The 144,179-nt window shown below is 44.0% G+C and overlaps 1 long non-coding RNA gene and 1 other non-coding gene across 3 annotated transcripts; one reads left to right on the top strand and one right to left on the bottom strand.

The window, feature by feature from the left end:
- Positions 1-52,339: 52,339 nt before the first annotated feature.
- On the bottom strand, positions 52,340-112,856 carry LOC139037729 (uncharacterized). Of its 2 annotated transcripts, XR_011490572.1 has the most exons (5): positions 111,153-112,856; positions 102,441-102,715; positions 101,396-101,481; positions 67,832-68,101; positions 52,340-57,225 (listed from the first exon to the last, which is right to left on the bottom strand). It is a non-coding gene; the product is annotated as an uncharacterized lncRNA (long non-coding RNA). The 2 variants fall into 2 exon arrangements; XR_011490573.1 differs by lacking the exon at positions 67,832-68,101.
- Positions 86,395-86,501, top strand: LOC139037940 (U6 spliceosomal RNA). The gene has a single exon (XR_011490878.1). It is a non-coding gene; the product is annotated as a U6 spliceosomal RNA (small nuclear RNA).
- Positions 112,857-144,179: the final 31,323 nt, after the last annotated feature.

Genomic DNA, 144,179 nt, shown 5'->3' with positions numbered 1-144,179 from the left:
ATCTTATTCATAAGTATTCTGGGAAAGTCTGAGAAGAGATTAGCTGTGAAACACTTGGGACGGTTCTGATAGGTTTTTGCTCACAACTATAGGAGCCCAGCAGGCTACAGTCCGTGGCATCATGAAGAGTCAGACACAACTGAACACACACATTCACACACAGAAAATCAGTACTGCTTTGCACCCTCCAGTTTGTCCCCGAGGGACGTGCCGCGTATGGTGAGAGGCTGACTTCTCCCTAGGTCGGGCTGCGCCTCAGTCACTACCTGCCATCCCTCCTGTCAGAACCTTAAGTCTTGCAGAATTAGTGCTCAGACAGTTGTTAATTTAATGAATCACTTTAGCTGGCTAGACGTTCAGCCATTGTTAGTTAACATAGGGACTTGTCATTCCAGGCTGTTCTAGAGTTTTACGGAAAATGTCCTGGGATTCCATACAGGGGAAAGTTCAGTTGTGCCTGATGTCGCTTTTCTGAATTTCCTAATTTCTTTTAGTTAATTTAACTTGTCAAGCAGAAGGACTTCTAGGATCAAAATCATGTTTGAAAATGCCTTTCCTCTCTCTTCCTTCAGACCTCACTGCAGGCACGAGTAGCCTAGGGTGCTACAGAGTCGGAAATAGTTTAGAAGGACAGTTTTTGTCTCTCTGCTTGTTTTACCTATTTTTTGGCCTTACCAACTGGCATGCATAGATCTTAGCTCCCTAACCAGGAATCAAACCTGGGCCCCCTGCAGTGGAAGCACAGTGTCTTAACCACTGGATCACCAGGCAAGTTCCCAGAAAGACGGTTTTTTACAGCAGAAATTGTCTTCTTGGTGTCACGCCTGTCAGAAGCCAAAGGTTCCAGTCCCACAAAGCATCTTAGAAATCGCTGCATGCATTGTAGCTCTTTTGATGGAAAAACTTGGATCCAAGATTATTATCCTCTGTATTTTCTTTAAATCCTCATGGGTTTTGTGAGTATACTAATGCTTTAGGAGAGACCTAAGTAAAACTCAATTATAGCAGTTATAAGTATGATAACGACAGTAATAAAAAGTCTTATAATAAAGCATTTCCAAACCCCAGCTGGTGGCCTACTTACAACAACAATTACCTAGTTCTCAGGTTTGCTATAATAAGATTTGACTCATGTTTGGGAATCCCTAAATATATGAATAGAAGATTTCACTATGATTTGTGGCCATTACCAGGAGGTATATGTGTATCATAGCAACTAGATTTTTATTGGGTTGGCCAAAAAGCTTATCCTGGTTTTTCCATGACATCTTATGGAAAAACCAAATGAGCTATCTGCCAACCCAATAGCTCAAGTTGACTTCACTCATTTATTCTTTTCACTCATTGAACAGTTAGCTATCATAAAATAGGGTATCAAAGATAATTTTTAAATTAAGAACTGTACATGCCTTACTGTATGTCAGACACTACTATGGATCCTTTACCATATTCCATCATTTAATTTCCTAACAACTGTATGCTGCAAGTATTTATCTCTGCCAAGAGTTTATAGTCTTCTGATGGAGATGAGTACTTAGATAAATAGAGAACAATGCTGTAGATGCAGTGGGAGAGCTGTTCCAAGGGATTATGCAGAAACAAGAGAGAAATGCGACTCGATTTTCCCAAAACACGGGATGAACAGAAAGTAAAAAATACTTGAGCTAAGTTTTATTTCTTCTTTCATGCACAATTAAACTTTTCATGGTTTGAAAACATTCATTAACATTTTATCACAGATAATATATACCACTACACTCAGTGTATTTCTAAACATTAAATCATTAGGCTCTAACAGTATATCAATTTTCTTCTAAAAACGTTTTTAGATCTGACCTCAGCTGTTTTGAGCAATCTGCTGATAAATCTGTATGGAGCCCTGAACTTTATTCTTTGAGAAGTAAGAATACATGTTGATTAGGTGAATTATTAAAAAGCAAATCTGGATGACATAGTCTGAAACACATTGACCAAATTTACAAAATGGTGCTCACAGCCCAAATTTGGAATCCAGAGTGGGTTTTTTTTTTTTTGGTTTGACTCTCTAAAAGGTTTGCAAAAATGCGTAAGTGTTGAGACATTTGGGAAATTTCAAGTAAAAATGGGTAAAATGTTTTCTCATGAAAACCAAGATTTCTGATTTCTCTTTAGAGAAAATAGAATAGTTGGTAACCTGGGTCACTATTTGGAAGGCTGGCATTAGAGACAGAGGAAGTGGTATAAGAAAAGAAGATGTGTGAGATGCGTGTTGGGCGGGGGGAGGGGTGTGAACTGCAAGTGGTTCCCTGAGGTGGGAGTGTAAAATTTGAGTCAAAAGGAGTAAAGATGAGGTTGAAGAGGCCCATTGGGTCAGATTTTGGCAGGCTTTGCATGTGGTGTTAAAGAGTTTGAAATTCATCCTGCAAATGATAAGCAGGGTTTTAAGTAGGTGAGTCACACTGTCTGATTTCTGTTACAGCCAGATCATCCTAATGGCAAGTGAAGGGAGAAGTTGAAGACACTCAGCCTAAAGACTGGAAGATAAGTTGAGAAGCTGTATAAAGATTTAAGAAAGATACAGAGTAGCTTGAGTTCTGGTAGTGACTGCGGGGATGGAAAAAATACAGAAAATACTTGAGAGATGTAAAGGAGCGTAGGAAAAGTTCAGGGTTTTACATCATATGGAGCAAAAGGATGAAGAAAGAGAGGAGGGTACCTCCTAGGATTCTAAGCGTGGGATGGGTGGTGTCTTTAGGATAGGAGGCGATCACAGAAGAAAACAGTGTAGAGGAGAAGATGATGTCCACTCCCAGGCCTGCGAGTTTGGGTGTGTGGGCGGCCAAGTAGAGACATGCAACAGGGAGTTAGCTATAGGCACTGTCTCAGTCTGTTTGGGTTGCTGTGAAGGAAGGTTCAAGATCAAGGATCTGGTAGCTTCTGTCTGGTGAGGGCCCACTCCCTAGTTCATAGTCTTCTTGCTATGTCCTCACATGGTGGAAGGGGTGAAGGAGCTTTCTGGGGTCTCTTTTATGAGGGCACTAACCCCATTCATGAGGGCTCCACCCTCATGACCTAATCACCTCCCAAAGATCCTACCCCCAAACACCATCATATTGGAGATCAGGCTTCAACATATGAATTTTGGGGGCACAAAAACATTCATTCTATAGCAGGAGTTTAGGGCTCCATGAGAATGACTTATTTAGAGGTCAAATTTTGGTTGTCATTAGCAAATCAGTGGTTGTCAAACCAAGAGTGTACTTAAATCCACCAGGGAGAGTATGTAGCTAGGGAAGAGCATCGTGGAGGATGAAACACGGGGGGAACACCATCTTCTGAGGCAATGGCATTCGGCTCTAACTACTCAGTATGTTTTTGCATCTCAGACAAAGTGTGATTTCTGCCTTTTCACCAGAATGGCTTTCTCCTCTTCATCATTTCCCTTCTCATATTCACTCCTTGTTGTCCTACTCATTGTTATCCTTGCTACTTCATCATTTCACTCCCTTAGAGTCTTTGTCATAAACTATATCATGTATAAAAAGAGGGTATTTAATATATGCATGATATAAAGAAGGTCAATAAATGAAATGTAGTATCAGTTTAAAAAATAGAACATTTCAGTTGTAACCCTCCCCTTGTCCCTCCTCCCCGGGGTAATAACCACTATCATGAATTTTGCAGTTTTCATATAGTTTTATCACAAGTGATTATCACTAAGTATTTTTCTTTTTGAGGGGGAGTGTCTGTAAAAATGACATGACTGTTTTTTTCTATAATAGCCTTGTTGGTTGTGCTGTGGTTCATTCTTTCATTTCTGTTTGGTCCATTGCATGCTGTAACATCAATTGTCCTGCTAATAGACATTGGGGGCATTTTGGAGTTGTGGCTGTAATGAATGGCGTCTTTATAAACATTCTGTTCTTAAAAGTATATTTACTTGGCTGTGTATGGTCTTAGTTGTGGCAGGCAGGCTTCTCTAGCCGTGCACATGGGCTTAGTTGCCGCACAGCATGTGGGATCTTAGTTCCCTAACCAGGAATCAAACCTGCATCCCCTGCATTGGAAGACGGGTTCTTAACCATTAGACCACCAGGGAAGGCCCCAGACATTCTTATCTGTGTGTCTGGTGCACATCCGTGCCTCCAGTTATGCCTAAATTTGGAACTGCTAAATTGAACTGGGTGGGCAGCCATACTCTTCCAAAGTGGGGTTGTACCTGATTAATAATCTGACCTGAAGTTATCATGTTTTTTTAGAGCTGAGTGTATTTTTGTTGTTGTTGTCAAGATACCTATGTTCATTAAATAATTTTTAATTGAAAAACAATTTTCTCATTTGTCCTAATACTCAGTGACTAAAGCAACAAAAAAAGTTTTTTTCAGTGTCCTTTTTTTGTATTTCAACTTTTCTGTTCCATCTTCTTTTCTCCTTTTTCTTCCCACTCTTCCTTTTTTGATTCATTCTAAGGGCCAAAGAACTTTATACTTTCTAGGCCCAGGGTTTTTTTTTGTTTTTTTTTCTCTGCTCTTCTTACTCACCCCACCTCCACCCCCACACACCCCCCACAGGAAATTGAGGAAGGTCCCCAGGGTCCAAGAACCTAAATTCCCTGTGGATTCACGGGGCCAGAGCAAAATCCCCACCATCAGAAAAGCAGGAGAGGGCAGGTTGCTGTTGGCCTCTGGAAAATCCCCCCAGTCCGGAGCTCCCTGTTGGACCGAGCGCAAGCTGTTTTGTTTTTTCTTCTTACTGGGTGTCATCTGTACCATTAGCCCTCGGGGACTAGCGGATATTGGCCTGTTGAGCTCCCTGGAAAGGTAAACAGCACTGGGACCTACTCAGGATCTCCCACGGGTTATTTATGCATGCAGTGTGACGCTCTGAAAATAGCAGCATCAGCGCTGTGAGGCATCCGGAGGTGAGCGGGGCAGGGCCGCCGTGCTCCCTGTCAGGCAGCTGACAGCAGCAGAGCGGACCAGAGCCCGCCCACGAGGGCGGAGGCAGCGGCCGCTTCCCCTTGCCGCGGATCCCGGAGCAGCGCAAAGGCTGCCCGCCCCAGGGAGGGCCGGGGCCCCTCTGCAGCGGAAACGCTCCCCTCTGCAGCGGAAACGCTCCCCTCTGCAGCGGAAACGCTCTCGTTGGCCTCCAGCGGCCTGGCACAGGGGCATCGAGGCTCTGGGCTTCCGACGCGCCTCTGTCCTTGGTGTCTGAGGGAATCACTGGCGGTAAAGGTGTTTCTCCCTGAGGGTCTTTAACACAGCAAACTGGGAAGGCGCCCTGGATGCGTTTATCCTTAGCTTCATTCCCCGTGATTCCTCTCCTTGCCAAACACTGTGTTTAACACCTGGGCAATACCTGGGTCTCACCCTCAGAGATTCTGATGTAATGGGGCCAATGTGAAGTCTGGCTGTCAGGATTTTTCAAAGCTTTCCAGATGATTCTAACGTACCGCCGAAGCTGAGAAACACCACCTAGGCTCAAAGCTGAAGGGTTCAGGGATACCAAGGAACCATGTGTTATTTCTGTTTTGCTTTCATTAACTACCATTTCTTGAAGCCCATTCATTAAGTGCTGACAAGATGCCAAGCTCTGAACACACCTTAGCTCACAATGATTTGCCCTGAGTCAACGGTTAGGAAAACAAAGGTTCAGAGAGGTTAAGGGATTTGCCCAAGTTTACACAGCAAGGTTCGGTTTAAATTCTGATCTTTGTGACCCCACCGCCTGTGCTCCAACCTGTTTCCCAGTCTGCCCCGGGCCACCTCTCTTCTGCAGACACATCACGGAGGGTTTGGGGAATGAGAGATCCCTTTCACTCAATGCAGCATGATTTAAAAGATGAATGAGGGAGAGACGAAGAATTCCAGGGAGTGAGGAAAGAGGAGGGAGGGTCCTCGGCCACAATCCGGGGCCCAGCGTGCGGTGGGGAAGGCAGGCCTGGGCAGGGCTCCGCCTTGGCTCTGATGGCAGAAACAAGTGTCTCCTGACCAGACTCCTCAGTCTGGGACTGTGAGATCAGCTCGGAGGTCGCTGGAAACCCTGGGCCACCTGCAGGGCACGGCACGGTCAGTCAGGGAACAGGACGTGCGGAAGCAAAGGAACTGGTGCTATCTTTAAAATTTTTCTTATTACCCAATTTCTTGTGTATTCATTTTATGATGAGAAAAATAAACATTAAAAACACTGTTATGTGAGCACTTATTCCACAGCCTGTTGTTCTTGAATCTACAGTCTCTTTCAAGGCTCTTAACATAGACTGAGAATCTATCTAAAAAATCAAAACCATAGAGCCTGAGGCTGTCTACCAGCATGTAGACCACTTGGTCACCTAATTTCTGCTCAGTTTGGGGGCATATAAAGGGTAGAAATACAAATCTTCTTTTGAGCTCGGAAACTCTACTGCCATACCCAGGCCCTCAGCTGGAGTCTTTTTCTTGGCTGCCCATCACCAGAGTTTAAACTAGTCTTAGAGCCAATGCCGCAGGCTTCCTATGCCGTGGCAGCAGGGCGGCCACGCTGCCCTCTACAACCGTCTCCCTGCAGGGTTTCTGTTCTGCCGCTTTTTTATCTTGAACCAGAGATTCCCCTTCCTGATTTTCCAAAGCAGGAATGCATCTGCTTCTTTCTTTCCCTTCCTTCTCCCCAAAATGGGCCCGGGACATTCTTTTTTTTTTTAAAGTGTTTGTTTGGCTGCACTGGGTCTTAGTTGCAGCACGCAGGATCCTCATGCTTCACTGTGGCATGTTGTATCTTTAGCCAAGGCATGCAAACACTCAGCTGTGGCATGTGGAATTGAGTTCCCTGACCAGGGATCAAGCCCAGGCCCCCTGCCTTGGGAGCATGGAATCTTAGCCACTGGACTACCAGGGAAATCCCTGGGCCTGGAACATTACCTGAAGGCACCTGCCTGGCACTGCTCCCTTCCCGCCAAGGAGTTGGTTTCCTTGTTGAGTTGTCATCTTCCTTTTCTGCCATCGTTACCCCAGACTCCCCTGCATGGGCACCATCAGTGTGTTAGGCCACTTATGTTGAGAGCAAGATGTCCCAAGGAGTCATGTCTCATGAAGGCCTGAAACCTTTTACGGAAAGTCTTCCTAATGACATTACAAAGGACAGAAGACTTCCTTAATGGCAGCCAGAACATGATTTAGTTTGCTGTAATGATTCAAGTACCTCAGTCATCCAGGTCATTGAAAAGAGATCTTGATAAAGAGGGTATCCTATGAAGTGTGACTTAGGCTGTGAGTGCATATGTGTGCCCTTGTGTGTGTGTGCGTACGTGCAGGCACACAGAAGAGTGAAGATGTCTGTGTTGATACTGAAGGAATCAGTAGCCATGGTCACAGGGTCTGGCTGAGCCTCCGTTGTGTTAACCAGCAGACACGTTTCTCAGGACAGCAATTGCCTCCCGTCCCCAGCAATGAAGTGTGCAGACTGGCCAATGGTGGGTTCCTGAATCACCCAGCAACTAGGTGGGTGGAGGGGATGAACCCTCATCTCTGCCAGCCTCCCCTTCCATGTTCCTCGGCGGATACTCACTGAGCTAAGCCTGAAGGTGGAAACCCAGCATTAACTCAGGAAGAAGCGCTTTTTCCTTTGGTTGACTTCACCTCTGAGAGGCCTAACATTGAGAAATGAAATGCCTGGAGGAGATCAAGTTGCGTTTATGACCACAAGGAAGACTCTTAAGCCTGAAGGTGAGACAAGCTTAGCTCTAATCAGGCCCACATGACCGTGGATGTGGCCTTGGCCGGTTTTCACTTCCTTGTGTGGAACTAGATGGGAGTGTTTGTTCCAGTCTGAAGAAAGGGGGAGGCATGAGAAAGTGCCTGTGCGGTGGAGATGTCACCCTAGGAAGACACCTGACTCTCAGATGGGAAGGGTTCCAGGCAGGATGCCCAGACCACGCCCTGCACAGCTCCTGCTTCACCTGCACACAGTCTGTGTCCACGAACGGGCAACTGTAACTCCACTGGGTTCACAGTAATCCTCAGTCCCAGTGGCATTTTAAAAATGTGATCCAGGGCATTGTTTTTCAAATGATCGGCCATAGACCCCTGAGAAGGGGTCTAGGCTCTGTACTTGTGGCACATGGGCTTAGATGTTCTGAGACATGTGGAGTCTTCCCCGACCAGGGTCAAACATGTGTCCCCTCCATCAGCAGGCAGATTCTTACCACTGTACCACCAGGGAAGCCCTCTCGGAGGGCTGTGAAAGGTTTGGATTATCTGACAGCCATCTAGAGCAGAAATATGATGGGATTGTAGAGCCTGTGTCTGCTTTTGTGTTTACAATCAAAGCTTCACCATATTAACTGAGGAGTTAATATGATCACAGTTAACTTTAAAAAAAAATCGTAACAGCATTCATGCAGAGAAGTGCACTCTTTCCCAAATCCGTCAGAGGCCCTCTGTGCAACTTTCTCTCCCATCTTTCATTGCTGGGTCAGCAGCCTCACCACGGGGGCAATGACTGAATTTCCGTCCTGGGGAAGCCCCACAAAGGTGGTAGGGATGGAGCTGGGCCAGGAGGAAAGGGTGGGATTTAGCTGGGGAGGGAGGAAGGGGCCTGGTGAAGGCAGGAATGTGACGCCTTTCAGGGTCTACTCACTTCCAATCCAGACTGTTGTAATTCTGCAGGGAGACCCTTCACATGGGGAAGGTTTGATAGTGTTGGAAGTTAATAAACTGTACATAATTTTAAAAAATTATATCAGTCAGAATCATTACTTCACTTTAAGATAAGGTTAGGGATGCATTTTCCTCCAAGATACACATGTTAAAAAATTAAACTATTTTTGTATTGGAATCTGGCTTTCCATTCATGCTTTGGAAGACAAAGGTAGTTCTGCTTTGGACTCACTTGGGAGCTGACTGTTTCATAACAGGCAACTGGTAAACATTTAGAAACACCATTTTGTTTAACTTGGAAACCACCATAAATCCATATTTTGGTTTTCCCCACGTCACTGGGTTCCACATGGCACATCTGGAATTTGGAGAGAGGATTTGGTGGAGGGCTTACTCCTGAGAAATGAGGAGGGGGCTCTGTAGTTTCCCAGGCTAAAGGCAGAGAGTTGGGGAGGCTAAGAATGTGCAGTTGATCCATTTACTTTGAGGAAATGGTCTTGTCCTCCTTCACCTTCCCCAGCCTTTTTCTTAGATAACACTGTGTTTTTTTTTCTGGAACTGCAGCATTTGATTCTATGCCATCTGTTCCTTTTATCACAAAACCTTCTCATCAGTACTGTTTAATGTTTGAAGTATAATCAGCTAACTTGAGGCAGCATCTGTTGGAAAGTTTCCTCCACCCACAGGGTCACTTCCCGTGCTGGATGGCTTCTTCCCCAAGCCCCCGGGATGTCCTTTGGCCAGGCTGCTCTCTGCGTACTTACTGCATAAGCAGTCAGCTTGAAATCCATCCTTAGGTGCCAAGTCTCCACTTACTTTCATTCTTTGATAAAAGTCCAGGACACAGCAATAGAGAAATCCTAGCACAGCTCCACCACTAACTGGCCAGGTGACCTTCCAGAGGCAGGACTGTAGGCACCTCAAGTCCTGGACATGATCTTGCCTTTACCTTCCAACTCTGTTACCTTCCTGCCTCAGAGCCTCTGTCCTAACTGGCAAGAGCCTCAGCGGAGTCCACACCTCCACCAGGTTGGACCAACTTCTGCTAGTGGGGTGTGGTGACAGGCCAGGCAGGTCTGACCAGGAGGTGGTTCTGGTGTTAGCCAGCTGTGTTAACCTGGAACAAATGACTTCACCTCTCTAAGCCTCAGTTTCCTCATATGTAAAACAAGATTATAATGGTACTACTTCATATGTGTAGGACTAATGCAGATTAAATGAGACATGTATGTAAAACATTTAGCACAGTAAGCTATTGATGATGGTGATGGTGATGATGATAACTCCGAATCTCATTCCTCTGGAGTATTTTGAGGGACTTTAGCCAAGGGTAGCCAGGAGAGAACCCTGTTTTGGCTCTAGACCGGATCCTCTTTCTCTTCCCTCTCTTGGGGAACTTCATCCATGCTAGAACATACTCTGTGTTCATGTCTTGGTATCCTGACTGATATCCTAGTTGCAGGGAGCAACAAGTCATTTCTCCCACTGATTCACAGAATTCAACACAACTCTTATTGCCTTGCCACATGTCTCCTTTCTTTCAATGGCTTGAATGCACCTGTCACTGTAAGAGGAGGAACACTTCCCCTGACTCCCTCGGAATGCCCAAGTTCAGGGCCTCCAGCCTCAGCCTTGGCGCCAACAGTGGAGATTGGGGAGTTCAGATCTTAGGAAGGATGGAGCATCCTGGAAGACTTCCTCCCCTCCAACCACAAACCATTCCCATCCCAATTCAAGAACTCTGTTGAAGTTTGACCCCTTCCTTTATTTCCCGACAACTGTTTTTCTGCAGAGGCTCATTTCCCTTTTGAAACTAAGTCGTCCTCCTTGAGCTGGAGTTTCACTATGGAACTGTTTTGTACCCATCCATGGATAGTTTACAAGTGTCCTCTGCAAATTCTGGGGCTTCTGTAGAAGTTTACCAGAGACAATTCTCATGAACTAAGTTAAAAATGAACTTTTGGCAGTTCCTGCATCCACCATTATTTTTCCCAGAAAAGTTTTCCATTTTCCTTCCCTTTATCTAGATTTGACTAGAATTATCCTTGCTATCAACTGAGGTGTAATAGATTCCTATCTTAAGGAGGTTTTTCTTGAAGAATTGTATATATGTATGTATATATAAGTGTGTGTGTGTGTGTGTGTGTGTGTGTACTCACACAGTGAGGAGGACAGATTTCAATTGGGTGACCTGGAGAATTTTTGCATAACACAGATATGCACGTATGTGACCTCCTAGATCCAGATATGAGATATTTTCTGCATCCCAGAAGCTCTCTAATGTTTCCTGATGCTGCCTCCTGTTAATGCCAACTGCTGCCAAATGAGATTAGTGGTTCCTACCACTGTGGATTAGTTTTGCCTGCTTGTGAAATTCATAATAATGGAAGTGTCCGACAGGCACCCTTTAGAGTTTGCTTTTCTTTGTTTATCTCACACATCTATGAGATTCTTTCATGCTGTGTGTGGCAGCAGTTATTTTTAACTTTTGTGTGCTTTTCTATGGTACAAATGTTCCATAATCTCTCCATGCCACTGTTGATGGACATTTGAGTTATTTCCAGGTTTTGACCACTTTGAATTTAACTGCTGTGGGAATTCTCATATATATCTTTTGTTGGGCAAGCTCATGCCTCTCAATGGTAGAGGAATTGTGGAGCCTAAGTAAGCTTAGATTAGCTGAAGTAGAGATGGCCAAATAGTTTTTCCGAATGGTGGTAGTCATTTACAATCTCAGTGGTGAAGTAGGAGTGTACTGCTTGCTCAATGTCCTTGTCAACACTTTGCCTTATTGGTCTATTAATTTTAGTCATTCCTGTGGGTGTGTAATAGTATTTTATTGTGATTTTAATTGGCATCTTCTAATGTGGTACTGACGCAAGGTAGCCTTTATATGCTTATTGGCTATTTGGATATTCTGCCTTGCAAAATACTTGCTGAAATCTTTTGCCCATTTATGAATTGGATATCCTTTTCTATTCATAGAAGCTCGTCACATACTCTGGACACTAGTGCTTTGTCAGATAAGTATACTGCAAGCATCTATCCATCTGCAGTTTTCCTCTTCACTCTCTCAATGGCATCTTTTAGTGAAGACAAGCTTCCTAATTTCAGTGTAGTTCAACTGGTCAACTATATTTTTAATGGTTAGTGGCTCATGTGCCCTAGTTAAGAAATCTTAGACTATCCCTACGGTCATAAAACATTCTGTTTTCTACTCTGGACACTCCATTGCTTTACTTTTCACATTAAGATCTATAATATATTTTGAATTGTTAAGTAGCAAGTCAAACGTTATTTTTCTTATACAGAAATACAATCAATCCAGGGCTATTTATTGTAAGGACCATTTCCCTCACTGAATTGACGGAGTGCTCTCATCATAAATAAAGAAATTGTTTATGTGTAGGTCTGTCCCTGGGATCCCAGTTCTGTTCCATGGATCTATTTGACTGTCTTTGTGCCAAAATAATGCTGCCCTGGTTACTGTAGCTTTAATAATAAATCTCGATATCTTCCAGTGAAAAGCCCCTGGACAGAGGAGCCTTGTGGGCCACAGATGAGATCACAACAGGCTGGACATAGCTGAGCAACTGAGCACACATCTGATGGTGAAAACCTTCCCGTGCTGACCTTCAGGATTGCGCTCGGCATTCCAGGTTGTCATGTAAATTTTAGAATCAGCTTGCCAAGTCTTTCCCTCACTCTCTCTCGCCACTTGATTGGGATTTCATTAAATCTATAAATCATTTGGGGATAAAATTGACAAATATTGAGATAATGTATGTCTCCACTGTTTAGGTCTTTAGTTGCTCTCTGTTCAGCTCAGTTCAGTTGCCCAGTCATGTCCAATTCTTGGTGACCCCATGAACTGCAGCACTCCAGGCTTCCTTGTCCATCACCAACTCCCGGAGTTTACTCAAACTCATGTCCATTGAGTCAGTGATGCCATCCAACCATCTCATCCTCTGTCGTCCCCTTCTCCTCCCGCCTTCAATCTTTCCCAACATCAGGGTCTTTTCAAATGAGTCAGTTCTTCACATCAGGTGGCCAAAGTATTGGAATTTCAGCTTCAACATCAGTCCTTCCAATGAATATTCAGGACTGATTTCCTTTAGGATGGACTAGTAGGATCTCCTTGCAGTCCAAAGGACTCTCAAGAGTCTTCTCCAACACCACAGTTCAAAAGCATCAGTTCTTCAGCACTCAGCTTTATTTATAGTGCAAATCTCACATCCATATATGACTACTGGAAAAACCATAGCCTTGACTAGATGGACCTTTGTTGACAAAGTAATGCCTCTGCTTTTTAATATGCTGTTTAGGTTGGTTATAACTTTCCTTCCAAGGAGTAAGCGTCTTTTAATTTCATGGCTGTAGTCACCATCTGCAGTGATTTTGGAGCCCCCCAAAATAAAGTCTGCCACTGTTTCCATTGTTTCCCCATCTATTTGCCATGAATTGATGAGACCAGAGGCCATGATCTTAGTTTTCTGAATGTTGAGCTTTAAGCCAACTTTTTCACTCTTCTCTTTCATTTTCATCAAGAGGCTCTTTAGTTCCTCTTCATTTTCTGCCATAAGGGTGGTATCATCTGCATATCTGAGGTTATTGATATTTCTCCCAGCAATCTTGATTCCAGCTTGTGCTTCCTTCAGCCCAGCTTTTCTCATGAAATACTCTGCATATAAGTTAAATAAGCAGGGTAACAATATACAGCCTTGACGTACTCCTTTCCTGATTTGAAACCAGTCTGTTGTTCCATATCCAGTTCTAACTGTTGCTTCCTGACCTGCATACAGGTTTCTCAAGAGGCAGGTCAGGTGGTCTGGTGTTCCCATCTCTTTCAGAATTGTCCACATTTTGTGGTGATCCACACAGTCAAAGGCTTTGGCATAGTCAATAAAGCAGAAATAGATATTTTTCTGGAACTCTCTTGCTTTTTTGATAATCCAATGGATGTTGGCAATTTGATTTCTGGTTCCTCTGCCTTTTCTAAAACCAGCTTGAACATCTGGAAGTTCTCGGTTCACGTACTATTGGAGCCTGGCTTGGAGAATTTTGAGCATTACTTTGCTAGCATGTGAGATGAGTGCAATTGGGCGATAGTTTGAGCATTCTTTGGCATTGCCTTTCTTTGGGATTGGAATGAAAACTGACCTTTTCCAGTCCCGTGGCCACTGCTGAGTTTTCCAAGTTTGCTGGCATATTGAGTGCAGCACATCCACAGCATCATCTTTTAGGATTTGAAACAGCTCAACTGGAATTCTATCGCCTCCACTAGCTTTGTTCATAGTGATGCTTCCTAAAGTCCACTCGACTTCGCATTCCAGAGTGTCTGGCTCTAGGTGAGTGATCATATCTTTGTGATTATCCGGGTCATGAAGATCTTTTTTGTACAGTTCTTCTGTGTATTCTTGCCACCTCTTCTTAGTATCTTCTGCTTCTGTTAGGTCCCTACCATTTCTGTCCTTTATTGAGCCCATCTTTGCATGAAATGTTCCCTTGGTATCTCCAGTTTTCTTGAAGAGATCTCTAGTCTTTCCCATTCTGTTGTTTTCCTCTATTTCTTTGCACTGATTGCTGAGGAAGGCTTTTTTATCTCTCCTTGCTATTCTTTGGAACTTTGCATTCAAATAGGTATATGTTTCCATTTCTCCTTTGCCTTTTGCTTCTCTTCTTTTCACAGCTATTTGTAAGGCCTCCTCAGATAGCCATTTTGCTTTTTTGCATTTCTTTTTCTTGGGGATGGTCTTGATCCCTGTCTCCTGTACAATGTCACAAACCTCCATTCATAGTCCATCAGGCACTCTGTCTATCCGATCTAATCCCTTGAATCTATTTCTTACTTCCACTGTATAATCATAAGGGATTCGATTTAGGTCATACCTGAATAGTCTAGTGGTTTTCTCTACTTTCTTCAATTTAAGTCTGAATTTGGCAATAAGGAGTTCATGATCTGAGCCACAGTCAGCTCCCGGTCTTGTTTTTGCTGACTATATAGAGCTTGTCTATCTTTGACTGCAAAGAATATAATCAGTCTGATTTCTGTATTGACCATCTGGTGATGTCCATGTGTAGAGTCTTCTCTTGTGTTGCTGGAAGAGGGTGTTTGCTCTGACCAGGACACTCTCTTGGCAAAATTCCCTGCTTCATTCTGTACTCCAAGGCCAAATTTGCCTGTTACTCCAGGTGTTTCTTGACTTCCTACTTTTGCATTCCAGTCCCCTATAATGAAAAGGATGTCTTTTTTGGGTATTAGTTCTCTCAGTGGGGCTTCCCTACTGGCTCAGATGGTAAAGAATCTGCCTGCAGTTTGGGAGATCCAGGTTTGATCCCCAGGTCAGGAAGATCCCCTGGAGAAGGGCATGGCTACCCACTCCAGTATTCTTGCCTGGAGAATTCCATGGACAGAGGAGCCTGGACGGCTGTGGTGCAAGGGGTCTCAAAGATTCAGATGTGACTGAGTGGCTAATACTTTCAGTAATATTTTCTTATTTTCAATGTGGGAAAAAATTTAATAAAATTCAGCTTTTTACTTGGCTTACTTCTTTCCTTTTTATTAGCGAGGACTAGCATCGGACATGACTGAAGTGACTTAGCAGCAGCAGCAATGCAAAAGCTATTGAAAATCAAATTCCATTTCCAGCCTATTGATGATAGACCTCAAAGATGTCTAGAGGCCCCATGGGAGCGCTGGTCTGACTTCACAGTCCTCCTCACTGCCTGCCGTACCCTGGTCTTCCGCAGACTGGAGAGTCTTCAGGCCTTCCCACAGCTCTCCATCTAACTGTCCTGCTCTGACATTGCCATTTTCTCATCCCTCCAGACTGAGTTCATTTTGTTATTTACTTACAGTCTGATTTCAGACTGGACGTTTGTCTGCAAGCTAGCTTAAGTGAAAAGACATTTACCAGGAGGTCATAGGGGGCTCATAGGACCAACGGGAGGCTGCGGGGCTAGGGGCTGAAATGGGCAGACGTCACTCGCTTGGAAAACTGGGTCATGAGAAGCCCAGCTCTCAGCAGGAGCTTGGTCCACAGGCTGCTGTGGCTGCATCGGAGGAACATCCACCAACAGCTCTTCTGTCCTTGTGCAGCTTGCTCAAGAATGAGTGATCCAGAAGAGAGGGTCGTCTGAGCCAAGTTGGAATTATGTGAGAATCTGGCTGATTTGGTCTTTGCACTGGGAGATGGGCGTGGGAGGAGGCAAGAATGATCTCTCACCTGAACTAGATAGCATGAGGACTCACCTGAAGGGTAAGCAAGGAGCTCTTGTTAAAGGGGAGGGAGGGACGGTTGGAGGTTGGAGGGCTGAAAAATAACACTGTTATCCTAAGGAGAGGGTAGTCACTTGAGGGCAGTCACAGGGCCCTGAGTATAAACTGGGAACAACAGTGCTGTGATTGTTGTTCACAGCAGTAAACACAGTTCAGAATGTGCTCAAAGGATTTATCCTCTGGTGGGGAGTCCCTAGTCCTCAATGTAAAGTGGAACATAACACCTCAGCCCCTTCTCTGGGTAACCTCCATGATAATCCACTACAGCCATCATTTTAAATCATTTTAAAGAGGAAAGAAAAGGTGAGGTTATTTACAGAATGAACTCAACCATGTTAAAATAGGTAAAACAAGAAATATATGCACTAAAATACTGAGTGAGAATGTCTGGATTATGAAAGTGTAGACAATTTTAATTTACATTTTTTGTTTTATTTTCTGTGTTTTCTAAATTTTCTACAATAACCATATATTACTTAATGGCATTATGGTCAGAGAAACTCATCTGCATATTTATTCTATGGAATTCATTGAGAAATACTTTCTGGTCAGTTTTATAAGTATTTCATGAGTGACTGAAAAGAGTACATAGCTTTGATTTCTTGAAAGCAAGTTCTCTTGATATCTAGTATTTTTTTCCAGAAAAACAGCATAATGTTTATAGTGATTAACATCCTCACCTCTATAAGGTTTTCCTTACATTTTTAAGTTGGATAACTTTGAATCCCTTTTTGAAGTAGTAATTTTAAAAAGTAAAACTGGTTTCCTTGGTGGCTCAGTGGTAAAGAATCCGCCTGCCGGTGCAGGAGACCTAGGTTCGATGCCTGATCTGGAAGATCCCACGAGCCGCAGAGCAGCGGAGCAGGTACCCGCAGCTGCGGAGCCCGCGCCCGGAGCCCGGGACTGCACCTGCTAAGACTCTGTGCTGCGACTACTTAAGCCCAGGTGCCCGGGAGCCTGCGCTCCGCAGCCGGGGAGGGTCCCGGTCTCCGCTGCGAAAGGGAAAGGCGCGCGCCGACGAAGACCAGCACAGCGGAAAATAAATAGATAAAAAGTTTTAAAGTCAAATGATTTGTACTCTAACTTTTAAGTGGACATTTTGTTGACTATGCTGTCTGGAGAGAAGAACGTACATCCTAAAGGTGCGGCCTGATGAACTTGCACGGAAAGAAGCGCTCGCGTGTCCGCACCCAGGTCATTAGCGCTCCCCCCGCCTTCCTCTCCTGCGCCTGCCGGTCACAGTCCCCTCCCACAACACCCGCCGTCCTGACTTCCCACACTGTTGATTGATTCTGCTGGGTTTTGAAATTTCTATAAATGCAATCCTGGAATACTTATTTGTGTCTCTGCCATCTTTTATTCAACTTTCTGTTTGTGAGCTTCATCCCTATTGTTGTGTGTAGCTGTAGGTTATTGATTATCATTGATATAATTGATATTGCATATTTATCATGATTTTTAAATCCACTCCACTGTTGAACATTTAGTCCCTCCACTTCCCCCCAGTTTTAGGCTACTATGAATAGTGCTACTCTCAGAGTTGTTGTATGTGTGTTTTGATGAACATGTCTATACTTTTCTGTTGAGTATATACCAGGAATAGCACTACTGGACCATAAGGTGTGTATACAACCAGCTTTAGCAAATCCTGCCAAGCCGCTTTCTACACTCCCTCCCTCTCAAGTGATGCTTCACAGTTCTAGTTGTCTCAAATCTTTCCCAGCACTTCACGTTGCTTTTCTATTTTAGCCATGATTATGGGGGTGCAGTGGCATCTCGCTGTGGTTTCAGTTTGTGTTTAGCAGTTGGCTAATAAGATTGAGCACTTTTCATATGTTTATTACACATTACCCTTTTCGTAAAATGCACATTTACATGCCCCTTGTCCTGTCTGCTAATACCTATCAGATTATGCTTGATAATTGTGCATTCAAATCTTCTCCATCTTTAATTATTTTCTGTATCCTTGATTTATCAGGGCTTTTCCCCCCCAAACATTAGAATCACCTAGCAGCTTTAAATAAATGTTATTCCTGGAACCTTATCCCTATGAAGTCAGGACTTCAAATTAGTGAAATCAGTTGCAGCACCAGCACTGGTGTTTGGTAAAACTTTAAAATTTGATTTCAGTCTTACCAAAGAGTTGTAAAAACAGTGAAAAAACTCCCATATTTCCTTCAACAGTTTTCATAAGATGTTTACATTCTAGCTCATTTGTTTTACTATTTATTTCTACGTCTACATTTATTTTTATGCCTACATCTAGATTTAGATTAAGATCTAATTTATTCTCTGAATCGTTTGAGAGTTAGTTGCAGATATCATGCTCTTTTACCTCGGCCTAGCAGTTTTTGAGAGAGCCTTTTTTTTTTTTTCCTTGTAGTTTGGTTGATTTGTACTTTCGAAATTTTCAAAATTACGTTGTTAGGTCAAAATAGGCTATGTTTGTTATATCTTTTTAATGAATTGTTTCTTTTTTATTGAAATGTAGTTTATGTGTAATATTATTTAGTTTCATGTGTACGACATAGTTGTTTGATATTTGTACATATTATGAAATGATCATAATTATTTATAATAATCCTAATAACCTTCTGTGGCTTATTTAGTTTATAACTGGAGGTTTGTGCCTCTTAACGCTGTTCACCTATTTCAACCTCTTATTCCCTCCCACTGGCTACCACCATCTCTTCTGTTCTCTGTATCTACGAGTCTCTTTTCACTGTGTTTTGTTTCTTTGTCAGATTCTACATATAAGTGAAATCATACAGTATTTATCTCTCTCTGACTTACTTCACTTAGCATAGTGCTCTCTGCTGCTGCTGCTGCTGCCAAGTCGCTTCAGTCGTGTCCGACTCTGTGCAACCCCATAGACGGCAGCCCACCAGGCTCCCCTGTCCCTGGGATTCTCCAGGCAAGAACACTGGAGTGGGTTGCCATTTCCTTCTCCAGTGCATGAAAGTGAAAAGTGAAAGTGAAGTCGCTCAGTCGTGTCTGACTCTTCGCGACCCCATGGGACTGCAGCCCACCAGGCTCCTCCATCCGTGGGATTTTCCAGGCAAGAGTACTGGAGTGGGGTGCCATTGCCTTCTCCTATAGTGCTCTAGGTACATCCATGTTGTTTCAAATGGCAAAATTTCATTCTTTTTATGGCCGAGTATTCCATTCTGTGTGTGTATTGGGTTGGCCAAAAAGTTCATTCAGATTTTCTGTACCATCTTGTGAAATGCTCAAATAAACTTTTTTGCATTATATACATTAATATTTATGTATGTGTATATATAAGAGAGATAGATATATACATGCCACATCTTCTTTATCCATTTATCTATCAATAGACATGTAGGCTAGTTCCATATTTTGGCTATTGTAAATAATGCTGTAATGAACATTCACGTACATTTTTTTTTCTCTTGTTCAATTTTTTAAAAAATTGAAGTATAGCTGATTTGTGCCAATACAATGTTGTGCCAAATTGAAGTATAGTTGATTTATGATGTTGTGCCAATATGACTCAGACATATATACATTCTTTTTTATATTCTATTCCATTGTGATTTATCACAGGATATTGAATATAGTTCCCTGTGCTATACATTAGGACCTTGTTGTCTATCCATTCTAAATGGAGTAGTTTGCATTTATCAACTCCAAATTCCCAGTCCATGCGTCTCCCACCCCTTCTCCCCATTGGCAACCGCAAGTCTGTTCTCTGTGAGTCTGTTCTGTTTCACAGACAGGTTCATTTGTGCCAGTTTTAGATTCCACATATAGGTGATACCATATGGTACTTGTCTTTCTGTTTCTGACTTACTGCATTGCGTATGATAATCTCAAGTTGTACCCATGTTGTTGCAAATGGCAGTATCGCCCTGGCACTTATTTATGTAACTGGAATTTTGTACCTTTTGGCTGCCTTCATCTAATTCTCACTCTCTCCACCTCCTCCTTTTTAAATTTTAGAGTCTCATTTATATTTTCCAACAAATTTATTAAATTTATTTCCCATCATTAATTTTCACATCCTATATCTTCTGCTTTCAGTTCCTTTCTTGCTGATGTGCATCCCTTAGTAGTCCTTTGCGAATCACAACTAGTAATGTTTCTAAATCTCTGAATGTCTGAATGTCTCAGCCTTGAGTGATACTTTAGCTACTATAGAATTCTATTTGGACAAACATTTTTTCTCTTTTTTTTGAAGATAAAATTCTCATGTTTTATTGAACCCATTATCACTGATGAGAATCCAACTATCATTCTTTTTTTAAAAAAATACAACCTTAACTCTTTAGTATCTTTTATAATTTTTCTGTGTGTTTGTTCCAAGCTTTTGGTACTATGTGTCTACATGAAAGATTTCTTTTTATTTATCCAACCCATAATCAGCTACTGTTTCAACTTAGCGATATTTGTCATTTTTCAATTCTGCAATATTCTCAGCTAATTGAATACTATCTGTCTTCCACTCTTTCCTTTTGGAGCTTGCTAGGGCTTTTCATTACAGACACTTGGTCTTTTAAATTTTCTTTCATATTTTTCATCTCTCCGTCTCTGTGCTGTATTCTAGGTAATGTCCTTAGATTTATCTTCAAAATGATTCTCTCTTTGACTATTTACAGTCCATGGTATCCATTGATGTTTCAGTATCAATAGTTATGGTTTAAGATGATTAATATTTAAAGAAATATGTCAATACTTTTTATAGTCTAGCTTATGACATTCAATATTCTTTCAATATTTTAGGCATAATTATTTTAAAAGCTTTTTCACATTTTCCCCTATTATTTTTCACTCTTGACTCTTCCCATGGTGGTTTGTTTCCTGTGTGATTTCCAACTATTGACTATGAAATAATCTCTAGGAGTATTGTCTTTGTAGGCAATTCCATATGCCCTGGATTGCAGAAGCATTTTAGAAGCTGCTTTCTCCTTTGCCTCTCCTGATTAATGGATTCTGAAGCAATTGTTAATGCTAATTTCTTGGTTTGGGCTCCTTACATCACAGCCTGCTTGGCACATGTCTGGGTTGTAAATGTTGTGAATGATAACTTTTCTACCCACAGGACCAAGTGGAAAACAAGTTCTCTCAATATTGCCCTAGTGGGTGGAGTTCTTCTAGTCTCTTTCATGAAGCATAGCCATTGTTGAATCTCAATTTTATTCCAATAGCTCAGTTCCAATTCCCTTTGCATATGGGGCATGTGGCTTGCACTCTTTCTCTCTATGCAAAATCTAAAGCCTCGGTTCCTAATGGTTAAGGCTTAAATCCAATTCTGACCTCCATATGAGTTATTTTTATTTCAACTCCTACTTACTATTCTGGCTTTGAACAAAATCTCATTTTAGTCCTGGAAATTTCTATGTATTAGGTGTATATTTAATCTGGTAATAGTCCAGAATTTCTCTACATTTGAAATGAGTGGATATTTCTTTGCCAAGTCAGTATGCCATGTTGACTAAAAGTGCATGTGTCTGTGTAGAGATGATACCAGAGAGGTAGCAGCAGGACCGGAGAATTGATTTTGACATAGAATCCAAGAGAGGAAACAGTGTCAAAGAGAAGCGGATGGCCATTGGTTGCTATGAAGCAGAAGCAAAAAAGGAGATGCAAGATGTGAACACAGGATCTAGAAACGAGTGACTCCTGAGCTTGCTCTTTGGTCAGATTTCAGGAGAGAATGAGGGTGGGGAAATGGAAGCAGTAGAGTCTGAGCTCCTGTCTGGAAAGTGTGATCGTCTGGGAAGAAAGGAATTACAGAGGCTCCCTCAAGGAACCTTGTGTGAAGGTTTGTTTTTCAGAACAAGGGAGACCTCAAACTAGCATCAGTGATTCACCTGTCCATCTGGCAGGACATCTATTCTTCTAGTCATCCAAATTTTGTGTACTTCCTGTATAGGAAGATAGCATTTGTTTTTTATTTGATGAAAAGTTTCTCCAGTCCAAAACTCTCTTTATGATCTCCTCTAGCCTCTTGGTTTCAATTTGGGGTCTTTCACCTGAGAGTTATGGTTCTGGGTCTTGGCTTCTTGATGAAGTAGGCAAGGACATGACAGATGTGATAAAATCAAATTCCGTCATATCTAAGCCACATGGTTGTTGCAAGGTGACCCATTTCCATAATGAGTAGGCGTAGGGGCAAGGAGAAATGGGGAATTATATAAGTGATGTGCTCTATCGCCCAGTCGTATCTGACTCTTTGCAACCCCACAGGCTCCTCTGTCCATGGAGTTCTCCAGGCAAGAATACTGGAGTGGGCTGCCATTTCCTCCTGCAGGGGAGCTTCCTGACCCAGGGATCAAACCCGTGTCTCCCGTGTCTACTGCATTTCAGGCAGATTCTTTACCGCTGAGCCACTGAGGAAGCCCTGTGTAAGAGATAGAGAAAAGAAAAGAAAGAGAAAGAGGAAGAGGAAAGAGATGAAGAGGAGAGAGGGCAGGGCAGAAGGGGACAGGGTGTAAGTACATTGACTGATTAATTGAAGAAGGCAAGGGCAGAACCTATTACGTTTGAACCTCTGTGAGGCTACAGACACTGTAACGCTACATGCCTTGGCAGATATGCTCAATCTAAAGATATTCTCTGTCTGCCCCCAAACTATTCTTAATCATTTTCCTTACCTTTTAATGTATCTAGTCATTATAACCAGATAGCAAACCTTCTCAAACTAAATAAATCTGGTGACATTTGGAGTCCCTTGGACTGCAAGGAGATACAACTAGTCCATCCTAAAAGAGATCAGTCCTGGGTGTTCATTGGAAAGACTGATGTTGAAGCTGAAACTCCAATAATTTGGCCACCTCATGTGAAGAGCTGACTCACTGGAAAAGACCCTGATGCTGGGAAAGATTGAAGGCAGGAGGAGAAGGGGATGACAGAGGATGAGATGGCTGGATGGCATCACCAACTCGGTGGACATGGGTTTGGGTGGACTCCGGGAGTTGGTGATGGACAGGGAGGCCTGGCGTGCTGCGGTTCAAGGGGTCACAAAGAGTCGGACACGACTGAGCAAATGAACTGACTGAATGCCTGCAGAGCCCCCATGTCCAAAAGGGGTCCTCAGAACCCACGTATTATCGTCGCCCCCATCTGCTCTCTTTGGACTGAGACACTCCTGCATTCACATCTCTTCCTTGACTTTGCTCCTTGGTAGCTTTGCTGGTGAAATTTTATTATGTAAACCTTGCCAAGAATCTTATCACTGAGTCAATTTCAGATATTTTTAATTGGGTTGCAATGCTTCCCAGTAGCTCAGTGGGTAAAGAATCTGCCTGCACTGCAAGAGCTGCAGGAAACATGAGTTCAATCCCTGGGTTGTGAGGATCCCCTGGAAATGGTAACCCACTCTGGTCTTCTTGCCTGGGAAGTCCCATGGACAGAGGAGCCTGGTGGGATACAGTCCATGGGGTCACAAAGAGTCGGACATGACTGAAGCGACTGAGCATGCACACACACAATGTCCTCCATGCGTGAATCAAGTGGGTGAACAGAATGAAAGCTGACATCATTGTCAGAGGAAACGGGTGGGATGCAGCCTGGCTGAGCCAAGAGCAGTCTTTATGAGCAGGCCCTTGGGCTGAAGCAGTGTTGAAAGCCCAGTTGGTGGTCAAAATCCTTGGTTACAGCTGAGCTGCTGAATATGGAAACCAGCAAAACACCGAGCAGCCCCCTAAGCCGCGGGTCTCAGAGGCAGTCTATTCAGCGTTCAAACAGAGAAGAATGCATCTGAGCGCTCTGGAGAACAACCTCAGAGGAGCTTTTCGCTAATTGAAGTTTGGATGGAAGTGCAAGAATCGCTCTGGGAATCTCCCCAAATTAATTAACTGCTTGGCTGAAATGAATAAATAGAAAGCTTAAGAAAGGGGATTCCACTTTTTCTGTCTGCTCATGGCTGGTAGGTCTCACTCAAGGGAGACTCAAAGGAAATTCTGGAATAGAACAGTGGGTTGACAGAGTCGAGTCAAGGGCAGGGGCTGGCCAGGTCTCTATGGCCCAGCGTCAGCCCTCATTTGGCTTGGCACAGTCTCTGCCAAAGAAAGGTACCTTTGTCTAACCTGCCACTTGTTCTGGTAGACCTCTTCTTCTTTGCCCATCTCTCCCAACAAGCCCCCCATGCCCGGGCTGGGTGATAGCCATCCTCTGTGTCCACCTCCGTCACAGTACAAACCCCCCTGTGCTGATTCAGCCTTGCTGCCACTTGCCAGTGGACCATACACATCTCCATGACGAGGTGTGTGTCCGATGTTCTTAGACCCACGTGGACTGGGAGGTGGCAGTGCTCAATGTGGTTTTTTAAAGTTGGTTTTTAAATTTATTTATTTTTAATTGAAGGGTATTTGCAATATTGTGTTGCTGTGTGCCATACATCAATGTGGATGTTAAATTTTTTTTTTTAATGTGGACCATTTTTATAGTCTTTATTGAACTTTGTTACAATAGTGCCTCTGTTTTATGTTTTGTTTTTTTCAGCCAAGAGGCATGTGGTATCTTAGCTCCCAGACCAGGGGCTGAATTTACACCCCTGCGTTGGGAAGCAAACTCTTAACCACTGGACCACTAGGGAAGTCCCCAGTGTGTTTTGAATTGAATCTTCATTAGAGACTTATTGAGATGTTTATATGGTTTCCTTTGTTACTGCTACAGTTAGTTGCAAGAGAAAAGTCCCGAAAGGTAGGACTTGGTTAAGCATATGGGTCATCGTGTATATTTTAATCTTGCCTAACACATTGCCCATCACCAACTAGATGTGTGTCAGGGTACACTGGAACTACCCAGCTGGGCAAGTATTTTCTAACCTGGATGCCAGGCACAGCAATAAGGAGAAAGCTTTTGTCTCATGCCCTTGGGCCACAAGGGTTTGCTCTAAGGCAGGCTGGAACTAGTGGTGCTAGTGGTAAAGAACCCACCGGCCCAGGCAGGAGACAGAAGAGACATGGTTCGATCTCTGGGTTGGGAAGATTCCCTGGAGGAGGGCATGGCAACCCACTCCAGTTTTCTTGCCTGGAGAATTCCATGGACGGAGGAACCTGGCAGGCTACTGTCCATTGGATCACTCAGAGTTGGACACTACTGAAGCCACTTAGCACTTCTGTTCTCTACAGATTTCTCATTCAGGGTTTTCCTTTCCTGCTTATCTCTATCCTGAGAATCTAGGTATCATAAAAGTAGAACACCATTCTTGAAAATTTTCTTGCAAATCATGTCTTCTCTTAGAAGATCTTCTACGTGAGGGGTCTTGGCAGAGATGAGGGGTCACGGGCATCCTGGGCTCCATGCCCCAGCGGCTGGGCAGCCTCACCCTACACAAGCAACAGATGCCACTCTGTCTGGTCACCACTCTTCTTTCTTGATTATTAGAGTCCATTGAGGAAAAAGTAAGTGTGGCTGGGAGGGGAACACACTCAAAGCATACCAGCAGCTAACACTGTATTTTTATCAGTTGGTGCTTGGCTGGATGAGTTAATAACCTGGAAGATGGCTGCCCAGGGAGGGACAGGGTGACAAGTGGACACACTAGAGAAAGGGAAAGTGCAAAGATTCCCGGCCCCTGCTTTATGATTTTATGCAGAGTCTTGACTGGTCAAAATCACCCTCCACACCTCACATACCTCTGTTCTTCATATACCTTGAGTATACGTGTCCCGGCTGCAGCCTCTCACCTAGGAGGTATGGAGCAGGCCAGCCCCAATTCGCTGAGGAACCTTTCTCTGCAGAGACAAGGAACCAATTATACAACCAAATTAGCAAAGTACGCCAGGGCAAATACAATAGGGCTGCCGGATAAAATGTAGGATGCCCAGTGAAGTTAGAATTTCAGATAAACCATGAATTATTTTTATTTTAATGTTGACTAGGACAAACATATTAAAAATTTTTTAAGTTGTTATGTGAATATACTCAATACAACTGAACTGGATACTTAAAAGTAGTTAGGATTGTTTAAAAAATTATTTGATGTTATGTGAGAGTCTGGTTTAACGGGATATCTTGTATTTTTTATGAGCTGAATCTGGCTTTTATTCCCTTTGGTGGGACGGTGGGTTTGTGGGTCTCCATTCTCCAACCAGAGACTGAATCTGGGCCACAGCAGGGAAAGCAGGGAACCCTGGCGCCCAGAATTGCCACCCTGGCAATTCTAAAATGAGGAGGAGAACTTCCCTTCTCTTCCCCTCCGCTGGAAGCCATGGTAAATGTAGTCCAGAAGATTCTGCAGGGCTCAGCAATTCGGCTCCTGAGGCGCAGCTCCTGATGGAGGCTGTGGGGCCAACAGTCCGGGATGAAGGCTGGGCTTCCAGATGCAGAGCCGCACTGCTTCCCGGGGTCCGCCAGCTCTGGGGGGCCCGGTGGGACAACCCCTGGTGTCACAGGCCCACCAGGGCTGCCTGGAGGGAGGGAAGAGATTGAGTCCCAATTACCAAATGATCCTGCAAGACAGGCCCTGACAGAAGTCAGAGAGTAATGGCCCCAATACCCCTGTCATCGCTCGGCCTCGCTCTGGCGGACACACCCCATCTTTAAGCTGCGGGGCCATGCCGAGGCGCACGTCTGCTTTAAGCAGACCCAACCCCACAGAGGGAAATCTGGATCTGCTGAAAATGGAGTAGTGAGTGATTATTTTATCCTGTTGTCAACAGGAGAGATGATAAGCTTTCTTTACTGAGTAAAACTCCCCTAATACATTTAAAATAGGATACCATTTGGAAAAGAAAAAAGAAAATTAAAAATAGAGGAAGATTGATTGGCATACCACCTTGAGAATAGCCAGGGATGGCAAAAGCTGGCTATTCCTGCAGGAGGGCCAGCTCCCTGGTGGACATCCTCTGGTAGACAGGGCGCCTGGTGGGCATGAGGCGGGCTTAGCGCCATGTGCAGATGGCTGCTCAGCGGGCAAGTCGCTTTCCTGGAGGTCCACAGAGCCAGTCTCCTTATGTTCTTTCTAGACGGCCTGCAAGTTTGTGAGGTCAGGCAGCTATCTGTTTCCATTTGTGTGGTCCCCTTCAGCTGAAGTGACTGGCAGGAGAGGGAGAAGGATGAAGAGGAGGCGGAGTGGCGAGGTGCGGGGCACTCGCTGGGCTGGGGGTGGGGGGTGGGGGTGGTCACAGGAGAGGTAGCTTGCTCTGGCGGAGGGAGGGTGCAGGCAGGTGAGGGAAGTCCCGGGCGGTGGACTGAGCCGGGACTGCTTTCAGAAACCTCCAGCATCAGGTGACTGGCGTGCCCCACACATAGCACCAGGTTAGGGGGCAGCAGAAAATAGATGCAGCTAGTGATGAGGATGATAATCCTAGACAAAATCCTGTCTCCTGTGTCATGGATTGATTTGTGTTCCCCTGCAAAGATATGTTGAAGACCTAACTGGTTGCACCTCAGACTCTTATTTGAAAATAGAGCTCTTGCAGATGTCACCAAGCTAAGACTCCACCAGACTGGACTCAGGTGGGCCCTAACCCGTTAGGACTGGTGTTAGAAGGAAAGAGACATGCGACAACAGAGGCTCACAGAAAGAACCCGTGTGATGTCCAGGACAGACTGGAGTGATGCGGCTACACACCAAGGGTCGTGGAAGATGGCCAGCAAACCCCCAGGAGCTAGGAGAGAGGCCCAATCGGGGTTTTCTCCTGAGCCGTCAGAAGGAACCAACACTGCGGACGCCTTCATTTCAGACCCAGCCTCCAACACTGGGAGACAATGCATCTCTATTGCTCTAAGCTGCCCAGTTTGTGGCTCTTACTGAAGGCAGCCCGAGGCAAAGAATATCCACCATGGTCACATCGGCAATGCATTGTTACCGTGCGGCAGGCATCATGCCAAGTGATTTACACAGTTATATCACGTATTTTTCACCACAGTCCTAAGAGAAAGGATGCCCTGAAACTGAGGAAGAGGAAGCCTGGAGAGTTCTGAAGTCAAATTACTTCAGGTAGAAACTTAGTCAACAATGAAAGAGGTACTTTCAGGTGAGAAACCTGCAAATCAATCTTCAGAAGCAATAACTTATTTCATCCAGGTATTAGGTCAGCCCTCCTCAGCACTCAGAGGAACGAGGTTTAAGCTAGTAAGTCACTGGATGAGTGCCAGCGGGCTGCAGTAACAAACGAGCCCTGAAATCCAGTTTCTGGAAGTGTCCGCCACATTCACTTACGAGGCTAGGTAAGTGGAATGGCAAGGCTAGGTGGCAACTGAAAGGAGAGCCGATAAGAGCAGCTGTGGTCACTTCAAGTTGGGAAGGATTCAATTTATGACTTCCTAAGTAATAATATTGCTAAGAAAAATAACTAGAGTTCATAATAAAGGGAAAATTTCTTGACGGTAGCTGGCTAGTGTAATGTTAGTGGCTAAGCTTCGGTTAAGCGTGTCAGAGATTAAATGTGGGTAAACAGGATACCATTTAATACTTTTGCTTCATGTTATTTCTAAAATATTCAAAATTTATTCCCTATAAGTAAATATTGTATCTTGACAAAGTCTTTTTCCAACATATGTGTGTGTGTGCCAGTCTCTCAGTCATGTCCAACTCTTTGCAACCCGATGAACTGTAGCCCGCCAGATTCCTCTGTTCATGGGATTTTCTAGGCCAGAATACTGGGGTGGGGAGCCATTCACTTCTTCAGGGGATTTTCCCAACCTGGGAATCAAATCCAGGTCCCCTGCATTGCAGGAGGATTCTTTACCATCTGAACCACCAGGGAAGCCCTTTTCAACATATATTATATATGTTGGGATATATTATATAATACATATTATATATAATATATTATATGTTCCCAATATATAATAAGTATCCAACATAGATACTTATTATATGTCTGTTGAATGACTAACCGAGATGAATGATAGGTGTTCATACTATGAAATGAGATATAGGTTTCTTCTTCTTCACATAAGGAACAGGCAAAAACAGAACACAAAACAACAACAACACTATGCCCTGGGATGCTCTTCGCCTCTGAAGTTTGGGTTTTCATGGGCCAGGAAAACCAAAGAAAAAACTGGACAAGTTAGCCAGTGAGGACATTAACAACATTTGCCATATACTGACACCATCAGTAATGTGAATCAGAACCCAAAGCTGGACCCTGCATTAGAAGAAGAGTGATCTTTAAATTGAATACATTTAGGTTTTGAGAAACCTCACGGCATTGTCCTTATTTCCCTCACGTTGTCGAAGCAAAATCTGTCCATCAGCACGGAGCTGAGCCCCCTGCCTTCCCTGCAGAGTCTCACAGACAGAACCCCAGGCGTGGGGGGACAGCCCTTCCAGGGCCTGGCGCCAGCGGGGGACAGTGGCCGGCCGTTTCTGCAGGAAGAGGGGTGGGGTGCTCCCCGGCACGTGGCCCCCTCCGCCGGTTCCCAGCCGCCTCCCGACCGGCCCGCGACCCCCTTTCACAGAGCAGGGCAGAGCGGGGTGTGGAATTAGCCTTCTCCTGGGACAGCGCCAGGCCCGGCTCCTGGACGCCCGCCCTCGTATCCCCCGTGAACTGTTCTCACAGGGATTAGTCCGGCGTCTCAGAGCAAGCGCGCGCTTCCTTTCCCTCTCTCTGCCACCTGGGAACCTGTCGGCCCTGCAGCCGCTGGACTGCCTCCTGGCCCCCTGGCCCCGCGGCTCCCCGTGGCGTTTCCTGGCAGAAAAGAGGCGACAGAAAGAGGAGCACAGAGCCCCACGCTGGGTTCTGGGGGCTGGGTCATGCGGCCCGGCCCTGGGCCCTTCTCTCTGTTTGCCCCTGGTCCAGGCCATCGCTGAACGCCCTGCCTCCAGCCTCCGTGCGTGGGAAGGGTGCTTCCTGCTGACCAGACAGTAGACTCCAGGGAGGGAGCCGCCTTTATTCTTCTAGGCTGGGGGATGCACGCCGTAGAACTGGTCATAAGGAAGGAATGCAAAGATGAGTACAGTGGACAGTTAGAAGAATTTTTGTTTTTATTGAACGCAGGGGATGGCATTTGAAAGGCTCTGGGATGCAGCAAGTACGTAGCTTTTAATTAGCTGGATGACAGGGCCATTGGGTAGCCAGGTAAATGTAACAATTAATAACATCTTTATTTCTTTACAGATCAGTAAACTAGAGAAGCAGGATCCAGTGCTGTGGTTTTCTCCTTTTAATTGGGCTGTTGTTTAGATATGTGTGTGTGTGTTCCCAAGTTTAAACTTTCAGAGTTATATAACCACTCCCCTTGGCTTATAATCAAGCTTTCAGATTAGCAGGAGGTGCCCTGGAGACTGGGGAGTTGGCATGGGGCGACGTACATGACCCTGTCAGGCTTCCTGGTCACCCCCTGGAAAGGTGTTTGCTTGCAGGTCACGGAAGAAGGCTGCCAGCAGGTGGGTCCCAGTGCCCATTTTTGAGGCTCTGGGCCAATGCTTTGAGCAGCTCGAGTTCTCAAAACTGTAATCACGAAAGGTGGAAATTTCATCACACTTTGCCCTTTGAAAACATCCTGGAAATTCAGTATGTCACTGAAATGTCTATACTACCAGGAGCTACTTGAGAAAAAGTCAAGTTTTCCAGTTATTTAAATTCTTCTTTCAGTGGTGTGCTCCATCCTGAATAGGAACTGTGTGGATCTTGGAAGCATCACCTTGTGCAGCCCAAATCCTAAGTGTTTCCTTTCTTCTCTTGCTTGCTAGGAGTTACCATCTCCCAGCTGTTGATTAAAATAAAAATTATGACTGTTTCTGTAGGGTTAGTAAACATGATGGAAGAGAGATTATAGATAGCACTCAACATTTCAAACTTCATTTAGTGGGATGCCTATCTGCCATTGGTAGAACATACAGCTCCCCTAAAATCCAAACCAGCTAACCAGAGTTTGTGGATCACAGTTTAGGGCACCAAGCTCTTAGATCCCTAGTGAGAGGCCTATAGAAATGTAAATCTCCCAGCCACCTCTCAACTCTCCAGAACCTAGAAGAAGCAAGTGGAGTCTAGGGAACCTCCAGGCATTATTTCCCTGCTCCAGAGGGGGCTGGGGAAGAGGCCCAGCCACCAGCTGCTGGCGGAAGGCACGCATTTCAGTACAAGCAAGGCACCTTGATCTTCGTGATGTACTTGGTGCAGAGAAGGCCTTCCAGTGCCGATCACTGTGAATCAAGCAGAAATGTGACACTCCAAAGAGCCCCTCCCAGCCTTTAGTTCTCAGTCTGATTTGCAGTTTCAATGGGAGGTTAGTAAGTCAAGTAGGGAAACAGGCAAGCAGCCCAAGAATGTGAAAGCGGTTCCTGTGACTAAGATAGACCAGATTAGTGTCCCTTGACCTTTTATTTTTCAAAAGAGAATAGCATCGTTTTTGTTATCATTACAAATAATGTATTACTCACCGAACAAATTCAAACATTGAGAGAACTATTAAAAACGAAAGCTGAACTCTATCACCCTGAGATAACAACTGTTACAATTTGGTGACCATTTTTCTGATAACTTTGTGTGTGTTTGTGTATGTGTGTGTTTATATGCCTAGAAATAAATTTACTCAAGGGGATAATATGCTTGCTTTTATGTAACTGCCTTTTTTAGCGATCAACAATAAATATAACTATTTATCAAGACTACCTGATAGAGTTGTCCTTTGTTTCCAAGACATTCCTGCCCTCAGGATACCAAAATCCCCCAATGCTCTTGTTGCTTATATAGAACCGTGTAGATTTTGCATATAACTTAAGTTTGTCTTCCCATACACTTTTAAGTATCTCTAGATTACTTATAATGGGCTTCCCAGGTGGCACAGTGGGAAAGAATCTGCCTGCCAATGCAGGAGACACAGGACACAGAGATGCAGGTTTGATCCCTGGGATGGGCAGATTCCCTGGAGAAGTAAATGACAACCTGCTCCAGTATTCTTGCCTGGGAAATCCCCTGGACAGAGGAGCCTGATGAGTTTCAGTCCATAGGCTCGTGAAGAGCTGGACACTACTGAGCAGACAGCACACACACACACAGATTACTTACCTAATGCAATGTGAATGCTATGGAAACACTTCCTGGTACATAGCAAATTCAAGTTTTGCTCTTTGGAACTTTTCGAAACTTTTTTTCCTGAGTATTTTTGATCCCACTTGATTGAATCCATGAATGTGGAATCCATGGATATGGAGGGCTGACTATATTCCACTGTATGCTGTATCATAATCTATTAGCCAACAACAATTTGAAATACACTTAGTTTTCTTCTAGTGCTTCACTGTTATATGTTACACTGCCATGGACATCTTTTGGATATTTGGCTGATTATTTACTTAAAGGTGAATTTCTAGAAATTTTGTTACTGAATCAAAGGGAAAGTTTATATCAAAGTTTGATACAGGTTATTATTCTGCCCTGCAGTTTGGAATCTCATCAGAATACAATGGTGCCCATTTCCTCATACACTTGCCAACAGCAGGTTCTGAGATACTTTTTAAACTTTGCTGATCTGATGAACCCATATATATATGTATGTATGTATATATGCATATGTAGATATAAAATAGCGTTGCTTTGCTAACTTGTGATACTGAATACAGGTTTATGTGTTTACTGCCCACTTGCTTTTTTTGTAATGAAATAGCTCCCAATGTCCTTTTTTAAATGAAATAGCTCCCCATGTTCATTTTTCTAAAAGGGTATAATTACTTTTTTTTCAATTGTAAAAACTCTTTATGTCTTAGAAATTTGCTGTCATACATTTTTAGAATGTTTTAGAAAAACAAAGAATAATTTGTCTTTTGGTTCTGGTAGTTACAGAAGCTGTTTTTAATGAGGTAAAATTTACTAATATTTTGAAGAACTGATTTAAAATATTATAACCATGATTTGGTTGTTTTTATAGTGTATGTATGGTTCCTAATAAAAATATAAATCTTTGTTCTACCAAAAGTTCTCCTTTTATGTAATTTTGTTCTTTTATGTAAGGATCTAATTCCTTGACACACAAGTAAGTTGCCAGTTGCTTCCATATCATTTACAAATGCTTCATCTTTTCCCTTTTTGATTTGAAATGTCTCCTTTATTACATATTAAATTTTCATTTATTGCATGGGACTGTTTTTAGACTTTACCTTCTTCCATATATTTGATTATCTACTTATGTGCCACTAACCACATTATTTTAATAGTTTTATAATATATTTTTATATTAGGTAAGTACCCAGTCATTATCCATCTTTTTCTCCCCAAATCTTTGATTATTCTTAGGTCTCCTATTTTGACTTATTTTTAAAGTAACTTCTGTTGTTGATTTGATTGAAGCATATAGAAAGCTACACAGGTCAAAGTATATAATTTGCTTGATTCTCAAGAGTGAAACCATTCATGTTCTTACTACCCAGGTCAGGAAACAGAGCATCCCAGACCCCTAGATCTCCCCTTGTGACTTCCAGTCGCTCACCAAAGGTAACCACTGTGTTGATCTCAATCACCACGTTCATTTTACTTCTATTTATTTAAAAGTTTTTAAACTATGGTAAAATACACATAGTATGTAATTTACCATTTTAGCCATTTTTAAGTATACAATTCACTAATGTTAATGCTCAGAATCACATTATTGTACAATCAATCTCCAGAACTCTTTTCATCTTTTAAAATTAAAACTCTATACCCATTAAATCATAACTCTCCATTTTCTGCCCTCCACCCATAGTCCTTGGCAATCAGCTATTCTACTTCCTGTCTCTGTGAATTTGACTACCCTAGGTACCTCACATAAGTGGAATCATACATATTTGTATTATTTACTGGCTTATTTTGCTTAGCATAATGTCTTCAAGATTTAGCCTTGTATCAGATTTAGCACATGTCAGAATTTCCTTCCTTTATACTGCTGAATAATATTCCATTCTACGTACATACCACACTTTGATTATCATTCTTCTGTTGATGAACTCTTGGGTTGTCTCCACTTATTATTGCAAATAATGCTGCTACGAACATGGGTATACACATATTTCCTTGTCACCTTGCTTTAAATTCTCCCAGAGGTGGGATTGCTATATCATATAGTAATCAGTTCAGTTCAGTTGCTCAGTCATGTCTGACTCTTTGCAAGCCCATGGACTGCAGCACGCCAGGCTTCCCTGTCCATCACCAGCTCCTGGAGCTCTCAAACTCATATGCATCAAGTTGGTGATGCCATCCAACCATCCCATCCTCTATCGTCCCCTTCTCCTCCCGTCTTCAATCTTTCCCAGCATCAGGGTCTTTTCCAGTGAGTCATTTCTTTGCAACAGGTGGCCAAAGTATTGGAGCTTCAGTTTCAGTGTCAGTCCTTCCAATGAATATTCAGGACTGATTTCCTTTAGGATGGACTGGTTTGACCTTCTTGCAGTACAAGGGACTCTCAAGAGTCTTCTCCAACACCACAGTTCAAAAGCATCAGTTCTTCAACACTCAGCTTTCTTTATGGTCCAACTCTCACATCCATACATGACTACTGGAAAAACCATAAATTTGACTAGATGGACCTTTGTTGGCAAAGTAACATCTCTGCTTTTTAATATGCTGTGAAGATTTGTCATAGCTTCTCTCCCAAGGAGCATATAGCAATACAATTTTCAATTTTTTGAAGAACCACCACCACATTTCCCATAGTGACTACACTATCTTTCAACCCACCAAGGGTGAATGAGAGGTCTAAATTTCTTCACATCTTCTCCAACACCTGTATTTTTCTGCTTTTTTAAAAAATATAGTAGTCACCTTAATGACTGTGAAGTGGTTGCCTTTGTTTTGAACTTTGCATAAATTAAATCATTAAAAACATGTCATTTTGTGTCTGACTTCTTGTTATATATTATATATGTAATATTATTTTTGTATCATCCATGTTATTACATTGAACAATATTTAATTAATTTTCAATGTTTTATAATATCCTATAGTTTATCCAGTCTAATGTTGAGGCACTTTGAATTGTTTTTATTTGCTTATTACTATGACTACTACTGCCATGAAACTTTTTAATGTCTTTATGTGCACACATATATGCATGGCTGTTAAACATATACCTAGGAATGGAATTTCTGGGTCATAATGTATCCATGTATTCAGCTTTAATAGATGCTGGGTTTTCTGTAGTTGTACTAATTTGCACACCTGCTAACAGTGTATGAGGTCTCTCTAGCTGCTCCGTATCCTCACTGACATTTAGTTGTTTAACCTAACCATTCCGGTGAGTAAAAAGTGGTATCTAATTATAGTTTAAGTTTGCATTTCCCTGATGAATAATGAGGTTAACCAACTTTTCAGATGTGTATCAGCCATTTGGATATTCTCTTGTGATGTGCATGCTAAGTCCTTTGCCCATTTTCTGTAGCATTTTCTTCATTTTTTTCCCCCTCAGTAACTTAAAGGACTTCTTCATTCATTCTGAATGAGCCCTTTGTTAAAAATATATATTGCATTTCTTTTTTCAGCCTGTGGCTTGCCTTTTCACTCCTTCAAATGGTATCTTTTGATGAACAGAAGTTCTTTATTTTCATGTACTCTAATTTATCTATGGCTAGTGACTTTAATGTCCTATTTAAGAAATTTTAGCATATCTTAATAGCACAAAAATATTCTCTTGTGTTATCTTCTAAAACTATAATTGTTTTAGTTTTCACATTTAGATCCACAATCCAGCTGGGCTCTTGTTTTGTGGGTTTTTTAATCATGTGAGATAGAGATTAAGAAGAGGTTTTCTCCATAAGGATATCCATTGACCCAGAATCACTTATTAAAAAGATGGTTTCTCCCCCCACTGTACTACAGTATCATCTTTGTTATAAATCAAGTGTTGGTTTGTTTCTAGTTTCTCTATTCTGTCCATTGATCTGTTGTTTTTTTTCCTCTTTTTTTTTTTTTTCCTTTCTCATGCCAGTACCACTCTGTCTTAATTACCTAGCATTATAATTTGTATTATCAGGGCGAGTTTTTCAGCTTTGTTCTTCAACATTGTTCTGGCTATTCTTGGCCTTGGCCCTTTGTATTTACACATATAATTTAAATTCTTGTCAAATTCCATGTCTTAAAAAAAAACTTCCAGAATATTTTTGAGGTTTATATTGAATCTATGGATTTCAGGGAATTGATATCTTTACAATATTATTTGCTCCAATCCACAAACATGGCATATCCCTCCATTTATTTAATTTTATTTGCTGTCTCTAAATAATGTTTATAGTTTCTGTACAGACATCTTGCACACCTTTTGTTAAAATTATTTCCAATAATTTGATTTTTTAATTCTATTTAAATGAGATATTTTTTAATTTAATTTTCTAATTATTTATAGTGGATATTTAGAAATATAATTTATTTTGTGTATTAACCTTGTTTCCAATAGATTTGCTTAATTTATTTATTAATTTGAGAAGTTGATCTATAGATGATCTGGATAGATCATGGTCTTTAGTCTTCTTTACTCTTCAAATATTATCTTCTAAGCTACTCCTTTAAAGATGACACATTTTTCCCTAAAAATGACTTTAACTGCATTCCTTGTGTTTTATTATGTAATATTTTTCATTATCATCAAACTAAAATATTTTCCAGTTCCATTGAGATTGCCTCTTGGAATACAGTCATATTGAGGAACTGTATTTTTTGTTACTAATCTCTTTTTTCTGTTCACTTTTTTTCTGAGCATTCCTGAAGAAAGGCACTAAATTATACCAAGTGGGTCATCTGTAAGTCCTTGTAGCAAATTTTAGATCTCATTCTAGCTTGGATAACATTTTAGCCATTTCTTTTTAACTTGTTCATATTCTGCATTACTGCTATTTCCTATCTTTTCAAATGTTTGACCCTATTCCTGCCTCCCTGATTATAGCTGATGACCTAGATCTCTGAATGTGTTAAGGTTTGAATTCATTGATGTCTCCACCTCAAGACTTGTCTGTCTTATCTATCTTTTTCCTTTTCTTCCTTTACTCCTGACTCAGAAGACACATCTCTCCTGTTTTGTCAAAGAATCTCTGACAAAATCTAAACTCAGTTGACTTCTCCTAAGCCTTGAAGTGAAGTGTTAGTTGCTCAGTTGTGTCCAGCTCTTTGCGACACCATGGACTTTAGCCCACCAGGCTCCTCTATCCACAGGATTTTCCAGGCAAGAATACTGGAGTGGGTTGCCATTCCTCCAAGGGATCTTCCCAACCCAGGGATCGAACCCAAGTTTCCACATTGCAGGCAGGTTCTTTACCACTGAGTCACCAGGGAAGCCCTTCTAAGCCTTGCCTACCAATAATTACTCTTCTTTTCCTGAATCTCTTCATCTCCTCTGGTTTCTTATTTTTTGTCATTGAATTCACTCAAATCTCCCCATCTCAAAACAAACAATTCTTGCTTCAATCTTGTTGCCTTCAATGACTCCTATTTCTAAGCAGTCAGAATGGCAAACTGTTCAAAAAATCTTGTTTCAGCTTCCTGAGCATTGATTCACTCCTTGAAATTTAGCTTCTGTCATCATCACTCTACAGAAACTCTTTTTAATAGCCTCCTTTGGAATCCAGACAGGAAAAGAAGAAGTGAAACTCTCGCTGTTTGCAGATGACATGATCCTCTACATAGAAAACCCTAAAGACTCTACCAGAAAATTACTAGAGCTAATCAATGAATATAGTAAAGTTGCAGGATATAAAATTAACACACAGAAATCCCTTGCATTTCTATACACTAACAATGAGAAAACAGAAAGAGAAATTAAGGAAACAATGCCATTCACCATTGCAACAAAAAGAATAAAATACTTAGGAGTATATCTACCTAAAGAAACAAAAGACCTATACATATAAAACTATAAAACACTGATGAAAGAAATCAAAGAGGACACAAACAGATGGAGAAATATACCATGTTCATGGATTGGAAGAATCAATATTGTCAAAATGGCTATACTACCGAAAGCAATCTATAGATTCAATGCAATCCCTATCAAGCTACCAATGGTATTTTTCACAGAACTAGAACAAATAATTTCACAATTTGTATGGAAATACAAAAAACCTCGAATAGCCAAAGCAATCTTGAGAAAGAAGAATGGAACTGGAGGAATCAACCTGCCTGACTTCAGACTATACTACAAAGTCACAGTCATCAAGACAGTATGGTACTGGCACAAAGACAGAAATATAGATCAATGGAACAGAATAGAAAGCCCAGAGATAAATCCAAGAACCTATGGTCACCTTATCTTCGACAAAGGAGGCAAGGATATACAATGGAAAAAAGACAACCTCTTTAACAAGTGGTGCTGGGAAAACTGGTCAACCACTTGTAAAAGAATGAAACTAGAACACTTTCTAACACCACACACAAAAATAAACTCAAAATGGATTAAAGATCTAAATGTAAGACCAAAAACTATAAAACTCCTAGAGGAGAACATAGGCAAAACACTCTCCGACATAAATCACAGCAGGATCCTCTATGACCCACATCCCAGAATTTCAGAAATAAAAGCAAAAATAAACAAATGGGACCTAATGAAACTTAAAAGCTTTTGCACAACAAAGGAAACTATAAGCAAGGTGAAAAGACAGCCCTCAGATGGGGAGAAAATAATAGCAAACGAAGCAACAGACAAAGGATTAATCTCAAAAATATACAAGCAACTCCTGCAGTTCAATTCCAGAAAAATAAATGACCCAATCAAAAAATGGGCCAAAGAACTAAACAGACATTTCTCCAAAGAAGACATACAGATGGCTAACAAACACATGAAAAGATGCTCGACATCACTCATTATCAGAGAAATGCAAATCAAAACCATAATGAGGTACCATTACATGCCGGTCAGGATGGCTGCTATTCAAAAGTCTACAAGCAATAAATGCTAGAGAGAGTGTGGAGAAAAGGGAACCCTCTTACACTGTTGGTGGGGATGCAAACTAGTACAGCCGCTATGGAGAACAGTGTGGTGATTTCTTAAAAAACTGGAATTAGAACTACCATATGACCCAGCAATCCCACTTCTGGGCATACACACAGAGGAAACCAGATCTGGAAGAGACATGTGCACCCCAATGTTCATCGCAGCACTGTTTATAATAGCCAGGACATGGAAGCAACCTAGATGCCCATCAGCAGACGAATGGATAAGGAAGCTGTGGTACATATACACCATGGAATACTACTCAGCTATTAAAAAATTCATTTGAATCAGTTCTAATGAGATGGATGAAACTGGAGCCCATCATACAGAGTGAAGTAAGCCAAAAAGATAAAGACCAATACAGTATACTAACGCATATATATGTAATTTAGAAAGATGGTAATGATAACCCTATATGCAAAACAGAAAAAGAGACACAGATGTATAGAACAGACTTGTGGACTCTGTGGGAGAAGGCGAGGGTGGGATGTTTCGAGAGAACAGCACCGAAACATGTATATTTTCTAGGGTGAAACAGATCACCAGCCCAGGCTGGATGCATGAGACAAGTGCATGGGCCTGGTGCACTGGGAAGACCCAGAGGAATCAGGTAGAGAGGGAGGTGGGAGGGGGGATTGGGATGGGGAATACATGTAAATCCATGGCTGATTCATGTCAATATATGACAAAAACCACTACAATATTGTAAAGTAATTAGCCTCCAACTAATAAAAAAATAAATGGAAAAAAAAACAAAATTCAGTGCATACTTACAGCAAAAAATAAATAAATAAAATCAATAAATGTTCAAAAAAAAATAGCCTCCTTTGACCTAAATCCTAAGTCCAATGGCCTCACCCCAGTGTTCATCTTCTTTTACTTTTCTGTAACATGATCAAGTACTTCTTGATTCTTCTTGGCTTCTCTGACATTTTTTTCTTGTGTCTCCTATTTCTCTGACAGACTCTTCCATGTCCCTTGCATTCTCCTTCCATCCTGTATAGATGTTCGCCATGTCTCTGTTCTAATCTATCTCCTTCTTTCCTTCTCTCTCCACTCTTTCCCCCTTTCACTGGCCCATTCACATTCACAACTTTTTTTTATTACCTTAGGGTAGGTGACTTTCCCCCAATTTATTTCCAGTTCCATTTTTACTCTTGACTTTTAATTCCTGCTACTTATTGAATGTTTGTCCCTGGATGTCCTACCAACCCCTCAAATTCAGCATGTCCAAAATAACATAGTTTCTTCCCAAATCTTTTTCTTGACTATCCTCTCTCTGTTAAAGGTACTGAGAAGCTCCTAGTAACTCAGAACTAAAATTCTATAGTCATCATTGGCTCCTTCATCTTCTTGTTCCATCCTCCAACAAATCTGACACTATGTTCTGTTACTTTCCAAAACGCCCCTTCCTTCTGTCATCACCACTCTAAGTTATTACTTTTGCAATAACTTAATGTAGTTTAATTCCTGTTTCTACATCTTGTCTAGCTGGTTTGATGCCACTAGACTAATGTTGCTTAATACATGTTAAATGAATAAATGAATAACTGAAGCACAGATTTAATTATGCTTCCTGATGGTTACCTCGCTATTGTTGACTAAATGAAATTCGGGCACCTTAACCTGAGTTCCCAACTCTTTGAATCTGATTCTAGAATCTATCTCTATTTTTCCAGCTCTCAGTTCAGTTCAGTTCAGTCGCTCAGTCACATCCAACTCTTTGCCACCCCATGGACTGTAGCACACCAGGCTTCCCTGTCCATCACCAACTTCCGAAGCTTGCTCAAACTCATGTCCATCGAGTCAGTAAAGCCATCCAACCATCTCATCCTCTGTTGTGCCCTTCTCCTGCCTTCAATCTTTCCCAGCATCAGCTCTAAATCTTTTCCAGCTGTAAATCTTTCATATCCTGTATGTTTCAGTCAAATATGCTATCATTTTTCAAGCTGTGTCCTGCAATACAATAGTACCCTTCAGGAGGTTAGTACTTGTTTGTTGATTTTTTTTAAAGTTCTTTGATAGTTAAATGTAACCAGTGTCAAAGAGCTTTCCTGCACAATTCTCAAAGCCTTTACTATTCTAATATATACTGTGAATTTCCAATTGAGGGGAAAAGTATGTGCCATTTCTCAATGCTATTTGACCATGAACCCTATTTAAGGGACCATCACTTATCTCACTAGACACTAATGTTCCCAGGAACACATTTTGAAACAGGCTGATACAGATGTTCCTTTATTTCCCAAACATACTCCCTTCCTAACATCATCCTCTGAGATTAGAATAGTGATTCTCACCAAAGTCGACTTTGCCCTCCAGGAGAAATGCAGCAATGTCTAGAGACATTTTGGTTGTCACCACTGGGAGGGATATCCAGTGGCTGGAAACCAGAGATGCTGTTCAATGTCCTACAATGACAGGACAGACCCAACGGCAAAGAATTACCCAGACTCAAAATGTGAATAGTGCCAAGGCTGAGAAACCCTGACCTGGAATAGCCTCACTTTAGCTTCCCTGGGCCAGGGAAAGCTGTACCCATTTCTTAAAGTCTAAGTTCAGTTGCTCAGTTGTGTCCGACTCTTTGCAACCCCATGGACTGCAGCATGCCAGGCTTCCCTGTCCATCACCAACTTTCTTAAAATCTAGATCAAATATATTCTCTTCAATGAATACTTGATGTTACTGCCTAGGTTGTTCTCCCTTCTAACCATCCACAGCACTTTGTAACTTTTTCCCATATAGCATTTATCTAACACTTCCCATATTATACATATTTATGTACATGTATAACATCTTATACTAGACCTTAATGTTTTTCAGTACAGAGGCAATATTGTAATCATTTGTTCCCTTTCTCCAAATAGCTGGCAGCAGTAGCAGTCACTTCTCACTTGAAAAACAAAATGGGGACTTCTCTGGAGGTCCAGTGGTTAAGACTCCACGCTTCCACTGCAGGAGTGCAGGTTCAATCCCTGGTCGGGAACCTAAAATCTCACATTAAAAAAAGAAAAAAGAAATAAAAAATGAAAATTAATTTCACTTCCATTTCTGTCACCTCCTAAACTTAACTGTTTGCCCAGTTGTGTCAGTATTTCCTTCACGTTTTCCCCACATCTTTCTTTTTCCTTCCGTGACCATTGCTACTGCCTGGCTCACACTTTATGGCCCCAATGCCCTTATTTCAATGACGGGGAGGGGAAAGGCTGTCAAGGAGAGAGCTCACTCTGAAGTCTGCTACTCCTTGAGTTGACCCCAGGCTCTCCCCTTCCTACCGGTATCTGTACCGAGGCAGAGTAGCCGCCTTTCCCAGGAACTGTGGCTCTTCCTGCCAGTGTGACTGTCCACCTTGCACAGTTTCTGTGAGGCTCAAAGGCAAGTTCAGAAAGGACCTGAAATACAGTGGGTGCTCAACAAGGGAGCTCTCGTCGTCAGTCACTTCTGAAGGGTGCCTCCTACCCCCAGGCTCTGCTCCAAAGCCTTTTCTTTGATTCTCCATCACCACAAAGTCCAAGTTGCTGGGATTCAGCGCTCTGGAGATCGATTACCGATTTACTGAGAGAATTGTTAGTGTCAGTCGCTCAGTCGTGTCTGACCCTCTGCGACCCCGTGGACTGTAGCCCACCAGGCTCCTCTGTCCATGGATTCTCCAGGCAAAAATGCTGGAGTGGGTTGCCTTTTCCTTCTCCAGGGGGTCTTCCTGACCCAGGGATTGAACCCAGGTCTCCTGCATTGCAGGCAGGCTCTTAACCAACTGAGCCACCAGGGAGCTATTTTACTGAAAGAAATTTATCTTTAATTCCAAACCCCCAACTTCTGACAAATGGGTCCAGTCACTGCTTCGAACCGTCCTGAGCATTCTCAGCTCCACAGGCTGCACTGGGGCTCTCTCTTGGAAACCTCTCTTCTTTATTCAGATCCTACCCATCCTTCCAGCTCAGTCCACCTCTTCATTCTGTAAAGTCTCTGTGACTCTGACCAACAAGGATCCTTTTCTTTTCTGAATATTCAGAATCCTTACAGTCTTCCCTTAAGAATCAGTTAATCTCCACTGCCTGAGAGATTCTCATGTAGGAGACTCTGACAACAAACTGCTATGATTACCTCATTTTTTGTGTGTTCTCTTGCTTTCTTATTTTAGATTGTAAGTTGTGTGAGGACATGGCCACATCTTACCAAGTTGCCTTGCACACACTAGAAGGCTCCAGAAATATTCAAACACTCGGTGTCCTCTTAACTCTGAGCAAAGAGTTGGACACGACTGAGCAACTTTCACCTCACTAATTCTGAGGAGCCTTAAAATGTCTCTTCTCTTAAACCTCAGGGCCTCCTTTAGAGGGTCCCTTTGGTATAGGCAGAAATGGAGAGCGACACGGATTCAACAGGGGAGCCAGGAGAGGAGGTCAGTGCACCCAGGCTCTGAGAAAATTCTTCTAAACAAGAATAAAGGCAATCAGACACTAACATCTTAATTAATAATTTTAATGGCTTATCCAAAATAATCCTCTTGATTTGGAAGGATTACGTTCCACTTGACAAAACTACCAACCCATGTGGAAAGACGTCTCATGTGCTGCTCTTGTAGTTACAACAGGACCTGGTGGGACACAAGGGGTCATCCAGCAAAGTGATCCAGCCAAGTGCTTGGCTGGTGGAGCCTTGTCTCCAGACAAGCAAGAGAGCCCTGCACCAGACGCCAGCATCCTAAAACCAACAACAATCTGGAAATAATTCCAAACCTACAGAGAAGTTTTCAAAATGGGAATAGTACCCTGGTGTCTCAGTGGTAAAGAACCTGTCTGTCAATGCAGGAGATGTGAGTTTGATCCCTAGGTTGGGAAGATCCCTTGCAGAAGAAAATGGCAACCCACCCCACTATTCTTTCCTGGGAATCCCATGGATAGAGGAGGCTGGCGGGCTATAGTTCATGGGGTCACAGAAGAGTTGGATACAACCTAGCAACTAAGCAACAACAACAGTTCCCCCATACAGCATTTCATTCAGTTCAGTTCAGTCGCTCAGTCGTGTCCGACTCTTTGTGACCCCATGGACTGCAGCACACCAGGCTTCCCTGTCCATCACCAACTCCCGGAGTTTGCTCAAACTCATGTCCATTGAGTCAGTGATGCCATCCGACCATCTCATCCTCTGTCATCTCCTTTTCCTCCTGCTTTCAATCTTTCCCAGCATCAGGGGCTTTTCTAAGGAATCAGTTCTTAACATCAGGTGGCCAAAGTACTGGAGTTTCAGCTTCAACATTAGTCCTTCCAATGAACATTCAGGACTGATTTCCTTTAAGATTGACTGATTTGATCTCCTTGCTGTCCAAGGGACCCTCAAGAGTCTTCTTCAACACCACAGTTCAAAAGCATCAATTCTTCAGCACTCAGCTTTCTTTATAGTCCAACTCTCACATCCATACATGTCTACTGGAAAAACCATAGCTTCGACTAGATGGACCTTTGTCAGCAAAGTAATGTCTCTGCTTTTTAATATGCTGTCTAGGTTGATCATGCTTTTCTTCCAAGGAGCAAGTGTCATTTAATTTCTTTTAATCTCATTAGTTTTACCTTTTTGCCCTTTCTATTAACTGTGGTCATTCTCTATTTTTTTTTTCCTGAACTATTTGAAGAGTAAGTGACATATATATAAGCCACTTATATAACACTTCAATGTGTATTTCATAATAATAATGCTGCTTTTGTGCATAAAATTCAACAGCAGAGTTATAACTTCACTAAACTAAACGTTAATATGATTCTTTCACCTAATCAACCATCTGTTCTCCAGTTTTGTGAATTGGCCTAGTAATGTTGTTTATTGCATTTCCCCTCCATTATAGGATGCAATCTAGAATCAGGGATTGCTTTTAGTTCTTATGTTGATTTAGTTTCCTTTATTCTGAACTGCATCCATAATTTTTCTTTATCTTTTATAATATCAATGTTTTTAAGGACTACAGTTCCTATCTAAATAACAAAATGTTTGTAGGTCGAAAATCCTAAATATTCCACAAAATACTTAGAATAAATTAATTCAGAAAAGTTGCAGGATACAAAGTCAACACACAAAACTCAGTTGTGTTTCTATACAAACTAACAATGAATAATATGAAAAGGAAATTAAGAAAACAATACCATTTACAATAGCATTCAAAAAGAATAAAATACTTAGAAGTAAACTTAACCAAGGAGGTTTTACCAAGGAGAAGAAAGACACTGAAAACAACAAAACATTGTTTAGAGAAATTAAAGACACAAATAAATGGCAAAACATTTAATACTCATGAATGGGAAGACTTATTAGTAAAATGTCTATATTAGTCAAAGCAATCTCAGAGTCAGTAAAATCCCTATCAAAATCTCAATGGTTTTTTTTTTTTTTTTTTTTCAGAAATAGAAAAAAAAAAACAACTTGAAATTCATGTGGAATCTCAAAGGAGCCCAAAAAGCCAAAACAATCTTGAGAAGGAAAAATAAAGCTAATTTCTAGAAGCATATTACAAAATATAATAATCAAAAATGTATAGTGCCGGCATAAAGCCAGGCATATAGAGGCATGAAATAGAATAGAAGGCCCAGAAATGACCTATATGTGGTCAACTGGTCTTCCACAAGTGTACTATGGCTCCACAATGGAGACGGATAGTATCTTCAACAAATGGTGTTAGGAAAACTGGATATTCACATTCAAAAGAATGAAGTTGGACCTTTACCTTACACCACATACAAATATTAACTCAAAATGAATTACAGACCATATATAAGACCTGAAGCCATGAAACTCTTAAAAGATAACATGGAGGAAAATCTTCATGACTGGATTTAGCAATGATTTCTGGGATCTGACACCGAAAGTAGAGGAGACGAAAGTAGACAAATGGACGACAGCAAACTTTAAAATTTTGCACTGCAAAGGAAACCAAACAATCAAAGCATGAAGAGACTAGCTACAGAAAAGGGGAAAATATTTATAAACCATATAGCTGGTAAATGGCTAATATCCAGAATGTATAAAGAACTCATAAAGTTCAACAATAAAAAACAAAAAAAAAATCAATTAAAAAATGAACAAGACTTGAATAAACATTTATACAGAGAAGACATACAAATGGTCAATAAGCATATGAAAAGGTGCTCAACAATACTAAACATAAGGGAAATGCAAATCAAAACCACAATGAAATATCATCTCATACCATGAAGATGGTCACTATCAACAAACAAGCAAACAAAGCAAAACAGACCCCCACACAGCCAGAAAGCATGTTGGAGAGGAGGTGGAGAAAAGGAAATTCTCACACAGTGCTGGTGGGGATGTTAAATGAGGCAGCCCCTATGGAAAACAGATGGACTTTCCCCAAAAAATTAAAAATAGAACTACCATATGATCCAGCAACCCCTCTTCTGCAGATATAACCAGCAAATTGAAAATACGATCCTGAAAAAATAGTTGCACACCCATGTCCAGAGCAGCATTATTCACAATAGCCAAAATGTTGAAACAACCTAAATGTCCATCAACAGCCATGAATGGATAAAGAAAATGAAGTATATACATATATACACAATGGAATATTATTCAGCCTTTAAAAAGAAAGAAATTCTGACACATGCTAGAGTATGGGCAAACTTGGAGGATGTTGTGCTAAGTGAAATAAGCCGGGCAAATACTGCATAATTCCATTCATATGAAGTATGCAAAGAAGTCAAACTCAGAAACAGCCAGAAGAATGTAGTTGCCAGAGGCTTTGAGGGCGGGGAGCAGGAGAGTCCCCCAGTGATAAATACAGATGACAAGTTCTGGAAATCCGTTACACAATGTGCATGCAGTTGATAACTGCACTGTGCACTTTAAAATGGTTAAAAAAGTAAATTTTATGTTAGTGTGTTTTTACCACAACTAAATAGCTAAACAACCAAAACAGTCACCCTTTGGGGTTTGTCAGATGATTCCTCGTGATTAGAATCTGTTTATGCGGGGAAGTTCGGGGGGACTCCCAAAGTTGTGCTCTCCTCAGGGAGTCCTGGAGGCATGTGGTATCCACCTGGCTCTCAATGCCGATGTTAGTTTTAATGAAGACGTGGTCTTATTTCTCCACTGGGTGGTTACTCTGCCTTCCTTGGCAGCTGATAGGCAATCTGTGGGGAAATACTCTGAGACTATGAAAACATGCTGCTTCTCAGCAAACTTCCCCTGAAGTTAGCATCCATATATCCATCCTTGACAACCTAAGTTTTTATTATGATGCTTCAAAAATGATGCTTTTTCAACATGAAAACTTTTCATACATTTTCACCCATGAATTCTTTCACATTTACTGACCGGTACTTGACTTTCTGGCCTTCCCCCATGGCTCAGCAGTAAAGAATCCCTCTGCAATGCAGGAGCCAGAGGAAAAGCAAGTTTGATCCCTGGGTCAGAAAGATCGCCTGGAGGAGGGCATGGCAACCCACTCCAGTGTTCTTACCTAGAGGACCCCATGGACAGAGAAGCCTGGTGGGCTACTCTGTGAGACCATAGGGTCACAAAGAGTCAGACATGACTGAAACAACTTAGCATGCGTGCACTTCACTCTCTGCTGTGGTGAAGGCCCTTCCTTCTCATTCATTCACTCATTCATTCATTGATCTCTTTATCACTGGTGCAGATTCAGAGAGCCCTATTTTCTAACAGCCTATAATGCACTATGTCCTCTATTCTGGTGCTCAAACTGGTCCAGAACTGGCCACTGAGAGCCTCTGCCAGCTGCTGCTCCATCTTTGTGCCCCATCATTTTTACAGCCCTTGGTTACTTTCTGGCAACACAAAATGTTCAGCACCTTTTCAAATCATGGGTAAAATCAAGAGAGAGGGAGGAGAAAAGGAAAGAAGAAAAAGAAAGTAGGATATCAGGGGAAGAGACAGATGAGCGGGAGTGCAGCGGCAGACTCGGATCCACTGGCCCCTCTGAGAGAGGCCCCCAGCTTGCCCCAGAGAGCAGAGCCAGGCCCCCGGGAGACCAAGATGACTCTGTGCTACGCCTTTGGAGGCAACAGAGTTTGCATTTTGCTCATGATTCTGTTAGGTGGAGATGACAGAATCCCAACCCGGAACAGGAGGAGAGAGAGGAAGAGTGAGAACTTATTGGCTTATAAGCCTGAAAATAGTGGGGTTTCAACACAGCTCTGTTCAGTTGCCAGCCACGCTGGGTATGGATGCTGGGGTGGATGCTGGAGACAGTTTCTGCCTGTCTGTCTGGTCTCCCTCCTTCTCTCTGTTGCTTTTATTCCTGGTCAGCCTCTCCTCCCAGGTTGACAGAAGTGCCCCCAGCCATGCTTAATAAACCCTGCTCACTCTGCACCCCTCCCGCTCAGGCTGACAGCAGCCCTGGGACTGTTCCGACGGCAGGCGCCCGAACCAGGCCCTGTGCTGGGCGGGACGGTGCTCTCACGGCCAATGCGAGCTACCTGCTCCCCCTGGGGCCAGAAGGGTGGGCAGAGGCCCCCGAACACGTAGCGGGGTGGCGCCCCAAAGACCTTGGTCAGACTTTTACCGACAGGGAGGAAAGAGGTGTTGGGAAGGGTAACAGAGAGTCACCGTGTGGGGAGAAGGGGGCCCTCGGTCCCCCGCGGTGACTTCAGGACGCGCGGATAAACCGCATCCCCGCCTCCTTGCTGTGACCACCGCGGTCCCGAGTATCAACAAGGCCCCTGACGAGAAAGATGACCTGGAGCTCTCACCTCAAGACTGAGGCTCCCGTCCACCCAGCTTGCTCCTGGCAACCTGTGCCCACCAGCAGGCCCAGTGCTGCCCGCAGGGCCTCAGGGCCCAGAGCCCAGAGGAAGGGGACAGCCCGGCAGGCCGCAGGGTCCTCCCCCCACCCCGACAGGCCTCGTCTCATCACTCCTCCCCGGGCCCGGGCCCCACGGGGCAGTCCGTCACGGCAGGGTGTGACATCACGTCAGATGACAGCCCAGAGCGCCCGCACATAAGCTGACAGCAATCAGCTTATCTGGAAGCCACCCCAGCTGAGTAAAGGGTCATTATCAGAATTATTCACACAGACTTACAACAGCAGGAAGTCGGCAGAGGAGGCATTGCATCACCCTCACTTGAGTCACGAAGCACGGTTGAAGCCCAAAGGAGCCTGCCCTCCCCTCCCCTCTCTTCCCTCCTTTTCCTGGTTCCTCAGAGTCCTCTCCCTCCCCACACCCACCAGCCGGCAGGGAGAAGTTGCCTCAGGGCCCCCTCCGGCCTGGTCTTCCTTGCTGCCCTGAGTCTGTTTTCTGAGAAGAATTACACCCCGGAAGGTGAGGCCTCTGCAGGGTTGGGGGGTGGGGGGTGGGGATGCTTCCCAATTAAACCCAGGCTTAGAATGGTCCCACCACCGGCTTTGGCATCAAAATGTCAAAACAAGCCATTTCATGGACCTGTTCCATTGCAGGTCTGGTTCCCACAGCTGCGGCCTGCTTAATACACATCCTGTGAAGGAAAAAAATGACACAAGTATTCTGCGGGGGAGGCAGTTCCAAGGACTCGCAGACCCGCCGAACGTTCCCCCGCCTGCTCACGCGTGCCAGCCTGGTCCCCACCCTGCCACACCCACCCCTCCTGCACCTCTTTGCCCAACAAGCCCGCACCTGCAGCACAAACACTCTCAGAACCCGCCCGGCACACACACATCCCCCTGTTCTAGCCAGGCAACCCCTGCAGGAGCTGTGGGAAAGAGGCAGGAGCAGCCAGTGTGGTTAACGAGGTGGGTTCAAAGGCGGGGGTGCCCCCTCACCACCCCCAGTAAGGACATCTGAGAACCACGGGCCTGGAACTTCAAGGCAGGCTCAGTGGGAGAAGATGAGGCTTGTGTGGAAGGGAGAGAACTCGTAGCCTGTGTACCAATTTACCCATAAAATGTACTTCAACTTCCTAGCTGCGTAGACACTATTTCAAATATTGCTTTAGGCCCCACCCCACCCCCAGCTCTGGACACCACTGCTCCAGCAAACTGCATCTTAGGAACGTGGCGATCCTGACCTGTTGCACAAAAGCAGGGTCTTGGTCCAGTGACTTTTTTAGGTTAGCATATTTTTAGGTTGGGCTTCCATGTTGGCTCAGATGGTAAAGAATCTTCCTAAAAAAAAAATAATAATAATAATCTTCCTGCAGTGCAGGAGACCTGGGTTTGGTCCCCGGGTCAGGAGGATCTCCTGGAGAAGGGAATGGCAACCCACTCCAGTATTCTTAACTGGAGAATCCCACGGACAGAAGAGACTGGTGGGCTATGGTCCATGGGGTTGCAAAGAGTTAGACATGGCTGGACGACTGAAAAAGAAAAAAAAAAAGGGAAAGAAAAGATTTTTAAGGTTAGATATTTTTAGTAAGTGGTTCTTAGAGGCCCAGAGGCCAGAGTGTCAGAGTGATAGACCCAGGGCAGAGGAGCCAGGGTGGGTGGGTTAGGAGAAATCTGGACTGTGCCCGGCCTCCTTCTAGTCACCCAGAGGAATGCAGGGACCTCCCAAAGCAGAGGGCCATGCAGAGAGCACCTGGGGATCGGCCCAGGGCTGTGTGTCTTCCCTAACCCCAGTTCTAAAGGCTGGAGTCTAGACTCCGGGTGTCAGCGGGGTCAGCTCCTCCTGAGGGGCCCAAGGGAGACTCTGCTCTGGAGACTCTGCTCTGGCGTCTCTCCTTGGCTTGTAGATGGACGTCTTCATCTTCCCCCTGCCCCGCGTACTCCCCAAGTGGGCTGTGTCCAAACGTCCCCTTGGTGCTAGGGCATCAGTCATTACGGGACTGGGGCCGTCTCACTGACCTCATTTTAATTTGACCCCCTCTAGAAACCTATTTCCAAATAGGGTCCCATCTGGAGACACTCGTGGTAGGAAGCCTGCGTCTCTGTGAGGGGACTGGCTCCCTGGACTCTGCTCTCAGGGGACTGCGTCAGCACTGACACCTCATAGCTTTTCTGCCACAAACTTTTCACGTGCTTCTGACAAACTCTCCCGTCCGTGGCTGACAGGGTGCTCTTAAACTCTGACAAGTCGTGAGGTCAAACGCCTGGGCTTTCTTTGTCTCAGGATCTCAGGGCCACTGGCCCTCAGGACGGGAAGGCATCTCGCGCAACACCTGCGCTGAGGTTGTGGGGTCTCCCCCGGGCCCCCCTCCCAGCTCTCTGCTGCTCGGGGCTGGGGCCTTGGTGTCCCAGGGGAGAGCCGCAGACAGCAGATGGGCCCGCGCGTGTCTGCCAGGGTCTCGGGGATGCTCCAGTTAAGAGGCACAGAGTCAGCGTGCAGGGCCTGACTGCGTCCGGCAGCTCGTCCCAGCCTCTGACCTTTGCAGACAGGGACATGGTGGTGGCCACCTCGGGCTTTACTGGCATCCGACAAGTGAGTGCTGGGAGAGTCACCTCATGTGTGCTTTTGTGAGCCCAGACCGGGCAGGCCCCCGCGTCCTGAGAACACGCGCTGTCTGGGGCAGGCCGCCCCGTCCCCCGTCCTTACTCCTGCTACGGGAGGTGAGCGGCTCCTTCCCAGCTGGGTTCCTGTTTCATCTCCTTCCTGTTAATTAATGGGGAGCTCCCACCTCTCAGCAGTGCCCACTATTCATCTCAGAACAGGCAAGTCTGAACACGGGTCCCCCAAGCACAGCGGAAGAGAAGGCGAGAAGGATCAGGGCGCCCCTGGATGGGAGCCACAGGCCCTGGGTTCCGGCCTCGGGGAGCCGGTGTTCATTCTTAGGACACCACGTTCAGGGTCTTGGACATCCTCTGCGGAGGCCCAGCCTCACCACACACAAGGCAGCGGCTGCCCTGAGGTGGACGGCCCACTGGCCACGGCCCACTGCCCACAGCCACGTTGGGAATGACTCAGGGCAGGGGAGAACCAGTGAGCGCCCCCGGGGAGCCCCTGTTGCTTTTGCTTCCCAGCACCGCCGTAACACTAGGAAATGTAAAATCACTTTGTTAGAAAATTTGTCCCTCTGCTCACGCAGGTTTTGTAAAACCTGTCTAAAATGAAAATATTTTCTGAGAGTATTTTACCTTAGCAAGGAAGACTTCAGGACTGGGACACAGGACTTTTTAAGACTCCAAGATTTCACTGCAGGGGGCGCATGTTCGATCCCCGGTCAGGGAACTAGAATAATGCATACCATGCAACTAAATAAAAAAATTTATAATAATAATAATATTATTATGGGACTTCCCTGGTGGTTCCGTGGTTAAGATTCTGCCCTTCGAGCTTCCACTGCAGGGGATGTGGGTCTGATCCCTGTTCACCCACATGCTGCATGGTACAGCCAAAAAAAAACTGGGACACAAAACTCCCCCTTTGGTCAGGATGGGCTGTGTGGGGAGTTAGGGGGAGAGAACGAGCCGCCCGCTGAGTGGAAGTAAGCGCTGGAGAGGGATTCCGCTCAGGGGGAGCCTTGCTCTGTAGTTACCCATCAATAAATGTCAAGTTCCAGGCACTTCTGTCACCATGTCTACAAAAGAGGACAAAAGCCAGCTTGTGGTCAGGGAGCCCAAGGAAGGAGGTGGACTTGGGGAAGGTTAAGTCTGCAATTCACTTGTCTTGAAAAAATCATTTTTAGTCAGTGAAGGAAGTTTTCAATGAAATCAGAACCTGATACTCTCTCTTTTTTTTTCCCTATTTTACTGCAGAACATTCATGGGAAAAAAATCAGCATTTCTCAGGCATTTTTTTCCTTTTAAGAACCCTCACAACTGACAGGATAAAGCACCACAACCCAAACAACACTTTCTTTTTTTCAAGGCATGAAAGACTCCAAAGGGGGCGTTTCTGCTGCAGCGTTAACATGTTGTTATAAACCTTAGGATCAAGTACTTTATTGATTGATTGATGGAAGCAGAGTTAATTTACAATGATGTGATAGTTTCAAGGATAGAACAAAGTGATTCTGATATATATTAATATATATTATTTTTCAGATTCTTTTCCACTATTGGTTATTACAAAATATTGAATACAGTTCCCTGTGCTATACAATTGAGTACTTAAAATTGGGAAAACAATTGAAAAGAGGCCTACCCTGCTGTGTTGGGTATTCCAGGTGATAGAGACTGCCTTCTGACAGCCTACAAATCAGAAGACTGAGCTCCTTTGTGCAAGAAACTTGCATCAGACACAAAGATTTATAGTGAACGGCCACCAGATGGTGTCTTAGTTCCCCTCCAGCTCACACTCTGGCTTCCTTTGTTCCCTGATGAGAGCTGACATTTCATGGGAAGAGCAGTGCACGCCAGGGAAGATGGTGGGCCAAAGAAGCCACAAGGACGATTTTACCGTTCAGTCTGACAAGACTCCCAGCTCGTAAATGCGGGAGCCGCAGCCAGTGACTGAGAGGGAAGTGGAGGGCATGCGTTTTCACACAGTGGGTGCAACGACTAAGGATTTATCCACTCCCAGCATGCACTTGGACCTGACTCAGGGGTAATTGCTCCTGCCCAATGTGTTGGCGCTGGATTCATAGCTGATTTCTTGCTCATGGGGTGTCTGGGTGACCCCGCTCCAGGAGGAGGGAGACTCTGTTCGTATGGAACCATCTTTACGTAACACACTGACTTTCTAAATAAATCAAATGCATTTCATTTTTAACAAAATTCTCTCTTTGGAGACTGAAATTCCTTTTCTTTTCCACCAGGAAGAGAAAATGGGAATACACGTGGGTAAACTCAGTTCTAAATGAGCATAGTGACCTTTACCATTTTCTTCTCCTTAGTGGACATTTTTATGCTTTTTCCACAGACTTCACAGTTTGTCAGGATAACTGGTCAAACTTTTCTAAGTTACTAGATCTGCCACAGGTTCTTCCAGAATCTGGAGAGGACATGTGCTGTAATTATGACTTTGGGACTTGAGATCCTGTCCCCTCAGGAAATAACCCTGTCCGTCCCCTTAAACTATGTATCCTCTCCTGGAAAATGTTTGGGGGCTGGCTGCCACTGCCGGGGTTACTGGCATATGTGCACACCCATGGAGGGCTTCCCTCGTAGCTCAGTCAGTGAAAAATCTGCCTGCGATGCAGGAGACCCAGGTTCGATCCCTGTGTCGGGAAGATCCCCTGGAGAAGAAAATGGCAACACACTCCAGTACTCTTGCCTGGAGAAGCCCATGCACAGAGGAGCCTGGCGGGCTACAGTCCACAGGGTTGCAAGAGTCAGACATGACTGAGTGACTAAACCACCAGCACACCCATGGACTTCAGGTCGAGCATTAATAAGGAAGAATCCTCAGACTTCCCTGGTTAAGACTCCACACTCCCAATGCAGGGGGCGTGGGTTTGATCCTGGTCAGGGAAAATCCTGCATGTCTAATGGCATGACCGAAAAAATGGGAAAAATCCTTCTTTCCACTTTCTCCTTTTCATTCCCCAAGCCCCGTTCTCCAGCGTTTATCTCAGGGCATGGAGACAACGCAGGCCAAGGCTGGACGGGCCAGGCTGTCATGCGCTCCACCAGCCAGGGAGAGCTGACACCTGGAGGACAATGAAGTCAAGCAGGCTTTAGGAAGCATCTCTATAAACAAAGTTAGTGGAGGTGATGGAATTCTAATTGAGCTGTTTTGAATCCTCAGATATGATGCTGTGAAAGTGCTGCATTCAATATGCCAGCAAATTTGGAAAACTCAGCAGTGGCCACAGGACTGGAAAAGGTCAGTTTTCATTCCAATCCCAAAGAAAGACAATGTCAAAGAATGCTCAAACTACTGTACAACTGCACTCATCTCACACGCTAGCAAGGTAATTCTCAAAATTCTCCAAGCCAGGCTTCAACAGTACGTGAACCATGAACTTCCAGATATTCAAGCTGGATTTAGAAAAGGCAGAGATCAAAATAAAGATCAAATTGCCAACATCCGTTGGATCATAGAAAAAGCAAGAGAGTTCCAGAAAAACATCTACTTCTGCTTTATTGATTACGCAAAAGCCTTTGATTGTGTAGATCACAATAAACTGTGGAAAATTCTTCAAGAAATTGGAATATCAGACCACCTGACCTGCCTCTTGAGAAATCTGTATGTGGGTCAGGAAGCAACAGTTAGAATCAGACATGGAACAACAGAGTGCTTCCAAATACGGAAAGGAGTAAGTCAAGGGTGTATATTGTCACCCTGCATATTTAACGTATACACAGAATACAATCATGCTAAATGCCAGGCTGGATGAAGCACAAGCTGGAATCAAGATTGCTGGGAGAAATATCAATAACTTCAGATATGCAGATGACAACACCGTTATGGCAGAAAGCAAAGAAGAACTAAAGAGCCTCTTGATGAAAATGAAAGAAGAGAGTGAAAAAGCTGGCTTAAAACTCAGTATTCAGAAAACTAAGATCATGGCATCTGGTCCCATCACTCCATGGCAAATAGATGGGGAAACAATGGAAACAGTGACAGAGTTTATTTTTTTGGCTCCAAGATCACTACAGATAGTGACTGCAGCCATGAAATTAAAAGATGCTTGCTCCTTGGAAGAAATACTATGACCAATCTAGGCAACATATTAAAAAGCAAAGATATTACTTTGCCAACAAAAGTCCGTCTATTTAAGGCTATAGTTTTTCCAGTAGTCATGTATGTATGTGAGAGTTGGACTATAAATAAAGCTGAGCACCGAAGAATTGATGCTTTTGAACTGTGGTGTTGGAGAAGACTCTTAAGAGTCCCTTGGACAGCAAGGAGATCAAACCAGTCAATCCTAAGGGAAACCAGCCCTGAATATTCATTGGAAGGACTGATGCTGAAACTCCAACACTTTGGGCACCTGGTGCGAAGAACTGACTCATTAGAAAAGATCCTGATGCTAGCTAGAAAGATTTAAGGCAGGAGAAGAAGGGGACGGCAGAGGATGAGATGGTTGGATGGCATCACCGACTCGATGGACATGAGTTTGAGTAAACTCCAGGAGTTGGTGACGGACTGGGAGGCCTGGCGTGCTGCAGTCCATGGGGTCGCAAAGAGTCAGACACGACTGAGAGACTGAACTTTTAGATCTCTTTTCTTTTTATTAGCAGCAAGCCTCTTTCATTGATTGAGAACATCCACTTTGGTATAGGCATGCATCAACTTCTTAACCTTTATTCATCTGGAAGGTTGATTCTAACATGCCATTTGCACGAAACTTCAAAGTGCTTCAAAAGAGCTAAGTGACCTTCTTTCTTTGTTGTTCAGTCACTTTGTGTGTTCAGGCACACCAGGCTTCCCTGTCCTTCACTATATCCTGGAGTTTGCTCAAGCTTATGTCCCTTGAGTCTCCCTTCTTGCCTGTCCCCTTAAGAGCAGAGCATGGTGCAACTGATGGAAGTGTGCCCAGAGGAGTCAGACAGACTGGTTAAACTCTTAGCTCTGCCACGTGGGTGTTGTGTGGCTTTGCGGACTGCTCCTGGGAACAAGTTTCCACTGCATTCCCACACCACAGTCAGAGATGGTTCAGGGGGCAAGTAGGTCTTGGCCCTGGAGTCCTGGCAACCAGATCCTATTGTTGGCTTTGCGCCACCTGGTGGTTAATAGAGGCAAAGCAGCCCCCTCCAGAGAAAATTTTGGAGCAAGACGCAGTTTTTTCAATGATTTAATCTTGCGTCTTTACTCTCAGTGGGGGAAACGCAGGCTTAGATGGGATGCAGGGTTGTCAGAGCTCCCACAGTAGTAGAGTCGGGTGGTTAAGAACAAGCGTTCTGGCATCTCCATGTCTGAACCTAGCTTTGGCAGACAGGAGCCAGTGTAACCTTGGGCAAGCTTTGTAACTTTCCAGTAATCAGGTTTCTTATCAGTGAAGTAAAGGAAACAGTGCTCACTCCCTCACAGGTTTTAGGATGACGTTAGCCAGTGTGTGTGGAACTGCCCCGACCTCAGAGAGAGAGATGTCTTCAGAGCATGCTGTCTTACAGCGATTTGTCTGTGTTTATAATTTCCCCTATGACCAGTAACACTTACTTGACCTGAGAGAAGGAAGATGAAGAATCTCAAAGATCACTGAAGAAAGCGGCCACAGATATTTGACTTTCAGACAGAACGTCTGACTTTGGTCACTGAGCAAAAGGAGAGTGGGAGTGACCTTCAGCTGCTCCCAGGGTTAAATGCTGGCTAGGCGAGGGAAGGGAAAGGGGCCTAAGCACAGAGCTTGGCGGCAGGGATGCCCCTCGTCTCAGATGGCAGAGGTAGGAACGCAGAGAAGGTTCGGTTTGCTGTGTCTCCGTGGCGCAGAGCCGGGACGACCACAGCCACCCTTCCTCCGGCTCCTCACTCCTGCACTGGTGAGATTTACAAAGCTTGCTCGCTTAATGCTGCAGTGCCGCGGACTTGAAATAAGCACGAAGTCCTCGTCCTTTCCATGACTGGTCTGGCAGTTCTGTTGAAAACAGGGCAAGTGAGCCAGGTGGATGGAGGGGAGAGCGGAAACCTCACTCTCCTATTCCTTCTCTCTGATCTACTGATGGTGTCTCCTGCAGGTCTGATCCACGTCAGGGAGGCCCGGGTGCAGCCTGGATACGTCAGCCTCCCAAGGCAAGCAGCGCAGAAAATGGACCTGGGGAGCAAAAACACACAGTCAATGGCTTCTATGTGCATAGAAAGTTTACTTTTTTCTGTTATTAATATATTCAGATGACACCACCCTAATGGCAGAAAGCGAAGAACTGAAGAGCCTCCTGATGAAAGTGAAAGAGGAGAGTGAAAAAGCTGGCTTAAAACTCAACATTCAAAAAACAAAGATCATGGCATCTGGTCCCATCACTTTATGACAAATTGATGGGGATAAAAATGGAAACAGTGACAGACTTTATTTTCTTAAGCTCCAAAATTACTGTGGACAGTGACTGTAGCCATGAAATTACAAGACACTTGCTCTGTGGATGAAAAGCTCTGACAAACCTAGGCAGCGTGTTAAAAAGCAGAGACATCACTTCGCAGACAGAGGTCGGTATAGTCAAAGCTGTGGTTTTTTTCAGCAGTCATGTACAGATGTGAGAGTTGAACCATAAAGAGGCTGAGCGCCAAAGAATTGATGCTATTGAACTGCAGTGCTCTTGAGAGTCCCTTAGACTGGAAAGAGATCAAACAAGTTAATCCTAAAGGAAATCAACCCTGAAAATTCATTGGAAGAACTGATGCTGAAGCTGAAGCTCCAATACTTTGGCCCTGATGCGAACAGCCAACTCATTAGAAAAGACCCTGATGCTGGGAAAGATTGAAGGCAGGAGGAGAAGTAGGCAACAGAGGATGAGATGGTTGGATGGCATCACCGACTCGATGAACATGAGTTTGAGCAAACGCTGGGAGACAGTAATGGACAGGCAACCCTGGTGTGCTGCAGTCCATGGGGTAGCAATGAGCTGGACAGGACTGAGCAACTGAACAACAATATATTCAGCATTGTGTGCGTACTAAGTCGATTCAGTCGTGTCCGGCTCTTTGTAGCCCTATGGACTGTGGCCCAGACTCTTCTGTCCATGGGATTCTCCAGGCAAGAATACTGGAGTGGGTTGCCATGCCCTCCTCCAGGGGATCTTCCCGACCCAGGAGTTGGGCATTTCTCTCGTGTCTCCTGCGTTGGCAGATGGGTTCTTTACCATGAGCACCCCCTGGGAAGCCCATATTCAGCAGTATGTCTTTTAATTTGAAGAGGTTCTTTATAGCCTCATCTGATGGGGACTGTATATCCACAGGTGCTACCCCAAAACAGGTTTTTTCCTCCCTCTTCTTTCCCAGTCCATTCCACTTTCTGCTCCAAATCTTGTTGTTGCTCACACTCATACTTGATGTGATCAGAGATAGAACTTACCTGGAAATGGATGGTGAAACAAACCAGTGCACTTTCCTAGAATGTTTCTCCCCTTTCCCCACCTTCGGGATGTTCTCAGGGGCCTGTTCACAATGCTGGTGCCTGTGGAGAGTCGGGGAGCGCAAGGTGGGAGTGGAGGGTGAAATGGGAGAGACTCTCCGAGAAGGAAAAGCAGAGGGTATCAGAGTGTCTTGGTTTGCAGTAGACACCAGGTTTGGTTTGTTTGTTCATGGATCCACTCACTTAATCAATGATTATTTATCAGGTATACGGTTTGTGCCAGGCGCAACGAGGGATGCACAGTCCTGCCGACTGGGGTCTCACAGTCTGTCTCTGTAACTGGCACCTATGAGGCAGAAGCCCCCGCTAATCACACAGCAGGATAAACACCCTGAAAGAGATGTACCCAGGGCATGGAGGGCACCCAGGGGAGGGTGCTTAGAAGTGAGGGAGGCGTCTTGTTGACTCCTTGAAATCGAGTGTGAGGCCAAGAGACTAGTAGGTGCAGGGAGCAGAGAGAGGGCGGCACAGCCGGCAGGAGGAGAGCTTGTTCAAAGGCATAAAAAGCAGCAAGATTTGGGGGTAAGGGCAGATTCTGAAAGACTGAGACCCAGAGCGTGTAGGAAGCCCTAGAGGGGAGGCTCAGAGGAAAGGCAGGTCTCAGAGCAGGAGGGCTCTGAGGAAGAACGGGCAACGGGAAGGCATCAGGGTTCCGGTGAGCCACTCACCCCGTGAACACCGTACAAAAGCAGCTGTGGGGCTGAAGGGTGCTGAGAAACGCAAGCAGACACTTCCTACGGTAAACTCGTGCTGGAGGAGGCTCCTGAGAGTCCCTTGCACTGCCAGGAGATCTAACCAGTCCATCCTAAAGGAGATCAACCCTGAATAGTCACTGGAAGGACTGACGCTGAAGCTGAAGCTCCAGTATTTGACCACCTGATAAGAACCGCCCCCAGGCTGGGAAAGACTGAAGGCCAAAGGAGAAGGGGGCAGCAAGGTTGAGACGGTCAGACAGCATCACCGACTCCATGGACGTGAATTTGAGCAAATCCAGGAGACTGTGGAGGACAGAGGAGCCTGTGCTGCCATCTATGGGGCTGCAAAGAGTAAGACACAACTTAGCGACTCAACAACAACAACATCAAGGTAAACTGAGCAACTGATGACAAAACCTGGTGTCACCAGTGGCAGCAAGAGGTGAAGAAGGCAGGCATCCCGGTGCATCAGGAAAGGGAGAGGGCCTTCTGGCAACACCCACTTTCACTTCTGCCCCAAGTAATCCTGGTTTTTCTGTTTACACAAAATTGCTCTGTGACTTTTGCTATATATTTCAGTTAAATTCAATGAGGAAAGGAAAGAAAGCCCTTTCTAGACGAGTATCTATTCCTAACAGGATCTATTCCAGCTGCATGGTATCTGGACGGGGACCTCATCTAATGCATATTTTTTCTCCATCCTAGTGCCGAGCACCTGGGCTGGCTCCTACTAACTCGCTCACTGGATTACCCACATACATCTTTATGAGAACTGCTCTAGTCAAGGCTATGGCTTTTCCAGTGGTCATGTATGCATGTGAGAGTTGGACTATAAAGGAAGCTGAGTGTGAAGAACTGATGCTTTTGAACTGTGGTGTTGGAGAAGACTCTTGAGAGTCCCTTGGACTGCAAGGAGATCCAACCAGTCTATCCTGAAGGAGATCAGTCCTGGGTATTCATTGGAATGACTGACGCTGAAGCTGAAACTCCAATACTTTTGGCCACCTGATGGGAAGAGCTGACTCATTGGAAAAGACCCTGATGCTGGGAGGGATTGAGGGCAGGAGGAGAAGGGGACGACAGAGGATGAGATGGTTGGATGGCATCACCGACTCAATGGACATGAGTTTGAGTAAACTCCGGGAGTTGGTGATGGACTCGGAGGCCTGGCGTCTACGGTTCATGGGGTCGCAAAGAGTCGGACACGACTGAGCGACTGAACGGAACTGACCTTCTCTGCACATTTACATTCCTCTTACTTTGTTTCCTCACTTTCTCTCTCCTGGTTTAGTCAAGGAAATTCCTAATGAACTTTAAAATTTTTCCTCTAAGCAATCTTCCATGACATTCTTCTCTATTCTGAGAACTAGATGCAAGCAAGTTTTGACTTGCAAATTCTCACTCAGCAGCTGGCTATTCCAGCTGAGGCTCCTATGTTTCTACATTTGCCTTTCTCTCTGAAGGCCCCTAAAGGAGAATAACTTCATTCTTTAAAAATGCAAAGTTTCTCATTTTGAAAGCCCCTGTATTGCAGTTGCCTTTTATGATGATTATCTTACATAAAATGTGTTGGAATTGCATTAAAATAGCCATCTACTGGCATAAACACACTTCAGTAAATGCATACAGTAAGTATGCTAACTTACAGCTTTTCTTCAATGATTTTACATTTTTTATAAATCCTGCAAAGAAATTTACTATTGCATTAAGCTATTTCATTGTTAAGTTTTTGAAAGACACATCTTGTCTGAATCCTCAGCTATATGCTTTAGTCTATTTATAGCTGGAAAGAAAAATAAAAGTGTTGGTCGTTCAGTCATGTCTGACTCTTTATAACCCCATGGACTGTAGCCCACCAATCTCCTCTGTCCATGGAATTATCCAGGCAAAAATACTAGAGTGGGTTGCTATTTCCTTCTCCAGGGGATCTTCCCAACCCAGGGACCGAACCTGGGTCTCCTCACTGCTGGCAGATTCTTTACTGTTTGAGCCACCAGCAAATATTTATATTCCTATTTATAACTGGAACAGAAATGAAATCAGTGCTTCCAAAATAAACCTTCCAGCTTCAGAGGTCAGCTCGTCTGAACTGAGTCTCACAACTTAGAGTTGGGGGAAGCCCCCCCAAATGGGGCCAGCCCACCTGAGCTGTCTGAAGACACTTGGAGGAAGCTCCTGAGACAGTGTGAGCAGTAAGTCATTCCAGAGCAGTTCTTCCCTACCAGCGGGGGCCTGTCCAGGGCACAGGCGTGGACTTAGGAGGCCGACACACGGCCAGTCACTGACAAACCAGATAAGCTTGCTGAGTCGGTTTGTGGAACATGTTTTCATTTTAGCTGTTCCACATTAGTCAACAGGAGAATTTTAAAGTCATCTGATGAAAACAGCCAGGATCCCCTTTGCCAACATCCTGCACTGGTGCCCTACTAAACAGCACCTGCGCAGAGGCATCCACATTTCAGAGCTGAGATCCGGGGACAGCTGGGCCCTAGGGGCTGCTCCAGCAAACTTCTCCTGGGACTTGGTGGCGCCAAGAAGAACACCTCCGAGGCCTGTGTCATCCCTGACATGGAGCAGAAATCTGTGTCGAAGGCAGACAGTAGAGACGCCATGTCACCTGTAAGGGTTCCAGCACACGCAAAACGTGCCTCAGACGAGGTCCCCTTCCAATTACCATGTAGCTGGGGACGCAGGGTGTTGGAACACAAGATAAGCAGACACGTGATTACCAGCCCCCTCAGAGCAGCCATTGCGTGTGCTCGGGATTCAGCCTTTTCCTCTTTGGAAACCAAGCATCACAACAACGCAGTTCAGGTGAGCCAACCGGTGGGCGACAGAGCGCTCACAGGCAGGGCTTCCAAGCTGTCTAAAATCAGCTGCTGTGTAAACTTCAGGGTTACTTTAATTTGAGGCAGAACCGGAACGTTCCCCCAACATACATTCTCTCTCTTTCTCTTAGTGGGAAAAGCGAAGCAGATTGGCTTAGGTGCATTTGGAGTCAGAGAATGTCTTGTCGAGAAAAGACTGTGATGATTCAGATGCAAACAAAACTGGTTACAATTGTGGAAAGAAGGGTCCATCAGTTTAGGCTAAAATCCTTAATAGCAGTTGTCTCAGGTAAGGAAGACTAAAGGTAGGCAGTCTCTGCCTAGGAGAAGGCTTCAGGGATCCAGACTTCTTTACTGCTCCTCCATCACCCTTGACATGAAGCTTCCACCTCATTGCTTCCAGATGGCTGCATGGGCTCCATCCATTTTACATAGCAAACTCCAACACCCTCGTACTTTGCTATACACGGAGATTCATCTGTGGACACTGAGGGGCGACTGTATAATTTTCTACATTAATCAGAATGGGTTGAGTTATGCCTACTTCTCCTATCCTCACATGGTGGAAAGCAGAGAAGGAAGCCATAACCCTATGGGAATCAGTACAGATCTGTGGGAGCAACTCCGTATTTGGGAGGCTCTCCCTGACTCTCATAAGGGCACTGACCCCATTTATGAGGGCTCCACCCTCCCCGTCATCTAATCCTAATCTCCTCCCAAAGACTCCACCTCCTGACACGATCACACGAGGGGTATCACTTCAACATATGATTGTTGGGGGACAAGAACCTCCTCCACCGCACACAAAGAATTTCAATGTGTTCCTTTTCTGTTCTAGAATGGCCTCATGAGAAACAAGGTCTGGGCTCTAAGAGTTTACAGCTGCTTTTAGCTCACGTTTTGTGTCTGTTTGCTAAGTAGAATAAGATCATCAACCTTGCTCTTTACCTTTAGCTTCTACATTAACTGATTCTCTTCCACCTATATTCTGACTAATTTTTTAAAAAAAGAAAAAAGAACACTTCTTCTCTTTAATTTCTTCCTGAAACAGCAGGCAGTGACGTGTGCTGCGGGCTTTACCCACACCAGGGCAAACAACGTTTGGAAGTTAAACAGCTCCCCACACCCCTCCACACGCCTCCACACCCATTAGTGTGGATTCAGTCCTGAGCAGAAATCTGATAACTGGGTTTGCAGCTCTTTCTTTGAAAGAAAGGTACAAAAAACCCTAAATCTGAAACTTGAAAGTAAGAAAGACTTGAGGATGTCTGCTACTTCAGGCTGCTCGCAAGTCGTGTCCCAATATCCTCCTCCTCCTCCAATTCACAGAGTCCCAGTGAGAACTGTCTTCATCAGAGCACGGAGGGCGGTAAACTGACTCCAGAGGCCGTGGAGCGGGCTCTGCTCTGCGTCTAGTCTGGGCAGAAGGGGAAAAGCATTGATGCCTCTGGCAGGGATGGCAGGGGGCGGTGCTGTCCTGATGCCCTTCTACCCCAGACATGGTCTGAGAACAAATAACAGAGCAGCACTCAAGTGGGGGTCTGCATGATATGTTGCTTATGATTTCTGACTTGAGAATGGCAGAATCTGAGACTCTGAAAAAAGTCAAGGGAAAAAGGAGCGTCTCAGAAATAAACTCCCAAGCAGAGAGGTATGAGAGCCGGAGTCTCTAGCAGCCTCCTGGCCTGCTGTTTCTGCCCCAGGGTCCTCCTCTGGGACCCAGGCCCACTCCCCTGCTGTCAGGAGGCCTGGGATCTGGCAGCGTTCCCTTCCTTGTCAGCTGTCAGATCTGCAGACTCCATCCCTCTGGTTCCCCTCCTGAAAATCACTTGCCGAGTAGACAGCCTTAAGGCTAAACTTTTGTCTTGTAGCTCCCACAAATTTGTATTTATTCCCTTAAGCTTATGTCTTATTATTGGCAAATCACCAAACAAAAAAAAAAAAAAGAAAAAAATAGATGAGGGTCAGACATTCGCCATTCTGGAGAAATTCCAGAAGCTGTGAATATCTCAGGGGCCTCCAGCCCCGCCACACTCACAAGGGACACTGATGCCCTGCCCTTCCGCATCGCCCCCTCTGTCCCCCACTGCCCACAGCCTCCCCCTCCTCCAGGGACCAGGGTGGCTGATCGAAGATTGACTAGTAGTGGCTACCCAGGTGCTGGAGGCAGAAGTGATGGCACAGGTGCCAACCGATACTCTCACAGAGAACCCACGCTTCCAGGGAATGCTTTAACGTCAGTGAAATGCTTTCTCCATAAAGAAGTCACCTCCGAGTGCTTTCTCACAGGACCGCACAGGGCAGATACACTTTCCTGGGGGCTCAAATGTTAAAGACGAGCACAGGAACTCAGAGGAGAACGGTCCCATAAGGAGGGCTTGGGATTGCTAGCCTCAGGGGCGCGTGCCAACTCAACGGGCCAGAGCAAGCCGGGGCACAGAGGGGGAGTTCCGTCCTGCCCCTCCCTGAGCAGGGAGCTCTCAAGCTCCTGTGACATTTCTGCTATTTAGGAGAAGGGGACCCATCTTCTGGAGAAGGCACCCCTGCTTCAGGGCCGCAGCCTGCTGGGCAGAGCTGGGGTGCAGCTCGCGGGGCTGGCCCTCTGCCCAGACCGGCGGTCGCCAAGCGAGCACGTGAGAGAGCCCCATGTGGCGAGATCGTCCCGGTTTTCAACAGAAGTTAGGGGTCCAGACTTTAATGGGAGCGCTCCTGATTTATAAGTGTAGGCAACTGTTTCAAATATTTTACAACACCATGTCGACTGGACCCAACATAATAATTAATGGTCACTGAAGCAGAAGGTCGGGGAGGCAGGCCCAGACGGTCCTCACGCTTGAGAAGATGGCTAAGGGGAAAACAATGGGGTTTAGAGGGATGGGCAGACCAAGAAAGTAAAAGGAGGAGGAACTGGCCTCCACACAAGAGGGACTGAAGAAAGCAGTCAGAATGTGGGAACTCCCTGCTTATTTTATTTTAGTGCCTTCCACGAAGAAGAGGGCTGGAAACGGTGGGCCAGCACAACGAGAGTGGAGCTTAGCAGCCCTCTGGCCTGGCAAGTTCAGCAGAAGAATTAGTGCATACAGCACAGACCATCATCAGGCACAATTCTCAATGTTTTAGCTCAGTTACTCTACCAATAACCCTGTTAGATGGGTGCTGTTATAATCCCCATTTTACAGACGAGTAAACTGAGGCACAGAGAGGTTAAATCACTCGCTCAAGGTCCATCAGCCAGCAAATGGCAAGCTGGGATTTGAGCCCGGGCCTCCTGGTTCCAGAGTTCTCAGCACTGACTCCCCATCAGCAGGAGAAAAACATGCAGATAGGACTCTCAGCTTTTGAGGTCACCTGTGAGAATCCTGGAGAAAGGGAGGGAGCCAGAAAACTGCAGACAGACATACTGTGTCCTAACTTTTAGTACGAAGTTTCAAACAAAATATTTTACTTATACAAAAATATAAATAATCATACATTAATATTATAATGTTATTAAATATAAGTAACAGTAATATACCTATGCACCCATCACGGAGCTTAAGAAACAAATGTTTACAGATGCGTTGCCGCATGGATCCCTCTAAACCTCTCTACTGAGCCTCTGCACCCTGACGTGGGTTTGTATGCTTCCACCAGCTCTGTGTGTATCCATGAACAGCTTACCCCATTGTTCGGCAAGTTTTAGATCCTATATGTAGCCTGCAGTGATATCTGTTTCTCTAGCACTATGTTTTTCAAACCAATCTACACAGATACGTGTCGTTCATGTTCATTCATACTTGGTACACTTTTTTTTTTCACAAATCTTAAAGGTACAGCTCAAGGTATTTTTTACGAAGTGATTGTATTGGGCTTCCATGGTGGTTGAGTGGTAAAGAATCCACCTGCAAATCAACTCCTGGGTCGGGAAGATGCCCTGGAGAAGGAAATGGCAACCCACTCCAGTATCCTTGCCTGGGAAATCCCACGGACAGAGGAGCCTCGTGGGCTACAGTCCACAGGATCTCAAAAGACTCAGACACAACTTAGCGACTTAGCAGCAGCAACAAGCAACCATCACTTAGCTTGAAAAAGATATGTGGAACATTTCCAGGGTTTAGGTGCCTTCCTTGTACACCCTCACGTGTTTGTTCATTTTCATTGCAGGGTAGAATTCCACTGTATCAACATGCCACGATTTTACTGATGAACATTCAAGCTGTTTGAACTTTTTCTCGTAGTAAAGAACGCTGCTGTGAACATTTGGGTCCATGTCTCTTCGGGCGTGTGAGCAAGAACTGAGCTGGGGTCTACACCGAGGCTCCGTCTTGCTGGGTGGAAGGTGGGGGGGGGGGGGGCGGGAAGCCTGCACCCCTCCAGCTTTCCTAGATGTGGCCAGCTGCTCTCCAGAGCCACCCAACCCCACCACACTGCAGTGTGAGAAGGTCCCAGCCTCCATGTCCTGATGTAATGCGTGAGAAATGGTTTCTCACCCTGATTTTTAATTTGCATTTCCCTGCTTGCAAGTGGGGTGGAGCATCTTTGGTATTTAGGCTTCCTCTCCTATCCCCGTGCCCTTGGCCAGTTTTGCTGTTGGTTTTTTATCTTTTACTTACTGATTCTTTGGAGTCTGTGCGTTATCTGGAAAGTACTCCCATGTCAGTGACCCATCAGGGCATGCGGGCTTCCTTCAACTTTCACAAGTGGGAAGAGGATTCTTTTATGAGCTATGGAGCATTGAGTATGATTTAAAACAATGATTCCTAGCAACATCCTAGAACAGATTATTCAGTGGGTGATTTGTGAGCATTTAGAAGTGATGGTTGGGAGGGGCACAGATCACCAAAAACAAGTCACACCAGCCTGTCAGCCTTATCTCGGTAGGTTTCAACTGTCAGTCACCACCATCGGGTGATACCTGTAAATCAGGAGCCACAGAGAGCTTTCACTGAAGCCTGAGACCAGAATTACCACCTCCTCACTCTATAGACTGGAAGGGTGAGGCTCCAAGCTCATCAGCAGTGAAGGGACTGAGGCAGAACCGTGGCCTGCAGACCAGGGAAGTGCTGAGGTTTTTCTGCAGGGATTTCAGCAAGGTCTTTAAACTTGACCTTGTCTACTAGTAGAAAAATAAGGCCTGAGTCACTGATATCATATAGGTTTATTACTGTGTCCTGTGGGAATTTTCTGGAGTCCTGCACCTCTGTTCTGAGCTCATTCACCAAGCCCATCAATGTTATTTAAGGGAGCAGAGATGACATGCAGCCGTATTTGTAAAGGGCTTGAAACTGAATTAAATACAAATTCTTAACAGATGGGCCAGTTTGAACCAAATGCAAATTAATGGCAACACAAAGGAAGAGGTCTGTCCAGACCTTCCTCCCCTCCTTGACTTCAAAGACCCAACCAGGGAGGAGGCAAGAGGGATCCTCCCGAGGGGTCCAAGGCAGGTGGGAGCATCTTGTTGGGGCGGGTGAACCAGAATGAGTCAGAGGCTGAGCCCAAACCCAGGAAGAGTTAACCCTGGCTGAGTCCCAAGGGCAGAACTGTGCCAGAAAGGGCCTCTGAGGCCCAGGGTCAGGATGGGGGAGCTGGCGGAGGGGAGCCCAGGATGGTCACCGCCCCAACTCAGGAGCAGCTAGGGCTACCATCAGGGGTGTGAAGGGTGAGGGTCCTGCCTCCCTTAAAGCCACCAGACAACGGATGGCAAGTCTTAGAGGAAAAAGCCTTGACTGCACAGGTGGTGGGTGTCACATCCAGGTGGGAACAGGTCGTGTCCTAGAGGTCACTCACCTGGTGCACCGTCGAAAAGGCCCACAGATCCAGACCAGTGTGGCCATCCCAACTCCAGGCCCGTTGATCCAGGGCTGGAGGGCTGGCTCAGGGTCAAGTTCAAGGAGCACCTGATTCGTGTGGAAGGGAAGCGGGCTCGGTGGAAAGGCCCGAGGTGGGAGGGGGTGGCTGCGACCAGAAGTCTCACATTCACTGCAAGCCAAACGAACCAGGAACATTTCTTTCTTTCTTCTTTTTTTTTTTTTTTTTGGAAAAATTTCTAAAATACTCCTTTCAGACAGAGAAAGAGGAAAAAACAATTTTTGAACATGCTATTAGGACAAATGTTTGTTCTTTTCTCCCTCGGATCACAAAAGTGATAAACATTCATTGTCAGTTTCGGAAAACAAAGTCGGAAGAGAACTAAGACTCACACTCCTATCCACAGAAGACTGTTGTTACTGTTCCCATGTAGAGCCTCCTTCCAGACCTACATACGCTTGGAGATAAACCTTTGTTTGCTTGTTTGTTTGTTTGTTTGCCAAACTGGGGTCATACTATTTGTTTTGTGACCCAATTTTTGCACTTAACTACATACTGTCTTCTATTCTCTTCAACCCCATTGTAATGGCCACAGAACTTTCCATTGTATGAACATACCATCCTTTTTTTAACAGACCTCTCACTGTCAGATCTACATCAATATAAACCTTGACATATAATCCGGACGTTGATCTAGACAAACAAGCCCAACACTTCAGCTGTGCCCTTGAGAAGCCAAGGAGCCAGCTCCATGCTCAAGAGGGCCCCGAGTGAGGTCCTGACCCACAGGCCAGCACCCTCTCAGGCCTCACATCCGGTTCAGGAGGAGTCCAGGCCTCTGGGCAGCGGTCCCTGACTCGTCCCTCTTCCTCTCTCTCTGGCCCCCTCCATGGACCAACTGCCCCTCTCACCACATCCCAGCTTCGCTGTGAGTGGCAGATTCACACCTCCAAGACCTTCCTCTCAGTGTCACTGCCATCTCTGTGTTGACTGAAAACAGACTGTCCCCTAGGACACGGCTTCCCTGGGAGCCCTCCCCCACTGTCATTTCCAAGCTATTTCTCTCTCTCTCTTTTTTTAAAAAACCACAGTTTATTTCCAGGTGTGTCATGCGGTTGCGCCCCTGATGGCCCTACAGTAAAAAGTTCGCTGCCAAGGCAGGAGACACAGGTTAGCTCCATGAGTCAGGAAGATCCCCTGAAGAAGGGACTGGCTACCCACGCCAGTACTCTTGCCTGGAGGATTTCGTGGACAGAGGAGCCTGGTGGGCTACAGTCCCTGGGGTCACAAAGAGCTGGACACGACTGAGCGACTAAACAGCTACGACACACTGGGGCGTCACGGCCGCCTCTCCTCCTTTCTGTCGTTACTGACCTCTGACGTGCCCCTCTTCATGAGTAATTCTAGCTCTGACTCGGTAACTGCCCGTCAGCTTTCACCCTGTCTTCATCCTCAGCGACTTTTACAGCCACGCTGAGGCGCCAACCAGCACCATAGGGACCAAATCCTCTGCTAGTTTCCCGGGGCTGCTGCGATGAGTTAAACACAAACTGATCCTCTCACAGTTCCAGAAACCAGAGTCCCCAGTCAAGGCACGGACAGGGCCACAGTCTCCCCAAGACTCTGGGGAGGACCTTCCGTCCCCGTCCAGGCTCCGGCGGCTCCTGAGTTCTGCGGCTGTAATCATGCATCTGTCTCTTCACGTGGCTCCACCTGTGTGTCCATCGCCTCTTTTCTAAGGCGATGCTCATCTCTTTTCTAAGCCATTCTCTTGTGACAAAAGCCCAACCCTGACTGATGTAAATGTTGACCTTCCACCTGCCTACCTTTTCACTGGAAAAGACCCTGATGCTGGGAAAGATTGAGGACAGGAGGAGAAAGGGACGACAGAGGATGAGATGGTTGGATGGCATCACCAACTCAATGGACAGGAGTCTGAGCAAACTCCACGAGATGGTGAAGGACAGGAAGGCCTAGCGTGCTGCAGTCAGTAGGGTCACAAAGAGTCAGGCTTGACTGAGAAACTAAACAACAACCTGCCTGTTCTTGAGCAACTGACCCTGGCAAGAAAAACAATCACACAATCCACCAAGCTGGCTGTTTTCACTGTAAATTCATGACCCCACACCTCGCATGGGCATGACTTGGCTGCCCTGTCAGTTTTCATAGAGTCCACTTTCCCCAGGAGCTGGGAGCACACTATTCTCTCTCCAAGGCTCCCATATGATCTCCTGTCCCACCTTCAATGTCAGCTCATGACCTGCTTCATCCTTAGCTGTCAGATAGGGCCCAGTTCTCCTCCCATCCCCAACTCTGCAAATGTACCCACAACGACACCTGTCTCCCACCTGTCAAGGCCACCCCTTTGCCCGAACTCACCTCAGAGTGGAAACTCACAGAGCTCAGAGTCTGTGACCTGAGCCCAAAACAGTGTCCAACATGCATCAACGCCGAATGCTTGCTGAATGAAGGGGGTCGTCCTTCCTGCATTCTCTCTTTCTCTTGTACCATCAATCTCTTCTCTACTAGATCCTTCTCACTAACATGCAGATGTGGACTCTCCTTGAGTCCACAAGCCCTCAGCTTTGCCCCTTTCTCTGTTCCCCTTCATAGCAAACCTTCTCCACCAATGTCTACAACAAACTGTTACCTCTACTTCATCACCAACCATTAAGCAGGTAGGTCTTCAGTCCTCTTCAGTCTGGATTCTGGCCCCATTACTCCCTCAAAACTCCTCTCATCGAGGTCATTAGTGATTCCCATGTCGTCAAATCCAGCTTCATCTAATATAACCAGTCCTGGAAGGGACAAACACAGCTGCCCACCTCCTTTCCTTGAATCACTCTTGTCTCCTGTTGTGTGCTAAGTCGCTTCAGTCGTGTCCAACTCTTTGCGACCCTATGGACACCAGGCTCCTCTGTCCATGGGATTCTCCAGGCAAGAATATGCAGTGGGTTGCCATCCCCTTTTCCAAGTGATCTTCTTTACCCAGGGATCAAACCTGCGTCTCCTAGGTCTCCTGAATTGGCAGGCAAGTTCTTTACCACTCGCGCCACCTGGGAAGCCCCCCCCATCTCTGGTTGGCCTGATCCAGTAGCCTTCAGTGCTTGCTCATATCCCACCAGACACTTCTTATCAGTCTCCTTCTCCTGGTCACTCTCTCCCTGATCTCTACATATACCTCCTCATTTGTGTCTATGTGTTCCTTTTTCTAGATATTTTCATCCATGGCTTGAAACCCCATCCATTTACTGATAACATCCAAATTTATTCCTTCATTTGAATACACCTAACGTCCAGACCCTTACATTCATCCAAGTACCAGTTTAGTACTTCCTTCAGATACTTCAGTGGCATCTCAAACTTGACATTTCCTAAATGATATCCTTGATTCCCACCCCTCTATCCAACCTATCTCCTCCATCAGGTTCCAGATAATGGTGCCACCATCATGCTACTGTAGCTCAGGCCCAACAACTAGCATCATCCTTGTGGGAACGTTTCTGGAGCTAAGATCTGAGAACAGGAAATTCCGAGTCAGAGTCTTTACAGCACTTCTTAAATGAGTAGAGATCTTTGGCTTGTATTCATCACGAATAACAAATGAGGCTTTGAAGCTCCTGACTTTCTCATCTCTGGGGTGAGTTATGGGGATTGTTTTTTAAATATGTAGTTTTCTTTACCTGGGGGCTCCCCTGGTGGCTCAGATGGTGAAGAATCTGCCTGCAATGCAGGAGACCTGAATTCCTTGCCTGGGTTACCCACTCCAGTATTCTTGCCTGGAGAATTCCATGGAGAGTGGAGCCTGGTGGACTACAATCCATGGGGTCAGAAAGAGTCAGACACAACTGACGACTAACACTTTCCCTTTTTTCACTTTTTCTTTACCTGGAACTCTTCCTGTCTCTGAAGCACTGGTTGAATTCACTAGGGTTCTTAGAGGTAAATGATGGACACCAAATCAGCTGACTCAGGTAGGAAAAAAAAAAAAAAAGAACCGAAAGGAGCCTGGGTAGCCTATGCAGAGACACGGAAAGGAATGGAAACTATGGGAACATGGGCGGCCCACAGCAGAGCTCAGTCAGCATCATGCCCTAGGTCCTGGCTGTGGCCATTCTGCCCAACCACCCTCTGGACACGTCACAGTGCTGCTGCCATCACGGTCATTGCCTGAAAACCAGGCCGCTCACCCCTGACACTTTGCTTCACTAACTCAAGTGTCCAAGCCCCAGGTAGACGGATCTGCCTGGCCCAGCATGGGTCGCTGCCCATGCCCTGGCTTCCCAGTTGCTGGGTTTCCCATATGGGTCATCTCAACAGCCTCCCCCAAAACTCAACAACCTCCAAGGTGCCCGATGCCACCGCTCACAGTGGCTGGTTACAGACCCTGTCTGAGTCTTTGGAGAGGAAGTGTGACTCGGAGGGTGGAGGATGTGTCACGTAAGGCTTAGTTTATGTCATTTTGGAGTTCTGGCCACCCATCTGTCCTTCTCTCTGTCTGTCCCATCCTGCTGGCAAGTTCTGCCTTTGGGGTGTCAGTGGCCATCTTCATGCTCATGCTGGGCGTCTCCTACAGTGTAATAACAATGAACAGGCTGCCGATATTTTGTCCCTTTTTTATCAGAGAGGCTGAAAGCACTTTGCAAACCTGAATAAGGGATGAGAAGGCAGTGCCCCGCTGTGGATAAATCAGCAGGAACCTTCTCAGCCAGCTTCTTCCTGTCTTCTCCCTCCGGCCATCAAGAAGAGGGGGTGGGGACCAGACTCCTGTCTTTCAAGCATTGTCTTACCACACGACCGCCACTCTGGCACTTACAGTGGAAACTTGCCGCTTCCATTTCTAACTAGGTATATAATCTACTTTCATTTTGGCGACTGTTCAGTACTTTTTTTTCCACGAGGCTGGATGATGAGCCTTGCCCTGGTTTCTAAGGTCTCATGTTCACCAGCAGCAAGCCAAGCCTCCTTTTATTCCGTTTTTTTCCAAAGAAGAGGGAAGCAAGCAGGTACTTAGCAAATGTGGCCCAAAGGCTGAAGCTGTTGTCCTGTAGGCCACGGCCCCAGCAACGTCGTGGCCCGTAGAAATAACCCATCCCCATGCCCACCCCCACCCCGACCCCACGAGTGTCTTTCGCAGCAGAGCCGAGGAAACTCCATTTTTAGTAAGTTCACAGACGACAGCGGTGCGCTGTTCTGTGAAAGCCACGCCCGGACTAGCAGTGGGACAGGATGGGAAGTCTCAGGCCCGGGCCCATACACTTCCGGGTTAACTGATGATAAAACGATGCACAACGAAGGAGCCCTCGCTGAGGGCATGTCCCATCTATTTCACAAGTATCTGGTCCTCAGCTCTAATGGGGAAAATCTGTGCCAGGACATATTCAGACAATTCTTCATTTCAAAACTGCATTAGCCTCACTGTTTCTTCTGTCTTCTAAAATAAGGGAGCCAGATAGATGGAGACAGAGAGTCTTCTATTCCAATTTCTTGCAATTTATTAAGTGGATGGATTTAGCCATGAATGCTTCCTAGACACTGTTCAAAAAAGTTTTCAGACACACACACACAAAATTCACAGAAAATAATTTAACAGATACCTACATGCCCAACATTAGTACTGCACACATTTTAACATTTTGCAATATTTCCTTCACACATTTTTGGAAGGAAAGAAATTTTGATAGATACAACTGGAGTCCTCACTACCTCCCATTTATCTCCTTTCCTTCCTTCCTCCCCAGAAGTTATGACTCTGTCCTTCACCTATGGTTTTATGATTTTGATATATATATTTTGTTGTTTAGAGTATTTTTTTATATACCACACTATTTGGTGTTTCTAGTCCTTTTTTCTTTCCAAGCTTTATTTAAATTATTTTGGCCACGCCATGTGGCATGTAGAATTTTATTTCCCTGATCAAAGATTGAATCTGAGCCCCATGTAGTGGAAGCTCAAAGTTTTAACCACTGGAATTCTGGGAAAGTCCCGTCTGTTCCTTTTTAGGTACAAAAGCCTCTTGGACCTTTTTTTTTGTTTCACATGAGTATTTCCAAATATATCTACATTAATACGTCTGTTTGGTTCATTGTATCAGATAGATAGAATTCCAGTGTATGAATATTGCCACAATTTACCCAGCAACCCCCATGGACTGATGTTTTTCATTTTCTGTTCCTGCTGTTTCAATGAGAACAAGTTGCTCACGCCTGAAGTGGTGTCTTTTACACTCCCACCAGTGCAGGCTGAGGTTTCTGATCTCCCCACATCCCTGCCAATATTTGGTTTTAACATCTTTAACATTTTTGAAAATTCAATAGGGTATGAAATGCTAGGACCTCGTTATGTTAATTTATGGTTTTTTCCCATTAGCAATGAGGTAGAGCTTCTCCCCCATTTTTTAATGACCAGAAATACTTCCTCTTCTGCAAATTGTTAATTCCATACCCTTTGCTCATTTTTCTGTTGAATTGCTTGTCTATTTCTTACTGAATTGTAGGATTCTTTGTTTTTCTGGATTCAAGCTTCATTGGTTATGTGCATTTTCCCAGTCTGTGACTTAGAACTTGAAATCTGTTTGTCAGAGGAAAATGTGAGCCTCTGTCTGGGCCCTAGCATCCTGCTGGTTGAGGAACGATTTTTATAGTAATTTTTAACTTAAAATCCCCTCATCCTGCAGATAGTGTGAAACTGAGTTCACATCTACACTGGACACAAGCTTGGGATTTTGATTTCTCGTAAGAGACTTTAAAAAAATCTCCCTTTATATCTGGAGAAAAACATAATCCAAAAAGATGTAAGCACCTTATGTTCATTGCAGCATTACTTACAATAGTCAAGACATGGAAGCAGCCTTAGTGTCCATCAACAGATGAATGGATAGAGAAGACGGGGGTGCATGTAAACAATGGAATATTACTCAGCCATAAAAAGAATGAAATAAATGCCATTTCTAGCAACATGGATGGACCTAGAGATTATCATACTAAATGAAGTTAGACAGGGAAAGACAAATATCATATTATATCACTCATATTGGAATCTAACCAAAAAAAATGATGCAAATGAACTTATTTACAAAATGGAAATAGACTTACAGATATCAAAAACAAGGTTACCGAAGGGGAAACTTGGGATGAACATACATACACACACTACTAAATATAAGATAGACAACCAATTAGGGTCAACTTACAGAACAGGGACCTCTCCTCAGTATTCTGTATAACTTATGTTGTTGTTCTTTAGTTATGTCCGACTCTTTTGTGATCCCATGGACTGCAGTCGGCCAGGCTCCTCTGTCCATGGGATTTCCAGCAAGGATACTGGAGTGGGTTGCCATTTCCTTCTCCAGGGGATCTTCCTGACCCAGGGATCGGGCCCATGTCTACTGCAAGTCTCCCTCACTGCAGGAGGATTCTTTACCACTGATCACCAAGGAAGCCCCGTGACAACCTGTATGAGAAAAGAACCTGACAAAGAATGAACGTGTGTATGTATATATTGGAACATTTTGCTGTACATCTGAAACTAACACAACATTGTAAATCAATGCACTCCAATAAAATTGAAGGTAAAAACAATCTGCCCAGGCACATACGGTTCCTTGCCCTTACCAGGGATACTGGGTTGTTCCAGTTTCTATACAGAGGCTGCCCTCCAGGGCCCCCATTTAATGCTGGGTCCCAGTAATCTTGTGCATACCCACACATGGCTCTTATCCCTGTTTGAGTATCAAGCCCTCCAACCCTGAGGGTTTGACATCCCCTGGCCCTTTGGCCCACTCTCCTATTTCTAGCTCACTCACTGATCCAGCTCCAGCGCCAAGTTCCCTTCTTGTTTATAGCACCTGTTATAGTTGATATGTTCTCTTGGCAAAAATCTATTAGCCTTTGCCATGCTTCATTCTGTACTCCAAGGCCAAATTTGCATTTCAGTCCCCTATAATGAAAAGGACATCTTTTTTGGGTGTTAGTTCTAGAAAGTCTTGTAGGTCTTCATAGAACCATTCAACTTCAGCTTCTTCAGCATTACTGGTTGGGGCATAGACTTGGATTACCATGATATTGAATGGTTTGCCTTGGAAATGAACAGAGATTATTCTGTCATTTTTGAGATTGCATCCAGTGCCGAAAAATTGATGCTTTTGAACTGTGGTGTTGGAGAAGACTCTTGAGAGTCCCTTGGACTGCAAGGAGATCCAACCGGTCCATCCTAGAGGAGATCAGTCATGGGTGTTCATTGGAAAGACTGATGCTGAAGCTGAAACTCCAGTACTCTGGTCACCTTATGTGAAGAGTTACTCATTGGAAAAGACCCTGATGCTGGGAGGGATTGGGGGCAGGAGGAGAAGGGGACAACAGAGGATGAGATAGCTGGATGGCATCACCGACTCAATGGACATGAGTTTGAGTAGACTCCAGGAGTTGGTGATGGACAGGGAGGCCTGGCATGCTGCAATTCATGGAGTCGCAAGGTGTCGGACACGACTGAACGACTGTAACTGACTGACTGACTGCATTTCAGACTCTCTTGTTGACTATGATGGCTATTCCATTTCTTCTAAGGGATTCCTGCCCACAGTAGAGTTTAACTAGCATTTCCATGAGTTCTAGTTTTAGGGGGTGACAGAGGTGTACCGGTGTTGGCCTGTATCAGTTCATAAGAACCAACGACTAAATTTTTAGGAATTGTATGACCCAGTTGCTAAACACAGCCATTATTTTTTTTTCCATTTATTTTTATTAGTTGGAGGCTAATTACTTACAATATTGTAGTGGTTTTTGTCATACATTGACATGAATCAGCCATGGATTTACATGTATTCCCCATCCCGATCCCCCCTCCCACCTCCCTCTCCACCAGATTCCTCTGGGTCTCCCCAGTGCACCAGCCCCGAGCACTTGTCTCATGCATCCAGCCTGGGCTGGTGATCTGTTTCACCCTAGATAATATACATGTTTCGGTGCTGTTCTCTCGAAACATCCCACCCTTGCTTTCTCCCACAGAGTCCAAAATTCTGTTCTGTACATCTGTGTCTCTTTTTCTGTTTTGCATATAGGGTTATTGTTACCATCTTTCTATATTCCATATATATGCGTTAGTATACTGTATTGGTCTGTATCTTTCTGGCTTACTTCACTCTGTATGATGGGCTCCAGTTTCATCCATCTCATTAGAACTGATTCAAATGAATTCTTTTTAAAGGATAAACACAGCCATTATTAAAAACTAAATTATAGAAAGTGAAAAGTGAAAGTGAAGTCGCTCAGTTGTGTCCAACTCTTTTCAATCCCATGGACTGTAGCCTACCACACTCCTCCATCCATGGGATTTTCCAGGCAAGAGTACTGGAGTGGGTTGCCATAGAAACCCACAATTAAATACATTATAATAAAACATAGGTGATAAAAACTCAAAACCTGTCACTTGCAAATGATTGGACTACACTTTCACTGTTCTCTATGCTCTTGCTGTCATTTTCATCTACTGCATCTGTGTCAGAGTTTTGTGTGATGAACATCTTAGCAGTTCTTCCCAATTCTGCATTCAGTGACCTCACAGCGATGGCTTGAAACTGGCTGCAGTGGGAGTAGCTATTACATCATAGAAACCTGTGAATACCACAAATCAGGGCTTGACTTATCATTTATTAATCATCTAGTTCAAAGGTTGACAGACTTGTTCTGTAAAGGGCCAGATAGTAAATATTTTCAGCTTTGTGGTCCACACGGTTTCTGTTGCAACTATTCACCTCTGCTCTTGCAGTGCAAAAGCAGCCACAGCTACCATGGAAACAAATGCATGTGGCTGTTTTCCAATAAAACTTTATTTGCAAAACAGGCTTCAAGCCAGATTTGGCCCACTGGCCATAGTCTGTCAATCCCTGGTCTAGAGCTAAGAGTGTTAGTCGCTCAGTCATGTCCAACTCTTTGTGATTACACGGTTTGCCAATGGAATTCTCCAGGCAAGAATACTAGAGTGGGTTGCCATTCCCTTCTCCAGGGGACCTTCCTGACTCAGGGACGGAAGCCAGGTCTCCTGCATTACAGGAAGATTCTCTACTATCTGAGCTACCAGGGAAACCCTAGAACCAAGAAGGTGATGAGAAAATGTTAATAATGCAGATTAAACTTAAAAATATGTCAAATCTAGTGCTGAGGCTGAAACAGGTCTCACTTTGATCAATATAATCTGCATAAGCAAGAGAAATAGTTCAACAGTGAGTCACATACCAAATGTTATAACAAAAAATCTATCAGGAAATGAGTTAGCAGATTAAAATGCAACCCCATTTGTCAAATCATGGTTGGACGGCAAACAGAGATTGGCTGAAGGTAAAATTGGATTGCAAAACTCAACAAGCATGTTCTGGAAGAGTCAGGAGGTGACATGAAATCTACCACAAAGAGCATTATATATTTAACTATTATTTGTAAATTATATGCTGTATATGTTCTTGAAGGGGTTTCCCTGGTGATGCTAATGGTAAAGAACCCACCTGCCAATGCAGGAGACATAAGAGACTCAGGTTCTGTCCCTGATTTGGGAAGACCCCCCAGAGGAGGGCATGGCAACCCACTCCAGTATTCTCACCTGGAGAAGAAGGCGGCTTACAGAGAAGCCTGGCGGGTTACAGCCCACGGGGTTGCAAAGAGTTGGATACGACTGAAGGGACGCACCCAGGCATACAGCCTTTAAGTCAAGAAAATGTGTAATAAGCTTATACATACATACAGCATTTTTGGAAGAGCTGCTTGTTCCACATTTTCCAGCACACTACTGGAGAGAGGGCATCTCATCTCGGTCTGCCATGCTCTCAAAACTGCTTTCCAGATTCTGTTGACTTAAAATTCCGTATCAATCTAATTCTTATAGCTAAAATGTAAGTCTTTAGACTTGAAATAGGTGGGTATTTTAAATACTGTATACTTTATTTGGAAAATCTGTCTCAAATCAAGTTTCTTTCCTTTGTGGTTCATACCATGGACTACATGAGCTGCATCCTCCTGAGCTAGATGTGGCAATGAAAATAGAATGGAGATGGAAACTTCTAGGAAATGTCCTCAGACCACCATGTGGAATGGCTAATGCCAAGAAGCACTCACCTCCCATGTTCTGTCAGCACATGGCCAGCAAAAAGGGGAGGTCTCGGAGGTGACGTTGTACAGATGGGCTTAGTAACACAAGGTACAGCTGAAGGGTATTTTGTACTTTGAGACACATTGAGTTTTATAAAGCATCACTCTGGACAAATATCCTTTTCTAAAAAGGATATTTTCTAAAAAGATCTGTAATCTAAAATTCCATTGTATGCTAATCTTATGATAATTACGAAGGAAATTTTTCTCTATCTCCCCTTGGTTTTCCAAGTTTAATTTGGAAACATGGGTGAGAGAAAGGAGAAGAGCAGGGAGTTTTCTTCTCTGACTTGGTTTTTCCAAGTTTGCAGTGGTTAAAGTGTGAGAATTTACAGCCTGATATGGGCACTATTACATCTCACAGTCTATGTGAGTGTGTGTGTATGCACGTTTGGTCGTCTCCAACTCTTTGTGACCCCAAGGACTATAGCCCATCAGGCTCCTCTGTCCATGGAACTTTCCAACAAGAATGCTGGAGTGGGCTGCCAGTTCCTTTTCCATGGTTCTTCCTGACCCAGGGATCAAACCTGCGTCTCTTGTGTCTCCTGCATTGCTAGGCAGCTTCTCTAGCACTACGCCCCTGGGAAGCCCACCTCACATTCTACTAAAGAAGAAATAGCACAAACATGAAGGGGCCCCTGCCTCACCAAGCTTTGACTTTGTGTCAAGTTTAAAGATGAAGTCATTGAAAAAACATGACATTTTGACCCAAGATTCACTGCATTTCCTTATGGCCAAATATCAAGTGAATCTGGCATTTCTGTATGAAGATGTAAGGGAAGTCTCGAGCCCTAGGCCATACATTCCTTGAGGACTGCGATTATGCTCCTGGCGCAGTCAGCATCCAAGAAATGCTTTTAGGGTAAAGGAAAGAATGGACGACAGACAAGCCCAGAGAACTGGAACCTTCCACGTCAAGATACTTAGTTTGAACTCCCACTCCCAAGGAAGTGACTCACTGCTGCTATCTGATGGTGAATAAGGCAAGTGTGCAGTTCTGTTAGCACATTGTATAGAAGAGTCGTGCTCATTGCCGTGGCATGACGTGGGCTTGTGTAAATTCAATGTTTAACACGAATACACAGGCTCCTGCCGTCTTGGATGCTGGGCTCTCTGGGCATCAAGGGTTTGTCAGGGAACCTGAATTCCTCTTTTCTTTGGTCTCAGAGGCTCTGGCGGAGCTCCAGAAGCAGAAATTTCCTCACTGAACAAACATTTGTTGGGCGCTTGCTGTGTGCTGTAGGTGCAATGAAAGCTAAGCCCTGAGGAACCAAGGATGAAATTCAGAGTCAGGAGACTAAACATGGTTACAACCCAGAACTGACAGGGTCACAGGGCGGGCGATGGACGCTGGTTCCACAGACGACATGGACATGACCATGGCGTGGGACCTGGGGGCACCTTTGCAGAGGAGGTGAAGAGTTGCAAGGAAATGTTCAGATTTGTTAAGGTTTTAAACCAAAAGCTCTCTTTCCCTCTGTTTTCATGTGGGCTTAGGGCATTTGGTGAGTGTTGGAGTCAGATGTGGTGGTTCATTTTGTGTCAACTTGGCTAGGCCATGGAACGAATGGTGCCCAATTGTTTTGTCAAATACCACTCTGGATGTTGCTGTGAAGGTATTTTTTTAGATGTGATTAACATTCAAATCAGTTGACTTGGTGAAAAGCAGATTATCTTCCACAACATGGGTGGGCTTCATATAATCAGTTGAAGGCCTTAAAACAAAACAAAACCTGAGGTCTCCTGAAGAGGACAGACTGCTGCCTCCAGGTGGCAGCAAAGAAATTCTGCCACCAGCCAATCGTAAAGCAATTGTCTTCCAATTAAAAATAAGTAATTCCCTTGTAGCTCAGTTGGTAAAGAATCTGCCTGCAGTGCAGGAGACCTGGGTTTGATCCCGGGTTGGGAAGATCCCCTGGAGAAGGAAATGGCAACCCACTCCAGTATCCTTGCCTGGAAAATCTCATGGACAGAGGAGCCTGGTGGGCTGCAGTCCATGGGGTCGCAAAGAGTCGGGCACGACTGAGCAACTAACACTAACATTGTTAAAAAGAAATTTTGCCTCAGACTCATGACTGTATTTTCAGCTCCCGTTGGAGTGTCCAGCCTGCTGATCTGCTGCAATTCCAGACTTCCCAGGTGGTGCTAATGGTAAAGAACCCACCTGCCAATGCAGGAGATACAGGTTTGATCCCAGGGTTGGGAAGATCCCCTGGAGGAGGGCACGGCAACCCTCTCCAGCATTCTTGCCTGGAGAATCCCATGGACAGAGGAGCCTGGCGGGCTACAGTCCATGGGGTCACAAAGAGTCGGACACGCCTGAAGTGACTCATCGGGCACGCAGTGTCCACAATGGGACGGCCAGTTTCTTAAAATGAACCTCCTTCTGTATATACACATCCTGTTGGTTCTGTTTCTCTGCAGAACCCCATCTGATACAGAGGGCTTTATACTTAACTCAGGGGGTTGGTAGGCATGGGGTCCTGGCCACATGCCTTCAAAAAAGACCACAGAAAAAAAAAAAAAAGACCGCAGAAAACACTGTGACCGTGGAGGAAGTCAGCCCAGCTCTGCCGCTCTGTGTCTTAGCTCTGCCGGCCCATAAACTCCGGGGTGTAATCAGATCCCAGGGTTCCCTGGCAGCTTTGTGCAGCGTCTGGTCCTAAGATCCCAGTTCTCCCCAGCCGTGGCCGGCCCTCCTCCCCAACTCTGCTACCTTGTCCAGTCCCAAACTGCCACTTGGAGCGCCTGTCAGCCCTGCCCCTAATGTTTGCATTGGCATATGGCATTGCCTCATTGTTCCAGGGCCCCTTCGTAGGCAGATCCACAGGACAGACTGCGGTTTGCCTGTGCAGGTTTGCATTCTGGGTCTCAGGAGAAATGTAAGACACTAGATGTTAGTGTCTCTCCCCGTTACCAAGGGCATCGGGCCAACCACTTGTCACAATACGTTTTAATTAACTGGTTTCCCCACAACCCACTCCTGGCTGAAGGAAATAAATTGGGCCTTTGTCTTGATTACTATCCTTAGTGTCTGGCACAATGCTTTGAATATAAAAAATGCTCAATAAATGCTTGTAAAATATCAATAATAGATGAGGATAAAGCAAGTGCTGAATACACGTCAGACCCTGTTCTGTGTACGTAAGATGTGCTCGTTTAATCCTCACCGCAAAACCTTACATGGTCTGTGCTACTATCATTCCCACTTGACAGAGATGAAAACCGAGGCACATGGAGGAGGATGATTTTCCTAAAGTCACATAGAAGACTCAGAGTATAGACCACACCCATGCTCCGGAGGCCACACTCCCAACAACGTGCTGCTGATGGAAAACCTGTGAAGTCTGAACCTACCTTGATGATGCTGGAAGGCCATCTCTCCTGCCTCCCCTCCCCTCAACTTCCAGGATTAGAACTGGAAGAACCTGATTGTCCTGAGCGCTGTTATGGAAGGAACTCCCAGGGGAGAGTTAGGGACCAGGTGCTGGCCTACTGCGAGACTCTGAGACTCAGTTTCCTTATTTGTAAAATCACCAACTTGAAAGGAAGGACCTCTGGGGTTCCTTGGTTGCCTAGACATCGTAAAGGGTTCTGTCAGCTCCCTGGGCCCTCTGCCTGTCAAGTCCCCGAGGCAGTGTGGCTTCTCCAACCTCAGTTCCTCCACAATCCCTCTGGGGCGATTTCCATAGCCCTTTGGAAGCTGTAAATCCCTGAGAAGTCACTGAACGTTTAAGCTGATCCTCTGAAGAAAACAATGCGCATTTTAATTTTTTTAACTTATTCTATTTAAGTAAAACTGATTTGCAATGCTGTATTAATTTCTGCTGTCCAGCAGAGTGACTCAGCTATGCATGCTGTTAGCCATTCACTCGTGCCCCACTCTTTTGAGGCCCCATGGACTGTAGCCCACCAGGCTCTTCTGTCCATGGGATTTTCCCGGCAAGAATACTGGAGTGGGGTGACATGCCCTCCTCCAGGGAATCTTCTTGGCCCATGAAATGAACCCAGGGCTTCTACATGCAGGCAGATTCTTTACCATCTGAGCCACCAGGAAAGCCCACGTGTATATTCTTTTTCATATTCGTCTCCATCATGCTTTATCACAGGCTACTGAGCACAGTTCCCTGTGCTATACCGTAGGACCCTGTTGTTCATCCATTCAGTATACATAGTTTGCCTCTGCTAATCCCGAACTGCCAATACACCGCCCCCAGCCCCTCCCCCTCGGCAACCACAAGTCTGCCCTCCATGTCTGTGAATCTACTTTCGTTTCATAGATAGGTTCATTCATGTCATATTTTAGATTCCACTTACAAGTGACGCCACGTGGTATGTGTCTTTCTCTGACTCCACTTAACATGATAACCTCTAGGTCCATTCATCTTGCTGCGAATGGTATTATCTTGTTTTTTTCATGGCTGAGTAGTATTCCATTGTGTCTATATATACCACATCTCCTTTACCCATTCATCTGTCAAGGGACATTCCTATGTCTTGGCTGTTCTGAATAGACAGTGCACATTTTTGTAACCACACGTCTCAAATATGACTTCAAGATATCTCAGACCCTGTGCATCCTCAAGGCCCCAGGATAAAAACCCCCTGCACTAGCAAATGAGCAGGAAGTCACTGAAGCTGAAGACAGCGCGGTCGGAGGATGTGCCCGGAGGGAAGGGCGAACCTGGTCTGCAGGTGGGGGTCGCAGGGCTGCCTGCACTCATGCAGAGAGGGAATCGGGACGACGGAAGGAAGCTGCAGAGAGCCCCCCTGTGCCACCTGGTTCTCCTGGAGACACTCCTGGAAGGCGGGGAGCCCTTTACCAAGCCTGCACAGTCACCAAGGTCCTACTAGACAGCAGGGGGAGCTCTACTCAATACCCTGTAGTAACCTAAATGGGAAAAGAATCTGAAAAAGAACAGAGATTTTTTTTGAAGGGTCAGTAACTCAGTCATGTCTCTCTGCGACCTCATGGACTGTAGCCCACCAGGCCCCTCTGTCCATGGGATTCTCCAGGCAAGGATACTGGAGTGGGTTGCCATGCCCTCCTCCAGGGGATCTTCCTGATCCAGGGATCAAACCTGGGTCTCCAGCACCGCAGGCAATTTTTTTATCATCTGAGCCAACACATATATAGACTTCCCCTATGGCTCAGCAGTAAGAATCTGCCTTCAATGCAGCAGACGTGAATTTGATCCCTGGGTCAGGAAGCTCCCCTGGAGGAGGAAATGGTAACCCACTCCAGTATTCTTGCCTGGAAAATGCTATGGATGGAGAAGCCCGGTAATCCATGGGATCTGAAAAGAGTGGGACACAATTGAGCGACTAAACAACAACCACATATATGTATACATGTCTGTGTTGTGTATTTATACATATTCAATATATACGTACAACTGAATCACTTTGCTATACAGCTGAGACCACACAACTTTGTAAAGCAAGTATACGTCAGTATAAAATAAAAGTTAAAAAATAAAAAGACCGCACAGGTCCCTCTCCTGATCAATGCATCACATGAGGGAAAACGACGACGCCAACAGCAGCAGCCCCCGCCTCCTCCCCAGATACACCTGGCCTTCTCCAGATTTGTCCCAGCTTGTGTGCTGCATGCAAGGCTGCTGTCTTTCTCTATGGAAGCTCTTGTTTTTAAGAGTAAACTCACTTAATTCAATACCTTAAGGTCCCTCAGGCCAAGAGATAGCCGTTTAGATAAAGCTCCAAGGCTCTCAAAGCTTTTAACATAATTGCTTCTAAAAATACCTTTTGGAGAGGCATGCTGAAATTCAAGGTAATTCTTTCACACAGACCTTAAGAAAATGCTGTAGCCAAATCCTTCTCAAACACTGTAATCTTCCGACTGTCCGTCTCTTGTTCTGGGTCTTTATCCTGGATTCTGTAATGTATCGCTACAGCTTATGCAAAGGAACTTATTTGGCTAGCAGAGACTACTTGCCCATTGCTCCCAATAACTCAGCCCGTCAGCTCTTCCAAATTGTCTTTTGTCCTTGGGGGGGCAAATAACCCATCTTTCTGGAGCAGCAAAATCTGCCTCTTTATAGATTCAAGCACTCTTGTTTGCTGTAGAAGAGAACATGCACAGGAGACCTCAGAAACTAATGTCAATATTAGAAGCTTAAAGGCCTGTAAGTAAACGAGGGGCTGGCCTTCCATTTGTGTGTTTGCTCTGAGTTGCTTGCTCTGAAATATTCCTCTCTTTGTGTTTGCTCTCTTTGTGTTTTCTTAAAAACAGACTGTGAAAGTTGCTCTAAGTTTTTAAGAGCATAATTATGTGTGAAAAGCTATTCATGTGGATGGGATGTGTGTTCGGTGATAAGCCAGAACAAAGTCAGGGATAACACGGGGCTTGCCTGGGAAGGGCTAAGTGTCTGACCAATATCTTACCAAACAGAGCACCTAGAGTTTTATCCCACCAAATGCATGATTCATGTTTAAATTTATTGGTTTTGGGTTCAGCAAAGCCTGAGTGCATCTATTCTGTGGAATAAGTAGGTATTACGAGCATGGAACTTTTTATACTAAGCAAACAATATCATTTTCTTTTTTTTTTTTTTTTTTTTTAATTTTTTTTTTAAGTCTTTTTTTTATAATTTATTTATTTATTTTTGGCTGTGCTGGGTCTTCGTTGTTGCAGGAGCTTTTCTCTAGTTGCAGAGAGCATAGGCTGGTCTCTAGCTGTGGCGTGTGGGCTTCTCACTGGGGCAGGTTCTCCTGTTGCTGAGCACGGGCTCTAGGAGTGAGGGCTCAGCCGTTGCAGCTCTTGGGCTCAGGCTCAATAGTTGTGGTACACGGGCTTAGTTGCTCCATAACATGCTGGATCCTCCTGGGCCAGGGATCGAACTCATGTCTCCTGCACTGGGAGGCAGATTCTTTACCACTGAGCCAGCAGGGAAGCCCTATCATTTTCTTAAACCAGATATTTTCTACTTTACTTTTTATGCTGCAGAATTCAGCCTGTCGGCGACAAGTTGTGACCTAGTTCTAGGCTGTTTGTGGAGATTACCGGAGGCAGCATTAAATACTGAGTCTCTTGCTTTTTTAAAAAACGTACCCTTTTGTTCTCAGTCCTCTGGATGGATTGGGTCTGTTTATAGCTGCTCGCCTTTTGTCCTTGGAGTGGCTCCTTTGAGTTCTGGGGAACAAGTGCCCTCTTCTGGACATTCCACTAATTGCAAATTTAGGAAGCAGTGGCCTGGTGAGCAAACAGGGCCTACTCTGAAATTACTTGGTAGAGACACAAAAGAAATTTAATAGGTCCTGTGTATTCAAAGGGTCTGCTTTTGTCTTAGAAGATAAGACATCTTGCCTTGTAGTTTTCAAAGTGACTTTGAGAGACAAGAAGACACCTTACTTAAATAGTTTTTCTTTAAAAGTTATAACCTCGTGCTCACTTAGGCAGCACATATACTAAAATTGGAATGATACAGAGAAAATTAGCATGGCCCCTGCGCAAGGATGACACACAAATTCGTGAAGCATTCCATATTTTTCAATAACCCTATATGCAAAACAGAAAAAGAGACACAGGTGTATAGAACAGACTTTTGGACTCTGTGGGAGAAGGGGAGGGTGGGATGTTCTGAGAGAACAGCATTGAAACAAGTATACTATCAAGGGTGAAACAGATCACCAGTACAGGTTGGATGCATGAGACAAGTGCTCAGGGCTGGTGCACTGGGAAGACCCAGAGGGATGGGATGGGGAGGGAGGCGGGAGGGGGGATCGGGATGAGGAACACATGTAAATCCATGGCTGATTCATGTCAATGTATGGCAAAATCACTATAATATTGTAAGGTAACTAGCCTCCAACTAATAAAAATAAATGAAAACAACAACAACAAAAAAGTTACAACCTCAACAGGCACATGAAAAGAAGCTCAACATCACTAATTATTAAAGAATTGCAAATCAAAACTACAATGAGGCATCACCTCACACTGGTCAAAATGGCCATCATCAGAGAGTCTATAAATGATAAATGCTGCAGAGGGTCCGGAGAAAAATGAATCCTCGCACCCTATTGGTGAGAACGTAAGTTGGTACAGTCACTGTGGAGAACAGTACGGACATTCCTCAGAAAACTAACAGTAGAGCTCCCATGCGATCCTGCAATCCCATTCCTGGGCACATACTCAGAAAAGATGAAAATTCTGATCGTAAAAGATACACACATCCCAGTGTTCGGAGCAGCACTATTTACGATAGCCAAGACATGCAAGCAACCCAAATGTCCACCAACAGAAGAGTGGATAAAGACAATGTGATACATATATATAAAGGAATGCTACTCAGCCATAAAAAAGGATAGAATAATTCCACTTACCGCAACATGGATGGACCTAGAGAATACTCATACTAAGCGAGGTAAGTCAGAAGAAGACAAACAGCATATATTGCTTACATGTGGAATATAAGAAAAAATTATACAAATGAACTTATTTACAAAACAGAAACAGACTCACAGACATACAAAACAGCTACACTTCCATAAATAAAAACTAGAAGTTTTAAAATTAAAGCAAAAATGTTTAAAAACCTGATGTCCAAGCCACACCCTAGAATTATTACACCAGTGCTTCTGGGGAGAAACCTAGGTGTTTGCACTCACTTATAGTCCCCAGTGATTACAATATGCAGCCAAGTTTCATTCATTCGCTAATAAATACTCACTTTAACTTTAAAAAAAGTTTTATTGTTATGCATCAATATGGGTCACTGATTTAAAATTAGGGCTTCCCTGGTAGCTCAGTTGGTAAAGAATCCACCTATAACGCAGGAGACCTGGGTTGGGAAGATCCCCTGGAGAAGGGAAAGGCTACCCACTCCAGTGTTCTTGCCTAGAGAATTTCATGGACAGAGGAGCCTGGAAGCTACAGTCCATGTGGTCGCAAAGAGCTGGACATGACTGAGCGACCTTCACTTCACAGGTCACTGATTCAAAATTAAGCTGCTTGGGAAAGTGGATCCTGTATACACTTTCAAAGCTTGGTTTCTCTGTTTTGATTGAGATACTGTCTTAAAAGTTTGGGTATTTGGGGCTTCCCTGGTACCCCAGTGGTAAAGAGTCCTCGTGCCAATACAGGAGACGTGGGTTCGACTCCTCCGGGAAGGTCGCACATGCTGTGGAGCAGTGGGATCTGCAAGCCTGTGCGCCACAACTCCTGAGCCCGAGCTCTGCCACGAGAGAAGGCTCGCGACGAGAGGCCGGGGCACCGCAGCGAGACAGCCCCACTCGGCACAGCTAGAGAACAGCCCACACAGCAGCAAAGGCCCAGTGCAGTCAAAAAAAATTTTTAATTTTTTAAATCTTTAAAAAATAGTTGAGGTAGTTCACTTAGATGAGTTTCACTCTCACAAAGTATAAGAAACCTACGTGTGTGTGGGCGAAGTTGCTTCTTTGCAACCCCATGGACTGTAGTCCGCCAGGCTCCTCGGTCCGTGAAATTCTCCAGGCAAGAATACTGGAGTGGGCTGTCATTCCCTTCTCCAGGGGATCTTCCTGACCCAGACACAGAACCTGCATCTCCCGAGGCTTCTGCATTGCAGGCAGATTCTTAACCGCCGAGCTACTGGGGAAGCCCCACATAAGAAACCTATGGCATTAGGTTTCTGGGATTTAGCCCAGTCAGTCCCAACACCCTTTTTAAAATACATTGAAAATTTCTATAATCTATTATGCATAATGAAATATTTTTTAAAACTTGGAAAATAAATAAATAAGAGGTTATAGCCAAAATTTTATTTTAAAAAACAGATGACATTCTCTTTTTCTATATAAAATTTTTAAGCATATGATTTAAAACTTCTTCTCTTTTAAATATTAGAAAGAGATGAATAGCAAGGGCATATAGGACATTTGTTTTCAGTAAAGAGAGCTGGATATTTAAAACCATGCTAAGAGGAGAAATATGTTTTTGTAAGTCTCAAATTGAATTATTGGCTTGTGTACGAGAGCACTTATCACAAAATGCTTAGCACAGCTTCACTCCCCTAAACTGCTATTGGGCGAAAACGAGAGTGCCTTTCACAATTCTCCATAATGAGTATCAAGGAGTAAACACTCTGTATTTTTTTTCACCCAGCAGAGGAGAGGAAAGCATAGAGGCGGCCTTGCTCTTCCCTCAACTATTTGTGGGAATATCTGGCTTGTGTGTCCTATCACTCCTAACTTAAGACCTTGTTCAGGCTACTTAACTTTTATAAACCCTCAGTTTCACCATATGAAAAATGGGAATAATGGTGGTGATGACAGTGAGAATTAAATATTCTTTACCTAATCAGTGGGCTTCCCTGCTGGTTTACTGGTAAAGAATTCATCTGCCAATGCAGGATCTCGGGGTTGGAAAGATTCCCTGGAGAAGGAAGTGGCAACCCACTCCAGGATTCTTGCCTGGGAAATCCCATGGACAGAGGAGCCTAATGGCTTAGTTCATGGGGTCATAAGAGTCAGATATAACTTAGCGACCAAACAACAACAACAATATCTAATCTGTAAGTGTGCAATAAATGTTAGGTGTTACCACCATCATCAGAATCACTCCTTCCATCTTCCTCTGCTTCCCTATTTTTCAATTTTTTATTGTAAAATCAAACATATAGAAAACCCTTAAATAAATGCAGAGTTGTTATGAGTCATCTCATAAGGTGAACCCCATGTGACCAAAAGCACTGACCTCCCAGACCCCTCTCTGTGGCCCTGTGCCAACCTCATTTGTCTCCCTTTCCTGGAAAGTAACCACCATGCTGACTTTTATTATAATCACTTCCTTGTTTCTTCATGGTTTTATCACTAAATCCTCATACTTAGACACACTGTGCCTCCGTCTACGCCCCTATGCCTCTATGCCTTCCTCCTTATTTTTCCACTTTATATCTTTTGAGTTTAATCTACAGGCTCCCCTCTGTTCCTTTTGTTACTGACCAGCGTTCTTGGTCTCCTTAATCAATAGAAATTGATCAGAGGGCGGACAGGAAATTCAGGCCAGTCTTTATTGGTGTGCCTGCTGCAGCAGAAAGGGAATAAAAACAAGGAACAGGTTCCCTGGCTCACTTGCTTCCCCAGGGGAGTCGAGGTGGTACCTGATATGGTGTGAGGATGGGAGTGGGTCCAGGGGTCAGACTGGAGATGGGGCTTAGGGAGTGTGTCCACTGCTTCAGTGCTGCGTTCAGGGGGCCGGCATGATACCCTGCTTTTGTCCCCATGGCAGCTGGGTGTTCCCGTCTTTTTGTATCTTGTCATCCCAACTATGCACACATGCGGCTTTTTCTAGTCCCTTTTAGCTTTGTATTTCGTTGCTCAAGGAGAGGTTTGTCCAGGTATAAGCACTGTAGCAAAGGGTCCCAGGTCCCAGCCTGTCTCACTTTCTTTCCTTTTCAATCCATCTGTTAATGAACCTGGGGTGTTTGGCCTACAGAGCCCCTCAGAGTCTGTATTTCTCTAACTGTGGATTCATGGGACAATGCAGTATCTCCTCTGCCTCTGACGCCTTGCACACTGGTCCCTGGTCGAAGGCTGGACCAGATGGTGCTCACTCCCTTCTGCGGGACCCCCAGGTGGCAGTGAGTTCTTTCTTCACAGGCTGGTTGTCTCTCTTTTTATGGGGTAATTTGCTGTTGCCACTCAACATCTAGCTCCATTAATTCGCTGGGATCTGCAGATTGGTAATATTCTAATTTCATCATTTATTTTTCATTTATTAGTTGGATATTTCTGTTAAGGGTGGCTCCCCTTTATATTATGTTTGCTTCCTCAGTGGCACTGTTCAAATAGCAAACACTAAGTTTTCTTTGCTTTAATCATCAGTTTTTGAGAAAATGAATTTGTTCCTGTGATGAATGGTTTTAAAACATGCTTTTGAATTCTCTGGCACTTCCAAGTTTAAGAGGTAGGATCTGTGTCCCCTCCCATTGAATCTGGGAGGACATGTGACCACTTCAAACAACAGAGTATGGAAATGTCACAGTGTGACTCCCATGGCTGAGTCATAAAAGATCAGGCAGTTTCTGCCTTGTTTCTTAGAAGGCATGCTCTCGGGGTCCTGAGCTGCCTTATACCAAATGCAGCCACTCTGAGACGACCCCAGCTAAGCACAGGCTTGGATTCAGTTTAATCCAGGCCCAGACATACAAGCAAAGCAGCCTCCAGATAATTTCAGCCCCAGCCATTTCGTTTCCGCAGATGGCATCCCAAGCTTCGTGCAGCTGTACCCCCAGGCCCTGTTGAAGGGGACTGAAGTATAGACTACGCAAACATAACAAAATCATTGTTTACTCTACCAAGTCTTGGGGGAGTTTGTTATACACAACAGTTAATCAGAACAGTTCCTTATCACCCTCTGAAGGTGGCCAGTGAGAAATTTTTGATGTCCTTATGAACCCATGGGTTTAAAAATATTTCATAATTTTAGTTGATAGCATTTATTATGTCTTTTAAATTCTTTTTTATTCTTATTTTATTTTTGTGCATTAGTTGCTTGGTCATGTCTGACTGTGACCACATGCATTACAGCCCACCAGATTCCTCTGTCCATGGAATTCTCCAGGCAAGAATACTGGAGTGGGTTGCCAGGCCCTCCTCCAGGGGATCTTCCCAACCCAGGGATCAAACCCGCCTCTCTTATGTCTCCTGCATTGGCAGGCAGGCCCTTTCCCAGTAGTACCACCTAGGAAGCCCTCATTTTATTTTTATGCATCCACTGTTTGGTCAAAGGTGCCTCTTCAGTTTGGTTTCTGAGTCCCCTTGACATGACTCTAGTGGTCTTTGATAGTTTACTCATATTCTGTACAACAAAAGAGTCCAAACTAAATCTATACCATGATTCAAACATTTTCCCAGGAAACTTTGATTTCCTTTAGTTGGGAAACAGTATTTCAAGCCATAGTCTGGATACTGGAAATGCTTATTGTGGTTGGATTGGTTGATTGTTTATAGATTTCTTTCAATAGATACATTGTTATTGTTGCTCAGTGGCTCAAATCCCTTCCGACTCTTTGCAATCCCACGGACTGCAGCATGCCTAGCTTCCCTGTCTTTCACCATCTCCCGGAGTTTGGAGATAGACAGATACATCCATTCATGCATGCTAAGTTGCTTCTGTTGTGTCCGACTCTTTGTGACACTATGTATAAACCATAGCCTGCCAGGCTCCTCTGTCCATGGGGATTCTCGAGGCAAGAATATTGGAGTGGGTTTCTGTGCCCTCTTCCAGGAAATAGATAGATATATACATACAATACATACATGGATACATAGATTGATAGAAATAAAACATCTCATAAATTCACACTATTTCCAGTTCAATTCAAGACTTTAGGGTTTTCACTTCATCTTTTATCTGTTATAATTCGATATCCTTAAACACAACAAAAGAAGAGAAGCAAAAAGCAGAGGAGAAAAGGAAAGATATACCCATCTGAATGCAGAGTTCTAAAGAATAGCAAGCAGAGTTAAGAAAGCCGTCCTTAGCGATCAGTGCAAAGAAATAGAGGAAAACAATAAATGGGAAAGACTAGAGATCTCTTCAAGAAAACTGGAGATACCAAGGGAACATTTCATGCAAAGATGGGCTCAATAAAGGACAGAAATGGTAGGGACCTAACAGAAGCAGAAGATATTAAGAGGTGGCAAGAATACACAGAACTATACAAAAAAGATCTTCATGACCCAGATAACCATGGTGGTATGATCACTCACCAAGAGCCAGACGTCCTGGAATGTGAAGTCAAGTGGGCCTTAGGAAGCATCACTATGAACAAAGCTAGTGGAGGTGATAGAAATCCAGTTGAGCTATTTCAAATCCTAAAAGGTGATGCTGTGAAAGTGCTGCACTTAATATGCCAGCAAATTTGGAAAACTCAGCAGTGGCCACAGGACTGGAAAAGGTCAGTTTTCATTCCAATCCCAAAGAAAGGCAATGGCAAAGAATGTTCAAACTACCACACAATTGCACTCATCTCACACACTAGCAAAGTAATGCTCAAAATTCTCCAAGCCAGGCTTCAACAGTACGTGAACTAAGAACTTCCAGATGTTCAAGCTGGTTTTAGAAAAGGCAGAGGAGCCAGAAATCAAATTGCCAACATCTGCTGGATCATCGAAAAAGCAAGAGTATTCCATAAAAACATCTATTTATGCTTTATTGACTATGCTAAAGCCTTTGACTGTGTGGATCACAATAAACTGTGGAAAATTCTGAAAGACATGGGGATACCAAACCACCTGACCTGCCTCTTGAGAAACCTGTATGCAGGTCAGGAAGCAACAGTTAGAACTGGACATGGAACAACAGACTGGTTCCAAATAGGAAAAGGAGTACGTCAAGGCCATATATTGTCACCCTGCTTATACAGAGTACATCATGAGAAACGCTGGGCTGGATGAAGCACAAGCTGGAATCAAGTTTGCTGGGAGAAATATCAATAACCTCAGATATGCAGATGATACCACCCTTATGGCAGAAAATGAAGAACTAAAGAGCCTCTTGATGAAAGTGAAAGAGGACAGTGAAAAAGTTGGCTTAAAGCTCAACATTCAGAAAACAAAGATCATGGCATCTGGTCCCATGACTTCATGGGAAATAGATGGGGAAACAGTGGAAACAGTGACAGACTTTGTTTTTAGGGGTTCCAAAAATCACTGCAGATTGTGACTGTAGCCATGAAATTAAAAGACGCTTACTCTTTGGAAGAAAAGTTATGACCAACCTAGACAGCATATTAAAAAGTTGAGATATTACTTGGCCAACAAAGGTCCATCTAGTCATGGCTATGGTTTTTCCAGTAGTCATGTATGGATGTGAGAGTTGGACTGTAAAGAAAGCTGAGCACTGAAGAATTGATGCTTTTGAACTGTGGTGTTGGAGAAGACTCTTGAGAGTCCCTTGGACTGCAAGGAGATCCAACCAGTCCATCCTAAAGGAAATCAGTCCTGCCTAGTCATTGGAAGGACTGGTGTTGAAGCTGAAACTCCAATACTTTGGCCACCTGATGTGAAAAGCTGACTCATTTGAAAAGACCCTGATGCTGGGAAACATGGAAGGCAGGAGGAGAAGGGAACGACTAAGGATGAGATGGTTGGATGGCATCACTGACTCAATGGGCATGAGTTTGAGTAAACTCTGGGAGTTGCTGATGGACAGGGAGGCCTGGCGTGCTGCAGTCCTTGGGGTCACAAAGAGTCAAGACACAACTGAGTGACTGAACTGAACTGAAACACAACAATCCTGGTTTTCAGCGGATGATAGAATTAGTATCCCATAATATTCATTTGCTTTAGGCCACATTAGATGTACAACATTCCAAGATTACAACATCTTGGAAACATTATTACCATCACCAATAAAATTATTGAGAATAGTCTAAAATTTTACATACTCTCTATTCTCCTCTATTATTTTTATACTTGTTCTATATTTGGATTGTTTACACTTTCAGCCATGACATACTTTATACTCTTCTTTTTAAACCCTCTCTAAGTTTTAGTTCTATATGTTTAATCTTTTCCCATCAGTCCATATATCAATGTATTTCTAATCATTCTGGATTTTTGAAAGTCTTTCTCTAATCAGTTCCTCAGGAAAAGCTCATGGGAACAATATTCTCTGATGCTGATAACAGCCTGTACCTTTTTCCTGAAAGTCAGTTTTGCTGGATATAAAATCTTTGGGCATATTTTCTTTCCCCGAGTGTCTTAAATATATTATTCCATTTTCTTCCAATGAAAATCTAATTCTTTTCTCTTATAAGCCACTTGTTAGTTTTGCATGGACAAAAAAAAAAAGATATCTTTCTTTTCTTTCTTTTTTGTAAGTCCAATAATTTTACTAAAATAGATGTTAGTTTCAGTTGTTCTATCAATATTCAAAATATGTCCTATGCTCTTTCAATATACAATTTCAAATCTTTTTTATTTCAGGAAAGTTTTCTTGAATTATAATTTTCAGTATTTGTTCTCTTCCCTTGGTATTTTTTCTTTAGAAACTTCTGTCCTCTATACATTGGATCTTCTTTATTTGCACTATTTGTCACATTCTCTTAAATATTTTGAATGTTTCATTTTTCTTTGATTTTTAAAAATTTCTTCCTTTTCATCATCTATACCTCATAAAGAATTATCTATTGATTTTATTCAATCTGTTGTTCTTGTAGTTTATTCCTCACTTCTGAAATGATATTTTTCTTTTATTTCTAACTCTTTCTAAATTCTATCACCTCATTTCTGAGTTTGTCGAATTCTGATTCATATTGTTCTTTTATGTCTTTTATAATTTTCTTCCCTTAAGTTCTATGTGAAATAAAATTTTCATACCATATAATCCATTTATCTAAAGTGTACAATTTATTGGCTTTACTATATTCACAGAAATGTGCAACCATCACAATTTAGAACACTTGATTATTCCAGAAAGAAGCTTTATACCCATTATCAATCACTCCCCATTTCCCTCCAGCTCCTGAGGCAACAACTACTCTACTTTCTGGGTTTATAGATTTGCATATTCTGGGCATTTCATACCATGGAAATCATTCACTATGTTGTCTATAGTGTCTGGCTTTATAATTTAGCATATGTTCACCCACGTTGTAGCAAGTATCAACACTTCATTTCTCTTTGTGGCCAAATAATATTCCATTGTATGGATATACCACAGTTTGTTTATCCATTCATCAATTGATTATCATTTAGGTGGTTTCCACCTCTGGGCTCCTATCAACAATGCTGCTGTGAATATTCATGTTCAAGTTTTTGTGTGGACATATGTTTTCATTTCTCTTGGGTAAACACCTAAAAGTAGAAATTCTGGGTCACGTGGTGACTGTATGTTTAACTTCTTGAGGAACTGCTAAACTATTTTGCAAAGTGGCTCCACCATTTGGTGGTGTCAGCAGCAGTGTATGAAGTTTCCAATTTCTCCAAATCTCTGCCAACAGTTAGTATCATCTGCCTTTTTTATTATGGCCATCCCAATGACTGTGAAGTGACTTTTCATTGAGGTTTTGATTTGCATTTCCCTGATGTCTAATGATATTTTCATGTGCTTATTGACTATTTCTGTGTTTTCTTTGGAGGAATGTCTATTCAGTGTTATTTTCTTAATGTCTTTAGCTCATTTTGAAAGAGAAAGTTATAACTGTGATCATTCCTGTGAACTTTTTTCTGGTGCCCTTTCAATGTTTGTATATTGTTATTCTGAATTTGCTCTTTGTTTTCCCCCTTAAAAACTTCATATTGAATTTGACTTCGTTTTTTTGTTGCTCATTTTTAGAAAAAAATTAATTTTTCTTAACTTAAGAAGGAGGTAGGTAGCTTTTCTATCGTCACAGAACTCCCTCTTGCTTTCTGAATGTGTGTGTGTGTGTGTGACCTGCATTCTGAGAATTCTTGGCTCTGTTCCCTTTCATTACTCTCATCTGGACATTCTCACTCCTTGTCTTTGTTGTCCATGTCCTGGTCTATTCTGACTGCACAGTTTCTCCCCCATGTGGAGTTCTGTGTCTAAAGGGGGCTCTGGCTGGACTGTCTGGCCATTCATGACTGAGCTTACAATGGACCTCTTAGATTCATGCACGGTCGGGCTGGATGGACCCCATCTGGTCTCATCTGCTCCTCTCTGACGGTTCCAGCGTGCTATCCAGTGAAGACCTGGTGCTCTTTGGAGATTCTCCTGTTCAAAGGTCTGTCAACATTCTTACCCACTTGTAGTTTGGGGTTTGTCATAATGGTTTAAGTTCCAGTTTCATTGTAAAGGTTGTTCATGGGTTTTTGGTTTTGCTACTTACTTGCCCTTTCTGCTTTCATGTGGGAATCTGGTGTAACCTATGCTATCACCATACTGCCTTTCAGACCATTTCACTGACAATGAAGTTTAATTTGCCTTTCAGTTTGCTATTTGCTTTGACTTGATTCATCTGCACAGTATGGACTCAGGTCAAGGCTGATAATCATATTGGGGATTATTAGTTACTTCCAATGGTGTGTGTTCTTCCTCACTGTGGTTAATTAGAGCTGACCGCTATGGGAGCTTGAGGTTCTTTCAAGGCACATTCAGCAATCAGCCATCCTCAGTGATTCAGCAAGTCAACCTAATGCCTCTGATCAAGAGCTGAGCTGCACCAGGTCAAGCTGTGGCTCATCTCTCCTGGTCCCTTTGCTTGTCTACTGTGCATCTTGCAGATTACATCTACTGAAAACTTACTATGGGCACGCTTTTGGAAATTCTCAGGATGCCCCCTCTAATCCCACATATTAAATGTCTAGGATCCAATGAACTCTGGGCTCACAAACTTGAAGCCTGTAGAGCAAGAATAGCCCCAGTCTAATCTACTCAGATCATGCTGCACTTGTAATCACTCCTTCAACAGACACTTATCAAGTGCCAAGTATGCACCAGGGAAACCCACCATGCTGAACGCTCAGAAAGTAAAGATAAATGGGTCCTGCTCTCTCCCCTCTAGGGACAGGAGAGAATGATATACAAATATTAACTGTGGTGTAGGGAAAACATTGCTAGAATAGAAGCGTGAATTATATGATATGCTTGAGGGGCAGTGCAAAGAAAGAAGCCTCTGTCAGTAGGAATTCCTATGTCAGCAAATAAAACTGTATGTTTTCTATGACTTAACGTATAAAATGCACGTATTTGGCAAAGGTGAGAATGGAATGCTCAACTATGAAAACAGTTTTTACATCAGCAGAAGGATAACGGTTATTTTGTTATTACTTTTCAATAATGATGCTATTCTGTACATATGTACACAGACACATACATGCATGCATGCAGACATATGATTCCTATTTTTCTGATGCATTTGCACATAAGCAAAGCTCTTGGCACAGAGAGTAGACACCATGAGGATTTTTATTCACTTTCCCTCCTCATATGTGCTAGTGTGGGATTTCAAACTGTCACCAGCATGATGATTTTCAAAATAGAAAAGAAGTAGGAAAAAAATGACTAGGAAAATGATCGTGGAATAAATCCCAGACGCATCATTTTGAGGCAGAAACTAAAGCAGGGCAAAGCCAAGCAGGTGTTTCCAGAACCATAATGAGAATTTCAGCAAGTGGCAGGAGCATCTTTGCTAATTGAGAGACACCCAGGGAACAGCCCACATGGGCGGTGGGGTAGCAGCAGGCGATTCACAGACCCTTTGCCATGGGGGGCAGGAAGGTGATAGACATAACTGCCCCAGAAATCCACCAAGGACAAAGATGAACCATACGCATAGGATAGAGCATGGGATTTTAACAGGGGTGGAAGTGAAGCTATGCTTGAGAGGAAGTGGGCCATTTGCCCTCTTCATGCAGACAGAATAAGAGTGTGGGCTTTGTAAGAAAGGGAAGGACATTCGCTTAATCTTGGACTTAATCTCAGAAGACTGTCAGCCAGCACATCAGCAGATATATCTGCCTCTGGTCCTTGTAGCATCACCAAAAGTGCCCCGAAGCCTGGCTGCTCACTCCCATCGCCTGCCCCCATTTCCAGCTGCATCAGGACACACACTCTTAGTCTGAGCAGCGCCAGGAGCTGCAGGGAACTCCCCCCCTACCTAGCTGGACTGCATCTGAAAACCAGAAGTGAAATTCTAGGAGCCTCCTGAGCCTGAAACTCCCCAAACCCTGCTCTCCTGGCATATGCCCCGCCCCTCCCTAAACTTTGGGATGAGGAATTGCAGATGACTCAGGATTCTCAGGCGGCTGCCAGACAGAGCATGGTGTCTACTCGGCTTCACACTTTCCAGATGACAGATGCAGAATTGCCGTGTATCTAAAAAATGGAATTTTCCTCAAATTCTATCTAATATGTCTTGAAGGAACTTTTTATGTTTTGTAAAAGTGGTTTTGGGGGGGAGTGTGTAATTGCCTCAGCTCTGTCTTGCCACAGCAAAGATTTGAAATGGCAGACCAGTGTTGCAGCTCAGAGCTTTATTCTGCTCTGAGAATAAAGGATAGTACACCCTAGAGGCGTGAGGGCAGGCCCCAGTCCATCTTGGCTTCCTCCTTTAATACATTTGTCTCCTCTCCTCCCTGCCTTGAGCCTGCCTATGCAAATTAGGCTGGCCAAGAAGGGGGCGTGTTTGTTTCACCTGAAGTTCTCACTCCAGTCCGTGGATTTTGTTTTGTTCCATTTTTGCGGGCTTTTCTCTTTCTTTGTCTTTTAGCCACCACCATTTTGGAGTCCTTTTTCCTATTCTAACTACCTAACAGACTCAACAGGAGAAAGAAGGAAGGGACGTTTTCAAAGGAGGTGGTTTTCTTCCATTACTTTATCGAATTCTTAAGAGGTGTTCCCCTCCCCAGCGCGAATTCAGTGACAGATACATAGCAAGTGCTTAACATCAGAGACCCTGAGGCTGAGTTATTAGGAAGGAGCGTCTGGGGAGTGAGGTTGGAAGAATGCTGGTGGTGGGTGGGGAGGTGTGGAGGAGGGCGATGGTGAGAGCAAGCCCTGAACCCCCAGTGCCGGGGCGGACAGAGCCTCCTCAGGGAGGAAGGTGTGGGTCCAGCCCTGCACTCCACGGACTGGCAGCATCTCCTCTGGAACAGCCCAGGGTCCAGCTCTATCCAAGAATACAGACAAAGCCTGGTGCCGGTTGCAAGGGAGAAAGCGCTGAACAACCTCATCAGCATCAGCATCTTTCTCATCACCCTCAGAACTGCTTTGCAGGCTTTATTTCATTTCCTACTCTGGTCATGTGCAACCCTAGTCTTAACACGGATGCCTGCCCCAAGCCCATGGGTTCTGGTTGGTCGGTGGCTGGCAGCTTATCTAAAAGGACAGAAGGCTTCTATGACTCAGACAGCTAAGAGCTGCTTCTTTTCAACAAAAGGATTTGGTAGCAGAGATGCTCGTTTCTCTCTTATCTTCTACAGACCGTGATATACATGCTCTTCTTTCCAAGTTCTAAGGATTCCAATACTGGGACCGTTGTTGTGACAATGAAATGTTAAATGTGCCACAAAATATCTGAGATGAACTGTATGAAAAAGTGTGATAAACATCTATCTGATATTTAAAAATCTGATATTTTTATTTATCTATCTGATATTTATAATATTTATAAATATAAATATTTATCTATCTGATAAATAGATAAAAATATTTATCTATCTGATAAATTTTAAAATGTCTGAATGTATACAGAATGAAAAGAATATGGTCCAATCATCTTTAGTGCTGAATCTTTCTCTTATCCCTGAAAGGTTTTATCAAAATTCCTTTTATAGGTTTTCACAAGTTTCCTTGGTGTTGGCTCAGATGGTAAAGGGTCTGCCTACAATGCAAGAGACAAAAGAGACATGGGTTCGATCCCTGGGTCGGGAAGATCCCCTGGATGCATGGCAACCCACTCCAGCATTCTCGCCTGGAGAACCCCCATGGACAGAGGAGCCTGGTGGGCTACAGTCCACGGGGTCACAAAGAGTCGGACACAGCTGAGGCACTGACACTTTGTGCTTTGATGATAAGAAAGAGCTCTGACGTTAGGTAGGGCTCTGAGCTCAAGTCTGGCTCTGCTGCGTGTACTGGCTGGGATCTGGTGTGAGCTACGGGATCGCTTTGTGCCAGCCTTCCTCATGAGTGCCCTGAGCAGAGGGCTGCTGGGCTGGCTGCCCGAGACAGAGCAGGGGAAGAAGGCTAGCCGGGTGCCCGGTTCAGGGGAACCCTCAGGAGATGTTAGCTGTAACTATCAGGCTTGACGACTGCTCACTTTGGGAACACAGAATCACACAGAATCATCTGTAACACAGAATCGCATCTGTAGCGTGTGAGTACTCTGGCCTCTTTTGAGTCAATTTCTGAATTTTAGAAACCAATGAATACAGAGTTTAGGAGACATGAGCAGGGATCTTTCTTACACCCGACGAATTAAAGGAAGAAACCAGATGCTACAAAACAAAGGCAGCCTCTGTTTCACCCTGAGGGTTGTTTCCTACCGCGGACTGCAAGAGCTCAGGAAATTCTTTGCCTCCAGCATCTGCAGGAAAGTCATTTGTGCCACGTCTGCCCCCTCAGTGCCAAGCTGCCAGGAGCTCAGCACACGCACTGTGCATCCACAGGCCGGCCACGGATGAGCCTTGACGAGTGTCATGTCTAAAATCACAGGCCTGGGCAACAAGGCTTTCCTAGGAGGCACAGAGCAGAGCCAAGGCTAACGAACTCCTTCTGTACCCACCCCCTCGGGAGTGGGGGGGTGGTGGTAACGCGGTTAGGGGGAGGCAGGGGACATGCGGAGGAGGCCACAGTTAAAAGCCCAGGCTCCAGACTCCTTGGGTGTGACCATAAAATCACAGGGCCTCAACAGAAGTCAGCGAAGAGATTGATAAACACATCGGTAATCAGCTTTTTAAAATGATGATAAAACACGCATAACGAATAACTTACCGTCTTAGCCATTTTTCGCTGTGCAGGCCCACGTACACTCACATTGTTGTGCAATCCATCTCCAGAAAGGCACATTTTTGTTGAGGCTGTTGAAGACAGGGAATCGAGGATGAAGTTTTATTAAACAAAACGTCGTAAACCCACGTAACGCACAACCAGGAGAAACTGAGGTCTAAGAGGAACTGGGAGGAGGTCCTGCTGAGTGGGAAGCAAGCTGTCAGCTGAGCGCCAAGAGACAGATCTCTGCTGGGCCTCTGTAGCAGGCACTCCTCGCCAGGCAGCCCCTGCTGACTTTGCTCCGCTAGGGCTGTGGTCAGTTTGGACAGCACGGAGGGAAAATGAGTTTGCTTCTGCTTCTGACACTTTGTCACGTCCTGCGTCCCTCAGCCCCTCCCTTCTTACTCCTGACTCTAGAATGCGGTCCCCTGGGCCAGTCCTGCTCCAGAGTGCATCCTGGAAGCCTCTGGTACCCACAGCCCTCCCCATTCTCACAGCGCCCTCCCAGCCGTCCCTGGCCACAGCCCTGGCTCGTCCCTGGGTGGCAGAGGTCATGTTTCCCCCTCCGTAAAGTGGGAATAGGGCCTGCCTCCCAGAGTGCAGGAGGCTGAAATACAAGGCCTGCGCCCAGCGCCTGGACTAGGTGCTCCAGACACGCCCCCTCACCCGGCTGACCCATCAGCTATGCTGTGACAGGCTGCCATGCACATTTTTTCTTTTTCTTTCTTCTTTCTATTAAAAAAATTACTGACTCAGTGCATTGGGCCAATGCTATGCACTCTTTGAACTACAACAATGCGAAAAGGAACATAGAAAAAAACGGAACAAGTACACAAAGAAATACACAGAGTGGTGCACACAGTAGGTCCGCAGTTGCACATTGAGCCTCCAGTCTCAGCTCTGAGCGACAAACAGTGGGGAGGTGACGAGCTTCCCTAGAGGGTGCGGGTGCCTTCAGCGTGAAAGGGAGATTGTAGGTGAAGAGGATGCAGGATGTGGGCAGATGGGATGGGACAGCAAAGTGTGGTCTTCAGAAAGCAAAGCTTACCCACTTCTGCATGGTGTTCGCTCCTCTCCTCCTCTGAATCTGGCCCTGAGAGAGGCTCAGCAAAAGACAGCAGTGAGTCGGTGATCTCAGGCTGTGGCAGGGAAAGCCGATAGGGACTGTTATTTGGCTGAAGTGTTGGAATGATGTGAATGAGGGTCGGCTTGAGAAGAATCTGGAGTACTGGGTAAGGACAAGGACAGCATCTGGGCCCCAGCTCGATCACACACGTGCTACATGATCTCTTACTCAGCCACTGTGAACCTCAGTCTCTTCATCTGTAAAATGGAGTTGAACTTCATAGAGTTACTTGAGAATCAAATGAGATGAAGCATATTGACAGCGTCGGACATACAGTTAGTGCTTGATAAATCTCAACTATAATCGTTTAAGAAGCATAAGAGAGAAAACACGAACTCTTTGTTCAGTAAATGGTGATCAGTAAATGTAATTTTCCTCATGTTCAAATCACTCATGAAAGTTTTAAAATAAAGACAGCAAATCAGACCCTGAGGATCTGTTTTTGATCACAAGTACCATACATTTTTCATGCTACTGATGTTCTTCAGAATTAGTTTACATTTTGAGGGTCCAATCTTTACCAGTAGTTCAGAAAAAGCAGTAAAATATGCCTCTTCTCCTTTGTATCTCCAGTTTTTTCCTTGGCCTTTTCTAAGCTTTTGCTTTGAGAATTTGCACATACAGTCTATGCTGCATCACAGCAGAAAAGCCTTACAAAGATCAGGAAATTACTGAGTGTCAGGGCATTGGGCAGCAGTCAACCTGGTGTCTGCATATTTAAATTCTGAAAGTTTGAAAAACAGTTGCAAAACTTCTGTGAGAGATCTATGAAAAATTTAGGCAAAATAGAACTTTTAAGAAAAGTCAAAATGATATTGTAGTTTTAATCTGAGTATTTTTAAACTGTCACATTTTTAAAGCTATAAATGACAGAAAACTGAAATCAGGTTGCTTTCTAAGATAAAGGGAGTTTACTGATTCAGTAGTAACTGGAAACTAGAGATACTGATTTCAGGTGAGGTTTAATCCAGCAGCTCAAAAGACACCACCTAAGGCCAGGTTTCTCTCCTCCCCATTCTGCCTTCTATGGTGTTGGCGTTATCCTCAGGCTCCATGAGGTGGCTCCAAAGGCAGCTCCAAGGTCTCCCTTAATGGAAAATAACTACAGCAGCTCCAAAAGTCACATTCTCATACCATACTATCCACAGTAAAAGAGATAGTCTCTTCTCCCAGAACTGCTACAAGAAAAAGGCTTATTTTTCCCCTAAAGCCTCAGCCAATATCTTCTCCTGGCTCACTGGCTCTGATTAGCTTAGAACCAATCCAGGTGACTTGGGGGCATGCGTGGTATGCCCCCAAGTCACAGTTTAAGATTATAGGGCCCACTTACGGGATTTAGTTTCAATCCCACCAAGTCAAGTTTTCTCTGGAAATTCAAGGATCTATTTCCAAGCTGGGGGAATAAACACTGGGGAGCAAATAACCAGTGTGCACTATACTGCATTTTTAAGAGGGAGCACTGGATTCACACAATTTGTGGTTACAGATTTGTATACTCAAGTCAAAGGCAAAGGACTTCCCTGGTGGTTCAGTGGTTAAGATGCCATGCTTCCCATGCAGGAGACATGAGTTCAATTCCTGATTGGGGAACTAAGATCCCACATGACCCGTGACAAAAATAATAGTAATAAATTAAAAAATTAAGACGAGGGCAAGGGAAATGTCTGTTTCTGGGCTGACTTGCCCTTCTGATAGAATACAGTAACCAGGAAGGCTCTCAGCGCTTGGCAGTTTTGTACCTCGGTCCTGTCCTGGAAGGGAGGAGGTAAGTGTGACATTTACAAATAAGTAACCAGAGGCCAAGGTCAAATGAATGGAAGGCCTAATGAGTTCCCTAAACAAAGAAATCTGTTTGATGCCTTCCTGACCCTGCTCCCCTCTGAGGGTGCTGTTGGCTCCAGCCCAAACAGCTCTGCATTCTTTGGCTTCTGTTGACGTTAATGAGATCACCTGACCTCAAATGACATTGTCCTTTGTCTAATGCTAATAGATACATATTTTTAATGTTTACATGAATCGTGTGTACCTTAAAAGGAAAACAGAGTTTAAATCTTGGAGTGAAAGAGGGTGCTTAGCCTGCCGTGACCAAAGAGAACTGGAAATGGCAGGAAGTGGGAGCAGTGATTGGGGGCGGGGGTGCTCACCCAGGCGGAGCATTTCAGGGCTCCGCCCTCAGCTGCCTGCTTCCCCCTCCTCAGCCCACGTGGTGACACTCCCAGGGCACCCCGGGCTTCCAGCCTGGAAAAAAGGAGCCGGGATAAGTGGTTTCTATGACGTAATGGGGCTAAATGAATGGTTTCTAACTCCCGACTTTCAATTACAGTTTAGACATGGTTTTAGTAATAGAATTGAAGGTAACTAGAGATTAACTGGAATAAAGATGTGGAATCAGATTTTCCAGCGTTCCAAATTGCTCAGGGAAAGGGTCTATTCACGTATTCAACAAATATTTTTGTTATCCAACAAATACTTATCCAAGGCCCACTCTGGACCGGTCTGAGGGTACAGTGGTGAACAAAGACATGACCCAGTCCACATGGGGTTTATGGTCTAGCCCCCAGAAGCTGTAATAGCCAAGTGATCATGCAATTCCACTGAGAGTAAGGATTTTCAGTGGAATTGCACATTTAGGCACAGTCAAAGTCTTGGATGAATTTTGTGGATTAAATGATTAGGAAAATTCTCAATATAGAACACTTTTAAATGCTGGATAAAATGTCAAAAAACCACAATCTTTTTCATCAGTTCTGTTCAGGTATTATTTACATATGGTGAAATTCATTGATTTTAATTGAACAATTCAATGAATATTGACAAATGTATAGAGTCACATAAGCAGCACAACAACCACGACATAGTACATTTCCATCAACCCACAAAAGCCCTGTGCCCCTCTATAGTCAGTTTTTCCCCTCCCCCAAGATCCCTGGCAACCGTTAATCCTATTACTGTAGTTTGGCCTATTCTAGAACTTCATATAAATGAAGCCATACAGTATGTAGTTTCTTGTGTTTGTAAGACGAGGTCATCCAGAGGACCTGGGCGGCTGAAGGTCCCTACCGCTCCCCTGCACTTGTAATGTGAGCTGCCTGCCTTCCCCATTCTAGAAGCTGCCCAAGGACGCAAGCCTAGAGATGGTGGTGTGCTGCTGAGCCCGCTGAGACAGTGTACATGACTAAACCAAGCTAAGGCCTCTCTACATAAATTGTGAAGAATCTGGCAGACAGGTGTGAAGATGCCCCAGACAAGCCTTGTACGTTTCCATGGTGATTAAACCTGCCATCTACCCATCTGAAGAAGTCTGCCTCTTTCTTCAGTCTGTCCCTGCCCTCTGTGCATAGGAGCCAGTTTCAGATTTCAGAATAAGGCAGATCAGCAGTATTTGAATTCTTCCTCTCAGTGCCACACTTGGGAGATTTCTCCATGCTGTTGTGCATGTCAGGAGTCTGCTCCTTTCTACTGAGGAGCAAGCAGTGTTCCACTGAACGGACATACCACAAACTATTTTACTAACTTAACAGTTGATTGATATTTGAGTTCTTTCCAGTTTTTGGCTGTTATGAATAAGTGAATATAAATATTCACCTATAAGTCTTTGAGTAGACATATATTTTCACTTTTCTTGGGTAAATATTTAGGAATGGAATGGTTGGCTCATATGACATCACAAGCAGAATTCTAAGGAAGACTCCCAGTGACCTCATCCTTGCTTAATTTCCTCCCCTTTAAGTGTCAGTGGGACCTGTGAATATGATGAGCTATTGCCTCCATGATTATGTTCTCTTACATGGCAAAGGGAGATCATCCAGGTGGGTCTAATCTAATCATGTGAACCTTTTAAAAAGTTTTAGACAAAAAAGAAAATCAGAGAGATGTAAGCACAGGGGAGATTCAATGTGTCCTCATTGACTTGAAGACAGACGAATATGGACAGCCTCAGGGAGCCAAGAGAAGCCGTCAGCTGACAGCCAACAGAGAAGTGGGGACCTCTGTCCTGCAACCACAAGGAACTGCATTGTGCCTGCACCTTTCTGAGCTTGCAAGTAGAGTTCATCCTAGAACCTCCAGAAGAGGACCCATTCTGGCTAACATCTGACTTCAGTCTTGTGATACCATGACCAGAGAATTCAGTCATAACGGTCCCAGACTTCTGATCTTTACAACTAATGAGCTAATAAGAAATGTAGTTTAAAGGTCCTATATTTGTGGTTTTGTTACAGCAATAAAAAGCTAGTACATACAGTATGTCATGCTTAACTTCTTAAGAAACTGCTAAATTGATTCCCAAAGTACCTACATCATTTTATGCACCCACCAGCAACGTCTGAGAGCTCCAGTGGCCCCACATTCTTGACAATACTTGATATTGTCAGTCTTTCAGCTATTCTTGTGTAGTGCTATTTCATTGTGGTATTTCAAAATTTGCATTTCCCTGAAGACTAATGATGTTCACATCTTTTCATGTTCTTACTTGTTATCTATCTATCTTTTTCAGTGGGATGTCTGTCTAAATTTTTTCCTCATTTTAAAAAACTGAAAAAAATTTGTCTTACTCTTTCAAAGTACTACAGGACTGGTGGTAAAGGGAAGGGACGAGAAGGCAGAACTACGAAAAAGCTTGATCGTCATGAGGAAAGTGCAGGGAAAGCAGGCCTTCACTGAGAGAAGGAAAGGGGGTGTCTGCCAACCTCAGAGTCACAGTTTGAATGACCGCATCCAGGAGGTAGGAGATAAAAAGCATTGGGCTTAAGCAGGGTGGGAGGCCAGAATTCCTGAAAGATAACCCAGTGGTAATACAACTTATCTGCTTAAGGAGATGTTACCTACCTCAGCCTTGGCACTGGAAGAAAACTCTGCCCAAAGTACTTCTAATCTTAGGCTTCTACTCAAAAGGGTTTGAGCCTGAAATTTACATCTCCTACATGGACTTGAAAACTTTAAACAGAAGATTTATTTTGAAGTTGTCCCAAGCTGAAAGTCAGAGAAGGCACTGGCACCCCACTCCAGTCCTCTTGTCTGGAAAATCCCATGGATGGAGGAGCCTGGTGGGCTGCAGTCCATGGGGGTGCTGGGAGTCGAACACAGCTGAGCGACTTCACTTTCACTTTTCACTTTCATGCACCGGAGAAGGAAATGGCAACCCACCCCAGTGTTCTTGGAGGATCCTGGATCCTGGAGGATCCCAGGGCCAGGGGAGCCTGGTGGGCTGCCGTCTATGGGGTCGCACAGAGTCGGACACGACTGAAGCGCCTTAGCAGCAGCAGCAGGGGCAACAGGTTGAAAGTGCTCCCAGCCCACCTACCTCCCGTCCACCCAGCCCACCTAACACAGGACTCAAAGGGCCCCCACTGATAAAGTTCCAAGGTATATGAAATCACAATAAATAAAAATCACTAAGAAATAAGGAGATAAGAGTCAAAAGAGATAAACTGCTGTGTCAAACCTATAAAGACTAGCAATTCTGGATGACTGGACATAAACTATTAAATAAGTCGGTTTAATATTTTAAAATATTAGATAAGATAAAGAAATAAAAGCGTAACAAAGAATGAAACATTCCAAATTGACAGATAACCTATTAATAGAAAAAAGTGAAAATTACGTGACTGCTAATTCCTCAATAGCAACAGTGAAGCCAGGAGACAGTAGAATATCTTCAAAGTGCTGATTGAAAATAGCCATGAACCTAAAATTATATGTCAAATGAAACCATATTTCAAGGACAAAATCAAAAGAAAGACATTATCAAGCCAACCTAGGAGATTTCCGCAACAAAACCTGTCACTGTGAATGTTCTTAGGGATGTACTTTAAGAGAAAGAAGAATGATCCCAGAAGGGAGTTCTGAGAGGCAAAAAGGAATGATGAGACTATAGGTAAAGACTATGGGAAAATATGGGGCTTCCCTGATAGCTCAGCTGGTAAAGAATCTGCCTGCAATGCAGGAGACCGCAGTTCGATTCCTGGGTTGGGAAGATCCACTCCAGTATTCTGGCCTGGAGAATTCCATGGACTGTATCCCATGGGGTCACAAAGAGTCGGACGTGACTGAGCAAATTTCACTTTTCATGGACAAATATACAAACAATATTGCACATATAAAATAACAATGTCTAATTGAAGTGTCAGAAATATCCAATATAGAAATAAAATCATGGGGAAAAAAGAACCTAAAAATTGGGATTCATGTATCTGCTGTAATGGACATACTCTTCTACATGCCAGGCCCTGTGCTCTGTATTCCTTAAGTCTTACATCACTTAATCCTCCCAACCACCTTCCAAGGAAGGTGGTGTTATTAGCCTGTTGAGAAAACACACATAGCCAGGAAGTATCAGCTGGGACTTAAGCCAAGTCTATTTGATTCTGAGCCTCTTCTCTCAAGCAGTCTACCACACTGCTTTCACTGGTAATATTTGTTGTGAAAAATATAGGCAAGTGTAAAGAAAATACAGACATGTGACGTAGGCAAGTGTAAAGCCAAGAACTCCCCTGCATCATCACTGTCATATGTATAAATACACACACGCATAACTTTGAAAAAATTGGGATAACTACTGTTTTGCATTACAGTTAATATCACTAAGTAATATAATATTTTAAATATAATCATCTTGCTCTTTATTTTTGGAGCAAATTTTTTAATGGTTCATTGTATAGTGTTTTTTTAACCTCTTTATTGTTCAGTTGCTTATTTGTGTCTGACTCTTTAAGACCCCATGGACTGCAGCATGCCAGGCTTCCCTGTCCTTCACCATCTCCCAGAGTTTGTTCAGACTCATGTCCATTGATTCGATGATGCCACCAACCATCTCATCCTTTGTCACCTGCTTCTCTTCCTGCCCTCAGTCTTGCCCAGTATCAGGGTTTTTTCCAATGAGTCAGCTCTTCACATCAGGTGGAGCTTCAGCTTCAGAATCAGGCCTTCCAATGAATATTCAGGGTTGATTTCCTTTAGGATTGACTGGGTTGATCTCCTTTCAGTCTAAGGGACTCTCAAGAGTCGTCTGCAGCGCCACAATTTGAAGACATGAATTTTCTGGAGTTCAGCTTTCTTTATGGTCCAGCTCTCACATCCAAACATGACTACTGGAAAAACCATAGCTTTGACTAGACGGACCTATGTCAGCAAAGTGATGTCTATGCTTCTTAATACACTTTCTAGGTTTGTCATAGCTTTTCTTCCAAGGAGCAAGCGTCTTTTAATTCCACGGCTACAGTCACCATCTGCAGTGATTTTAGAGCCCAAGAAAATAAAGTCTGTCACTGTTTCCATTTTCCCTCATTTTTGCCATGAAGTGATGGTACCAGATGCCATGATCTTAGCTTTTTGAATGTTAAGTGTTACTTTTCACTCTCCTTCTTCACCCTCATCAAGAGGCTCCTTAGTTCCTCTTCACTTTCTGCCATTAGAGTGGTATCAGGTGAATATCTGAGGTTGTTGCTATTTCTCCTGGAAATCTTGGTTACAGTTGGTGATTTATCCAGCCTGGCATTTCACATGACATACTCTACATAAAAGTTAAATAAGCAGGGTGACAATATACTGACTTGACATACTCCTTTTTAACATCTTTATCCCTATACTTCTGTATTCTACAGTATTCACTGTTAATTTTTGTTAGATGTGAAGATAATCTGCTCAATACTTTTATTTTCTCAAACTTGAAATGTAGTAAGAGAAGTGGATGTCTATTCTATTGCTGACTATACATTTTTTGTTCTAGAGATCTTTTTCAAATAAACATTGCAATCACATGATTCCAAAATTATGTGCTTCAAAGCAGATTTGGGATACAAAATGTGGATTTTCAAAACATGTAAATTAAATAGTTATTCTTGATGAAAGTCTTTGCTTTATGACAAAATTGACTTGTATGTTTTCTTTCACATAAACTGTTTTCTTAGAATATAGAAATATCACTTCCTTTATGGAAATTAGACTCATGTGGAACTTTTAATAGAAACGCAGTTATGACTTTTAAAGAGATGTGTTTGTATGTACACACACGTCTGCATACAAATATATATTTCAGTCTCAACCCAGAGATTGATTAATATCATTATATTATTACAATGTATGTAGTAAAATCTCATCAATTCAAATATACCATTGATTTAAAACTTCGATTTGAAAAATACAAGTTAGAGGAAGAAGAAACCAATATGGGGTATGTATGTTTGCTTCTGCAATTCCATAATGCCTTGCACAAAGCACATCAACTTGTTTCACTTTACTTTTGTATACTTACTTATGGTTTGATGAGTATAAAATGCCCATACACGAAAGTAACAAGACGGAGTCCTAACACTGAACGAACCTTTGAACAAATATGGATGGTCTCGTCCACACTTCTCCTTTTCACCACCCAAACCATCACCTGAAATAGTTAATTTTGTAACCATGTGTTTATCGTAACCTACTAGTCACAGAGACCATCTGCGGTCAATTATTATTCCCAAGAGGTCTCCTCTTGGCGTCACTCATCTCTATGGGCCTGTCCGCCCTTTTACCCGGAGCTGGTTAGTGCTCGGTCTGTGCAAAATAACTTTATAGTATCTTAAGCAAAATAAAGAAAAGTAATCATGCTGCAGAGAATGATAGAACTGCTTCTAAAACCAAGTATGAACTCACCTAGTGGGGCGCAGGGGGAGCTGCGCGGAGCGCGGAGCCTGCGTTGTCCATTAACGCCACCCCCACGCAGGCTCCCGCGGCTCCGCCTCCATTCCCAAACGTCGCGCACTGCCCTCCTGTTTCTGCCCTCCCGCCTTAGAGAATCTCTTTGAACCTTTGATTTAAAGCAGGCGTCCACTGCCACCCTCGGACCGCCTCCTGCTAGGTCGCAGTTGTCCCGGTAACAGCGTGTCTGAAGGGAGAACCGGCTCTCCGGAGTTTCCACGGAAACCACTCCGGGCAGAAGCAGGTGCGGCGGGCGCAGCCGGGCGGCGCTGGAAGGCGCCCTCGGGGCGGGACCCGGAGGACCGCCCCTGCGCCTGGTATGGGTTACATATGCACCGCATATGCACTACCTTCGGTGGGCTATTTCATTCGCAGAACAGAACCACTAATTCCTTCCGTATCTCTATGCAAACCCAGTAGCTCTCGAGGCGCTGTCCGCGTTTTAGGGACGGTCCAAATCGAGGAGGATCTGCAAAGGAGCCCTCCCCGCCTCTCCCCAAACAGTAAGGTTCTGCTGGCCAGAGTCCTCTCGACAGGCTGGAGCGCTCGTGAGCGCGACAGAACGTGCGGGAAACCCAGGTTGATGAGCTTCCTGCCCTTTGCATATTCTACCCGTGCCCAGAAAATCAAGTATTAATAGGTTTGAGGTTTGCCGTGTTCCTCTAAGTAAGTCCCCTTTACATTTGTGACGCAGGTTAGGTTAATTGGAAAGGCACTCGCCTCTTGCTTTGTCTGACAAGTATCGTTGGGAAGAGAGAATCGGATCTCTGCTGAGAGCGATTAGGAGAGAACTGAGGTGTCTGGACAGTTCCTAGGTCAGGCTGGCGTGTGACCGTTCCGGCCCGTGTCCGCGCGGTCCTGCCGGCGGCGGCGGCGGCGCCGGAGACGAGGCGGGGTGGAAGCCGCGGCCGAACGCGCGCTTCTCGGCCCCCAGCCCGTCATCTTTGTGTCTCTCGGGGCGGGGAGGGGCTGTCTGACACGTTATTAAACCTGGCAGCTGCGTTGGCGGCGCCGAGGCGCATTGAGAGTGAGCTTGCAGAAGATGAGGGGCTTTCAGCCGGGCGCCAGCTTGTCACTTCTCGCTGCCTGAAAGGCGGGTTTCAGAGCGCTCTCTCTGGCTTCCATTAGCAGTGGCCACTGACAGCGCGCGCACTTCGCGGAAACAGTGGGAAACGTGAGTATCTGTGGCTCCGCGCCGCGGGTCGGCGGCTCGGCTCCCAGGTCTTCCAGCCGGGTGGCGGGGACGCAGAGGCAGCGGAGGCGAGGCCGGCGCGCGGGGCACCGGGCTGTGGGAGGGCCGCGCGCCGCCGCACCCGGTCTGTAGGTGGTGCGCGCCGGCGCGACGGCGAGGCGAGAGCCCGGGCGGCTGCGGGAGGAGGCTGGGGCGCCCGGTGTCTTGCGCACGCCTTGGGATCTGGGCCTGTAGTTTGGAGCCAGATGCACAAAGACGTCGGGCCTAGGCAGCGGGTGTAGACAGTCCTGTGCTGTCCCAGTACCTCCGGTCCTTTTTGAGAGAGAGGAGACGCTGCATTTTACGGTTGGCTCGGAAAAAAAAAATGAGATTAGGCCAGTGTTTCCCCGCCCCGGAGGACGTTTGCGCGCTGGCGGTGAGCATCTCGGCCAGTCCCATGGGGACGGTGTGGCAGCTTCGCGCGCCTCCAGAGGTCGGTGCGCCCGGATCCCTTGGGGACTTCAGAGCCTCCTGGGCTCAGGCCCCAATCCCTGAGCTCCGTCCCTCCCTCCCTTTCCCTCCTCTACACTGTGTTCTAACAGGGCTGGCCTTTAACGAAGACCCTAGTAAGGCGAGGAGACCTTAATTCCCTCTTTTCTTCCCGAAGTTATGAGTGTGAAGAGGTGTGGTGTTTTTCCTTATTATTGATTGCTAGAGGGAATCTTGAAGTTCAACATCGGATTTATATATATATATATATGTGTGTGTGTGTGTGTGTGTGTGTGTGTGTATGTGTATATATATTTCTGGACAAGATTTCCCATATTACAGAACTGACATCATACCAGGATCTCTCGGTGATCTGTGTATTTCTTTAAAAACCTTGGCTTTCCCCTAGGGGTTCCCAGGACTGTCTAACAGCGTCAGTTGACACCAGAATATCATGTTTCCTATTTCGTGTGCGTTTCCATGCCGACCTGGTTCAGGCCGGAATGTGGGATACTGAGAGGTATCTCAAGCCTCATTCTTGCCGCCTCTGTGGCTGGACTTCTAGCTGTGTTGTCTGGCCATCAGTGTCAGCAGCTTATGGCCATGGAAGGGGTCACCTTTCCCAGGGGCTGGCCAGAGCCAGGACTCCTTGAAGGTTAGTTGTGTGGGCAGTCAGCTGTGGGCAAACTGCTAAGTTTCCAGGCCTCAGTTTCCTAATCTATAAAGTGGGCATGACAAAGTAACACAGAGCTGCACTAAGTTTGTGCTGGTCTTCAGATCTCACCCCACTAAACAGTTTTTCTGTTATAACTTGATAGTTGAGATTATCTTAATGAGCACAAAAAGAAAAGAAAGGAAAAGCCTACAAAATGGAAAAACTTGTAAATAGCCCTAAGAAAAGCAGTTATCAAGTTAGCTTAGAAATTTCCTAAAAACAGACTAGACTGTTGGTTGTAAATTACTTGATTTACAAGCAAAGAAGTAAAACTGTCATAGACACACATATGAGCCCTTTATTTTTAGAATTTCTTTTTTGCTAAACAGTGGGGCTTGAAGGACCTCAGTCTGCCAACCAGGACTGATCCTGGGCCATAGCAGTGAAAGCCCAAAGTCCGAACCACAAGGCCACCAGGGACCTCCCCATATGCCTTCTTTAATTTTACATGATCAGGTTATGACCCTGAAGCAAGTTTGACATCTAACAGGGAAATAAGGCTTGCTTTTCTTTGCCCCGAGACTTAGTTTTCCATCCTGTAGTGTGGTTTCTCAGGCTTCTGCAAATGAGTTTCTTGTTAACAAAAACCAGATAATAATTAAGCTTTTTTTTAAAGAAATTAATGGGATTCTGAGATGCTAAGTATAATACGATAGAACTGGAAATAAATACTGCTACTGAATTCTTCTTTAGTAAAATAATGCTTTAGGTGTTGTTTCTAATTTTGTCTATTATACTTTAAAAAGAATGTGGAGAAACGAGTTCAGAATGGAGCAACCAAAATAACTTAATGAAGCAGAAAAAGGAGAAGCTTAAAAAAAAAATTTTTTTTTTTTTAAATCCTGAGGCTGGGTAAGGTTCTGAAAAGAATGGAGTAAGAGAAAGCCAGGTTTTGATAGAACAGAATGCACTTCTCAGATGGTGAAAGATTAAAATGAGGAGCTTCACAAAGAGAATAATTTCCCATCTGCCCTTTCATGGTCTAGCCCCAGCACTCCCTAAACCTGGCTGCCTATTTGAATCACGTGGGGACTTTAAAATCCTTCTAAGGCCCGGGTCCCTCCCCAGGCTGAGACTCTGACTTAACTGGTCTGAACGTGAGTGTGGATAGTCAGAGCTCCTGAGGTGAAACATTAGGTAGGAGAACCTTGGTTATGCCTAAGAGGGCGGCTGCAGGAGCAGCAGGGAGCTGGCGGGGCCACAGGAGAGAAGACAGCTGTGATCCACACAGGCTGTCCGCCGGCTTCGCCAGATCCTGTTTCATCAAGGATTTCTGGAAACGCAGTTATTTACTGATAAATATGGAATCTTCAAATCTTTAAGGGTTGCAACTAATTAAGAGTAAAACATTTAAAAGTGTATTGTGCTTGCCAAACAAAACACATCTACTGAAACTGGTCCCCAGGCCAGATTAGGCAACCTCAGCCGCAGACATCTGCCTTCTCTTCAGGGAGGAGCCGGGCTGGACTAGGGGCTGTTCCCGGGCCTCTTCTAGTTTGAGTTCTGTTGTTTTGCTTTGTTTTGTTACTGTAGTAAATTTATTTATTCTTGTAAAATTATTTTTAATTGAAATACAATTTTGTTACAGTGTTGTGTTGGTTTCAAGTGTATAGCAAAATAATTCAGTTTTGTGTCTGTGCACGTGTGTGTGTTTCAGATTCTTTTCCCTAAGAGATTATTACAAGATATTGAGTATAGTTCCCTGTATACAATAGGTATACAATAGGGCCTTGCCGGTTATCTGACTCTTTGCGGCCCTGAATTCTCCAGGCCAGAATACTGTAGTGGGTAGACTTCCCCTTCTCCAGGGGATCTTCCCAACCTAGATATCAAACTCAGGTCTTCCTAATTGCGAGCAGATTCTTTACCAGCTGAGCCACAAGAGAAGCCCAAGAATACTGGAGTGGGTAGCCTATCCCTTTTTCAGTGGATCTCCCCAACCCAGGAGTCGAACTGGGATCTCCTGCATTAAGGGTGGATTCTTCACCAACTGAGCTATGAGGGAAATCCCATTTTATATATAGTAGTATATGCTAATCCCAAACTCCTAATTTATCCCTCCTCCCCTTTCTTCTTGGTAGCCCTAAGTTTGTTTTCTATGTCTGTGGGTATATTTCTGTTTTGTATATAAGTTCATTTGTATCATTTTTTTAGATTCCACATCTAAATGATATCACATGATATTTATCTTTGTCTGAGTTATTTCTGTAGTATGATAATCTTTAGGTCCATCCATGTTTCTACAAATGGTATTAATTCATTCTTTTCTATGGCTGAGTGATATTTTGCTGTATTAATACATATGTACCACATCTTCTTCACCCATTCATCTGTTGATGGATACTTAGGTTGCCTTCATGTCTTGGCTGTATGAACATTGGGGTGTGTGTATGTTTTTGTATTATTGTTTTCTCCAGATATATGCCCAGGAATGGGATTGCTGGGTCACACGAGAGCTCTATTTTTAGTTTCTTAAGGAATTTCCCTACTCTTCTCCATAGTGACTGCTCAATTTTCCTTCCCACCAACAGTGTAGGAGAGTTTCTTTTTCTCCACACCTTCTCCAGCGTTCATTATTTGTATACTTTGATAGATCTCTATAGATTATTTGAATGAAGAAATGTCCTCTAGTTCCATAAGCTTCCCCTGGATCTAAGCTAAGGGAGCTGGCTCTGGGGGTTGGGATGGTGTCATGGGCCCCTATGGTAAGAGGTCGCCAGCGTCCTCTCTGCCCAGCATCTCCCACTCAGACTTTCTGGCTCTCTCTGCTGATTATGAAGGTAAGCTGAATGACGACTGGGAGGCTGGCTCCATTCTATGGGAGGCCTGGCAACTGTCCTGAAACTGCTTTTTGGCATCACTTGGGTTGGGGGGTGGGGGTAGGGTGGGCATGGTTCATGAATATAAGCAGCTCTGATGCTGAAACATAATTTTCAAAAGTTCCCAGTTCATGCATCTTTTGAATTTCCCTCTCACCTTCCCTAAGCTGCACCAACAACAGAAAAGGGTGTGTCTCCATGAGCAAAGGCACCACTTTCCCCAGATGAGAGCCCAGCCAGAGGTAGAGAAGTTCAGGAGACCTGGAAATGTGACTTGTCTGGCTGCTCCCTGCCTCCTCTCTCTGGATTAGGACTGCTGGTATTTTGTGTGAGTGGAGGGGCAGGTGAAGCAGCAGGAAGGCAGGACGCCAGCCCTCTCTCTGGCTGCCCCCCGCCCTCCCTGCCGGAGGTCTGAGACCAGGGTGGTACCTCCCTTCCCAGAAATGAGGCAGCCTTCCAGGCCACACCGAGACCTGGGTGTGCGCAGCGTCAGGGATTCGGCACAGAGGGGCTGACCACTCAGCCCAGGGCAATGAGCAGATGCCAGCTTTGTTCAAAACAGCTTTGTTAAGCCAGGTGGCACTGTACTAAATGGAAAAAGCTTTCTTTAGCAGCTGCCATTTTCACTCCCATAGGCTCTGTAGAATAGGCAAAACCAGAGTGATTGAACAGATGCGTGGCTCCACTCTATAGGCTGTGAAAAACCCCCCAAAGCCATGACCATACTGTCTTCAGTCCTTTTGCCAGCTTCTCAGTCCTCCAGGCAAAGAAACAACACCCGAGACTTCCGTGGTGGTCCAATGGTTAAGACTCCAAGCTTCTAATGCAGGGGGCCTGGGTTCGATCCCTGGTTGGGTAACTAAGATCCCACATGCTACGTGGCACAGCCCCGATTTTTTTTTTTTTAAAAGCAGCTTGCATGATCAAAGGATTTCACTGTCAAGGAAAAAGGAAAGAGAGATTTGAAGTTAACATGTAAAAACGGCCCAGAGAAAGGGGAAGGAGATAGGATCCAGGTGCTTGGCTGGATTCTGGATGCCAGAACCCAGAAATGTTTCTTAGAGGGACAGAAGCTACGTCAACTCTAGTATCAAGCCGCCAAGGCCTTAGGCTGCGGCAGAGCCACTCTGCCCTGGTGTAATCTGCATGCGCCTGTGCCCAGCTGTGTCCAACTCTTGGCAGCCCCGCGCACTGTGGCCCCCCAGGCTCCTCTGTCCATGGGATTTCCCAGGCAAGAGTACTGGGGTGGGCTGCCATTTCCTACTCCAGGGGGTCTTCCCGACCCAGGGACCAAACCCGCGTCTCTGGAATTGGCAGGCAGCTTCTTCACTACTGGGCCACCTGGGAAGCCCCTAATGCCTGCGTGAGGAAACAGTGGTTGACTCTCCTGGAATCCCATGTGAACACCTTCCCCCCGTCAGTCGCTGCCACTAGCGGGGACCAACTTCAGAAGACTGGGATGCCAGGCGGGGTGCTGTGTGGTTCCGCTGAGGGTCTGACTCCCCTCACACCACCGTGCGTCCCAGAACTGTGGTCCAGCAATTGGCCGTAGGTAAGCCTGCTCCCACTCAGGTCCCTTTTAGTCCTGGGACTGACCTGCTGTGTGTACTTTGGAATCAGCCTTCCTTTATGTCTGTCCTCCTTCCGGCCGTAGCCCAGGCTGACTGTTAAATATACCAGTTGCCTGCCCTCCAGCGGCCAGAACAGCAAGTCCCGTCCATTTCTGGCTGGATAATGACAGGTTGCCTATGGAGCAGCCTGGCCGTGCGCGCTGTTGGCCAGGGTGATGCAAGCAGCTCGTATTGTCCCTTCAGGTAGTTTATTCCCATTCTAGAAACTTCCTGTTGGTTCTTTTTAGTAAATTCACTCTTAACAGAAGATCTCTAAGTGTGTCCAGGGACAGAGGGTTCTTGGTGTGTCCATTCCACTTTTTTGAACTTCTTCAGGATGATGGTAGAAAAATTGATTAAGGGGAAATTTGATACTGTTGGCTAAAATGCAGCTATATATTCATGACTATTCAATTCATCTGTCTTGCATGATCAAATATTTTTGCTATATGAGATTAATGATAATATTAGTACTAAGTTCAGTTATACAATGATATGAACTATAAGGGGTTTTATTTTTTTTTTCAATTTTAATTATGTCACCTTTTATTATTTTACAGCATATTTCCAAAAAATGCCATTACAGTTGCCTTAACTGCTCTATAAGACCTGGAATCAAAGAACACTGAGAATTAGAACACACACATCAAGCTGTAATGCCTACTTGTGCTGAACCATTACTACCAAAAGGGATGTTGTTTCTTAAATAAGCAGATGTGTGGCAATGCAAAATAAAATACAAACTGGTTAGAACAGTAAACTTTGTTTCAATGGCTATAGAAAGGAGGTGGTTTTGTTGTTTTTTTTTAAAACATCTGGTCTGGCAGCAAGATGTAATATGCATTTAGAGCAGTACATGCCCTGAAAGCTTATATTTTCAGTTGTGTGCATCACCTGAACTCAGAGCCCAGATGAAAAAAGTAATCACTCTCCATACTCTCAACACCCCTCCCTCCATAAGGTCACAATATTCCTAAACTTGAGATTCTTGTTGGTGAACTATTTTACAATTTTTTCTCCAATGACACTGGATGCTTTTAGTTTTTTCTCTGAAAGAGAAGCAATGAAAATGCAAGGACACCCTCCAGGGTCCAATTTTCACATCACATTCTCCAAGTAGTAAAATAGCAGCGCTATAACGTGGATGAAAAAAGTTTTCAGTTTCCTCCTATTCCTCCTTCAGTTTTTAATCATATTGGCATTAAAATTTATCTGGAGTCAATGGGCTTTCCCAAAGAAAATTTTTAGTTGCCAAGTATTTTCAGAAATTTATTAAAGTGTTACATATATGTAATTAGCTCTTATCTACGAAAAAAATATATGTATATATATTTGTATTTATTTGTCTTACCTTCACTGAAGTGCTGTTTGTTTTTTTTTTCCTGGCTGAACATAAGAACCTAGTGGACGGACAAATGCTGGCTTTATTTCTTTATAAGCAGTAACTGGAGTCTTTTTTCTTTTCATTCAATAGAAACTGCATGTTCATAATAAATTCACAAAAGGCAATATAAGGAAACACCTACTGAACAGGCATCTGCCAAACAAGTCATGTTAAGGTTGGACTCTACCAAGTAGCACTATGGCATTATAGACATTCCATTTTTCTTTTTTCAAGTCTGTCAGTTCTTTGCTAATTTTTTCCCCCCTAGCAGGGGATAGTGTGTAATCACAAAGTAAGGCCTAGAAACCATTCATAGTCACTCCCAATATTAGGGTGGACATCATTCTCAAGAGCTGATATAAACCAGACTGAGCAGGAAGTACTCAACTAGAACCACATTTGGGCCCATTCAAATAGTCTCCACTAACACTTTGCTGATACACATGTCCCCTTCTCGACTGATTTTGTGTTAACCTTTAAAAACTTCTAACAAATAAGACTGCAAAGTTTTCATAGAGTTGTAGTCTTAGGGGGACTGCTACGTTCTAAAGAATATGTTTTAATTCAGAAAATGTCATTGGTAACGTCTTGTCCATAAACATGGTTGGCAAAATTTAAAAAAGGCACAAAAAGGGAATAACTAGAAATGCTTTCCACTTTCAGTGAAGAGTACCAAAGCAAATATCTTTCACGAGAAAAGGCAGAGAAAAGTGTTCAGTACGTCATGCACAACTTGAGCTAAAAAAAAAAAAAATTATCTTCTAGGTCCTGAAGCTTGAGAAAATGAGTTTTCCTAATCACGTGCTTCATGTCAAATCAAATGTAAAGCTGCACAAATACATGTTTGGTTTAACAGTGGACCCTTTTTTTTTTTTTTAAGTGAGGCAATTAAACAAAGAACAACAAAACCAAAATACCTTCATCAACAAAGCAACTCCACCTGTCGCCTCTGTCCTTTTTACCACTTAGGGATGTAAAATGTCCGGTAGAATGTAAAATGCAGCATTCTCAATCATGGGATCAAGAAACTTTTCATGATAACTTATTGCAAATTGCACTTGACAGTTCACCACAACGATGGAAAACTGGCCCCTCGTTCGCTCATACAGTTCTTGAGCCCCAAAGGGAAGTCACCAGGAGAATGACCTGGATAAAAAGTTTGCAGCTGTGCTCAGCCAGCTAGCTCCACCCTCCGGGTGGGAGCCCACCCGGAACACCGCCTTGTTCAGTTATACAATGATATGAACTATAAGGGGTTTTAAAAAGAGTAGTTCCGTTGGAAAATTTAAAGTACAGTATTCACATATCGTAAAGTAAATTATCCTAATGTATAGTTATATTGTGGGTCTTCCCTAGTGCTCAGACGGTAAAGAATCTGCCTGCAATGTAGGAGACCAGGGTTTGATCCCTGGGTTGGGAAGATCCCCTGGAGGAGGGCATGGCAACCCACTCCAGTGTTCTGGCCTGGAGAGTTCCATGGACAGAGGAGCTTGGCGGGCTACAGTCTGTGGGGTCACAAAGAGCTGGACACGCCTGAAGGACTAGCACTTTCACTTTTACTACAGTTATATATAGTGGGAGACCAAAACTGCAGAAAATTTTATTTTTATCTTTTAAACTTTATTGACATATAATTGATTCACAATGTTGTGTTAATCTCTGCTATACAGTAAAGCGATTCAGTTACACACATATATATTCTTTTTCATACTCGTTTCCATTACGGTTTATCACAGGATATTGAATATACTTCCCTGTGCTATGCAGTAGGATCTTGTTATTTATCCGTCTTACATATACTGGTTTGCATGTGTTAACCCCAGGCTCCCAATCCTTCCCCCCCCACCCCCTTGGTAACTACAGGTCTGTTCCCTGTGTCTGTTTCTATTTTATAGGTAGGTTCACTTGTGTCATATTTTAGATTCCACATATAAATGTTATCATATGGTATTTGTCTTTCTAATTTACTTCACCTAGTATGGTAATCTCTAAGTGTTTCCAAAATGCAGAAAATTTTAAATTAAATCTATGAAATAGTTGCCCTGTGTCTCCCACTAAGTATGAAAAAAGAAGGAAACATATGATAACTTTCCATCTTTTTCAGAAGAAAGATTTACACACACAAAAACAAACAGTATAATGAAGAAAGTGTTAGGGGAAGTGCTAGACTGAGTAATCAAATGTGGGAACCAGTGACAGAGACAGTTTGTTCTATGCCAAGGCTAGAAAGGGGGACACTGATGTTTGTGGTTATAATCGTGGACTCTGTGATGGCTCCAGGGCTTTGAGGAATGGTCTAGAACTGGAAAGGCAAGCAGAGAAGGTGGAGATATTTTTCATGTAAAGGCAGACAGCTTAAGTAATGGCTCAGAAGTCATGGATTTGGCAGTTTACTTCTTTAAAAAATTGAAGTATAGTTGCACGTACAATATGTGTAAGTTACAGATGTAGAGTATAGAGATTCAAAAGTCTTAAAGGTTATATTCCATTTACAATTACTATAAAGCATTAGCTATATTCCCCATGTTGTACAACATCTCCTTTTTAAAATTTGTTTCTGTTTAGGGCTGTGCCACAGCATGCAGGATCTCAGTCCCCCACCTGGGGTCGAACCCATACCCCCTGCAGCAGAAGCACAGAGGATTAACCACTGGGCCACCAGGGAAGTCCCTATAATGTATCCTTGTGGCTTATTTTACACTTAATAGTTTGTATCTCTTATTCCCCCACCTTTTTTTTCCCTACCCCTTTCCCTCTTCCCATTGGGAACCACTCATTTGTTCTCTATTTCTGTGTTTCCTTTTTGTTATATTCACTCATTTGTTGTACTTTTTAGATTCCAAATATAAGTGACTTCATACACTATTTGTCTTTCCCTGACTTATTTCACTCAGCATAATGTCCTCCAAGTCCATCCATGTTGCTGCAAGTGGCAAAATTTCATGCTTTTTCCTGGCAGAGCAATATTCCATTTTATATGTAGAGACACATTAACATATATATCTATACATACCGTGTCTTATTTGTACATTCATCTCTTAGTGGACACTGAGACTGCTTCCGTATCTTGACTACTGTATATAGTGTGGCTATGAGGGATGCACGTGTCTTTTTGAGTTAATGTTTTTGGTTTTTTCTGGCTATATACCCAGGAATGGAAATGCTGGGTCATATGTTATTCTGTTTGGGGGTTTAGAGAAACCTCTGTACTGTTTTTCCATAGTGGCTACACCAATGTACTGTCCACTAACAGTGTATGAGGGTCACCCTTTCTTCACAGCTTAACCAGAATTGGTTGTGTTCCTTTTCTTTTTTTAAAGGTAAATAGTTCATAATTATTGGAAGGAGTTTTTTCTTTCTTGTTTCTTTTCTTTTTTTTTTTTTGTAGTGGGGATGATGGCCATTCTGACAGTTGTGAGGTAATATTTCATACTTTTGATTTGCATTTCCCTGATGACTGGCAATGTTGAGCATCTTTTCACTTTGGATGTTCATTTTGGATGGTTAATGGAGAGAAAGAAAACAGGCCTTCCCTCTGGAGGCAGATAATCAGGATTTGCATCCCAAAGATGTGTGACCTTGAGCAATTTGCATAGCCCACAGTCTGTTTCCTCGTCGAGGAGTCGGGACAACCACTGCGGTATTTTAAGGAATAAATTGATATAAAGGGTCCAGCATGGTTCATGGCACCCAGACAATTAACCTTCAGTGATTATTGTCAGCAAGAAAGATGTAAGATGAGACTCTACCCAACTTCAATATCAGAAGGAAGACTTTGAACTTGTTGCCCAAAACAATATGGCACCACTGTAGAATCTTTTAGGAAAAAGAAGCTTTCTTGTATCACTTATACAAAGAGCTCACTAGATTATTACAAATTCTTATATGACCATTTGAACCTCTGTTTGGATTTGTTTTCCCTTCCTTTTGGTGTTTGTGATTCAAACTTAAAATACTTGAACAAATTAACCAGAATGTAAATACACTCCTCTAAATCTTTGAGAAACTCTGATCCATGAAGATTTGTCAGTAACCTGTGTGTTCTGTGGTGAGCATCGTATTAGCCTCCAGCCTCTCTGGAGAACTAACAGTAGCTCTGAGTTTAATGATGTCTTAAACTCTGTCAATCACTTCTTTGACAGGTGAACCTTGTGAAAATTCAATATTCAAAAAGTTTTATTAAATATATAGGATTGACTAATTTCAACTAGTATACTCTTGGGCATTTTCCCAGTTCCCTTCATTTTTAGCTCTTTTAAGTAAAAGTTATGACTCTACTATGCTTTTGGTTTGGCAATGAGCAATATGTTTCCATTGTTATATCTCTATTTTACAACTTTCCAGAATTGTTTGGTGCACTTTTTAGAATATGAGTCACTTGCTATCTTCACACTGTGGTTTTGAAAGTGTTTTTATAACCCTTCTGAGTGGAATGTTTCTCTGAAATTTTGCTCCCTACTCCTCCCCTCCTTCCTTTCCCTAATTCTTTTGAGTTTGTCTTTGTTAAACATAATCTTGAAGTGGAGTAAACTGTGTTATCTGACTCTCCCTGCTCACCAAGGTCCTAGGAATAAGCATTTCTGAGATAATGGGGAGGGGGAGCCACTGATGTCATTAGCTTCCACAAAGGAAAATAAATCAGTCTTATGAGGTAATATTGGGATTTCTAGAAGATGATTATATTCCAGGCTTTGCTTTTAAAGGGGGGAGGGGGGCTGGGGGCCAGCTCTCTGCCTAACAAACAGTAAAGGCATCCATTTTCTTTTCTTTCATTCGAGTTTATATTTCCCCAGGAGGGAGAGAGAGAGACCAGGCAACATCTGCTTGCCAATGTGAATTAACTCTTCATTGACCAGATTCTTTGGACATCCACTTCCCACCCATTAGTTTTCTGAGTAACAAAGATTTGTTGTACTTGGGACTAATATAGGTCTTTTGTTCAAAAAGCTCAACACAAAATTTTGAAATGAGAACTGTAATCCTACACTTTGCAAGCTGATTTTAATAACCACTCCCTACTGCTTTTACAAGCACAGAGATGGATCAAAGATCCACCAATGTTGCAAATTAAAAGATAACCTCTGTGGATTAGCATGTGTGATGGAGAGCAGACACTCTCCTTGCCACCATGCACCTGTGATCCCGTTGAGTCCTAATAGGAATCCTTTGAGAAGGTATTTTGGTCCTCATCTTAGAAGGTCAGAGAGGTTGGATCAGTTCTCCAAGGTTACCAACTACTAAGAAGAAGGTACAGGGGTTTGACTCAGACCTGCCTGACTTTAAATATACAGTAGCAGACAGAGCAGAATCCTTTGGAATATTCTGTTCCCCAGTTTGGGTTTCATTTGAGTTCTCTAATGAGTGAATATAATGGACAGGGAAGCCTGGTGTGTTGCAGTCCATGGGGTCACAAAGAGTTGGACACGACTAAGCAACTGAACTGAACTGAATGAGTGAATGGTTCACACTCAAAGAACTCTCATAGACGAGACCAGTACTGGTTTTCTTTGAATCATCTAGTTCTCACAAACCAGCCACTACAAGGCAGGTCCCACACGTTTCTTGGATGACTGACTATTGGGCACTCATGTCCGAGTCTCTGCAACCCCATGGATTGCAGCCCTCCAGGCTCCTGTGTCCATGGGATTTTAGTGTGTGAGGGCTTCAGTAATTGCAGATGTGGACAAGATTACTGGAGTAGGTTGACATTTCCCCCTCCAGGGGATCTTCCTAACCCAGGGAGCAAACCCACATCTCCTGCATTTGCAGGTGGCTTCTTTACCACTGAGCCACTTGGTTAGGAGAAATTTTTATTGTCATAATTAGTGTCAGATTTCTAAATTTCCAAGGATAAGGACCATTGTTTTACCTGTTTATCCTGGCACTTAGCTTGTTGCTTGGCACACAGTATATGCTAAATAAACATTTGTTTGAATGAGTGTATTAGTCAGGGTTCTCCAGAGAAACACAACCAATAGGATATTGATTGATTGATTGATTTGGAATTGGCCCACATGATTATGGAAGTCAGTAAGTCCAATCTGTAGGGAGGAAGCAGGCTCGGGACCCAGGGAGGGCCAATGGTCCAGGTAAAAGCCCTCAGGCAGGAAGCATCAATATTGCAGATGAAGTCCAAAGGTAGTCTGCCTGAAATTTCTCTCTTACTTGGAGGAGGGTCCATCTTTTTTCTTCTATTCGGTCCTTCAACTGATTGGATGAGGCCCACTGACAGTATGGCAGGCAATCTGCTTTACTCTATCAATTAAAATGTTAATCTCATCCAAAAAAAAAAAACGGTTGTAGCAACACCCAGAATGTTTGACTGGGCACACTTGGCCCAGCCAGGTTGATACATAAAATTAACCATCACAATGAGTGAATGAGAAGCTGCAGTTTCTGGACTGTGGTAAAGTGAGTAGAATGTCAGGCATTGGTCTCTTACTGCAGACTTCAGTTAAAATGACATCTTGCTGATAAAAAGGGCTCTTCTTCCTGTGGGGTAGCTCCAACAGACCTCAGATTCTGATGCCAAGGTTCTGAGAGAAACTTTTTTGAGCCCCTTGTACCCAAGTGATCAGTTACCACCGAATCAAGTGAATTAAAGTGGTTGATACAGGTCCCATGCTTTCCAAATTAAGGGGTAAGTATTTTTTAGGAGTCAGAATCATAAAAGCATTTTAAGAACCCAGGTTTTCCAAGACCTTTTGGAAAAATTAACCTTTATGTTGCCCAAGTATACATAGCCATATTTAAGACTACTTTCTTTAGTTGTTTTAATGCAATTTGGTGGTTACTGTGGATCTCTGAAATTTGTAGACTCTGTATTCTCTAAAATCGTAACTCATGTCATGTACTCTGGGATCGGTTTTCTAGTTTTACATGTTAAAAATGTGCTGCAAAGTGAAGAAGCTGAGGAACATGTCTTTTCTTTGAGATTTAAGTAGTATTTCTTTTTGTTATTCACATACAAATTAACTTTCTACTGCACCTTTTTGGACAAAAAGTGATTAGAGAAAAAAGTTTTATTAAGGACTTTAGCGTTCTGCTCACTCAGGGTTGACATCTGCATAAATTCCTACTGTAGCCAGTTTTATTTCAACTCACCAAGTTTACCTCTATAGTTGTTCTCATATTCTAAAAGTATTTTAACTTTTTATTTATATAAATACATACACACTTAATTTTAAAAATAAAATTGAATTGAAAGCTTATACCTATAATAAATACAGCAGTCTCTTATCTTTCTTTTACCTCATCCCCCAGTTCTCCTCCTTAAAAACAACCCCTTTGAACAGTCTTAACCATTTTTCTATTAGTTGTTTCATGTTTCTAAAAAATTATCCTCTTTCTGCTATTTCTCTTTTAATTATTTCTTTTCTTTATTGAAAAAGCTAATATATCAACATAGTTCAAAATTCAAAAGAAAAAGGGTAAAAACAATAAACAGTCTCCTTACCCTGCTCCTGAATCTGTACAGTCCCCTCTCTGCAGGCAACCAACATCACTCACCCCTCATATATTTTTCCTGAGATTGTCTTGCACACACACGCGCAGCTGTTTACTGATCAGTTTGGGTATTATCTGTTGACTCTCAGTCACAGGAGATGAGAATTTAGCTTTCTCTCTTGCACTCTGCTTTCTTGCTTTCCTTCTCCATGGCTTAGCTATAGGACACGTCTTCATTAAGTCATTGTTTATCGTATAAAGACCGTATAAAAGCTGTCACTCCCAAGCCACATAGTTATATGCTGCATTTCATCTTAAGTAAGTAAGTAAAGTCGCTCAGTCATGTCCGACTCTTTGCGACCCCACAGACTGTAGCCTACCAGGCTCCTCTGTCCATGGGATTTTCCAGGCAAGAGTACTGGAGTGGGTTGCCATTTCCTTCTCCCAGAGCTGATAAACACTGCACTTTTTCCTTTAGGTTTTCTATAAGCCTATTGTTAATATCTTCTCCAGCTGTTCCAGCAGATGTGTCACATGGTCTGTATTCTACTCCAGTTTGGACTGCTTTTTGTTTTGTTTGTTTCTCTTGTTTTTCTTACCCCCAGTGAGCTGCTGTTTAGGGGACTTGCTTCTGTCAATTCTCCCATGTTGGATTCTCTTTTCCTGGACCCCAGTATCTTTTTCTTTCTTGATTTAATTCTGTTTTTTCCTCAAGGGGTTTTTAAAGAAAGGGTATGTGCAAGGTACATTTTGAGTCCTTGTATCTCTGAAAATGTCTTGACTCTACCCAGGCGTTTCATAGTATGGCTGGGTATAAAATCCCTATCTGAAAATAATTTCTCCCAGAATTTTGAAGGCTCCTCCCTTACCCGTTCTTGCTACTGGAAAGTCCTTTGTTGTTCCCTTTCTCCATCTCTTTCAGGGTTTTTTCTTCCTATGTATTCTGATCTTTCACAGTGATTTGCCATGATCTGAGGGTTTTTTTCATTAATTATTTTGATTATTTTGGCCCTTTTTAATATGAAAACTCATGCCTTTCATTTCTGAGAAAATGTATTTTATTTTCACTTAACTAACTCCTTCTGTTTCATTTTCTCCTGTTTTCTCTCCTGAAACTCTGCTTAGCTGAACAATACGCCACTTACATTGATCTTCTGATTTTCTTATCTTTCCTGCTACTGAGATCTTTGTTTTCAAATTTTTAATTTCCAAAGTGTCATCCTTGATTTTTTAATTTTTGAGAAAATATCTTGTCATTTCATGGATACAGTCTCTCCTTGTTTGGCTCTGAAGATATTAAATACAGTGGATTTTTTAAACCTTTTTATAGTCCCTGTATGGTTTCTGTGGCCTCTGGGTTCCATTTTTTCAATTTGTTTGTTTGTTTCAGACTGTTCTCACATGTTTGGAGAAGTTTGACTGTCCACACACCATTAAGTGAGGCTCTAAAACCTTTGATTGCAGGCTTTGTGTGATGGGTTTGGTAACTGGTAAACCTTCTTTGAAGAATGATCTGGCAGTGAGCCAAGTTTTCCTTTGAGAGACTCCTAAAGGCAGTATGGGAAGGATTTTTCTTTAATGGGAATACTTAGTTTCTTCTATGACTACATCTCCTAAGAATACTTCTGCTTTGGAGAGATACAATTAACTTCCACCATTCTGAGAGCATGAAAGAGAATGGGATCTGGAGTGTCTATCGTTCAGTATACAGACTTCATTTTAACCTTCAGCTTTCAGTTTGGTATGCTCTGACCTCCCAGGAGCTGGTCTGGTGACCTCAGATTAAATACTCCTTGTGAATATTAATTTTTTAACTTTTTCCCTAGCCACAGGACTGGGTGTGTGTAGTGGAACTAGCCATATAATACTATTAAGAATTTGGACTCTAAACAGCCAGAAAGTTTGGGTTCAAATCTTGGTCCCAGTGGTTACTAGCTATGTGATCTCGGTCAAGTTTCCTAAATTCTGTAGCTCATGACTCCATACTAAAGGTGAACAGTGAAATGCCCAGGGAGGAAAAAGAGCATGTTGAGATTTTATTTCTCTTTAACCTGAATTATTGATTTTATATTTTTTAAATGATTTCTCTTGTACAACCAAACCAATGAAAGCACAAAGGAATACAATTGCACACATGATCTTTCTGCAAAGATGGTGTGGAGTTTCCCACTGAACTAAATCATTGTTCACAGAATTTGGCAAAAAGAAAAGGAAAAAGTCTCCAAACAAATAGCCCATTGAGAAATATACCATGGCCCGAGGATGATGCAATGGCAAATTGCAACATGGAAAGAAGCCCTGAATGAAAATTTTGTGTTACAAAAGGATCAAAAGCAGTGCAACGAAATGGCAAGGAAACAATATTTATTTTGAAATCTTGCTCGTTTTTCATATGCGGTATTTTTAACAAGTCGTTTGTTTTCAGTTCACCACTACACTCTGTACTTAGAATTATCCTGGGCGAGTCCTCAGCTGCTGAATTCCTTTTACTTCTGGGAAAGGTGTGACTGTGGGATGCAGGGAAGCTGACACTGAGCACAGTAAAAATGGAAGCAGAGCAACTGCCCCCAGAAAAGTGCAGGAGAAGAGAGATGCAGGCAGGCTTTGCTCAAACTCAGCAACCACCCAGCGCAAGGAGGAGACAGGCCTGGGGCTCGGTCCCTCAGCCAGCCGAGGCTGAGCCTGAAAGCGGCCCTGGACCCCTCCACCTGGAATTTCTCTTCTGCAGCTTTTCTGGCTCAGAACCATAGAAAATATGAAGGGTTTGAATGAAATCTAGAAACTGAAAACATGTACTTTCTAAGGCTCACTTGCCAATTTCTTTGTCACTTACTTAATTTTTTATTTATCTATGATATTAAAATATATATATATAGCGAACTTCTTATATGTAAAGAAAACATTTTAAATAAGAGAACTTTGAAAAGGTGTTTGTACAAGGATTTTTTTCCCATTTGTTTATGATATTGTTTTACCCACATTACAGGTTGGTTAAGTAAGTTATGCTACATCCATAAAACAGCATACTCTGCAACCATGCACTGAAGATTGGGCTTATAGAACCAAACAATTCCGTAAGGGAAGTTATCCATGACATGTTATTGGTAGGAGGTGAAAGAAATGATATATTACTGTGAATTGTGTTGTTTTAATAATATGTTTGACTAGAAAAGCATATAACATAATGCTAAATTGTCTAGTAATCATTTCTCTGTAGTAGGATAATAGATGATAGTTGAGTTTTTGCTAAGAACTTGCTTTTGAAACTAGGAAAAAATGTATATGGCTAAAAAGTGACCAAAGACTGGCAGTGGTAAGCACAAAATTAGAAGAAAATGACCTTAATATACACTTAGTGGAGAATCATGACTGACTGAAATTACAACCATAGAAAACTTCTTCGAAAGAACTTAAAATATTCATTTTCCATTTTCTCAAATGAAACAGTTTAATAGGCTTAAAGATATAAAAGTAATGTTTCTTGAATTACAAAGTCTAGTGATATACAGTTGTTGATTCAATTGCATCGTTAAAAAATCTTTAAACGGTATTCCCAAATTATTGGTTTTTCCAGTTCTAATCTAGCACTTACTCAAACTTCTTTAAAAGATTTTCAGTTGATATAAATTCTGTGCATTGCAGGCACTTTGTTCTCTTCGAGAAATCAGTCCACACTGAAGGGTGGAGAGGTTGCTATTCATGACACAGAGTCAATATTTCAGGCAGATTCTTGGAAGAATTGTGTCATTGTGAGTGGCATGGCTCAGAAAACAGACTCACACACTGCAGTATAGATTTACCGTTTCTTGTTTGCTGTTTAAAGTTATCCCTATACTTGTTATCCGGAAGGCAATAGTCTTAGTAGTTGGACTACTCAAAGAAAAACTCTGTGGGACTTCCCTGGTGGTTCAGTGGCTAAAATGTGCTTCCACTGCAAGGGCTGTGGGTTTGATCCCTGCTTAGGGAACTGAGATCCCCCACGCCTCTCGGAGTGGGAAAAAAAAAAAACAAACCTGTGTAATATGCTGTGATATTACAATCTACCTTAGTGTATGAATTTGAGTTTATTTTCACTTGACTATTTGAGGAAGCATTTTTTTATGTCATTCTTCTAATGAAATCCAAAATTTATAGATGTGTGTGTGTGTGTGTATGTGTGTATGCTTAGTGACTCAGTCCTGCCTAGCCCTTTGCAACCCCATGGACTGTAGCCCGCCAGGCTCCTCTGTCCATGGAATTCTCTAGGCAAGAGTACTAGAGTGGGTTGCCGTTTCCTTCTCCAGGGGATCTTCTCAACCCAGGGACCAAACCCAGGTTTCCTGCATTGTAGGCAGATTCTTTACTGTCTGAGCCACCACGGAAGGTCCATAGATGTATACAAATATATATTTATTTATAGGGCATTTTACTAGAAAAGATAGTCCTAACTTATAGTATTTGTAAAGATGTTAATATTAAAGAAGCCTCCTTATAATCCTGGGTCATAACACTGACAAAAGCACCAACCTTGTGAAGTATTTGTCCAGCCTTCTAGATAGTCTGCAATGGATTTGAATTTCTGACTCCCAGATGTCTGCATGTGGCAGACATGTCTGTCTGTGCCTGAATCTGGTGCACGTGAGCCGTATACATTTCCCCTACAGCCCAGGGCTTTGTTCGGATGAGGCACGTGTCTCTGCACAGAGGCATCCCCTCAGGCAGGCTCTAGCTTCATCAGCATCTCCAATACAGATGCGCGTTTGTGTGACCACAGAGGCATTAATGGTGCCTGCAGCTGCGATGTGGCTGGTACATTTAAATCCACCACGTAGCAAAATACATGCTGAAGTAAATGGCTTGATTGGTGGTGCTAACACTCTTTGCCTTTTAATTAAAGTGGAGGTGGGGGAAGGATTGGGGGGAAGGAGGAAGAAGAAAGAGGAGACAAAACAAGGTGTAATCAGGCCCAGGGATAAAGTAACTTTCATTCCCAGTGAAACAAGCAATTAATCTACATAAATACATTAGTCACTATTCCTGTTGCCATCATTGAGGAGAGATGAAAACACAGTTTTAAAATGCATGAGGAGGATTGAGCACTAGCAATGGCATGTTTAACAGGACCTCAGCTCGGCGAGGTGAAGGCTGGTGGTGGAAGAAGAGTGGCTTTGCGGGTAGTTTGTTTAGAAGCATCTGCTGGCGGTGGTTTTTTCTCAACCCAGCTATCCTGCTGCAACAGCCACCAAACATGAGTTGGTCAGCGCCAGCCATCTGCTTTTTGAGTGCTAAGCACATTCTTCCATGAGCTCAGTTGTAGGCACGCTCTGGAGCTTTCCTTCCTTCTGGGAAATTTGATGGGCATCACGGTGGGTCTGGGAAACGTCTTCAGGGGCCCCACATATGAGGCACAGATTGAGCCCTATGCAAGGGGCTAAGACCAGCCAAGTCCTTCACCCCTGCTCATGGCCCTGAGAAAAGGGTGCTTTCTTCTGATGGCTCAGAGAGCTGCTGGCAGGCTGCTCTAACCAGATCCTAAGCAGACACTTGGCCAATACTTAATGCTACACTTGGCTAACACACTTACTTAATACTCATAACCAGCTCACGAAGTGGTCCCTACCATCAATAGCTTTTTATCAACGAGGAAACGGAGGCTTAGGAAAGGTAAGTGGCTTGTCCAGGGTGGCCTGGCTAGTAAGTGGTGTGGCTAGCTTTAGAATGGAGGCTGCTGGCTACAGATGAGCATACCCAGCTTCTGGGAAGAGTCAGGGTCTTCTGTGCTCAGGTAGTCAAATATAAACCATCAGAGGTATGTACCCTGTACATATTTGATATTTGATCTTGCTTTACATAGCTCTGTATCCCTCACAGTTCCTACCTCAATGCTTTTCACATAGCAGAGTTTCAGTAAACATGCATTAAATTAGCTAACAGAAAGAAAATGGTACATCTTGGTTCAGGGGTTGGAGATTGTTAATTCTACTTGTAAAATGATTTTCATTTGAAAGGTTTCAAAGTTATGTAAAAAGTAAATTTCTTTCTACAAAACATAGAATAGTATAATGAACCTACCTGAATTCAAACCCAGTGTCAATAATTAGCAACATTTTGCCAGCCTTGTCCATTCCCTGCCAACTTTTTGCTGTTTTGGTTTTTGCTGCTAAATTTTTTTAATTAATTTATTTTTATTGAAGGATAATTGCTTTACAGAATTTTGCTGTTTTCTGTCAAACCTCAACATGGATCGGTATACATATATCTCCTCCCTTTTAAAACTCCCTCCCATCTTCCTCCCCATCCCACCCCTCTAGGTGGATACAAAGCCCCTGTTTGAGTATTGTTCTTTGCTGATATATTTTAAAGTGAATCCCAGGTAGCTCATTTCAATTATAAATGCTCAGTATAAATAGCAACAACTTATAAAAACAACCTCATAATTACCATGTAATTATCATACCTAATCACATTAGCAATAATATTTTAATATCATCTGATACTTCAAGCTGGTTGTCACAAAGGCATTTATTTATTATTTCTTTTTGGCTGTGCTAGTCTGTTACTGTGCTTGGGCTTTCTCCAGCTGCCGCGAGCAGAGGCCGCTCTCTAGCTGTGTCCACGGGCTTCTCTCTGTGGTGGTATCTCTTGTGCAGAGCGCAGGCTCCAGGCACACGGGCTTCAGTAATTCAGCACGCGGTCTCAGGAGTTGTGGCTCACGGGCTTTTAAGTTGCCCTTTGGCATGTGGAATCTTCTCGGACCAGGGATGGGACCCATGTCCCTTGCCCTGGCAAGCGGATTCTTATCCACTGGACCACCAGGGAGGTTCACAAAAGCATTCTTTAATAGTTAGTTTGTGGAATCAGAATGGAACTTACCTGCACATCGCATTTGGTTGTCTCATATTTTTTTCTCTTATACCCCCGCCCATGACTCTATTTTTAGTAACTTACTTTTTCTTTTTTCTTCCTTTTTTCCTTCTTTCCTTCCTCCCATTCCTCCTTCCCCTTTTTTCCCCTCCTTCCCTTCCTTTTTCTTTTCTATTTTCCCCTAGAAAGCAGGGAATTTGTTTTATTATGGTCATTTTCTTTTTTTTTTGCCATATTGTGTGGCATGCAAGACTTTAGTTACCTGACTATGGATGGAACCCACGCCTCATCCTCCGCAGTGAAAGCATGGAGTCTTAACCAATGGACCACCAAGGAATTCTTCTCATCCCAGTGTTTTTGCTTAAAGTAACAGGCGCTTGTTCTTTGGTGTTCATTTATCTGGCTGCACTGGGTCTGCGTTGCGGTGCCCAGGCTCTTCTTCGGGTGCATGGGCTCCTCTCGTCGTGGCGCCTGGGCTCAGTCGTTGTGACATGCTGGCCTGGCTGCCCCAAGGCATGTGGGATCTTAGTTCCCCAACCAGGGAATGAACCCATATCCCCTGCATTGGAAGGTGGATTCTTAACCTCTGGACCACCAGGAAAGTCCGCCCATCTCAGTGATTTTTAACTGACTCTGGAAACACTTCCTCGAGGGTATTGGTGGTGCCCAGTGGTCAGGGGTTCTTCACTCCCAGTATCCTCTGGGACAGTGTCTCTGTTGATGGGATTCTGTGTTAGCTCATAATTGTTCCTCTAGCACACAGATGTGTACTGAAGGGCTTCCGTGTGCCCGCCCTGTATCCAGTGTGGGGGATACAGCAGCGTCTCAGTGGGGCTACAGCTGGACCGGGACAGAAGGCAGAGCGCCGATGGCTCCATCATCAAGTTCAAAGCCCTAGGAAAGGAATGCAGGTGACACCTTCTCACGGTGGTCTCAGGAAAATCAGACCCGGAAGTGCCAGGTCACAGGTGTGAGCAGCCCACCATCCCTCTTTTCTCCACCTTCCAGCTCAGATTCCGGCTCCCCTCAAAGCCGGCCGGGGTGCCCTCTCTGCGGCTACTGCAGAAACTGCTGTGAGGGCAGCCTCCTTCTCAGGGAGACATCTGCACTCACTGTCTGCTCGCCCATCCGGTGATGCTGCAGTTTGACAATGTGACAGCGATGATGCCGGTGGTGGTCGGCCCGAAAGTGCAGTCCGTGCCTTTCATTTGCCAGAAAGGCGACCCTCCCCCTCCACCCCTGTCTTTTCCAACTTCAGCCTGAGACCCAAGTTCAACGGAGACAGACAGTGCCTATGTGTCTCCTAGGCTTGTCGGGTTATCATTAGGGGTGGGGCTTCCCTGGTTCATCGGCAGGATCCTCCACGGTGTCCGAGGGAGGGAGTCCTTGTCAGCCTGTTTATCAGGTCGCCAGCCTCCCTACAAGGAGGTGGCCAGCCCACTACCACTCTGATTCCTCAGGAACTATTTCCTGGGAACAGGGTGATTATTTTAGTAATATACCCACCTATACCTTTTAATAAATTTCATTATTTTAAAAATCCTATCTTTTCTTTATATAAAATGCAAGAACTGACTGGTACCTAAAGAATAAGCCCCGTGAAGGTGCAGAGAGCGCTGCTGTACATCAGCGACGAACTGTCAGCACGTGTGATTCTTGCTATAGAGACAGATACAGTGGAGATAAACCCTCAAGGACGAATAAATCATGCCTCCTGAGTCAACCTTATCAAATGCATTCAAGATATTGATCTCTGCTACATCTGAACAAAGCTCAGACAACTGTTTAATGGCCAGTTACATCCAGGAGGCTTAAAGGATCCCTGTTCCCACCTCTTTGTCAAGTGCCCCTGCAATTGTTTCCAGTGTATTGAGTCCATTAGGCGGTTATTGGAAATGGTGTGCATAACGGGGTGATCTCCTCTCTTGACACTCCGTCTGTGAGAATTTCTAACACTGCAATTACCATGGCCTTGCTGTGACCTGGATGAGCAAAACTCCTGGAAGCAGGATGGGGAATAATGGGGCAAGGAGATGTGGGTAGATCTAGGGTATCACATTGGGATGAGGTGGGGGTGAGTGGGTGCTGCTGTATTCAGGGGTCTATAATATTTTTTTGTACTCTGAGGCATTTTCTTTGGATGTATTACGTCCCTAGAAAAAGAATCCAAGGACTTCCCCTCCTGTGTGTTTTCATCTTGCTTCTTCATGGTCCATGATGTCAGCTGAGGTTGTCAGTACAATGAATTCAAACTGATGGGATGGGAGAAGGTTTGGTCATTTTTCTGGATCTCTGAGGTGCACATCAAATCTGGGGCTGACCATTCCACCCTTACTCAGCCTGCCTGTGAGATTCACAACAATTCTCCCAGCCCTGTGATCATTGATGATATCAAATTAGCCAAAGTTACCATGCTTCTGAGAGTTCTCAGAAACATGGTGGAGAGTTCTGACAAAACATGGTCCACTGGAGAAGGGAATGGCAAACCACTTCCGTATTCTTACCTTGAGAACCCCATTAACAGTATGGAAAGGCAAAAAGATAGGACACTGAAAGATGAACTCCCCAAGTGGGTAGGTACCCAATACACTACTGGAGATCAGTGGAGAAATAACTCCAGAAAGAATGAAGAGATTGTGCGAAAGCAAAAACAATGCCCAGTTTTGGATGTGACTGGTGATGGAAGGTGGAGAAGGCATTGGCAACCCACTCCAGTACTCTTGCCTGGAAAATCCCATGGACAGAGGAGCCTGATAGGCTACAGTCCACGGGGTCTTAAAGAGTTGGACACAACTGAGCGAATTCACTTTCACTTTTCACTTTCATGCATTGGAGAAAGAAATGGCAACCCACTCCAGTGTTCTAGCCTGGAGAATCCCAGGGACAGTGGAGCCTGATGGGCTGCTGTCTATGGGGTCACACAGAGTCAGACACAACTGATGGGACTTAGCAGCATCAGCAGATGATGGAAAGAAAGTCTGATGCTGTGAAGAACCACATTTTAAGAACCAAGAATGTTAGGTCCATGATTCAACATAAATTGGAAATGGTCAAACAGAAGATGGCAAGAGGGAACATCAACATTTTAGGAATCAGTGAACTAAAATGGACTGGAATGGGCGAATTTAACTTAGATGACCATTATTTCTACTACTGTGGGCAAGAATCCCTTAAAGAAATGGAGTAGCCCTCAAGTCAACAAAAGAGTCTGAAATGCAGTACTTGGCTGCAATCTCAAAAATGACAGAATTATCTCTGTTTGTTTCCAAGACAAACCATTCAATATCACGGTAATCCAAGTCTATGCCCCAACTGGTAATGCTGAAGAAGCTGAAGTTGAACAGTTCTATGAAGACCTACAAGATCTTCTAGAACTAACACCCAAAAAAGATGTCCTTTCCATCATAGGGGACTAGAATGCAAAAGTAGGAAGTCAAGAGATACCTGGAGTAACAGGCAAATTTGGCCTTGGAGTACAGAATGAAGCAGGGCAAAGGCTAATAGAGTTTTGCCAAGAGAACGCACTGGTCATAGCAAACACCCTCTTCCAACAACACAAAATAAGACTCTACACATGGACATCACCAGATGGTCAACACCGAAATCAGATTGAATATATTCTTTGTGGCTGAAGATGGAGAAGCTCTATACAGCCAGAAAAAACAAGACTGGGAGCTGACTGTGGTTCAGATCATGAACTCCTTATTGCCAAATTCAGACTTAAATTGAAGAAAGTAGGGAAAACCTCTAGACCATTCAGACATGACCTAAATCAAGTCCCTAACAATTATACAGTGAAAGTGAGAAATAGATTCAAGGGATTAGATCTGATAGAGTGCCTGAAGAACTATGAAGGGAGGTTCATGACATTCTACAGGAGGCAGTGATCAAGACTATCCCCAAGAAAAAGAAATTCAAAAAGGCAAAATGGTTGTCTGAGGAGGCCTTACAAATAGCTGAGAAAAGAAGAGAAGCTGAAGGCAAAGAAGAAAAGGAAAAATATAAGCATCTGAATGCAGAGTTTCAAAGAATAGCAAGGAGAGATAAGAAAGCCTTCCTCAGTGATCAGTGCAAAGAAATAGAGGGAGGAAAAAAAAAAAGAAATAGAGGAAAACAATAGAATGCGAGAAACTAGAGATCTCTTCAAGAAAATCAGAGATTCCAAGGGAACATTTCATGCAAAGATGGGTACAATAAAGGACAGCAATAGTATGGACCTAAGAGAAGCAGAAGATATTAAGAAGAGGTGGCAAGAATACACAGAAGAACTGGACAAAAGAGATCTTTATGACCCAGATAACCACGATGGTGTGATCACTGGATTAGAGCAGACATCCTGGAATGCAAAGTCAAGGGGGCCTTAGGAAGCACCACTATAATCAAAGCTAGTGGAGGTGATGGAATTCCAGTTGAGTTATTTCAAATCCTAAAAGATGATGCTGTGAAAGTGCTGCACTCAGTATGCCAGCAAATTTGGAAAACTCAGCAGTGGCCACAGGACTGGAAAAGGTCAGTTTTCATTCCAATCCCAAAGAATGTTCAGACTACCACACGATTGCACTCATCTCACACGCTAGCAAAGTAATGCTCAAAATTCTCCAAGCCAGGCCTCAACAGTACATGAACCATGAACTTCCAGATGTTCAAGCTGGATTTAGAAAAGGCAGAGGAACCAGAGATCAAATTGTGAACATCTGCTGAATCATCGAAAAAGCAAGAAAGTTCCATAAAAACATATATTTCTGCCTTATTGACTATGCCAAAGCCTTGTAGATCTACTGTAGATCACAGTAGACTGTGGAAAATTCTGAAAGTGATGGGAACACCAGACCACCTGACCTGCCTTCTAAGAAATCTGTTTGCAGGTCAAGAAGCAACAGTTAGCACTGGACATGGAACAACAGACTGGTTCCAAATAGGAAAGGGAGTACATCAAGGCTGTATATTGTCACCCTGCTTATTTAACTTATATGCAGAGCACATAATGAGAAATGCTGGGCTGGAAGAAGCACAAGCTGGAATCAAGATTGCCAGGAGAAATATCAATAACCTCAGATATGCAGATGACACCACCCTTATGGCAGAAAGTGAAGGACTAAAGAGCCTCTTGTTGAACATGAAAGAGGAGACTGAAAAAGTTAGCTCAAAACTCAACATTCAGAACACCAAGATCATGGCATCCGATTCCATCACTTCATGGCAAATAGATGGGGAAACAATGGAAACTGTGAAAGACTTTTTTTTTTCCTCCAAAATCACTGCAGATGGTGACTGCAGCCATGAAATTAAAAGATGCTTGCTCCTTGGAAGAAAAGCTATGACCAACCTAGACAGCACATTAAAATGCAGAGAGATTACTGACACAGGTGCATGTAGTCAAAGCTATGGTTTTTCCGGTAGTCATATATGAATGTGAGAGTTGAACTATAAAGAAAGCTGAGCACTGAAGAATTGCTGCTTTTGAACTGTGGTGTTGGAGAAGACTCTTGAGAGTCCCTTGGACAGAAGCTCCAACCAGTCAATCCTAAAGGAAATCAGTCCTGAATATTCACTGGAAGGACTGATGCTGAAGCTGAAACTCCAATACTTTGGCCACCTGATGCAAAGAACTGACTCATTAGAAAAGACCCTGATGCTGGACAAGATTGAAGGGAGGAGAAGGAGACGACAGAGGATGAGATGGTTGGAATGGTATCACTGACTGGATGGACGTGAGTTTGAGCAAGCTCCAGGAGTTGCTGATGGACAAGGGAGGCCTGGCGTGCTGCAGTCCTTGGGGTCGCAAAGAGTCGGACACAACTGAGTGACTGAACCAAAATGAACCATGCTTCATCATCACAGTTGGAAACCTGATGATGACTTTGGAGAATGGCCTGATAAGCACCTGGCAGTTTTCAGCATTGTTGATATTCTTGAGAGCTTCAGCCAGGATATTCATGCCCACTGTTATAGCAACAGGGGAAGATGGCAGAAAGCAGAGATCTAGAATTGAGCTTGACACAGGAGAATGGCAGATTTGTGAATTAGTAAAGAGGTGGTAGTGGCAGTAAGCTGAATGGATATGGCAATAATCTGATTTCTTAATTTGGATTTTTCTTTTTTCTTTCTTTTTTTTGAGAAACACTCCCTTAAAAAATGGTTATCTGAGATGTGACAAATAAATATATGATTCTGATTGGATCTTGGACTGGGAAACACATTATTGAGGCAGTTGGTAAAGTTGGAATATGAACTGCAGATTAGATAATAGTACTGTACCAGTAGCCCTTCCCAGACGGAGCTCCTGGGAAAGAACACATCAGCCAATGCAGGAGGCGTAAGAGATGTGGGTGTGATCCCTGGACCAGGAAGATCCCCTGGAGGAGGGCATGGCAACCCACTCCAGTATTCTTGCCTGGAGAATCCCTTCAGTTCATAGGGTCACAAAGAGTCCTGAAGGGACTTAGCATGCATGCACTTTACCGATAATAAAATTCCTGACTTTGGTGACTATGGTTATGTGGGAGCCTTGTTCACAGTGAAGTATTTAAGAAAAAAAGGAGCATGATGTCTGTGATTCCTTCTCAAATGGCTAAAAATTGTGTGTGTGTGTGTGTGTGTGTGTGTGTATGTGTGTATGAAGAGATAGTGAGACCAAGAGATGTGACAAAATATTAACAAATTGGTACATCTGGGTAAAATATATATCAGAATTCGCTGTCATAGGCATGCCACTTTTCTGTAAGTTTAAAATTATTTCTCAATGAAAAATATTTTAGGCACTATCTACTTATTAATATACTTATTAATATCTACTATCTACTTATTAAAATATTTTAGGCACTATCTACTTAAAATAAGTATAGTTAAGATTTAATTCCACTGTTACAGAAAATCCACAATAGCTTAATCAAGAGGAAAATATATTTCTCTCTCAGATAAAAGGAATCCAGAGGTAAACAGTCCAGTTCATAAAACTGTCAGAGTCTAGGGCTCCACTGCTTATGTTTCTTGGGTACCCTCAGTAACTGTTTTCCACCTCATGGACCGAAAGGGCTGCTTGAGTACCAGCCATTTCCCACATTCTAACCAGGAGGAAGGGAAGGGCTTGAAGTAAAAGATGGGGAAACAAAACAAGATCTCCTGGAAGCCATCATTCAGTGTTTCTGCGTACATCTCATTGGTGGAAACATAGTCTGGCCACAGCTCACTGCAAGAGAACTTGTGAAATGAAGCCTAGGTATTCCTCGATCCATTTAAAAATCAGGGCTTCAAATATATGAAAGAAAGTGAGAATGGACAGTGGGCAAACAATTAGCAGCTTTTTCCAGATGAGGTCAGCTGACAAAGACAACATCTGCCCAGCAAACTCCATGAACTTGTGGCCCAAGGGCTTGGCTGGGTGGGGCAGACCCTCCTGGATACAATTCAGCTAATGCAGTGGGTGATATTTGCAGGCTTTTGGTGCCATAAAACTCTTCCACTTTAAACAGCGCTCCACCAACCCCTCAACCCCAATCAGCCAAATTGTATTTGTAGGAGACTCACTTGCCAGTGACTGATTACTCTGATTATTCCTTCAAATGACTTTGGTCTAAGAGGACAGACTATTCAAAAACAACAACAACAACTAAAGAGGATGTCTTGGGTCAGAATAAAGACTCCAGTGCCTTCTGGCTGCCTCCCACACTCTTGGGGAGGCAAGAGTAATATTTTTCTGGCTGTTTACAAAGAAATGAGAGTAATATTTATTTTTTAGTTGATAGAGGGCGAAAAGCCCTATTTTGTGGGAAAGTTTGCTATGCTAATAAGCAGTTTTTATAATTTCTTGAGATATTGGCTTAGAGGCAAGGGGAATGAAAAATGATTTCTGGTCAAACAAACTTGAAGATAGTGTACTCTATGATCTTCTGTTAGAGGGTCACAATACATAATTATACACTAAGCTCTGAGAAGTTCTGCAGTAAGGGAGCCCCCAGCCTGAAATGCTATAACTCAGATTGGGACTTACTTGCCCACAGTCTTTTAACTGAGATCACACCTGCTCACAGGACTTAATGAAGCTTGGGTTCTTGATGTCTCATCACAGAAAGAATTAAATGAGAGGCAATGTGATGGGTAAGAAGTGGATTTATTTAGAGAGAAACACACTTCACAGAGTGTAGGCCACCTTAGAAGGCAAGAGCTGCACCAAGGCATGAGGTTGTCAGTTTTCATAGAAGTGTGTGATTTCATAGGCTAATGACTTGGAGGAATAATTGTTCGGTCGCTCAGTCATGTCAGCCTTTGCAACCCCGTGAACTGCAGCACACCAGGCTTTCCTGTCTTTCACAATCTCCCCAAGTTTGCTCAAACACACGTCCATTGATTTCATAATGCCATCCAACCATCTCATCCTCTGTCATCCCCTTCTCCTCCTGCTTTCAATCTTTCCCAGCATCAGGGTCTTTTTTCAGTGAGTCAACTCTTTACACAGGTGGCCAAAGTATTGGAGCTTCAGCATCGGTCCTTCCAATAAATATTCAGGACTGATCTCCTTTAGGATTGACTGGTTTGATCTCCTTGCTGTCCAAGGGACTCTCAAGCGTCTTCTCCAGCACCACAGTTTGGAAGCATCAGCTCTTCGGTGTTTTGGGGAACGGCTGGGGACTTCCGGGCCCTGGGCCACGGCCCACTGTTTGACCTTTGTGGAAGCATCCCAGTTCCCTGCGCCTGCAGGCGTGTCATTTATCTTACTGATGTGTTACAATGTGTATATACTGAGGCTCAGGGTCTGGTGGAAGTCACCTTGCCCACCATCTTGGACCTATTTGGTTCTAGTTAGCCTGTCTTGTCCTCGAGCTATGTCATTCTTTTAAAGGTTGTGCCCTGCCCGCTTCCCTCCTGTTTCAAGCCTTCTTGTTGCCAACTTTTTCTTTTTCCTGCTGTCTCTTGTTTGCTTCTGTCCTATTGAGCCCACCTTGGAAAATCAAGGATGCTACTGAGTCCTGAAGCCCTTAGTAAACTGCTGTTAGCTTCATCTTAATACAAGGATTCTGGATTCTCATGGTATATATTGTGCAGAAAATGAAGCGTAAGTCGCTTTTAAAGCATAATGACAAGAGTTTTTCAGATGGCTGAATTTGGAAGCAAACAGAAGCTGCAGGCCTGTGGGCGAGTTCGATTGACACCTGAGCGGTTTTTAAGGAGTGTGTAGAAGGTTGACAGCTGTTTGTGGCTGGACTCCTGGTGTGCACAGCGCAGCCACTGGGGACCACAATGGGATGGCCACGCCCGTGTTCAGGATGCCTCCCTGCGGGGAAGACAGCCCAATTTGTAAGACTTTCCTCACCAGATCTCTAACAGTTAACCATACAAGCAAGGAAGCCCTGGAATCTCTTCCAAACTGTGTCCAGTGTTCAGAATACATACTAAGTTTTACTTAAGCTGGTGAGGAGAAGAGGACAGATCTGTTCACTCTGCATTTGAAACCAGCAGTGAGTAAGTGGATTTGCTTTATCTTCAGAGAGCTGGTTAAGAACACTGTACCCTTGCCTCTGGGAAGGGAACTAAACAACGGAATCCTTGATCTTCAGTAAATGAACAGCCCCATTGACTCGATGCGTTTTGGGTTACATGTTAAATAATGATGCTTTATGGTAATAATTATAGTGAGGTTTTCTTTTGTGAGGCTCATGGCACATTTCCCGTGCCATCTCATTCATTTTGACCTAGGATTGGGTATCATTATTCTCCTCAGGAAAATGAGGCTCCAGACAGGCTCTGGCACTAATTGGGACATGGCCGCAAGTAAAGGCAGGGTTCTGATCCCAAGTCTTAGCTATGTGAGCACAAAGCCTTTGAAAGGCAGGTTGAGGGGCGCAGTCTTGCCTATAAATTAAAAAAACAAAAATAATCCCTTGGGGAAAATACTGAGTACCCACTCCTGCTAGATCCTAGGCATCCTGCAGAAATCTGCATTCACTCATTCAGTACATATATACCAGGTGCCCGCCGTACCAGGCATTGTCCTGAGTGCCAGTGCTGCCCGGCCCTGAGAGGTGTGCCTGTCGCTTGCCCCAAGTGTCCCATAGAGCCCTCTGGGGGTGCAGAGAGTGGCAGGAGTTGAGGAAGAGGACCACAGGAGAATGAACATTTGTAATTGTAATAATCACAGAGCTAACCGTCGTATAACAAGCCTTGCGCCTTCTAAGTACCAGCTGTGTGTTCTCATCACAACTCTCCGAAGGGGATCCCGTGGCTAAATCCACTTTACAGAGGAGGAAATAGAGGCCCACAGGGGTTCAGTGACCTGCCCAGATCTCACAGAAGAGACGGGATCTCGTCTAAACAGTTCCCATTAACCACCCAACCATACTGCCTCTCTAGAAAGCCCGTAAGAGGCAGGCTAGGGGAAGGAGGCAGTTCTGGAGGCCCTGTGAGGTCCGATCACAAGTGTCAGGCCAGGGCAGCGTTTCCAGCTCCCAGGCAGTAGCCATGTGATGGCCAAGGTCTGAGTCAGATTGGGAAAGCCACTGAGCAGGATG

This window comes from Odocoileus virginianus, chromosome 12 (assembly GCF_023699985.2).
Source record: "Odocoileus virginianus isolate 20LAN1187 ecotype Illinois chromosome 12, Ovbor_1.2, whole genome shotgun sequence".
NCBI classification, from domain to species: domain Eukaryota; kingdom Metazoa; phylum Chordata; class Mammalia; order Artiodactyla; family Cervidae; genus Odocoileus; species Odocoileus virginianus.
The sequence above is the reverse complement of the archived record's forward strand: the minus strand, read 5'-3'. Positions and strand labels throughout refer to the sequence as shown.